The sequence below is a fragment of the Hyperolius riggenbachi genome, chromosome 1 (assembly GCF_040937935.1).
Source record: "Hyperolius riggenbachi isolate aHypRig1 chromosome 1, aHypRig1.pri, whole genome shotgun sequence".
Classification (NCBI taxonomy): domain Eukaryota; kingdom Metazoa; phylum Chordata; class Amphibia; order Anura; family Hyperoliidae; genus Hyperolius; species Hyperolius riggenbachi.
This window is the reverse complement of record NC_090646.1, coordinates 392,566,934-392,692,322: the sequence shown is the minus strand read 5'-3', so window position 1 is coordinate 392,692,322 and position 125,389 is coordinate 392,566,934. Positions and strand designations below refer to the sequence as shown.

At 42.8% G+C, this 125,389-nt stretch overlaps 2 protein-coding genes across 2 annotated transcripts; one reads left to right on the top strand and one right to left on the bottom strand.

Annotated features, from left to right (window-relative positions):
* Positions 1-23,511: 23,511 nt before the first annotated feature.
* Positions 23,512-26,139, bottom strand: GEMIN7 (gem nuclear organelle associated protein 7). The gene is made up of 2 exons (XM_068234575.1): positions 25,776-26,139; positions 23,512-23,965 (listed from the first exon to the last, which is right to left on the bottom strand). Exons 1-2 carry the CDS (start codon positions 25,839-25,841, stop codon positions 23,612-23,614), a joined length of 420 nt encoding a protein of 139 aa, XP_068090676.1. The 5' UTR covers positions 25,842-26,139; the 3' UTR covers positions 23,512-23,611.
* On the top strand, positions 26,052-83,967 carry CAAP1 (caspase activity and apoptosis inhibitor 1). The gene is made up of 6 exons (XM_068234568.1): positions 26,052-26,377; positions 32,327-32,530; positions 44,018-44,102; positions 45,472-45,544; positions 65,521-65,558; positions 83,012-83,967. Exons 1-6 carry the CDS (start codon positions 26,264-26,266, stop codon positions 83,347-83,349), a joined length of 852 nt encoding a protein of 283 aa, XP_068090669.1. The 5' UTR covers positions 26,052-26,263; the 3' UTR covers positions 83,350-83,967.
* Positions 83,968-125,389: the final 41,422 nt, after the last annotated feature.

Genomic DNA, 125,389 nt, shown 5'->3' with positions numbered 1-125,389 from the left:
TATTTGAAACTATGAAACAGAGCAGTGTTAATGACCCTTTGAACGTCCCTGCAGTAAAACCTTATCTGAAGTGGTCTTTCACTGTTTTTTTGATGTATAAGTGCTTCAGAAATCAGCGCTGTCACCCAATATGGGTCGGAGAGCTCAGAGAAGCTCTTTTCCATAGATAACTGAAGTTTCTTAACTCTTCCTGTACTGGAAAACAATATGAGACTCTGGTCTTTGCTATGTATCTTCTATTTCTTAGCTGTACTACACATACAATTCATTATCTCATAAGTTTATTTTCACCTCAGATTCCCTTTAAAATAACGATCTAGTTCTCAGTGCTATACATGACTTTTTTTTTAATGGCATTAAAATAATGTTTCATTTCAATGTGTAGCAGCTTTCATTTTATAAGATTGCTAAAAAATGTAGATCTCAGATTGTTCTCTTTGGAAAACAAAACTGGCAAATTCCCATACAAGTAATTCATTTTTTCTGTACAATGCAGAAAGAAAACTCCTAGCATTACACAAAACCATCCTTAGGTTAAAGCCCCATACACAGGCTAAATTAGTTGGCTGTGGTGGCTGATAAAGACCGCCTTAGGCGATAATCTGGCATGTGTACAGTGTGCCCGATCAGTGACCGGCCAACTATTGGCTAGGTGGATTGACTCAGCCGTTACCTTTGTTTTCGTGCTTACCCTGTCTGCTGCTGGAGGTGACGTCACATCTGCCCCGCTCTGATGGCCCTCTCATCCCACATTGAAACAGTGCATAGTCAGCCCACAGGCATCAATGCCCCTCGAGGGGTCGGGTCCCCATCCCCGTAGGGCAACATCAGTCAAGTGTGTGAATGGGCATTTAACAGATCAGCTTGAAGAACTGACACATTAAAAGGTAATAAAGGTACGCCCTTTGTTGTTGTACACCTAAGACCAGTGAAGTCAGATGGGAAGATTGAAACACACATTGGTAGTATTTGCTACTAGAAAAACACAGAAATAGTTTATGCTATTATATGCACCAGGGCTGAGGAGTCAGAGCCATTTTGGGTACCTGGAGTTGGAGGTTTCAATAAGGGCTCTTTCACATCTGAGCTGGTTTTGGACGTTTTGATGCAAAGTCGATAGTTTGCGTTTTCCAAGGTAAAATGAAAGTCCATAGACTTTCATGTTATCTTTCACATCTAATGCTGCGTTTTTATCATCCAACACTTGCGTTTGCGTTACAATTTAAATCAATATAAAACACAAGCTCCAAGAAGAGCATGCGTTTTTAAAACGTTTCACCGCACACAGTTACAGTTGAAAGTCAAAAAAACAATAACTTCACCTGTGCTCTCCTATGTGCTGTAACGGATTATAAACGCATTAAAAACGCAGCAAAATGCAAACAGCCGAACGCAAGCTCTGATGTGAAAGAACCTAAAAACTTTGGAGTAAAATGATTTTTGAACCAAATCCATATCCTTTGCAGTGTTCTCCCCAGGCTCTTTTAGCCAGGTGCTCCACCCGGCTGTCATCGGCTCACTTCCTCCTCTGCTGTAAGTAGAGCTGTACAGAAAAGTGACAGCTTTCCATTCTCTCATCTCACCCCGCTATTTTTTCATACCACCCGGCTACTTTTTCATGGCACCCTGCTGGAAAAAAATTCTCGGGGAGAACACTGCTTTGTAAAAATTAGACTAAGGAGCTGGAGTCGAGTAATCGGAGCAATTTTGGGTACCTGGAGTCAGAGTTGGAGGTTTCATAAACTCGGATGATTTTTGTACCAACTCCACAGCCCTGATATGCACGTAAAGCAGTTTTGTATGGACAAGCAGAGTAGATGCCAGAGTTATCATCTGTGTCCATTGTGTGAATTCTGTTTACTGTCCCTGCCTTCCTTGTAGAGTGGCTTTGCTGCTTTACAGTATTTCCAGTCATAAGCCAGTCAAATTTGCACTGTCAATGTGTGCTTTTTGCAATGCATCCCCAAGCTTTTCAGATTTGGTACCATTGTGATGACTCAGAGTCACATGGGTTTCTAGTATAATCCTACCCTTCCCCTGCTAGTTGTGGACTAGTCTGACACCAATGCATTTAGGTTTTTCATTAACCTGGATATGTGGGGTTGTTCTAATAAACAAGCACAATAAGAGATGTGGGTAATCCTTGGCTAATACTCGTATTTGGAACATGTTGGAATGATGACTGTAGGATGTCTTTAGGAACAAAGTAAGGACCTGGAAAAAAATGTTGCTTAAATCCTTATAACGTATATATAAATTTATGAATATTGTTTTTGGGTGCAAAAGTGGAGATTCATGTTTACCAGACAATTTACCTTTAGCTGCCATTAACTAAATACTGTAATGGCAGCCACATATACTATCAACTTTCTGCAAGTGACACATGCTAAGGCCTCTTTCCCATGGAAGGCTGAACTGCTCGCTTGTCGGGCAGTTCAGCATTCCGGCTGCTGGCCACAAGCCCTGTCGGCTGCAATTACATGCAACGGAATGGCAGTATTTAATAACACCACGGTTGTCACATTTGACATGCAGCGGCATTATCGGACTGCAAAGAACCTGTCTACCACCTATGCCGAGCTAGCAAGTGCCCGGCAAGTGAACAGCAGCAGCGAACAGGTTATGAATTTCACCGCTTTCAGCTGCCTGTGGAGAAGAGACCTAAGGGTCATTCATTCTGGTAATATTTGTGTTAATGTGTATGAAAACAGTGCTCACTAACTGCAACCCAGTATAGCAGTAAGTAAAACATAATTCAATCAAATATAAAGGAGAAAAAGCATATAAAATAATCCAGTGAGCTTCACATATTCTCTATGAAGTGAAGAAAAATATCTGTGTGTTTAAAAAAGTGAAGTATTAAAAATAACTAATATCCATTAGTATAATGTATAGAACATAACTACAGAATAGTATAAGAATTCAGATACAATGAAATCAAATTTGAAAAGAGAATTAAACTGGACATACAATAATAGTGTAGCAATTCAACCCACACACTACACAAAATAATATTGGGAACAATGCAAGTATTGTATAGATCATTAATGAACCAGAAACAGGACAAAAGTCCTGACTACAATGGCAAACAAAATATTAACCAGTTTTACAACCTGTTAAAACGGAAATGTCCTGAAATGTTTCGTGACCAATGGTCACCTTCCTCAGAGATCCTGTGTATAAGGAACAGTTGAGGGTCATATGTAACCCCTGCATGAGCTCAGTATTTATAATAAGCTGCCATAAGCATAAACACACATACTGCCAAGTCTGGTCAATCTAGTGGGTAGAAACCAAGTGTAGCAGAATGTGCCCAAAGTCCCAGGTTGTGTTGGCCTTTGCTCATGTCAGCTTACTACATGTATTGAGCTCATCTTACTGATATCCAGGGAAGAGATTTGCTGCTCCCCTGTTCCTCATTTTTAAGGATCTTTGAGGACTTTGGCCATTGACGACAAAATGTATTGGGATGCTTCTGTGTTAACAAGTTTTGCAGCTGGTTAAAAATGTGTTTAAACCAATGTAACCCAGGTGGGGCTCTGAACCTGTTTCTGGTTCTTTACTATTCAAAGGGATTGTACAATACTTCCTCTGTCCCCTATTTTATATATTGTGTATTATGTGGGTTGAATATGTACCATTATTGTATTTCCAGTTTTACTGTGTTCAGTCAAGGTGTTGTACAGTATCTGAAAAAGTTGCTGTGATTTTTTTTTTTTTTCTTTATTTGTACTATTGTGTTCTGTGGTTATATTCTACACATTTGAATCATGGCTATTGGTCATTTTTAATACTTTCTCACTTTCTTGCATTATACCCCATTGTCGTTTTCTTCTCTTCATATTATATTTCAAATAGATACTGGCAAACTTTTTTTTTTGCAATGAAGTTTTGTGGCTACTTTCTCTCTTTACCATTTGTAGAGCTCAAAGGAGCAGCACTGCATGAAAGCTTTACACTCCCTATAGTTCCTTACAGGTGGGGATTATTCTGCCTGGTATCTGATGAAAGTGTGGACTGTTGTCTCACGTGCAAGATCTGCATAATTTAATATCTGTCTGACAAGATCTATTTGAAATCCAGGTTTACTGTTATTAAAAGGCCAGAAGGGACTGCAGTTAATAATAACATTTTCAATGAAGGTCTGCTTTAAGAAATAGGTGCAGGGATATATCTCGGCATCCGTAGAAAAAATATTGCAGCATGCTTGGAAATGTATTTAGCTTAAAGAAAATAGATCAAGAAGAAAATGAAATCTTCCACTGCTGACCATCTCCTGATACGGGTAGCATTAGATTGCTGGATGTACTGTTGTTCTTGTGTTTACTACAGGCCAACTTTAGACACGTTTTTATTTTGGTTTGGTAAGGTTATGAAGTTATTGTGGATTTTTTTCATCGTCTTGCCACCATGTGTGAGAATTTCCATCACTTCTTATCCAGGCATGAAGAGGGAAAGATCTATAGCGGAAACAGAGGCAAAGTGTGTAGTATGGGGAAGAGTTAGACCCCTGATTAGTTTTCATTATGAGCTCTCATATTTTTTTTCCTTCCTGGACTACCAATCCTACCTAATAATAAAACCTAACTGTCCCTCCATACTCCTGTCCCTGTGTGCTTGGGTCTGTGCTCTTTGCTACTGTGCATGTGCACAGCACGGACAGGAGGATGCAGGCGTGTGTGGATGAGGTGGGGAGAGACAGACCTAGAGCCCATTTTTAAACAGGCTTAGGTCTACTAGTCTACTAGTTTTAATAATAAAGTTGCTAAGCATAAGTGTGTTGATCAGTTATTTAGAAAGCATGATAGCCTGGGCATCATAATTTCTACAAGGAAATCAGCAGTGCTAGGCCCGTTTCCACTATCAGCCCATCCTATGGCGTGGCACTTGCTAGCACTCGGCACAGGCACTGGAAAGTCACCACACCCTTCCCCCCCCCCCCCCCCAGCCCAGAGAGGTATGGGGGATTCTGCCTACCTATATGGTAGGGGGGGGGGGGGAGATGTTCTACCTGGACCCTAGGGGTAGAGGGCCCCAGGGTCTCTTAAACCTTGCCCTGTCTGTGTAGCTTAACAATTGCCCTCAGTGCTGTCCTTCCCACATCCTTGATTTATTGCCGGTTTTCATGTACAGCTTTGTAGCTTGACAGAGACCCTTGTCTGCAGGGCCAGATTTTAGTCAAGGCCACAGGAGGCTGCAAATGGAGAGAATCACAAGGAAGAGATGAGCTGCTTCTCATAGATGTTACACATGGAAAGGAAACTACAAGAAAAGCTGGCGATGGGGTGGAAAAAAATATAAATCCCTGGGCTAGCTTGTGTGCATGATTTCTGTCAAAAAGCTTCATCTTTCTTACTAGTCTAAAGTATTGAAAAGGTGGCCACCACATTTTGATAAAAATAATCAATTTTGCTTTTCATTTGATATTGATTCTGTTGCTGTTCTTAAAAATCAAAGAAGAAATTGATTTATCTTGAAAATAATTGCATTCACTAAATCAATAGCATGTTGTTTTTTTTTTTTTTTTTTTAATTAATTTTATTGGAAAGTAAAATTGATGCATGTTATTATTAAAGTACTGCTGGACTGTAATTTTTTTGACCTGTTAAGAAAAAACACAGTATAACTCACCTACTTCACCATAATGGTGAAGATGTCGGCAAATACGAAAGGACATGGTGGCGGAATGGGAGAGGTGATAAGGTGGAAAAAGACAGAAAAGGGAACCCGGAGCAGGTGAGTTATGCTGTGGGGTTTTTTTTTTTAACAGGTCAAAAAATTACAAAGTTACAGATGGGTGTGGTCTGGAGTGTTCTTAGGGAGGATAACTGCCATTTCCTTCCCGCCCATAATCAACATTCTAGTCAGTTGACGATTTCGGCCTGACTAGAGCTGGGGGCACGGGACTGAGAGGATGGTGCTGTGACATGTCACAGCACCATTCACAAAATGACACCTAACGCAATCAAACCCCCTCTCAGTTCAGGGGTACTTTAAGGCAGTGGTCATACTTTGTGATTTCATAACTGAAATGGCAGGCTTTTTGCTGCAATGCAAAAATGCAAGTAGTGCTTTCCTATGGGCTTGCTGTGTTTCAGGAGCCATCTGCAAATCTCAGGGCAGTTTCTAGGCTAAAATGCACCCAGGGCGAGGGTGTAAAAATTACCAGCCCCCCCCCCCCCCCCCCCCCGCGCGGAGCCAGGTATAGGTGCCCGCAGTATAGGGTAGCCAGGTCTAGTTGCACTCAGTATAGGTCCCCCCCAGTATAGGTAGCCAGGCATAGCTGCCCCAGTATAGTTGCCCCCAGTATAGGTTAGCCAGGTAGGTGCCTCCAGTATAGGTAGCCAGTATAGTTGCCCCCAGTATAGGTTAGATAGGCAGGCGCCCCTGGTATAAGTTATAGGTAGGTGCCCCCAGTACAGGTTAGCTAGGTGGGTGCCTCTAATATAGGTAGCCAGAATAGTTGCCCCCAGTATAGGTTAGTTAGGTAGGTGCCTCCAATATAGGTAGCCAGTATAGTTGCCACCAGTATAGGCTAGCTAGGTAGGTAGGTGCCTCCAATACAGGTTAGGCAAGTAGGTGCACCCAGTATAGGTTAGATTAGGTAGGTGCCCCCCAGTATAGGTTAGATAGGTAGCTGCTCCCCAGTATAGGTTGGATAGGTAGCTGCTCCCCAGTATAGGTTAGATTAGGTAGCTGTCCCCCAGTATAGGTTAGATTAGGTAGCTGCCCCCCAGTATAGGTTAGATTTGGTAGGTGCCCCCCAAGTATAGGTTAGATTGGTAGCTGCCCCCCAGTGTAGGTTAGATAGGTAGCTGCCTCCTCCCCCCCCCCCCCCCAATATAGGTTAGATTAGGTAGCTTCCCTCCAGTATATCTTAGATTAGGTAGCTTCCCCCCAGTATAGCTTAGATTAGGTAGCTTCCCCCCAGTATAGCTTAGATTAGGTAGCTTCCCCCCAGTATACCTTATATAGGTAGCTGCCCCTCAGTATAGGTTAGATTAGGTAGCTGCCCCTCAGTATAGGTTAGATTAGGTAGCTGCCCCCCAGTATAGGTTAGATTAGGTAGGTGCCCCCCAGTATAGGTTAGATTGGTAGCTGCCCCCCAAGTATAGGTTAGATTGGTAGCTGCCCAAACCTTATACATTAGATTGGTAGCTGCCCCCACCGTATAGGTTAGATTGGTAGCTGCCCCCACTGTATAGGTTAGATAGGTAGCCACGCCCCAATATAGGTTAGATTAGGTAGCTGCCCCCCAGTGTAGGTTAGATTGGTAGCTGCCCCCCAGTATAGGTTAGATTAGAAAGCTTCCCCCCCAGTATAGCTTAGATTAGGTAGCTTTCCCCCAGTATAGCTTAGATAGGTAGCTGCCCCCCAGTATGTGCTATATTAGGTAGGTGCCCCCCACTATAGGTTAGATTGGTAGTTGTCCCCCCCCATATAGGTTAGATTGGTAGCTGCCCCCCAGTATAGGTTAGGTAGGTAGTAAGGTCCCCCCTATAATGGAGAGGGGGAGCTGCAGCCATGGGGAGGACAGCCTGACCTCTTCCTCTCCCCGGGCCGCCCTCCGTGCTCCCCCCTCAGATGCAGAGTGATTGCAGCAGGGAAGCGCTGTAAATAGTAACCCACCGCCCTGGTTCCAATCGCCGATCACTCACTTGCCACGGGTCTCCTGCTCTGCATAGACACGTATACACACGCTGCTTCCTGCTAAACAGGAATCAGCGTGTGTATATCCGAATATGCAGAGAGGAGACCAGCGGCTAGTGAGTGATCGGCGATTGGAACCAGGGAGGTGAGTTACTATTTACAGCGCTTCCCTGCTGCAATCACTCTGCATCTGAGGGGGGAGCACAGAGGGCGGCCCGGGGAGAGGAAGAGAGGGAGAGGTCAGGCTGCCCTCGCTGCGGCTCCCCTCTCCATTACAGCGCCCCCTCTCAATAGCGCTCAGGGCGGCCGCACGGCCCCTAGAAAACGGGCCTGGCAAATCTGTACAGTGTTTAACCCTCCTGGCGGTTAATTAAAACCGCCAGGGGGCAGCGCAGTACTATTTAAAAAATTTTTTTTTTTTTAAACATGTAGCTAGCCTAGCGCTAGCTGCATGACAGCCTCTGTGCAGCGGCATCTCCCTACCCTCTACGATCGCTTCCGGCGATCAAGCCCGTCCGGAAATCCCGTTCTGAACGGGATTCCCATTAGGGCTTCCCCCTGTCGGACGGGCGGGGTGATGTCACGACGTCAAAGGGAGTCCTGATCCACTCCTCAGAGCTGCCTGGCAGTGATTGGCCAGGAAGCGCACGGGGTCTGGGGGGGTGGCTAATCGGCGCAGAGCGGTGGCGATCGGGGTGCACACGCAGCTAGCAAAGTGCTAGCTGCGTGTAGAAAAAAAAAATGATGCAAAAAGGCCCAGCAGGGCCTGAGAAATCCTCCTGTGCGGCATAGCCCGAGTTCAGCTTGAGGTTACCGCCAGGAAGGTTAAAGGACAACTGAAGTGAGAAGAATATGGAGGCTGCCATATTTATTTCCTTTTAACCTTACTGGCAGTAACCCTGAGCTCTTTGCAGAGTATAGGGTGCAGTGGGCGTTTTTACTCACCTCCCGGGGGATCCAGACGTCGGTAGCCGTTCTCCTTAGTCAATTTAAGTTTTGCACAACCTCAACCACGTCGTGTGACCAGAAAACTGCTGATAGCAGGAGTGGCGTCACTTGTGTAGGATACCAAGTATAATCAAGTAGGTGCCACCACTCATCTGGTATATTGTGAAAAATATCTTTATTGGTACAAAAGTGCTGGAGTAAATAATGCTAAAACCACTTAAAAATGGAGCGCTCCCACACCACCAATCACACTGCGCCTCACATTCCCTCCTCACCACTCATACCAGGTACCGGTACCAGGAGCCTCTTTGGAACTCTTGTGGGTGTAAGTGGGTAGAATGAATAAACCGCAGTGTTCTTGGTATGTCCTATTAGGCTATATCCTAATCAAGGGTACAGTCCGCATCAACCAAAGCTTCAGGCAGCAGAAACCAATGCCAATCTTCACCTGACACAGCAGGACTTACCTATTCAGATTCTTACCGCCCTCTTTAGTGAAGTATCTTTCCGCTGGTATGTCACACCGATCTCCCTTGTCCCATCCTAGTATTCCAGGTCCAGGGATTGTTTTCCAGAGTCCTAGGTGGTCACCCAGCATGCATGCTTTGCAAGGTACCTCTCGGTTTGCCAGGTCGCCAGAGCGCTCCACACTGCTGTGCGGGTGTCAGGCCCCGCCCACCTATGCATTGCGCCCGCCTCTCACGAGCTTCAACTGGATGTGCGCGGTGGGGGCTTACTTCCTCCTTTATGCACTTCAAGCCAGGAACTCCCTTCCTCTAGTGCTGACATCACTTCCTGTCGTCAGTTCCAATGTGATGTTGCCAGTATGTGTGTAAAACACAAATGGCCTCAATTCACTAAGATCATGCTAGAGATAATAAGGCAAGAGAAAACTTACCTCCACACGTGAGAGAGTTATCTTACCTCTTCATTCCTTAAGTTAACTCTCCTGTAGTTAATTTACCTCCTCTGTAGTTATTTTCACATGCAGCTAATTAACAGCCTGTCTTTAACTCTGGAGTTATTTTAAGGATTGGAGAGTTAATTTAAAGACAGAAGAGTTAACTTTAGGCTTGCCTGAGGTAAAATGTTTCCTGAATACTACATGCCTTATCACCATGGTAACAACTCTAGAAGAGTTATTAAAGACAGGAGATAAGTTTAGTGAATTGAGGCCAATGTCTTCTACCGGCATTTTGACAGATGATGCTGCGACTTATAAATAACACTTATCGATATCAGCATGGCATACAGCATATACTAACTAGAAAGTAGAAGTTTTCATCCTTTTCTTCCTTATTTTACTTTACTGTGCAAGGAAATCTACATCTTTGTTCTTCCTTCCTGCACTGCTTAAAATAGTTCAAAGCTCAACAACCAGCGATTCACATAGAAACTAGGAATGGGAACGGGGGAGCTTTCTCCACTTTAGGAATATGTTATTCAACATCTACAGAAATGGAGCATAGTCCAGGTCACTATTTAAACCGGCTGGCTCCAGGGCTTTTAAGGTATAGATCCACCTGCTTTCTTTTTGGAGGAGGGCTTTCTCCCTATCACCTCCTCTTCCTTTGTCAGGTAATCTATAAATTCCTCGACACTTAAGGCCATCAACCTTTCCCTGATGCACAGTCCTAAAATGTTCTGCCACAGTACTCCTGAACTCTCCATTTTGTTGCCTGCCACACCTTGTATCACTAAGATGTTGTCCGATCCGTTTTTTCAGATGTTTTGTGGTCATGCCCACATAGATTTTGTTACACGGGCAGGTCAATTGGTAAACTACCCACTCTGAGTTGCAATTAATGTAACTGCGTATTTCCCACTCATGATCACCCGTTGAATCTTTAAATGTTTTAGTCACATCCACATACTGGCAAACATCCACACCTACACATGCCATTTGGAGGCTTGCCTCCCAACCACATCCTGTCCCTACTTTTTGGAACCCGTGAGTGGACCAATGCATCACGCAGACTTGGAGCCCTACGTGCTACCATTAGGGGTCTAACCCCCACTGCTCTAGAAATCTCAGGATCTGTCAAAAGGACCGACCAATGTCGCTCCAGTATTTGTAGAATTTTTGACCACTGGGCATTGAAGGGACTAATGAAACGGATGAGGTTAGATCCCTCTTTCTCATCCTTCCTCCTCTGTCCCTCCTCCCCACTTAAAGGGGAACTGAAGAGAGAGGTATATGGAGGCTGTCATGTTTATTTCCTTTTAGACAATACCAGTTGCCTGGCAGCCCTGCTGATCCTCTGCGTCTAATACTATTAGCCATAGCCCCTGAACAAGCATGCAGCAGATCAGGTGTTTCAGTGGTTCAGACTTATAAGTCTGATCTGACAAGACTAGCTGCATGCTTGTTTCTGGTTTTAATCAGATACTACTGCAGAGAAATAGACCACCAGGGCTGCCAGGCAACTGGTATTGATTAAAAGGAAATAAACATGACAGCCTCCATATACCTCTCTCTTCAGTTCCCCTTTAACAATGAGAGCCGAGGTCTGTTTATAGCTTTGTCTATACTGGAGCACAAGACTTCATGTCCATACCCTCTTTTTATGAACCTATCGTACATTTCACGCGCCTCTAAAATCACCTTCCCGTGAGCAATTACAACGGATGTGACAAAATTGCCCCGTCGGTATACCATCTTTAAAGAGACTCTGTAACAACAAAAACCTCCCCTGGGTGGTACTCACCTTGGGTGGGGGAAGCCTCCGGATCCTAATGAGGCTTCCCACGCCGTCCTCTGTCCCACGGGGGTCTCGCTGCAGCCCTCCGAACAGCCGGCGACAGAGCCGACTGTAGCTTCAATATTTACCTTTGCTGGCTCCAGCGGGGGCGCTGTGGCGACTTTCGGCACGGAAATAGACGGAAATACCCGATCTCCGTCGGGTCCGCTCTACTGCGCAGGCGCCGGAAACTTGGACCTGCGCAGTAGAGCAGACCCGACGGCGATCGGGTATTTCCGCCTACTTCGGCGCCGACAGCCATCAGAGCGCCTGCACAGGAGCCAGGAAGGTAAATATTGCGTCACGGCTGTACGGAGGGCTACATCGAGACCCCCGAGGGACGCAGGACGGCGTGGGAAGCCTCATTAGGATCCTGAGGCTTCCCCCACCCGAGGTGAGTATCCCCCAGGGGCCGTTTTGTCGTTACAGTTCCTCTTTAAGGCTACGTGGATGATGGCTGGTGGCATGGAGGAGAGTGTTCCCTGCTGTTGGTTTCCGGAAGGTTTTTGTTAACAACTTTTGTCCCTCTGCCCAAATCCACAGGTCAAGAAAGGAGATGCCTGATCGACTCTACACATAAGTGAGGTTAATATTCCGTTGGTTCTGGTTCAATTTATCAATAAACTGCTCCAGGCTCACCCCTCCACACCACCAGCACATCATCCATGTACCTCAGCCAGACTTTGACATGCTTATCAAACATGTCTTGGGTATAGACATCTTGGAGCTCCCATAAGCCCAGATGTAAACAGGCATAGGCAGGCGCGCAGGCCACGCCCATCGAAGTGCCTCGCACCTGCCTATAATGGGAGCCACCAAGAAGAAAGCAATTAGCCGTTCTCCTTCCTGTCCTCCGAGGCTCTGAATCACTCTGGTGCGATTGCGGTCATTGATCTCACTAGAGAGTTACAGCGCCACTCGAAGGACAGAGGGAAAATTGCAGCGCTGGAGCCCAGGGAGGTGAGTGAGAGCAGAGACTAGCGGCATGATGTTTTCCTGATTTTAGGGTCAAACATTTTAAAAAGACTAAAATCTGGAAATAATCATACCGCCAGGGAGGTTAAACAATACTAGTTGCCTGGCAGCCCTGCTGATCTATTTGGCTGCAGTATTATCTAAATCACCAGAAACAAGTAAGCAGCTAATCTTGTCAGATCTGACTGTCAGAAATACCTGATCTGCTGCCTGCTTGTTCAGGGTCTATGCCTAAAAGTATTAGCGGCAGAGAATCAGTAGGACTACCAGACAACTGGTATTACATAACGGAGTCTGAAGCGATTCCTAAAAAACAAAAAACAGTTACTTACCTAAGGAGAGGGAAGGCTCTGCATCCTATAGAGCCTTCCCGTTCCACCGCAGGCTCCTCCATTCAATTTTTCCCACTATGGAATGCTTCAAAAAGTCTTCAAACTCGAGTGCTCCCCAAAACAGGCAGCTCTCTACTGCAAGGACAGGAGAGCGTGCTCACGCATGCGCAGTACAGCGCAGCCCGTCTTCAGGTGCACTTTGGTGGATCGTGGTGACCAGGAGAAGAACGCGAAAGCTCTGGGTCCTATAGAGCACAGTTCCCCAACCCTGTCCTCAAGGCCCACCAACACTACATGTTTTGCAGGAAACCACAAACATGCACAGGTGAGGTAATTAGTGTCTCAGCAGAGCTGATTAACTACCTGTGTGGATTTCCACAAAACATGCACTGTTGGTGGGCCTTGAGGACAGGGTTGGGGAACAGTGCTCTATAGGAACCAGAGCCTTCCCTTTCTTTCGGTATTTTTTTTTTTCAGAATCGATTGAGACTACATTTAAAAGGAAATATATATGGCAGCCTCCATATCCTTCTCACTTCAGTTATCCTTTTAAAAAAAAAAAAGCCTGCATTACTTTTCCACACAATGCATGTGATTCATTGTTAGAAATTCACTGGCTACTCTAAAATAAAAAAAAAAAAAGAAAGTCTGCGTACACTAAGATATCGTGCAGAAAAGGGCAGGGACTACGCTGCATTTCCTGCAAACACAAGTGTGATCCCTCCCTGGAGATTACATTTTCTGTACCTTTTGTTTACTAAAATGACTTGGTAAAATAAGAAATGAAGATACCGGGGGAGGCAAGTAAAGTGTGATCCAGTGTTAATCGAAAAGGCAGAAATGCAGACATCAAACGTTAATTCCGGTGATACCTTTAATGACTAACTGTACAGGGTTTATTGGAAGCTTTCAAAACGTTACGTTTTTCTTCAGGTATTATACAATGTCACATGCCAACGCAAATGTGACATTATGTGTACGCAGCACCCAAGTGTGAAAATAACTGGTAAATGAGATGTGCAATAAGGTAATATACATTTCACAATTGCCTCATACCTTCATACTGCATAATTTCTGACCTTCGATGCAAGCCAGTCTCAAAAAATGTGTTTTACAAGCTGAAAGCACCTAGAGATAAAATGAATGCTACCAAGATTTGTATGCTATCTTATGCCTACTCTGTGGTCTGTATATTTGCTTATATTTTTAGTTTCTCATGGGGAATAAGCAATCAGTGGCTCTGTGCCCTGCATTTGCCTTCCACAGTGTATGGGGAAATGCTGGTTGCTTACCCTGAAACATCTGTTCTGCTTCCAAACTGATTTCACAGTGCTGATTTGCTAAAGAAACAAGAAATACCTTTTCTGGTTAAAGTGGATCCGAGGTGAACTTTTACTCATTGCATAATTGTGTTCCTTTCCTATTGTTTATAGGGCATTCCTCAAGCCAAATACTTTTTTGTTTTGTTTTAATACTCTAATTCCCTATAAACTAAAAAAGCCACACCCACAGATTTTCAGAGAGCCTTGGCAGTAGCAAGGGCTCATGGGAGCTCAGTCTGGGCAAGAGGAGGGGGAGGTGTTACTAGCCATTGATTTTAGAGGCAGAGGGGAGGAGGGAGGAGGAGAGGGGATTAGGCTGATGGCTCAAGATACAGATAAGCCTGCTTCTGTGTAATGTTTACAAACAACATGGCTGCTGTTGTTTCACAGGAATAAATAATCATATTTTATTAAAACTGTTTGCAGCTAGATTTGCTGTGTAAACCATCTCTAAACTATAGATAAGATATATAGACAAGTTTACTTGTTATAGTTAGTTTTTCATCTCGGATCCGCTTTAAGCTGCATTCACACCATGCTTAAGCAGTACTGTATCTGTTTTCCTGGATGCACTGTACCAGAGGCAGGGTCTGTTGCCACTCCAGAGCTTTGGTGTTTTTCATTCATTGTATGAAAGCTAGCAATTTGCTTTCCAGAAAAATGTGTGTAGGTCAGATTTTATCACAACTGAAATGGAATGGACCAAGGTGAACTGGTCCAGTGCAATCCTCAACTTGTTAAATGGACATAGTGTACAATTTGTAATGTAAACATCTTTCCCTTGCAACACCAGTTTCCCACCAAAATCTGAGAGCCATTATTTCCAAATTAAAAAGTATAGGCAACAGGGGCAAATGTAACCAGGAGTGTGTGATCTCATGCTGCCGGCATCAAGCCTTTTTTTCCCTGCAAGTGGGAACCACAATTTGATATGGGTACTTATTGATTAACATGGGCTATCAGATGGTCTGCAGCATCTGATTAATCAAATCAAAGATGAAAGTGCAAAGTTCGACCTCATCCTCAAGATCATGACAACAGTAGACGGCAAGATCAAGATAGCAGTTGACAATGAAAAGATTGAGTGTGTGAAGAAATTCACCTTCCTCGACTCTCAGATCGATCAAAATGGTGATTGTAGTCATGAAATAAAATGTTGGATAACCCTCGGCAGAAATGCAATGGTAAGCATGAACCAAAGCAAAGACCTTAGCATTATGACTATATGTAGACTGGTTCATGCCATCGGTTTCCCCATAACCATGTATGGCTGCGAAAGTTGGACCCTAAGAAAAGCAGATAGAGGAAAAATTGACTCCTTCGAGTTGTGGTGCTGGCGACGGTTGTTTCGCATTCCATGGACAGCAAGGATGACGAACAAAGAAGTATTGGAACGTATAAGACCAGACAGATCACTGGATAGCAAGATCACCAGACTCAGACTCACATATTTCAGCCACGCGATGCGATCAAATTCCTTAGAGAAAGACCTAATGCTATGACTGATCAGTGGCAAAAGGCGACAAGGCCGCCAGAGAACGCGTTGGCTTGACACAATCAAAGCTGACACAGGATTGAGCTTAACGCAACTGGCAGAAATGGTACAAGATCGGGCAGCATGGAGAGAGCTAACCCATAGAATCACCAAAAGTTGGGTACGACTGAATGGATATCATCATCATCACGTCTAGTTCGGATTCTGCATGTGCGGAAACCACTTAGTCTGATATGACTGGGCAAGGGCTGCAGGATGATTCTTATTGCTCCTTCAAATGGGGAGCCCCTGCAGGAGCTTCAAAAATGAAAATAGAATTACAAAAAAAAGCCCCCCCCCCAATAAAATGTATTATTTTTTTAACACTAAATAGGGTCACAAGTGACCGCTATACCTTTTTACTTGGAGCGGCAAGACATCTGGGGTTTCGCTCACTTCAATATAAGCTCCCAGGACCTATTTCCCCCTCGCCTCTTCTTTGGGGCATTAGAGGTGTGGAAGAGACCCTTGTCCATGATATAGACAAGGGCTACGAAGGAGGAGAGGCTTTGTCGCTCCTCTTTTATAGAGCCCCCTCATTTCTACCATGTAGGCAGGTGTAGTGGGGCCCCACGCAGGTTGTCTCAGCTAACCTGGCTATACCAGCCTTCATGGTGAGAAGGGCTTAAAGGGAACCTAAATTGAGAAGGATATGGATTTTGCCTTTTAAAATAATACCAGTTGCCTGACACTCCTGCTGATCCTGTGTCTCTAATACTTTTAGCCACAGCCCCTGAACAAGCATGCAGATCAGGTGCTCTGACTGAAGTCAGACTGGATTAGCTGCATGCTTGTTTCAGGTGTGTGATTCAGCCACTATTGCAGCCAAAGAGATCAGCAGCACTGCCAGGCAACAGGTATTGTTTAAAAGGAAACATCCATATCCCTCTAACTCAAAGGTTCCCTTTAAGTGAAGCATAGGAAAAGGGGGGTGGGGGAAGAGTTTTTTTTTGTTTTTAAATTTGAAAAATACTTGGCATCTCCACTATAAATTTTCATTAACTCCCTTCTTAAGGCTCATACACACATCAGACTATAGTCTTTGGAAAATGAAAGATCACAGACCAATCTTACCACCCTTCATGTAGTATGAGAGCCATACTCTACACAGTCTTTTCTATGGAGCTGAACTCCCCATCAGAAAAAAATCTTTGCAAGATGCTGCACACACAGATGCTGTACAGACACAAAAGATCAGTATCTGCAAAAGATCTGTTCCTGCCAAAAATCCACTCCTGCAAATTGCAATGATAGTCTATGAGATCTGCAGATCATCATACACACATGATTTAACTGACATTCATCTGCAGATCAAGCAATCATCTGCAGATCTGAAAATCCATCCTGGTGGATCTGATCTGCAGATGAATGTCAGTTAAATCATGTGTGTATGATGATCTGCAGATCTCATAGACTATCATTGCAATTTGCAGGAATGGATTTTTGGCAGGAACAGATCTTTTGCAGATACTGATCTTTTGTGTCTGTACAGCATCTGTGCGTGCAGCATCTTGCAAAGATTTTTTTCTGATGTGGAGTTCAGCTCCATAGAAAAGACTGTGTAGAGTATGGCTCTCATACTACATGAAGGGTGGTAAGATTGGTCTGTGATCTTTCATTTTCAAAAGACTATGGTCTGATGTGTGTATGTGGCCTTACTCATGCAGGCTGTCAACTTTTGTGGGACATGATATGTGGGGCTCTGTAAGAGAGGGCAACAAAGTATATCCCTTCTGTGGCGCCCTTGTCGAAGTTATGGACAAGGGGCTTTTCCACACCAGTGCCCCAGGAGGAGGTGGGGAACAGGTTCTGAGGGGTGTATGTTGGAATCTAGAAGCCTTTTCAATAAGTGGACCCCCAGATGTCCAGTCCCTTTCGGGTAATTAGGTATAGAGGTCACTTTTCACCCTATACCTAGTTAGTGTTCACCACCAAGGGGGTTTCTGCCTTAAAAAACAAAGCAATTTTCAAATTTCATGCTCTTTCCATTCATTCGACAAAAATGTTATTGCTACTTATCACAGCTAAATGGTCTATACATAGTTTTTTCACAAATTAGGCTTTCTGTGGGTGGTACTTTTTGCTAAGAATAGTTTTATTTTATACTAGCCAACCCGCGTCGTAGCATACGCCGCATCTATCTATCTAATAGAGTACGTGCCTCAACCTTGAAGCAAGAAGAAGTAGGCTTTCCATGAGAAAATGTATGCGTGCTCAAACACCAAGTTTAACCCTAGCAAGTCTGGCTTTGCAAATCCGGCCTAATTGGCTATTCATGAGGCAATGCTCATGCAAATATGCATTTGCTTTCGCATGCCAAACTATGCAGGGTCAAAAAACCAATACTGCAAAGTGCTCTCTCGCTGCCTGGGAACCACAGCGGCACCCCGGAGTGGGAGGCTGGGTGGCGCAGCCGCCCCCCAAGCGTGGCCAGCGCTGGGGAGAGCCGTCCGCACCCACCTCCTAATATTAAAAACAGCCACTTACCTTAACGTCCATTGGGTTCTGCTACATGCGCATTAATTTTCTCATGGAAAGCATTTTGTGCAGTTTGTATCCTGTATCCTTTGGAGGCAGGTGGTGGATGGCTTGCTCCGGTGGTGTGAACCCTGGAGTGAGTGCGCCTGTCCTCCCCCCCCCCCCCCCCTCTGGAGTGCTGTATGAGAGCCAGCCCTGAGCTCTAAAGCTCGGGGTGACCCATGCTTCTCTCCTTTCTCATGTGGTGCCCCCAAATGAATGCGCATGTAGCAGAACGCAATGGACGTTAAGGTAAGTGCCTGTTTTTAATATTGGGAGGTGGGTGCAGACGGCTCTCCCCGGCGCTGGTCACACTTGGGGGGGGGGGGTCGTCCACGCCACCCAGCCTCCCCCTCCGGGGTGCCGCTGTGGTTTCCAGGCAGTGAGAGAGCCTGGGACCCTGCGGTCCCCCCAGTTGTATAAAAAGGGGGCATTGGGAATCCTCCAAAAACTGCTAGCAGATCCGCAAAATGCTAGCAGATTTTGAAACGCTTTTTCTTATTTTTCTGTAGCATTTCACCTAGCATTTTGCGGTTTTGTAAAGCGTTTTTGGTGTAGTAGATTTCATATATTGTTACAGTAAAGCTGTTACTGAACAGCTTCTGTAACAAAAACGCCTGCAAAACCGCTCTGAACTGCCGTTTTTCAGAGCGGTTTGCGTTTTTCCTATACTTTACATTGGAGGCAGAAACGCCTCCGCAATCCAAAAAATGCCTCACCGCGGGAGTATGCGTTTCAGCAAAACGCCTTCCGCTCTGGTGTGCACCAGCCCATTGAAATACATTACCCAAGCGTATCCGCAGCCGCAAGTGGATCGCAAAACGCTGCTGAACCGCTCTGGTGTGCACTAAGCCGGATAGTGCTAATGTAGCATGTAGCAGGGTGACTGCTTTGTGGTATTGGTTTGTGCATGCATTTGCATGAGCATTGCCTCATGAATAGCCAATTAGGCCAGATTTGCAATGTCAGACTTGCTAGGGTAAGGCCTCTTTTCCATGGACTGTGAATAGGCAGTGAAATGGCTCTCAAACTCTCACAACTGCTCACTGCTGCCTGGTAACTGCTCACTGCTGCCTGGTAACTGCTCGCTGCTGCCTGGTAACTGCTTGCTGCTGCCTGGTAACTGCTTGCTGCTGCCTGGTAACTGCTTGCTGCTGCCTGGTAACTGCTCACTGCTGCCTGGTAACTGCTCACTGCTGCCTGGTAACTGCTTGTTGCTGCCTGGTATCTGCTCACTGCTGACTGATAACTGCTTGCTGCTGCCTGGTAGCTGCTTGTTGCTGCCTGGTAACTGCGTATCCGCAGCCGCAAGTGGATCGCAAAACGCTGCCGAACCGCTCTGGTGTGCACTAAGCCGGATAGTGCTAATGTAGCATGTAGCAGGGTGACTGCTTTGTGGTATTGGTTTGTGCATGCATTTGCATGAGCATTGCCTCATGAATAGCCAATTAGGCCAGATTTGCAATGTCAGACTTGCTAGGGTAAGGCCTCTTTTCCATGGACTGTGAATAGGCAGTGAAATGGCTCTCAAACTCTCACAACTGCTCACTGCTGCCTGGTAACTGCTCACTGCTGCCTGGTAACTGCTCACTGCTGCCTGGTAACTGCTCACTGCTGCCTGGTAACTGCTTGCTGCTGCCTGGTAACTGCTTGCTGCTGCCTGGTAACTGCTTGCTGCTTCCTGGTAACTGCTTGCTGCTGCCTGGTATCTGCTCACTGCTGCCTGGTAGCTGCTTGCTGCTGCCTGGTAACTGCTTGCTGCTGCCTGGTATCTGCTCACTGCTGACTGATAACTGCTTGTTGCTGCCTGGTATCTGCTTGCTGAGCACACAGCTCAACAGTCCGTGGAAAAGAGGCCTTAAACTTGGTGTTTGAGCATGCATACATTTTCTCATGCAAAGTACTTCTTCTTCTTGTTTGAAGGTTGAGGCACTTAGTCTATTATATATATAGATGCACTTTAAAAGGACTAAGAAAAACATCAATACTTATCAGCACATGCATGAAGACAGGAGGTGCGGAGGGAGGTTGATTGTTTCGCCCAGCGATATGAGCTCTCAAAATCGTATGAGATATATGGTCTTGAGAAAGCTCATATCACTGGGCGAAACGATCGTCGACCTCCCTCCGCATCTCTTGTCTTCATGCATGTGCTGATAAGTATTGATGTTTTTTTTACAATAGCCTATATTTTTTAAAATGATGGATTAAAGATGTGGAAGTTTTATTGATGAAAAAGCATGATGCTGCTGGAATCTTTTTTTCTAACTGGATTGCTACATTGTTCTGTTCTTCATCCGGATGTTTGCACCGCTTAATGAGTTGAGTATCAGGCATAAATATTGGTGTACACTCACTATCTTCTTCTGTTGTTGGATTAGTATAATGTATACAGACAATATTTCATTTGGAAATAAAAAGGTGTATTTTTCCAGTTTTGTGTTTTTTATTACGAGCCCTTTTTTGCAAAAATAACAGTAATATACGCTCCTGTCAAACACAGTAGCCACCCTGGTGTTCTATTTCCGTGCAAAAAGTGGTTCAATTAATTTCCAACCAATTTTTTTTTTTATATATATTGAATTCAATATAAAAAAAAAGTCAAATTATTTTCGTCACCAGGCGCTAGGTCTGATCCCTTGCCTATCAAGCAGCGTGTAGGGCTGAGCTGTCCCTTAAACACTCAAAAATTTTGGGCAAAGTTATATTAGTACACCCAACACGCGCTAGCTAAAATTACTAATAATTTTATTCAAATTGCACAAATTGCAAAAAATTGCATATACACCGTTTTTGTTAGTACTCAATTCCTCCTACATTCATACCACATTCAAACATACACCCTAGAAGGGCCCTTCTAAAAATAGTGTTTGCTGCGAGATGTTGATGATGCTGTGTGACCCTGGTGCCATCAACGCCGATTGACGGGAGACGTGATCGCCGAGGGAGAAGCAAAATCCCCCAAGGGACATGGAAGAAGGCACTGGGGAAGATATCAGAGGTACGAGACGAGGGATCAGCACGCCAATGGTGAGTATAAGACCCAGATGTATAGCCAGGTGTAGTTAGCCAGATGTATTAGCCAGGAATAGGTAGCCAGATGTTTTGCTAGGTATAGTTAGCCAGGTGTATAGTGAGCCAGATGTTTGCCAGGTATATAGGACAGACAAGTCTAGGGAGTCAGATGTATAGGGAGCCAGGTTTGCGGGTGCCTCTGCCCCCGATCCCCATACTCCCCCCTGACTGTGGCCGGGTGTCCCTTCTGTGGGGGATGTCCCCCTTCTGTTCAGGCTGGTCGGGGACTCCTGTGTGTGTAGGGGGGAGATTCCCCTTCTATGCGGGCTGGGGATGGCCTGCGGGGATCCTCCTCCTGTGCAGGGGGGGAGGGGTGCCCCCTTCTATGGGGCTGTGGGTGGCCTCTCCCTCCTCTTCCCCCATCCCTCCCGATCCCCCGTGACCCCCCCCCCCCCCCCCGATCCCCCCCAGTCAGAAGCCCTGATCTACTCACCTGAGGGATTTCTCCTGCGAAGTCTCGTGTTCTCTGTAATTACAGTTACGAGGCTTTGTGATGTCACCGAGCCTCGTAACTGTAACGACAGAGACTGGGACTTCGTCAAAGGAGGAGGAGGGTGTCCATCGCGGCCAGCGCAGGAGAAAGCCCTCAGGTGATTAGATCAGGGCTACTGGTTGGGGGAGGGAGGGATGGGGAAAGAGGAGGGAGAGGTTACCCACAGCCCCCATAGAAGGGGGAGTCCCCGACTGGCCACGACCAGCCCCTATAGAAGGGGACACCCCCCACCCCTGCACAGAAGGAGGATCCCCGCAGGCCACCACCAGCCTGCATAGAGGGGGAATCTCCCCCCTACACACACACTCTCTCTCTCTCTGCACAGGGACTCCCCAGGGTGGCTGGATACTAGTTCTGCACGCTGGAGGTAGCACAGATCGCTACCCACAGCGTGCAGACAGGTTTTTGACACCTGATGAAGGATAGTTATATCCATAATATGTAGTGTTTTTTGTCCACTCAATACAGCAAATTTTGCAGCCAGTGGTGTGCCGTCTCAATCTTTTTGATTTGTAAGGCATCCAGCCATCCTGGGGAATCCCTCTAATCAGTAAAAAGTGCAGCGGGCGGTGCAGAGAAACAGGAAATCTCCCTGGCGGCATGAACGAGCTCAGCTTGTCATTACCGCTTTCTACATGTTTTTCCTCGACAAACTCAGCTCGTCAATACCGCCAGGGTGGTTAAGTTGAGTCCTTAACGTAACCATTTTTTAAAAAAAGTAATGTCTTTTTTTAAATTTACTGGTGTTTTTATAGTTAAGGCTACTTTCACACCAAGACGTTGCGTTTTAGGGGACGTTATGGTCGCATAACGTGCCCCTAACGCAACGCCTGGTGGTGTTGGATGTGGACGTCAGACTGAGCCGCATTGTGCAGCTCACTCTGGCGTCCGTGATGCGTGCACTTGGACGCATGTAGCATCACGTGGTCCTGCTAGCCAATCACCGCACAGAGCGGCGCTCCAGGAAGTAAACACTGCACGTCACACCATGCAGTGAATATTAATTAGCCATGTGCCTGGCCGAGGAGGGAAGACCTCCTCCTCCAACACTACTGAGCATGTGCGCACAGTCTAACGCGGCTTAGCCGCGCATAACGCACAGCATGCAGCACTTTCAACTTACATGCTGTGTTACAATGTAATGCAACGTGGGCACTGTGAACAGCCCATTGATTAATCATTGCTGTGAGTTGGGATGTGTTACATGCTTACCCGGTCTTACTCCAGCGCCTGTGCTCAGTACACTCCGCTGTGGCATGGGACATCACGACTGCCAGGGGGGATGGAGTAGGCCCCAAGTAGATTTTTTTTTTTTTTAGCTAGCCTGGACATTCCCATCAAGATCCCCGACGTCTCCCACAGAAAGCGTCACAATCATTTGACGCGCCTGTCGTGTGCCATCACGTGTAGGAAGATGGCTCAGGGAATGCTTGTTCATTGGGTCGTGTCGTTGAGGGTTCCCCCGATCTATCTTCCAGTGAGTTTGGGCCTTTAGTGTCTAAAGCACACACCTAAAACAAGCATGCAGCTAAACTTGTCAAAGGGATATAGAGGTAGACATATTTCCTTATAAACAATTCAGATTACCTTGCTGCCCTACTGAGTCACTACCTCTAATGCTCTAGCCATATACCCTGAACAAGCATGGTAATCAGGTGTGTGACAGAGTGTGAAGAGACCAGCATGGCTGCCAGGCAACTAGTGTTGATTAAAAGGAAATAAATATGGCAGCCTCCATATCTCTCACTTCAGGTGTCCTTTAAAAATCCATTTGAAATTGGTGTCGCATGATCCTTATCGATTGGTTCCTGAAACTCCAAATTTGATGCACTTTTCAGTAACAGGAATTTACAAACATATGTGACTTCATTCAGAAGTCCTCTTGACATTTGTAAAGAGAGTTAATTCTAGCAAAACCTGCATACTTTTTTGAAAAAAAATATTTTATTAAATACATGGCATTAGTGGAATGTAAATTATTTTTTTTGCCCAATACAAAGTCAATATGCAGCCCCATCCATCCTTTAAAGACAAAACGAATAGGAAATAATATCGGGGCCACGGATCAAAGCTTCATCTTGCACTCCTAGCGGTGTTTGCAGGTTGGACACCTGAAAGTTATGAGCTTCCATGTCGCAGGCATTGAACCTCTCTGCAGACACTGAGACACGCTGATACATAGTAAAAGTAACAGGCAGACCTGCAGAAGCAAGGAGGCTTCGGAGGAAGAGCTGACGAAGACTGGAACGTAACTTCTGATATACATCAGGTGCGCCATGGGCCAAGGCCCGGGGAGAAGATGGATCAAATCCACGGCCCGAAGGAGATGGTGGCCGAGGTAAGCGGATTATGGGGACTTGAGGAAGGAGAGGTGGATCCTACACAAAAAGCAAATAAAAAAATAAATAAAAAAAGACATGAGTACAGGAAAGTCATTTTACACAGATCAGTGCTGGGGCTGAGGGTTCAGAGACTCAGTGGGAAACACTATTCATGCCATCAACCACATAGGTTTAGTAAAGTTGCCCACAAACAAACGGCCTAGGGTCCTGGTGTGCGCTGAGCTGCGGTATGTGGAAGACAGCCTAATACATACAGTAAGTACCAAACATACCTTAAGGAGCAGCAAACATGCATTGTATGCATCAGAAATGCACGCAAACATATTTGTAGTGTTATCCTAAAGGAGTATACAAACATCTTTTGTGTGTGTGTGGGGGGGGGGGGGGTGCAATTTTACCACTTCCGTGTAGTAAAAGTGCCAACAGATTCTGAATACTGTGAACAGATTGTGTGGCAAGTCTCTCATACTCATAGGTGGTTTTGAAATCAAAATTGGGTGTGAGTTGCCAGCTAGGCGCTAATCAGGGTACCCGGCAGAAACCCCTAGGGAAATTCAGCTAACATGATTAGGTGCAGGCCCGCATTTACATCAGAGGAGTCTATGGGCACAAGTGTTCTGGCACCCTAGACTTCCCCCTCCATAAACCCCCAACCCAAGTGTGCTGGCTGTCCCAGCTGTCACTTCTCCCTTACTTCCCTTGCCCATTATAGGTAGCTACAGGTGCCCCTTAAAACTGAGGATAGCTCTGGCTACCTAATACTAAGTAGCTAGAGGTGCTCCCAAGTATTAGGAAGCTAGAGGTGCCCCCGACTGATGGTAGATCTGGTCAGTGAAATGCCAAAACCCGGGTGAGTAACATCTTTTACACTACATTTGGGACTATGCATAAGGAAGGAGGGAGGTAGGCACTAGGGGAGGGGAGCAAGCCACCTTTCAATCATCAGTCACCTGCCTACAGTGCTTCATGGTAAATCTGGCCCTGATTAGGGGGACAGCAATCTTTCTGCTAGGTTGCCAACAGGTTGTAGTAAACTACAGCCACACTAGTTTTGTGCTGTGATTGGTGAACTGCTCCCCCTGTGGCAGTGGCGTAGCTAAGGAGCTGTGGGCCCCGATGCAAGTTTTACAATGGGGCCCCCCAGGCACTCTATACATAACAATTGATACGGCGCACCAAAACCTGCCAATGGCAACTACAGTGTCAGAGGTGCAAGAAGAGGATGGGGAACAGTTTGTTAATGTTTACCACTACTCAATGTATATATAGAAGTGATTATTATGAGCACAGGACCAATAGAGAGCTAATACTGTAGTTGAGGGAGGGCCCTTCGGGGCCCCTCTGGCCCCGATGCGGTCGCTACCGCTGCACCCCCTATTGCTACGCCCCTGCCCTGTGGTTTCCTGCTGAGTCCCCTAAGGTAGACTAGCACCCAAAGGGCAACTAGTTTTCATCCTCCAATATACAAGTTATTTTCTGCTGCTATTGACATTTTATTTATTGTAGATGATTATAAGCAGCAGTCTTTTCCCTGTACAGTGTTCACCAATGTCATCAGCACTGCAATAATCGTGAATGTACAGAACAAATATCACTTCACAAGCACAACAGCTTGTGTACCATTACATACCGGGGATAGCATGGCTAAGGAGTAAGGATGTAAAATAGTGGGGTCGCACAAGCACACCTCTACTAGCACTCAAATGTATTTTATCTACATTAGGGGATTAATGCAAATTTACGAAGTCCTAATATTGAAATGCATGATCTCCATAAATCACACAGCACCCACGTGGAACAAGCCAGCAACAAACACATAACCCAGAAGTACTTTTAACACACTCACGCTTATCTCAGTCATGGTGATGTCACGTGTTCTTTCGGCGCCTGCGTTTAAATGACAGGTGGTCATGTGACTTTTCTAATCTCATAGTTTTTCACCTGTCACCACTGTGTTTTCAAATGTGCATGTTCAGAAGGTTGCATTGTTATAAGTAAATGACTGGCATTGCTGTCCATTTGAGACGGCACTACATCTATAAATCGCCATCAACCGTCATGGGTTCTGTAGCCTCACAAGTAAGGATGCGCAGGCGCATCAGTCACGTGACACCAGTGTCTCTGCTATGGAGCCAAGTAAAGGCTCTGATTGGCAGAGAGCGGCAACTGCAATGACAGTGGTGCACTATGCGGAGAGTTCATTGTTTTCTTGTTTAAATGTCCTCTAGAGACTTGCCTACCCCGGAGACTGGCAGCTGCTGTTGTTTGTTAGCCTCCTAAAATCATACCAGAGATTAGATTTATTATTACATGTAACCACTGATCGGTGCAGCCATGACTGGGGGGAAGAAAAGTTCTAAGGAAAAAAAGAGAAGGAGGAGGTCCAGTTCCCACGACACAAGTTCCCAGGTGGAGAGAAAAAGGAGGAATACAGAGCCCAGTTACCAGGTGCACGAATTTCTGTTATTTTGAATTGTGAGCTTTTGAAGGATGCATATAGGCTCTACTACCTGTGTAGGGGAAGCCATGAAAACACTGCTTAGCTGTCTTTCTAAAAAGTACATCAAGTAATTATACTAATCTTCACGTGTATATAGCTTTTCTCCTGTCCGACTCAACATGCTTGAGAACTGCAGCCACTACGGATGCGCTTAACAGACCACCCTACAATGTTAGGCCTGGTTCACACTGTGACTGGAGCACTTTTCTCCAGTGTTTGAGCACTTATCACTGGCAGCCAGCAAAGCACTGTACACAATGTATCTCTATGAGACCATTCTCACTGCAGAATTTGCGATTTGTATGAATCCCAAATTCACTGTTTGCAGCATTTCGGCCATGATTGCATTGAGATTCTTGTTTCCTTGAACGGGAATTGCAAGTTGCAATTGCCAAAAATTTGCTGCACTGCAAAATTGCAATTGCTAGGCAATTTTGTTTTGCGATCTGAGTGTAAACCAGACCATAGGGAGTCTTTCTAAAGGACTCCTTACTGAATAGGTAGATACAAAGGTTATTCAGTTTTTGATACCTGATGGCATTTTTCCAAATCAGCTAGCCATATGTAATACTTTAAAGAGAACCTGTGACGAGAAGTGTCACAGGTTCCATACATACCTGGGGCTTCCTTAAGCCACCTTGAGACCGCTTGTCCCTCGCTGTCTCCTCAGATGGCTCATTTCACCCACAATAGTGCTCAAAAGCCTGGCAGAGTTGCGCTTCATCGCGCATGCGCAACCAGGCGCGCTCCCCTGTCGTGCTTCTCTCCTTGGGAGAGTTCTGTGCCTGCACAGTAGTACTGAGCAAGCACAGAACGCTCCCAGTTGCGGGAGCGTAACTGGCCAGGCTGCGCTTGCATGACTCAGACAGGCTTTCTGGCACTATTGTGGGTGACAAGCCACCTGGAGAGACGGCCAGGGACGAGCGGCTTCAAGGGGGCTTAGGCTTTTGTTCACATTATAAATCGCAAGCACTGAGCGATAGCGCTATTGCTGAGCGATTACTTAATTCACTTCCTGACATCAGTCAGGAAGTGAACTCTTTGACCCGGAAAAGAATAAATACAATGTATTTACTCTTAAAAGCGCTCGGGAAATCGCAATTCAAAGTGCTTTTTTAAGCGCTTTGCGATTTCCCTATACCTTCCATTGAAGAAAAAAATGGTACATGTAGCACGTTTGTGATTTTAATAAAATCGAAATGTGCACATATGAACACTCTCATAGAAAATCATTGCACAAGCACTTTTAGGGCGATTTCTAAAATCGCAGGCGCTTAAAAAAAAATCGGAAATGTTTATACTGTGAACAAGCCCTTAAAGAGACTCTGAAGTCTCCTGAAAACCATCTTTTTATTTAAAAAATGTGTTTAACATGTGAGCCCTACCTAAACCGCAGCATCCCTGCCGCTGTAATCTAACTAAATCCCCCCTAACTCCCCTGGGGGGCAATCCAGGCAGCGCTTCCATGAGAGGCAGAGCTATGAGCCACAGCTCTGCCTCTCAGCGTGTCTGTCAGCCCAGATCGCCGCCTCTCCCCCGCCCCTTTCAGTCTTCCTTCACTGAGAGGGGCGGGGGAGGGGCGGAGATACGCAGCTGATAGACACGAATAATGGAGGCAGAGCTGCGGCTCATAGCACTGCCTCCAACAGCAGCAAAATCTACGGCCAAGAAAGTCGTGGATTTTGCAGGGGAGAGGGAGTTAGGGGGGATTTAGTTAGATTTCAGCGGCGGTTTAGGTAGGGCTAAGATGTTAAACACATTTTTTAAATGAAAAGATGATTTTCAGGAGACTTCAGTGTCTCTTTAAGGAAGGCATAGGTAAGTATGGAACCTGAGACGCTTCTTGTCTTAGGTACACTTTTAAGAGAACCCGAGGTGGGTTCTAAGAATCCTAATAGCACACAGAGGCTGGGTCTGCATATAATACCCAGCCTCTGTTGCTATACAGCGTCCCTCCAGGGCCTCCCTATGCTCTGCTTGTCCCCTATGCTCTGCTTGTCCCCATAAATCAAACGGCGTGCTAGCGACATCGCAGCGTGTCGCCAGCTGGCTGTTTACATCTGCCCATCAATCTGGCCGCTCCCCCTCCTCTTCTATGTCGCCGCTCCCTGCCTGCATCCATTCCCTCCCCACTGATTGAAGGGAAGGGACGTGGGTAGGGAGCGGCGACCTGGAGGAGGCGGGGGAGCGGCCAGATTGATGGGCAGATATAAACAGCTGGCTGCAGCACTGTGTTTGATTTATGGGGGGCAGAGCATAGGGGGGCCCTGGAGGGACGCTGTATAGCAACAGAGGCTGGGTATTCTATGCAGACCCAGCCTCTGTGCGCTATTAGGATTCTTAGAACCCACCTCTGGTTCTCTTTAAGGCAGGGGTCACAATTGTTGAAATCACAGGTGTTTTGCTGCAGTGCCAAATCGCATACAAAAATGCAATTAATACTTTCCTATGGATCTGCTGCATTTTCAGGAGCCATCTTTGATTCTGTATAGCATTTTAAAAAAGATACAACCGGCAGAGGCGACAGAGGCTCCAGCCTCAGGGCGCAGTGTAGGAGGGGGCGCACAACTCAATCAGCTATCATTCCCTTATTGTGTTTGAAGCAGAGAGAAATAATAAAAGTATGTGGTACTGACTGCTAGCCAGATTACTAGAGATTAAGGTTTTGGGGGCCCTGAGGCAAATCTTAGTCTAATAGCAATCAGTGTGTGATGGCTGAGGTGGGAGGGATGGCGGGGCGGACTTTGGTGTCTCAGCCTTGGGTGCTGGAGGACCTTGACCCGGCTCTGCAACCTGCACTAATTTTCCGTAAAATAATTTTCCGTAAAATACATGCAATCCCTCATTAAAATTCACTGGCCATAATGGGCTCTATTCCCAATCACACATGCAGTAAGGGCTGGTGCACACCGAGCGGCTTTTTGGGCGTTTTCAGATCCGCTTGCGGCTGCGGATCTGCTTGGTCAATGTATCTCAATGGGGTGGTGCACACCAGAGCGGCAGGCGTTTTGCAGAAACGAAAAATGCCTGGGTGAGGCATTTTTTGGATTTCGGATGCGTTTCTGCCTCAATGTTAAGTATAGGAAAAACGCAAACCGCTCTGAAAAACGCCTGTTCAGAGCGGTTTTGCAGGCGTTTTTGTTACAGAAGCTGTTCAGTACCAGCTTTACTGTAACAATATATGAAATCTACTATACTGAAAACCGCAGCAGCAATCCGCAAAACGCCTCATAAAAATAAAAAAAAGCGTTTAAAAATCTGCTAGCATTTTGCGGATCTGCTAGCGGGTTTTGGTGTGCACCAGCCCTAAGAGATTTTTTTACCGCTATATTACCGCCAGTGATCATTTCTGCATGCAGGAACAATGTGTTAAAAAATAAGGGGAAACCATATGTAAAAAAAAAAAAAAAAAAAAAGTGGCATAAAAAATTGTCAAAAAAAATTAAAGTCCTGTAAACACAGCACTTAAAGAGAACCCGAGGTGGGAATTACTTTTACTATTGGGGCACAGAGGCTGGTTGTGCGCACTAAGACCAGCCTCTGTTGCCCCATCGTGTGTCTCCATGTCCCCCCTGCTCGCCGCTATACCCCCCGCATTGCTGGCGACACGCAGCGTGTCGCCAGCTCAATGTTTACCTTGCGCTGTCAGTCAGCGCTGCTCCCCTGCCTCCTCCGCATCGGCGCACCCGCCCGTGTCCCTTCCCTCCCGCTGATAGGAGGGAAGTGACGCGGCGGGTGGCGCCGATGCGGAGGAGGCGGGGGAGCGGCGCTGACTGACAGCGCAAGGTAAACATTGAGCTGGCGACACAGCCAGCAATGCGGGGGGTATAGCGGCGAGCAGGGGGGACATGGAGGCACACGATGGGGCAACAGAGGCTGGTCTTAGTGCGCACAACCAGCCTCTGTGCCCCAATAGTAAAAGTAATTCCCACCTCGGGTTCTCTTTAAGGCTGAAGACTCCATTTAAGTCAATGGGAAGCGAAATATATCACCAAGTACTTGTAGGTAATGTAAAATCAGTAAAGTCAGAAATAATGCGCCCCTTTTTCTTTTGTGAATTTAGAATTTTTTTATTTATTTATTTTTGTGGGAATTACCGACTTTTGCAGGCTTTTACCGCACTTTTTATGAATTTGGGAGACAACCATGCGTACAATTTTGTGAATGTCAATATGGTCTTATTTTAGTTGGGAATTTACCGCAAACACATTTCCGCATGCGGAAAGTGATTGTGAATAAAGCCCAATGGGCATGATTCACAAAGCTTTTCTCACCTGTTTTCCTCTGTTTTCACCTTATCTAGGCTTCATTTTTAAGCTCCCAAAGAGCAAAAATATAATATAATTAAGGTAAGAAAAGTAATATTGAAATGAAGTTAATCAGGAACAACTTACTTTGAGTGATTATTTTGCTTGTAAATGTGCTGAAAGGTTATTTTTATCACTTAGGAGATAAATAAGTCATTTATGAGAAGTTATGTGAATAGAGCAATTTATTGTGTTTATTGTGCAGGAAAATGCTTGCAGTGAATTGCCTATTCACACAAGTGTGAACGCTATCTTATGCCATGTTTTAAAGTGAGGTTGAATATCATCCAGGTCCATGTGCCTGGACACAGAATTAGAACTGATCAAACAATGGATAACAATGGGCTGTTTCCATCTAAACCGGTTTATCGTGCTAATTTACTTTTGTTAATTTGTTTTACGATTGTTAATCACCCAAGACCACTAGAAAAATATAGGGGACTAAAAGAGATAGAATCCCTCCTACTAAAAGCCATGCTCAGTGTAATTTGCCTTATTCAGCTATAGGCTTGCTCTACACCAGCGGTTCTGCATGTAAGCCTGGCTACAGGGGCATAGAGATAATTTGCATGTTCAGTAGTGATTCATTGTGGGTAACCACAGTTGCTCACTTAAAGGGAACCTAAACTGATGTGGGGGGGAAAAAAAAAAAAAAAGAGTTCCACTTACCTGCAACGCTGACACCATGTCCTGGGTTACGAACACGTCATATCATGAGATCAGAACTCAGAAGAGGATGCTGGGAGTGCACCTAAATATAAAACAGCTTCCTGCTCTGCTCCGCTCTGCATAGCTGCATTAGGCAGCAAAACGGTTGGTGCCATTAGAAGACGCCCTGGCACACATTATCTAACTCTAGGTAATGTCTGCAGGCTGCTAATAGGTTAAAGCTGAATTATTGCAAACACCTTCTGGTTTAAGAAAGCAAATTACATAGCTCCCAACTGTCCCTCTCTTGGAGGGACAGTCCCTCTTTGGGAGCCCTGTCCCTCTTTTCTCCTCATTTGTCCCTCTTACAGGACTTTCTCTCTTTCTATGTAAATATATATATATATTTTGCTACTAAAAATGTGTTTGACTCTAAACTTTATTCCCATCCTTTAAATTGATATATTACTAATTTTAAAATGTTAATATGAAGGAAAATGAACCAGGATAGAAAGGACCAGTGTGTTTTGAATTATAAAACAACATATTTTTTCTTATGAAATCTTTATGGTATGCGTGACTAGGGGTGTGACGGGCGTGGTCAGGGGGTGTGGCAGGGGCGTGGCTTAAGTGTCCCTCTTTCTCATCTCAAAAAGTTGTGAGGTATGAAAATACACTAAACATTGCTTTTTGTAGGGGGGCTTTTCAGTCCCTTTTAACCCCCCTACACTTTTTCCTAGAGATTTTGGTTCACCCCGAGCTGCTTGGGTATTCTGTTAAACTGAACAAATCATTTTGAGGTTAGTTGTGCTTTAAGTCTATAACCTTTATCTCCATTGCACATGTCCTTTAGTAAAATATTACTATTCGTTTTTTCGTGCCATGTTCATGCTTTTGTTTTATTTTTTAACATTTTAAAATATTTTTTTATTGCTATTTAAGGAACAAGAATCTTCTTCCTTGTGTGCCGTAGTAAAAGAAGAGGAAGTGGAGGAGCTGAGTGACATAGAAGAGGGTGGACTAGACTTGAGTGTACCTCTTAAGCCTATTAGCTTCTACATCTCTGATAGGAAGGAGATGCTGGATCATTGTTTCCGTGTGCTTGGGGACAAGAAGCTCAAGAAAATGCTTCCCGATATGCTAAAGGTAAATTCTCAGAAACATATATGTACTCGTATAGCATTTTGCTGGTTTTTTTTTTTATTTTTGTTTAGTAATTCATTGTTCTCAGTCCTCAAGCTTTTATTTTTCATTTTAAACTAGCAAACGAGAAAAATGACCTGTCATTTATTATTGATTTTTATACCACTAGCTTCTTCAGTTTTGCTGTGCAATAAGGAATATATAGTAAATACAGTTTACATATTATGTATGAAATGCATCATATAGCGCTGCAGAAGGTGTCAACGCTATATAAATACTAATTAATAATATACAACTGAATGGTACACCTTGTAAATTGCTTTGTTAGGAAGACCTACATTGATCAGTCACAACATTGAAGTGAGTAGCATTGATTATCTTGTTATAATGCTTGCAGTTCCTGCGTGAGGAATTAGGTGCACAGATCAGGAACAGTTGTTGCTTGTTTTCTATGCCTGCACCAGCTGAGTATTGACTGGAAGCTTTTTTTGAACAACTTTGAATGACAAGTTGGACGTGTGTACGCTCTGTCGAGTGACTGATAACAGCCGGTTTGCCCAATCTGCTCCGTTGGATCAACTGTCATTCAAATGACTGTTAGGTCATGTGTACATGCAACTTTTTTTTGTCCAACTAATAGACGTTCAAACAACAAGTCGTTTGATCAGTCATTTAATGTAGTCCATTGTTCTATCCAGTCCATTGTCCATTATGCAACCATAGCGTGCACAGTGAAATTACGCTGTGCTCAGATAGTGTAAAGGGCGCTTCGTTACTCTTAACAAGCACTCTACTAAACCCTCTCGGGGGCCCGGCAGGTCCAGTAGTTTCAAAGTACGAGAAAAGTATACTTTGCCAATCAAAGTGCAGGAATCTCGTACTTTGAAGCTACTGGGCTCCGGGCGAGTTCAGTGGAGTGCTCATTAAGTGTAACGAAGCGCCCTCTACACTATCTGAGCACAGAGTAATTTCACTTTGCATGCTATGGCTGCATAGCGTGCGCAGGGCATTATAACACTCTGCTTTCATTAACTTTTTGGGGACCGCGTAATATAGATCCTACACCGCACTTGTGGCTGTTCTAGCCTGATGCGGCGTAGGATCTACGCCACCCGCTGTTTCCGCTCCCGACGCGATCGTGCGCACCCGAGAGTCGAGATTCAGCTGTCATATGACTGCTGACACCTCCCCTCAGTGATCAGAAGCCATCGCGTATGGCTTCTGATCATGTGTTCACTAAGATCGGCGGCGGATCGTAGTGATCACTGTTTAGTGGGGCGGCGGTAGGGGGGGGGAAGGGAATCCACTCACCTTTCTGCCATTCCTTTGGCACTCCCCTCCACTCTGGCCGGCATCCTCGTTCTCTCTGACGCCAGTGCCGGGTCCCGGCTTGATGACGTCATCAAGCCTTGACCCGAAACTGAGCAGCAGTATGAGCGTGGATGCCGGCTGGAGCGGAGGTGTCCATAGCAGCTCATCGTTGGAGCCTGGGGGATGAGTTAAGGCTGCTGCCTACAGGGGGGATACCTTGCCACACGGGACCACACACCTACCCAGCCACACTGGGTATCCGGCTGCCTGACCAAACGCACCCCCCCCCCCCCCATAGGGTTAAGCTGTGCTGCCGTAGCAACGCAGCTTAGTGAATCAAGCCCAATGTGTCTGAACGGATGGGGTAAAAAAGTAGAAATTTCACTTAAAAAATACTGTATATAAGAGTATTAGGTTCAATGTGCAAATAATGTCCCATTAAGATATAATTTTGCCCTCCATGTCAGGGCTTACTGAAACTGTGTCCTACCTTCATAATAGAGAGAGGCAGTACAAGACATTTGAAAGCTCTCCCCCCAACACAATGCAACATGTGCATGACCTTCTCAGAAAACCGAGCTAAAGATTTATTTATTTATGCCTGTATTTTTTTTCCATCTATATGAATAAAAAGTAGATTTTGTGCTTTTTAAAAAAAAAAAAATGTTTCTTTCTTTCCCTGACTTCTAGTGGATCTTGTACATAATTAAGTTGGGGTAAAATGGTATACGAGTGAGGTGCAAGGTGCTGGGTTCCAAAAATATGAGTATACCATTTACCTTATGCCATCAGACCTCCATTGCAGGGGCCAAAAATGTCTGGAGCACATCCCATTTAATAAAAAACAAGTGTCAGCGCCAAGGCAGAAGGCGACCGCAGCCGAGAAGGACAATGTCCAAAAGTCCACACAAGCAATGAATATATAAAGTCAGCGCAGGTCTATAGTAATACAGCTTTCATCATTTTTTGGTATACAGGATCTTCGAACAAAAGGGTAAAGAAGCAAGGCTTACCAGATTCCAACAACCCACATTATAAGGTTGTAAACGAGTTTGATAGGTGGTCCGCAGAACTTTCAAATGGTGTCGTTTCACCAGCGATGTTGCACACTACAGATTCCTCCGGAATATAGTAGATATCCTGAGATCGCAGAGACTCACCAAAGGGGAGTCCAGTAGGATAGTGACATGAAAGAGATATACGGCACATCTAAGTGTAAACCGTCTTTATTACATAACAAGTAAAACAATTAAAAACAAGGATAAAGGAAAACTCACATACGGGGCCCGTGCACTGGGAACCCCGAAAAAGTAGCGCGCATAAAATGGTCAATAGAAGACCTCAAATAAAATGGTGCCGCCTGTCGCCTTCCCGACCGGTTTCGCAATCTTGCGTCATCAGGGGAGAAAGGCGACCAGGCGGCCAGCACCAACTTTATAACATTTTTGAATTAAAAAGTGGGAGTGGTTAGGCTCCACCTTATTCAGACTACACTAGTCAAAGGCAGAAAGCATCAAACATGAAATAAAACATTGTGACAAATTGCATTGTGTCAGAGAGACCGTAGCAAAAGATCTCTCAGATAGTGTGAATAAAAAGAGGTGAATGCAATATTACCTGCATATTCAATTCGTAGTAGGCTAGTTAAGGCTAAATTAAAAGCTAGATTGATTACTCTGCCCTAGGGCATATCTTTTTCCTACGTAAAAGCTTCTTTCTAGATGAAAAGCAGGCACTTCCTGTACCAGAAGTAGTCACTGGAACTCAGGAAGTAGCCTTGCACTCCACCAGGGTCAAGTGGAGCACAAGTTCTTCCTGTGAAGGGAAAAAAAAAAAAAATCCAATGCGTATGCAATGACGCATACAATCATAAAAACGTGAACAATGAAGCACATAGCAGTGCAGTGCGGCTATAAATATGCATGAAGTGTACTCAGGTGTGCAATGAAAAGCGCGTCTAATGTACTATACTAAGAAGGTGCATAAATCTGTATGCATAGTAAAAACAATGAAATGATAAAACAGCCTCCATGGGAGCTCCAGGGACCTTAAGTGGTGAAAGTGAAGAACATCCATAGTGATCATGCAAGACAGATCCCATAGGTATCCGATAGATGGAAATTATGCAAAGTTATGCAAATGTATAGACACAGCAGTGTAATGCGGCTATGACTACGCATAAAGACTACTTAAGCGTGCCATAAAGAGCACATCTAAAGTGAAAGCGGTCTCTACTACAATGTAGAACACGCATGCGGCGAAGCATAAAACAACAAAAAGCGCACATAGGGACAAAAATCCACTGCGAGCATCTAAACCGACATATGGAACAATAAACAAAAATAATTGATCGTATGCTGCAATGAAGTCGCATTTAGTAAAAAAAAAAAAAAAAAATGCGTATGCAGTGACGCATACGATCATAAAAGCGTAAACAATGAAGCACATAGCAGTGCAGTGCGACTATACATATGCATGAAGTTGTGCTTAGGTGTGACATGAAAGGCACGTCTAATATACTGTACTAAGAAGGTGCATAAATCTGTATGTATAGTGGAGACAATGAAATGATAGAACAGCCTCCGTGGGAGCTCTGGGGACCTCAAGTGGTGAAAGTGAGGAGCATCCATAGTGATCATGCAAGACAGATCCCATAGGTATCCGATAAATGGAAATTATGCAAAATTATGCAAATTCATATACTCAGCCGTGTAGTGCGGCTATAATTATGCATAGAAAACTCCATGCACCGATAACAGAGGACAACAGACAGCACTCTGTGGGGTAGAGAGCAACAAAGGGAAAAAGAGGGACCACGACCTCCCAATATATCCTATCAAAATTAAGAGGGTATATAAATTTGTATGCTTGGTGAAAAAACAGTGACAGAATAGAACAGCCTCAAACGGAGCTCCGAGGGCATCTAGTGGTGAAATGAGAAACAGTCACAATAATCGTGCAAGACAGGCCCCAAAGGAAACAGTGAAATTTATGCAAAAAATTAAAAATTATTAAAAAATATTAAAAATGCAGTCAAATTGACCAGTATATGCGGGCCTTACAAAAAAGCATGCAAATGTATGGAAAATAAAAAATATGATAAAGCATTAAGAATTATTGATAAAACAGTTTACATCCAGTTCAATATTCAAACCAGCTGGACTGAGGGTATTCAGTCTAAAGATCCATTCAGTTTCTAATCTCGATATATCTCTTTCTAAATTTTGTCCCCTCCAGCATCTTTTAGTACCATCGATAACACAAAACTTCAAGCCTGAAGGGTTCCTGTCGTGATGGAGGGCAAAATGTTTTGAGACCGAATGATCCTTAAACCCTTTACGTATAAGGTAGACGTGTTCTCCCAATCTTTCTTTAAAGGTTCTAGTGGTTCTACCTACATATCTCAGTCCACAAGGACATTCTAAAAGATAAACTATATGTGTGCTTTCGCATGTGAAAAGACGTCTAATCTGCAGTGTGGGACTTCGGTGATCAGTCCCAGCAAAGGAAGTAATTTTTCTGGGCATATTAATGCAAGCCTTACAACCTTTGTATTTCTTGCATCGAAAAAAACCTTTTAGGGGAAATAAATGGGCAGAGGCAGTTTTAGGTGGATCTATATGGCTATGTACAAGGCGATCTCTAAGATTAGGCGCTCTCCTGAAGATAACTCCCGGATTGTCCGCAAGCATAGGACCAATCACTGGATCACTCCTCAGGAGATGCCAATTCTTGTACAAAACTTTTTTTATGTCTTTGTGTTGGATATTATATTGAGTGAGAAAGTTAATGCCATTCTGTTTGGTAGTATCCACTGTTCTATTCCTCTTGGTGAAAGACCGGACCTCCTGACCAATCTCATCCCTCACAGATACAAGGTCTGAGGCCGGGTAGCCTTTATCTTTAAATCTAGAGATAAGAAGGTCACTTTGGATAAAATAATCAGTTTGGGAGGAGCAATTCCTACGCACACGGTGGAATTGACTCCTAGGTACCCCCTTAAGCCATGGACGATAGTGACAACTAGTAGTAGGAATAAAGCTATTTCTGTCAGTCTCTTTGAAAAAGGTTTTTGTAGTAAATTGATTGTTGTCAAGAGAAATCACTAAATCCAAAAAATTAATCTCTGAGGAGCTACAGACACAGTTAAAGACCAAATTATCCGTGTTATTATTAATATGTTGAATAAAGGGTTGTAAAGAATTTAAATCCCCCCTCCAGATGACCACCACATCATCTATGTACCTCTTGTATAACAGTAATTGAGGAAAAAGATCAGTTTTAATGAAGATCTCCTCCCACCCTCCGGGTAGACCCATAGTGAGTGGGATTAATTCCATTACCTCACGTTTAGGGGAATTTGTAGATAAATTTCTACAACCTCTCGTTCCCCTTATTCCGTCTTATCTAAGAGATTCTGGACATCTGATTGAGTTATTGGATTCTTTGATTTGTACAGATCCCTGTGTCTTGATGGCCGCAGACATCTCCTCTCTGTATACAGTTATCCAGCAGGAAGCGGGAGCGCATGCGGTTCGCCGTTGTTTGGAAAATAGCCAGACGCTCAATCGTGCACAAATCGATTTTTTGATCGAGTGCCTTAATTTCTCTATGACCAGGAATTATTTCTGGTTTGACGGCCAGTACTATCTACAGAAAGTCGGCGTTGCGATGGGCGCGAAGTACGCGCCCAGCCTCGCAAATCTCTTTCTTGCCTGCTGGGAGGAGATCTTCATTAAAACTGATCTTTTTCCTCAATTACTGTTATACAAGAGGTACATAGATGATGTGGTGGTCATCTGGAGGGGGGATTTAAATTCTTTACAACCCTTTATTCAACATATTAATAATAACACGGATAATTTGGTCTTTAACTGTGTCTGTAGCTCCTCAGAGATTAATTTTTTGGATTTAGTGATTTCTCTTGACAACAATCAATTTACTACAAAAACCTTTTTCAAAGAGACTGACAGAAATAGCTTTATTCCTACTACTAGTTGTCACTATCGTCCATGGCTTAAGGGGGTACCTAGGAGTCAATTCCACCGTGTGCGTAGGAATTGCTCCTCCCAAACTGATTATTTTATCCAAAGTGACCTTCTTATCTCTAGATTTAAAGATAAAGGCTACCCGGCCTCAGACCTTGTATCTGTGAGGGATGAGATTGGTCAGGAGGTCCGGTCTTTCACCAAGAGGAATAGAACAGTGGATACTACCAAACAGAATGGCATTAACTTTCTCACTCAATATAATATCCAACACAAAGACATAAAAAAAGTTTTGTACAAGAATTGGCATCTCCTGAGGAGTGATCCAGTGATTGGTCCTATGCTTGCGGACAATCCGGGAGTTATCTTCAGGAGAGCGCCTAATCTTAGAGATCGCCTTGTACATAGCCATATAGATCCACCTAAAACTGCCTCTGCCCATTTATTTCCCCTAAAAGGTTTTTTTCGATGCAAGAAATGCAAAGGTTGTAAGGCTTGCATTAATATGCCCAGAAAAATTACTTCCTTTGCTGGGACTGATCACCGAAGTCCCACACTGCAGATTAGACGTCTTTTCACATGCGAAAGCACACATATAGTTTATCTTTTAGAATGTCCTTGTGGACTGAGATATGTAGGTAGAACCACTAGAACCTTTAAAGAAAGATTGGGAGAACACGTCTACCTTATACGTAAAGGGTTTAAGGCTCATTCGGTCTCAAAACATTTTGCCCTCCATCACGACAGGAACCCTTCAGGCTTGAAGTTTTGTGTTATCGATGGTACTAAAAGATGCTGGAGGGGACAAAATTTAGAAAGAGATATATCGAGATTAGAAACTGAATGGATCTTTAGACTGAATACCCTCAGTCCAGCTGGTTTGAATATTGAACTGGATGTAAACTGTTTTATCAATAATTCTCAATGCTTTATCATATTTTTTATTTTCCATACATTTGCATGCTTTTTTGTAAGGCCCGCATATACTGGTCAATTTGACTGCATTTTTAATATTTTTTAATAATTTTTAATTTTTTGCATAAATTTCACTGTTTCCTTTTGGGGCCTGTCTTGCACGATTATTGTGACTGTTTCTCATTTCACCACTAGATGCCCTCGGAGCTCCGTTTGAGGCTGTTCTATTCTGTCACTGTTTTTTCACCAAGCATACAAATTTATATACCCTCTTAATTTTGATAGGATATATTGGGAGGTCGTGGTCCCTCTTTTTCCCTTTGTTGCTCCCTACCCCACAGAGTGCTGTCTGTTGTCCTCTGTTATCGGTGCATGGAGTTTTCTATGCATAATCATAGCCGCACTACACGGCTGAGTATATGAATTTGCATAATTTTGCATAATTTCCATTTATCGGATACCTATGGGATCTGTCTTGCATGATCACTATGGATGCTCCTCACTTTCACCACTTGAGGTCCCCAGAGCTCCCACGGAGGCTGTTCTATCATTTCATTGTCTCCACTATACATACAGATTTATGCACCTTCTTAGTACAGTATATTAGACGTGCCTTTCATGTCACACCTAAGCACACTTCATGCATATGTATAGTCGCACTGCACTGCTATGTGCTTCATTGTTTACGCTTTTATGATCGTATGCGTCACCGCATACGCATTTTTTTTTTTTTTTTTTTTTTTACTAAATGCGACTTCATTGCAGCATACGATCAGTTATTTGTGTTTATTGTTCCATATGTCGGTTTAGATGCTCGCAGTGGATTTTTGTCCCTATGTGCGCTTTTTGTTGTTTTATGCTTCGCCGCATGCGTGTTCTACATTGTAGTAGAGACCACTTTCACTTTAGATGTGCTCTTTATGGCACGCTTAAGTAATCTTTATGCGTAATCATAGCCGCATTACACTGCTGTGTATATACATTTGCATAACTTTGCATAATTTCCATCTATCGGATACCTATGGGATCTGTCTTGCATGATCACTATGGATGTTCTTCACTTTCACCACTTAAGGTCCCTGGAGCTCCCATGGAGGCTGTTTTATCATTTCATTGTTTTTACTATGCATACAGATTTATGCACCTTCTTAGTATAGTACATTAGACGCGCTTTTCATTGCACACCTGAGTACACTTCATGCATATTTATAGCCGCACTGCACTGCTATGTGCTTCATTGTTCACGTTTTTATGATTGTATTCGTCATTGCATACGCATTGGATTTTTTTATTTTTTTTTTCCCTTCACAGGAAGAACTTGTGCTCCACTTGACCCTGGTGGAGTGCAAGGCTACTTCCTGAGTTCCAGTGACTACTTCTGGTACAGGAAGTGCCTGCTTTTCATCTAGAAAGAAGCTTTTACATAGGAAAGATATGCCCTAGGGCAGAGTAATCAATCTAGCTTTTAATTTAGCCTTAACTAGCCTACTACGAATTGAATATGCAGGTAATATTGCATTCACCTCTTTTTATTCACACTATCTGAGAGATCTTTTGCTACGGTCTCTCTGACACAATGCAATTTGTCACAATGTTTTATTTCATGTTTGATGCTTTCTGCCTTTGACTAGTGTAGTCTGAATAAGGTGAAGCCTAACCACTCCCACTTTTTAATTCAAAAATGTTATAAAGTTGGTGCTGGCCGCCTGGTCGCCTTTCTCCCCTGATGACGCAAGATTGCGAAACCGGTCGGGAAGGCGACAGGCGGCACCATTTTATTTGAGGTCTTCTATTGACCATTTTATGCGCGCTACTTTTTCGGGGTTCCCAGTGCACGGGCCCCGTATGTGAGTTTTCCTTTATCCTTGTTTTTAATTGTTTTACTTGTTATGTAATAAAGACGGTTTACACTTAGATGTGCCGTATATCTCTTTCATGTCACTATCCTACTGGACTTCCCTTTGGTGAGTCTCTGCGATCTCAGGATATCTACTATATTCCGGAGGAATCTGTAGTGTGCAACATCGCTGGTGAAACGACACCATTTGAAAGTTCTGCGGACCACCTATCAAACTCGTTTACAACCTTATAATGTGGGTTGTTGGAATCTGGTAAGCCTTGCTTCTTTACCCTTTTGTTCGAAGATCCTGTATACCAAAAAATGATGAAAGCTGTATTACTATAGACCTGCGCTGACATCCCATTTAATGATGGTTGTGTCACAAATCCTAGCAGCTGACATCAGGCAAACAATTGGTGGAGATCATCTGCATGGCTGCTCTCCTCAGCATCTGTTGTCATCCAGGTGCGATAAGTGCCATGTTGGAGGTGGCCGCACAGTGTGTGTGTGTGTGTGTGTGTGTGTGTGTGTGTGTGTGTGTGTGTGTGTGTGTGTTTACGTCCACCATATTGGTGGTGGCTGCACATCTTCAATATGTGCTTGTCGTTGTATATTAGAGATGACAAGTGTATTATTATGTAGCTGCCATGTTGAGATTGGTGGCCACAAATCAAAGGGAAGCAAAGGGGGTAGATCTCTTTATATCAGGGAGTTTCAGGGCCACATGTTCCTAGGCCCAGCAGTGAGTAGCCCTATAAAACAAGCATAACATACTACACCTTGTCTGAGATAACATGGATAATTATATTGCTCTCTCTGGACCTGCACCCTCTTCCTGAGGAGCTGATAGGTTAGATGAATGATAGATTGCTATTTCTGCTTGAATACGTGGGATGGTGTTGACTTGTGTGAGTCCACTGATATTGACTACTTCAAATATAAATTGCATACAGTGGGCAGTATTCTCCCTAGAATATTTTTGCCAGCCGGGTGGCTCTCTATCTATTCTATCTATCTATCTATCTATATATATATATATATATATATATATATATATATATATATATATATATATATACACAGACCGAAAACACATTAACAGACACTCACGCAGACAAGGGAAGCTTACCTCTGGCATGAAAGTAGCATGTGGAGAAGAGGCGGACCAGCCAGGGAAGCAGTGAATAATAATTAAGAGGCAGGATGCACACACTTCACTTGCAGCTCTCGGGTAGAGTGTGTGAGAAAGATTGTCTAATGGCTTTCTCAACCAGGGTTCCTTTAGGACTCTGCAGGGGTTCCTTGGCATTTTATCCCATTGTAAGGAAAATATAATACGGGGTACTGTAAAAAGAAGCACTAAATTGGGGTCAGAATAATAATGACCACCGTATGAGTGGCAGTGTAATAGGAGGTAGTGACACTAACAGCCTCACCTACTTTTAAAGACTATGCCTCCTGAAAAATAAATGTAGGGGTTCCTCAAGATCAAAAAATTGTTTGCAGGGGTTCCTTGAGGTCCAACAGTTATTTGCAGGGTAAAAAGGTTGAGAAACGCTGGTCTAATGTACCAGCCAGTATGTTTCCTTCTGTTTGCCTTATCTTCCAGGATTTAGACATGGGTTCTTCCTAAAAAGTGTTTCAAAGCTGGTGCTATTTGTAGCCACAGTTTGCATAGCAAGCTGCCCTGGTGGCCGCTATTTCATTGGGCACCATAGCTGCAATTTCTACAGGCGCCTCTTAGGCTATTCAGTTATGTTCCAGTATGTATATACTGTATGTGTGTATATATGTGTGTGTGTGTATATATATATATATATATATATATATATATATATATATATATATATATATATATATATATATATATATATATATATATATATATAAATTATACTGTACATGTTTAGTATGTATTTAGTCATTAGTCATGTTTTAATGACGGGTGCTAGGTTGCACATTACCTGCATACGCCTGCCCGCTCCCGGCCACATGCACACCCACGGTTTCCCACGCGCACACCCGCCTGTGCACCTAAGCAATATGGATTTGGCACATATGGACTTCGATGGACACAGACACCTGCAGTTTTATTAGATAGATAGGATTCTCATAAAATTGTGCCAAAAAAGCCCTCACCAGTCAACCAATTTAGTAAAGCTCACTGTCGATCACAAGCTCTATTGTGGGCTCATTAATTTGAATAGTGTTCAATTCCGTTCTTACAAAGAGATGTGTTGCTGCACTATCCATGTGATTATTCACAGCTTTACGGATACTATGTAAATACTGTATATTTACATTGCATGCAAATGAAATCATCATTTCAGTAACATGGACTTGGAAAAAATAAGGAAAATCATTGTATTAAAATGTGTGATGTTTTGCTTTAGACTGAAGAAAAAATTCAGGCACTTCTGGGCTCTTGTTTTTCAGGACCTGCCACTTGATGAAATTAAGCGGCTTTGCCTGGAGCAAGTGGAAGTAGAAACGGATGACAATTTGCTGAAAATTCTTCAGGGTAGGAAGTTCATAAAAAAGCCTATAACACACAAAATGAATTATTAGTATTAGTGTGAAAATGTTGCTTGGCTTCAAGACTGCTACACATCTGGCTGCCAAGCTAAGGCTTCCTGAACTTTTGCTGTCCAGGCAATGGTTACTGGTGCTGGCTGCTAGCCTCATGTTGCTTGTCTAGTCCTGTCATAGCTTGCTGCTTTTACTGGCATGGCTTTGCTGACCAGTCCTTGCTGGGGAATACAGAATTCACTTTTCCTTATTTTTATGTGGCACTGAACATGTTATATGTTAGTGTGCATTGAGCTTTAGGGGGGAAAAGTGATGGCTATTGATCATGGTGGGAAAGTTTATTTGTCTTTAACAATAATATACAGTTCACACTAAAAATCAGTGCTTGACTCAATAGACCGCCTCACACTGTTAAACACATCATTACTTTTGCGCAAGCTATTTAACCCCTTGGGGATAACTAAAGCAGCTGTACGGGCCCTTTTATGGCTGCATTCTGTTTTGTCTTTGAAAAGGCTTGCAAATTTCCAAATGCAAGTACAGTAAAGTTACAATTGGAATCGTAGGAAACTGATTCTCCAAAAAGGCAATTGTAGTTCTGCTGTGTTTTTCCTGCTTTTGATTGAGGCCAACATAGTGAAAATCACAAAATGCATTTGTGTTTTGCGATTGCATTTTGCAATTTCTAGTGTGGAAAGAGCCGTAAAGTAAGATTTATTTTTCACCTTGCTAAAAGCTGTCTAGATATGTAATTATGTATGTAGATTTCAAATCCAATTTCCTGGTCTTCAATGTGCAATCCAAGTGGTGCATATGCTGGACTCAAAAATAACATAAACTTGTCAGTCAATTCTTGTGTGTGTGTGTGTGTGTGTGTGTGTGTGTGTGTGTGTGTGTGTGTGTGTGTGTGTGTGTATTATATATTAATATTATACATTTTCTAATAAACCAAACCCAGATAAATATTTATTTTTAGATAACTGCAAGCAGAATTCATTATTTTGAAAGGTACCCATACCTAATTAAAGAGTACATCTAACAAATAGGTATGCATCAAAGGGTGATAGAGAGGATTAAGCCCACAACATGAGGTGCTTTCAGAAAGCAGTACATGTTGCAATAAAATGTTGAGAAACACTAGTTTGTGTCACTTTCGTACGACTGAACAAAAAAGATATTAACTAAACACAGTATGCTTTCATCAATGGAAGCCAGAATGTCATTAGAAAGTCACAGCTTGTCTAAAAGTGCTACTTGTTCCTCTGGCTTAGTCTTTGTACCACCTCCTTTGTGGGGTAAAAAAATACTGTTATATGCACTATTTTTACTTTTTTTTTTTTTTTTTTTTACTATATTTCTAGGTGACCATGGAGGAGATTCTGCAGAAGAAGACGCAGAAGGTCATATGAAATCCAGAGGAGGAATTGGCAACCAGTATGTATAAAGCTCTGAGGTTTTATAGAACGTCAATAAATAAGACTCATAGGATCCTTAGCAAGTTCTAGAATTTTTTATCTAACCTTATATGTAAAACAACTCATAACAGATTACATTATTTGCGTAAAACTTGAAGAGAAAAGCTGGCACTAGATGGTGGCTAGAAGCTTACTGGCTCCACTGGATCATGTACCAGCAACAACGTGCTCTCAGGATTACATTGGTCACTTGGCAAATGAAGAGAGAAATGAGGCACTGCAAATTGCAAATAGGTACCTTTTAATCTCACAGACATCAGAGGCCAACAACAGACATTATTGACCTCTGAGGAAGCATTTGTCTGTGCACTGAGATTAAAGGTACCTATTTGCAATTTACAGTGCCTCATTTCTCTCATTTGCCAAGATTTCATTATTTAACAAAAATTAAGCCAGAATAACTTGAAGTAATCATTTTTCGGTATGAATTGATCAGTCTCTCACATCACTGTGGAGGAGTTTGTACCATTTTTCTTTACAACATTGCTTTAGTTCTGGGACTTTGTTTGCATTTATTTACGCACACAGCTCTCATAAGTTCTTACCGCAGTATTATGATTGGGTTCAGTTCTGGACTTTGGGTCGTTGCAACATCTTGATTTTTCTATTTTTTATTTATTTATTTATTTTTTGGCTATGCTGTTGCAAATTTGCTGTCATGCTTAGTATAGTTCTCCAGTTCTGTGACCCAAGTTTGGCCAAGCTTTAGCTGTCTCTTAGATGGCTTTGACCATAGAATACTTTGATATACAGGAGAGTTCATGTTACATCGTTACATATAGTTATTTGGGTTGAAAAAACATACGTCCATCAAGTTCAACCAGAAAATAAAGTACAACACCAACCTGCTCCCTCACATATCCCTGTTGAACCAGAGGAAGGCAAAACACCCTTACAAAGCATGGTCCAATTTGCCCCAAAAGGGAAAAATTCCTTCCCGACTCCAGATGGCAATCAGATAAAATCCCTGGATCAACACCACTGGGCATTACCTAGTAATTATAGCTATGGATGTCTTTCAACGCAAGGAAAGTATCTAAGCCCCCTTTAAACGCAGATATAGAATTTGCCATAACTACTTCCTGTGGCAATGCATTCCATATTTTAATCACTCTTACTGTAAAGAACCCTTTCATAAATAAATGGCTAAAACGTTTTTCCTCGATGCGCAGATCATGTCCCCAGTCCTTTGTAAAAGCCTAGTGACAAAAATCTCATCCGCCAAGCTTTATATTGCCCTCAGAGATCTAATTAACATGTATAAATAACTCATTTAAAGAGAGTCTGAAGCGAGAATAAATCTCGCTTCAGACCTCATAGTTAGCAGGGGCATGTGTGCCCCTGCTAAAACGCCGCTATCCCGCGGCTTAACGGGGGTCCCTTCACCCCCAAATCCCCTCCGTACAGCGGGGGAGCTCTTCCGCATTGGGGCAGGGCTAACCGCCGCAGCCCTGCCCCACGCGCGTCTGTCAGACGCGTATCTCCGCCTCTCCCCCGCCCCTCTGTCTTCCTTCACTGAGAGGGGCGGGGGAGAGGCGGCGATGCGCGTCTGATAGACGCGCTGAGAGGCAGGGCTGCAGCCGTTAGCCCTGCCTTCAGGAAGACAAGATTTACGACCAAGGTTTGCGGGGGTGGGTTTGGGGTGAAGGGACTCCCGTTTAGCCGCGGGATAGCGGCGTTTTAGCAAGGGCACACATGCCCCTGCTAACCATGAGCTCTGAAGCGAGATTTATTCTCGCTTCAGAGTCTCTTTAAGGTGTCTTTTCTCCAGACTAAATAAACTCAGTTTATCTAACCTTTCTTGGTAAGCGAGACCTTCCATCCCTCGTATCAATTTTGTTGCTCGTCTCTGCACCTACTCTAAAACTGCAATATCTTCCCTGTAATGTGGTGCCCAGAACTGAATTCCATATTCCAGATGTCGCCTTACTAGAGAGTTAAACAGAGGCAATATTATGCTAGCATTCCGAGTTTTAATGCATCCCAAAATTGTATTCGCTTTAGCGGCTCGGCATTGAATATGATCATTTAACTTGTTATCGATGAGTACTTTTAAGACCCTTTCCAAGTTTGAGGTCCTCATCTGTATCCCGCTTATTTTGTATGGTGCTAGACCATTGGTATGAACAAAATGCATGTCTTTACGCTTTTCAACATTGAATTTCATCAAATTCAGTCATGGTTGACCTAATGACTGCAAGGTGCCTAGGTCCTGTAGCTGTAAAACAAGCAAAATCATGACCACTCGACCATCATGCTTGACAGTTGCTATGAGGGATCTATGCTTTTGTAGCTCTTGTTTGTTATTTATTTATTTTCAATTTCTCTGAGCATTGGATGGTCTGACCTTGCAGGGTTTTTGCAGGATAATCCATTCCTGGAAAGATTGGCAGCTGTCTTAATTGTTTTCTACTTGTAAATATTTTTTTCACTATTGAATGATGGACTTCAAATTGGTTGGAAATGGCCTTATAACAATTTCCAGATTGAACAACAGCTTCTCTAAGATAATTGCTAATGTCTTTCCTTCTATGCATTTTGACGCATCTGAATATTCCAAAACGGTGAACGTCCAAAACAGCTTTATTCACTACAGAATCATGTCTGTTTTAAGGCAGTGTCACCCTTAGGACCCAAATAATATAGCCATCCAGAGTCTTCTATGGATTGTCTGGATGTTTGCAATTTTATTTTGAGAATACTTCTTACATTGTTGCACTGTTTGCCTGTGCAGTTTCACAAACTGGTGCACCCATCCCCAGACTCAGCTTTTCCGGAATTTTTTTTATACCTAATCATGTTACTGGTCTGTTGTAAATTAGCTATGAAATGTTCAATCAGAATTTTTTGAAAGAAAGAGGCAGGTTTGCTGTGGTGTTCCTTCCTATCACACTCCCATTACCTCTTCATCCCTGCCACATTCATTTCCCTGTACTGTACTCAATATTAGAAGTTGTGGTAACTGGAATATTGCTCAATCATGTACAAATGTGGCCAATATCACCCTTTAAAAATGACTTCCAGTGAAAAAGATTTGGCGTGGCCAGAACTGCGAAAGACTTAAGAAAAAAACACCATGGTGGCTTTACTGAGGAGGGTGTTGGAGTTTATTACATTAATGAATTATGAGCAAGCGAGTGATTTATTAACCCTCAGACCCACCTGTCATAACATAGCAGCCATCTGTGATATTGCATATAATACAGAAGCCATATTTTTCTGTCTGCTGTGTACTATTTCAGATGTGTATGTATGTTCAAAAGCCGTCTGGCTTTGGGGGTATAATGGTCACGTGGCCGGAGGAAGCTGCTATTTTGAGTTTCAGTATGTCAATGTAAATTACATTTGAATTCAGTCTCCTGCAAGGAAACTACAATTGTCTGCATTGAATAGACCAGTTACGTTGAATAGCCTAAAGAAACCTGGACATTTAAAGAGAACCAGAGACGTAGAAGAAATAGATTTATACATACCTGGGGCTTCCTCCAGCTCCATAAGCCTGGATCGCTCCCACGCCGCCGTCCTCCGCTGTCTCTGTCCGCCGGTACCAGGTCCCCCGTAATTTCCACCAGTCGACGCAAGCGCAGTGCGCTCCCTCCGTACTGCGCAGGTGCATGCGTTCAAAGCCGGAGGGAGCCCCTGCGCATGCTTACAACTGGTCGCGTCCGGCGGAAGTGACAGGACCCGGTATCGGCGATAGAGGCAGCGGAGGATGGCGGCGTGGGAGCGATCCAGGCTTATGGGGCTGGAGGAAGCCCCAGGTATGTATAAAATCTTTTTCCATTTTTTTAGCTATGCTTCGTCTCTGGTTCCCTTTTAAGTAGGAAATATCTACCTAGCCTCTAGCAAGGAAGCTCTTAATTAGACAATTAGCCGACCAGTTGGGCTGGAAGTGTTTGAATTGCTTTGAAGTCTATACGTGTAAACAACTACTTGTTGTTCTCAATATACAATCTGGACTAACTGAGTCTGGAAAGTTGGAAGCTAAAACAGGAACCTTTGAAGTTTGCATATCACAGCCAGCAAGGATATGACAAGCGTTCTGTGCAAACCTTCTGGGGAAATTAAATTATATCTACACGTGTACCCTGGGGATACGCTGCTTGTTATAAAAGTCCGTGGAGGACCTTTACAACTTGTAGTTCCCTGGAGATAGCAAAGACACTAGAACTGCCCTGGTCCAACCAGCCGCTGCGGTCTCCCGCAAACAACGTTCAGACCTTCATGCTGGTAATGTTTTTATTCCCGCTTTTATTTTTGAGCAAACTGTCTTGTGTGTCTTTGTAATTTTTACCTTGTTTTTGTAAATCTTTTGTCTATATTACTTTCTGCACTGTTCCACTTTTTTCTGGAATATTAAATATTTATTTAATAAGCTTGACTTCTGATGTACTAGCAAAAACTCATAGTCTGGGAAGAGACTGCAGTGTAATTTGTGTTACAAGTTCAGTGCCTGATTGTGCCTTGCATGATTGTATTGTGTGTGGCGTTCCCGTATTTGGCCTAAAGGGCAAAGCTGACCCAAATACGAAAATGGCGAACTGAGTGCAGGCCACTCGACCGCAGAGTGGGAATTGTTGGAGTGTCTAGCAGCAGCTAGTTGTGGCAGTGAGAAGTGTTTTTGAGGGGTGACAGCCTTGTGTTAGCTTGAATAAAGCTGCTTCACTTCGCGATCTGGTCAAACCACCAGTCGGGAACCGTTTCTGCAGGCGTGCCGTGGGGCCGGTTTCTGACACCACCGATCCTGGCTGCATTAAGGCATATCCTTACATGACGCTGTGTCTTTTTCACTGGAAGTGCTCTTTATATTTAAAATAACAGTGCAAATGCAAAAATATGTACAAATATCTACAATATTAATATTTAAAGAGAACCTGAACTGAAAATAAAAAGTCAAAATAACCATACTCAGGCCATACTTACTTCCTGTGTAGTCTACTCCTCAATCTTTCTCCTCTCCTGCATCCCATTTGTCCACAGTGATCAATGGAATTCTCCGTCCTCCATTTTAAGAATGGCCATTACCCCATAACAGCTTCCTGGTCAGCACACTGTTAAACTGTAATATCACCCACTTGAGCAATAGGGAAACATGGACATTACCTTGCACATTCAGTTGTAACTGACAGCTGCTGATATATAACTGACAGCAATTGGTATATTTCAATTCTGACAAAATATTGTCAGAACTGGAAGGGATCACTGTAAGAAGAAAATGGTGAGCTTCTGAGAGAAACTGACGGTGAGGTTAGTATGTATTCATTTGCAGCTACTTCATGTGTTTATTTTAAATAATTTTACTGGCTTCAAGTTCCCCTTAAGATAAGCACTAACACAGAATTATGTATGAATGTGCAAAATATTACCCTTTAAAGCACATCTTAACTGGAAATACATGAATACAATACTTACCCCCTATTAATTCTGTCTGCCATTTACTTTTTTCCCTCCCATTGAGCCACAGCTCCACTCGGAAAAACTGTTCCACTATCTTCAAAATGGCGATGACTCCGGAAGACCGTTTGAGTCGGTGCTTCCGAGCGGGTAGGAAGCAGAGGACCCTAGAGAGGGAGCTTAGTGGGGTGGTCGGGGGGTTGTAAATGGGGCGTGAAAAGGACAGGCAAACGCCGTAAGCCTGCCTCTTGCTGGGTAAAAATGTTCTCTGAAAGTCCAATCTTACTGCCCGCAAGTATAGGAAATGGGCGAGTGTGCAAGGCAACAGACAGCGACAGAGGTTGCACAACCCTTCTAAACATACATATGTTCTTTAAATTGCTGCAGTTCAGGACAAATATTCTTTAAACATTTGCGGACCGAGGTGATAGAGATCTACGCCTTGTTTTGATGGGCTCCTGGCTGGCAGGGCGTAGATCTCTATCACCGGCGCCGCTGCTCCCCGCCGCGATCGTGCGCACCGAACCGGCTGCACTTAGCTGTCTTATGACAGCTAAGGCTTCCGTGTATCGGCAGGAGCCATCACTGATTGGCTCCCTGCCGTGTGATCACTGTGAGCCAATCACAGCGATCACCCTCCGAAAGGCAACATAGTTGCCGTTCCGCCTCCCTCTCCCTGTCACTGTGTAGATCTTGTGTGACAGGGAGAGACGCACAGCCTCCAGCCGTGACAGGCTGTGCGATTTTTAACAAAAAAAAAAACACTTTTTTTATCCCGATATCCCCCCCCCATGTATCCCTTGATCCCGTCCCAACCACCTATATATAGATATATATCGATATAGATAGATAGATAGATTTTATTGGATTGTGATTTCAACCACTTGCCGACCGCCCCTACCTAGGGGCGGCGGCAAAGTGGAGCCCGCAACGACCGCAATACGCCGATCGGCGGGGGCTCGTTGCGGACTAGCTGGCCGGGGATAGCACGCTGGATGTGCACACCCGCGACGTCAACCCGCCGGCCAATTAGCAGCGCCAGCGGGTTGTTAACCCCCGATCTGCCGCATGTAAAGCGGATAATACGCTTTGTAATGTTTACAAAGCGTATTATACAGGCTGCCTCCTGCCCTGGTGGTCCCAGTGATCGAGGGACCACCAGGGCAGGTTGCAGCCCTCCTAGTAAGCACCCAAGCACACTGATCCTGCCCCCTGATCGCCCACTGCACCCATCAGACCCCCCCCCCCCTGCCCACCCCTCAGACACCTGTTTGCACCCAATCACCCATTAATCACTCCCTGTCACTATCTCAACGTTATTTTTTAGATTAGTCCTAAACTGCCCCCTGGGGGCTCCTGAACACCCCCCCCCCCCACACACACACACACACACCCTTAGATCCTCCCTAGACCCTCCCCCCCTGTATACATCTATTCTCCCCTATGATCACCCACTGATCACCTGTCAATCACCCATCAATCACCCCCTGTCACCACCTGTCACTGCCACCCATCAGATCAGACCCTAACCTGCACTTGGTGGGCACCTGATCACCCACCCACACCCTCAGATTGCGTTCAGACCCACCCTCAGATCACCTCCGAAAGTGCATTGTTTACATCTGTTCTCCCCTCAAATCGTCCACTGATCACCCATCAATCACCCATTAATCACCCCGTCACCACCTGTCATTGCTACCCATCAGATCAGGCCCTAATATGCCCCCTGCGGGCTTCTGATCACCCGGCCAAGCCCTCACCCGCCCCACCGCAGTGACAGAAATTTTTTTTCTGATCACTGCTGGTACAACTTAATTACCATGTCCAGGTCACGATTTGAGAACATCCGGCGCTTCCTGCACTTCAGTGCCAATACAACCTGTCATCTAAGAGACCACCCTGCTTATGACCGGTTCCACAAAATTCGCCCCCTCATAGACCACCTGTCATCAAAATTTGCAGATGCTTATACCCCTGAACAGTAATTTTGAGACATTTGGTTTCCAGACTACTCCTCATGGTTTTGGGCCCCTAAAATGCCAGGGCAGTATAGGAACCCCACAAGTGACCCCATTTTAGAAAGAAGACACCCCAAGGTATTCTGTTAGGTGTATGACGAGTTCATAGAAGATTTTATTTTTTGTCAAAAGTTAGCGGAAATTGATTTTTATTGTTTTTTTTTCTCAAAGTGTCATTTTCCACTAACTTGTGACAAAAAATAAAAAATACACCCCAAAACACATTGTACTACTTCTCCTGAGTACGGCGATACCACATGTGTGACACTTTTTTGCAGCCTAGGTGCGCTAAGAGGCCCAACGTCCTATGAGTACCTTTAGAATTTCACAGGTCATTTTGAGGCATTTGGTTTCTAGACTACTCCTCACGGTTTAGGGCCCCTAAAATGCCAGGACATTATAGGAACCCCACAAGTGACCCCATTTTAGAAAGAAGACACCCCAAGGTATTCCATTAGGTGTATGGGGAATTCATAGAAGATTTTATTTTTTGTCACAAGTTAGTGGAAAATGACACTTTGTGAAAAAAACAATAAAAATCAATTTCCGCTAACTTGTGCCAAAAAAAATGAAATCTTCTATGAACTCCCCATACTACTAACGGAATACCTTGGAGTGTCTTCTTTCTAAAATGGGGTCACTTGTAGGGTTCCTATACTGCCCTGGCATTTTAGGGGCCCTAAACCGTGAGGAGTTAGCGGAAATTGATTTTTATTTTCACAAAGTGTCATTTTCCGCTAACTTGTGACAAAAAATAAAATCTTCTATGAACTCACCATACTCCTAATGGAATACCTTTGGGTGTCTTCTTTCTAGAATGGGGTCATTTGTGGGGTTCCTATACTGCCCTGGCATTTTAGGGGCCCTAAACCGTGAGGAGTAGCCTTGAAACCAAATGTCGCAAAATGACCTGTGAAATCCTAAAGGTACTCATTGGACTTTGGGCCCCTTAGCGCACTTAGGGTGTAAAAAAGTGCCACACATGTGGTACCGCCGTACTCAGGAGAAGTAGTATAATGTGTTTTGGGGTGTATTTTTACACATACCCATGCTGGGTGGGAGAAATATCTCTGTAAATGGACAATTGTGTGTAAAAAAAAAAAAAAAAAAAAAAAAAAAAAAAAAAATTAAAAAAAAATCTCATTTACAGAGCTATTTCTCCCACCCATCATGGGTATGCGTAAAAATACACCCCAAAACACATTATGAAAATAAAAAATAAATCTTCTATGAACTCACCATGCCGCTTAGTGAATACTTTGGGGTGTCTTCTTTCCAAAATGGGGTCATTTGGGGGGTATTTATACTATCCTGGAATTCTAGCACCTCATGAAACGTGACAGGTGCTCAGAAATGAGAGGGATGCTTCAAAATGGGAAAATTCACTTTTTGCACCATAGTTTGTAAATGCTATAACTTTTACCCAAACCAATAAATATAAACTGAATGTTTTTTATTTGTTGTTTTTTTTTATCAAAGACGTGTAGCACAATAAATTTGGACAACAATGTATACAGAAATTTTACTTCATTTGACAAATTTTATCACAGGAAGTTAAAAAAAATCATTTTTTTGACAAAATGCATGTCTTTTTTGATGAATAGAATACAAACTAAAAATCGCAGCAGCAATCAAATAGCACCAAAAGAAAGCTGTATTAGTGACAAGAAAAGGAGGGAAAATTCATTTAGATGGTAGCTTGTATGACTGAGCAATAAACCATTAAAGCTGCAGTGGTCTGAATGGAAAAAAGGCTCTGGTCCTTAAAGAGAATCTGTATTGTTAAAATCGCACAAAAGTAAACATACCAGTGCGTTAAGGGACATCTCCTATTACCCTCTGTCACAATTTCGCCGCTCCCCGCCGCATTAAAAGTGGTTAAAAACAGTTTTAAAAAGTTTGTTTATAAACAAACAAAATGGCCACCAAAACAGGAAGTAGGTTGATGTACAGTATGTCCACACATAGAAAATACATCCATACACAAGCAGGCTGTATACAGCCTTCCTTTTGAATCTCAAGAGATCATTTGTGTGTTTCTTTCCCCCCTGAGGGGGGAGTGCATAGCAGAACCACAACACTGAAGAACTTGGCAGCCTTCCAGACACAGGCTGACAAGTCTGACAAGGGAAAGATACATTGATTTATTACAGAGACTGTGATAGTACAAAGTGCTGCAGTAAGCCAGAACACATTAGAATAGCTTTTGGAACTTGTAGGATGATAAAAAACAGGATGCAATTTTTGTTACGGAGTCTCTTTAAGGGGTGAAAAGACTGCGGTCCTTAAGTGGTTAAGGTAACAGTACTACCAGAATTATGAACAAATGTGCTCAATATTAACCTCCTTGCCGGTCTAAAAAATCCGGCAAGGAGGCAGCGCCGCACATTTTTTTAATTTTTTTTTTTTTTAAATCATGTAGCGAGCCAAGGGCTCGCTACATGATAGCCACTAAGCGGCGGCATCCCCCCACCCACTCCGATCGCCTTCGGCGATCAGAGTATGCAGGAAATCCCGTTGAGAACAAGATTTCCTGCAGGGCTTCCCCGGTCGCCATGGCGACGGGGCGGGATGACGTCACCGACGTCATGGACGTCGGGACGTCATAGGGAATCCCGATCCGCCCCTCAACGCTGCCTGGCACTGATTGGCCAGGCAGCGCAGGGCTCTGGGGCGGGGGGGAGCGACTCGGCGCAGCGGATTGCGGCGGATCGGCGGCGAGCGGCGGCGATCGGAAGTTACAAGCAGCTAGCAAAGTGCTAGCTGCTTGTAACAGAAAAAAAAATTATGCAAATCGGCCCAGCGGGGCCTGAGATATCCTCCTGCGCAGGTTACCCCGAGCTGAGCTCAGGATAACCGGCAAGGAGGTTAAAGTGGTCTAAAACATAACAGTGGTCTGACATAACATTGAATAAAAATGTGTTTTCCTTCTCGCTATTACCCATACAGTTATTATATTTGCTTTTGTGCACAAGTAATATTGTCTGTTTACAAATTACAAATTCTCAAAGTACAGTTTATATGCTCTGAAAGCTGCTAATGCATTTTATTCAAGCTGCTTTTTACTATAAAGAAAACTTCTAGTGAGCTCATCTGAACTGTGTGTATGCTTGAAGCACAGAGAGCTCCTTTTCAGTTGTTACACACAATGTACCAACTGAGAAATGTAAACAAAAAATACTGTTATCTCCACTTCAGATTGGATCCTAAGCTGAAGGGGCCTTCCATCGCAAGACAAAGTGCTGTGTTTAACTGTTTGAATGCTGTTCTGCTACAATTTTTGTCTTTTCTAGTAGGTTTAGGGTTAAAAGGAATCTTTAAGAGCAAAGAATAAATGCTGAGTTTCAGACCACTTAAACTTTATATTTCTAAAAATGAAAAAAAATGCAGCACTTACGGTAATAAATAAAATCCACACAGTGGTATGTCAGCAATGACTGACTGCCTTTGCCAGTGTAGTGTTTGTATAGCCAACAAACTACCTACTACTGTGCCTGTACACTCACTGACCATCTCAGTGCAGTTTAACTCTCCGTGTAACTCTCCTCCTTACACAGCTAGAATGAAAGCAGAAAACAGAATGAAAAACCGACCATCCTCCCTTTTTATATAGTGATGATTACTTAAAGGGATACTTAAGTCAGGGAGAAAAAATGAGTTTAACTCACCTGGGGCTTCCCTCAGCCCCTTGCAGCTGATCGGTGCCCTCGCAGCCCCACTCCGATGCTCCTGGACCCGCCAGCGCCTTCTTGCCGCAATAGCAGCATGGGGGTGCTATTGTGGCTGGGAACGCGAAGAATCACTCGCGTTCCCATGCCTGTCGGCCGGTGACGGCGATGCCGGAAGTCGTCGCCGGCGGGTCCAGGAGCATCGGAGCGGGGCTGCGAGGGCACCGATCAGCTGCAGGGGGCTGAGGGAAGCCCCAGGTAGGTTAAACTCATTTTTTCTCACTGACTTAAAGTTCCCTTTAATTCCTATTGGTTGCCAGGAGCAGGCTGTATATGGTCTGATTTATTTGCAAAATACCTGGAAACAATTCATTGGATACAGAAAAGGAAATAAGCAACTCCCTTCAAAAAACTTTGCTCGTGGCATTTTTTTTAATTATATTTGCAAAGAATTTGCCCCAATTGAATCAACCCAATTTGTTGTGAATTTAACTTTACCAATTTTGCCTGCACCTTCCTAATACCGACAAACAAAATGAATACATATGTTAGTCTCTATGAGCTCTGCCTAATTTTCCATCTTTGCTTACAGAACAATAGGGATATAACTCCTCTTGACAAATCTTTCAAACATCTGTTGATTATGGAATCTAGACATCGCAGATGGATATAATGTAGTTTTGATTTGTTGGGAATAAGCCCACAGCGAACAGACTACCCCAGTCACAGGTGGATCCTGCAGCTGGCTGTCACTATCCATACACGGAGCAGGCTTGTGACTGGGTGTATTGTGCCAACTTGTTTTTCCAGTATCTCACCAGTTCAGATGTAGCCCTGATAACACCAGTGAAATACTGGTGAAACATATTGGCATCCAGTGACCATCGTGCCCCGTGTATGGCAAGTGCCAGCCGGCTGCAGAATTCACTTGGGACAGCCCGTGTACGTAACTACACCAAATTAGGAACAGTACCTGACTTCCAGCACAGAGTATAAGGATTATATTGGGTGAGACCGAATCCTTTCTTAGTCTACCACTTGATACACTCAAAAGTTTACCGCTGCTAAGCTATTTTGGTGAACTATTTAATCATGGCCTTTCAAAGAGATAGTGGCTTGCGTTTGGGGCAGCTTGTTGACAATTGAGACTGAGGTGGTCTGATCTTTGAGATTCTATTATTAACAAGCTATCACTACATTACAGCCACCTGCGACCGGGATGGGCTGTTGGGCATGTTGTCCATTACTTACAAGTTTGCAACATGCACACAAAAGTTTCAAGTTTGGCATATGTGTATCATTTACTGCAAGTGGTTCTGTCCGTTGGTTGAGAAGTACTGGATAGTGTCCTTTTGCGCACTGTACACTTTAGGAAACCAAATGTGTTCATATGTTATCATCTCTACTAGAAGTTGGAACATATGGACCTCTAATTATTGATTGCTGGTCAGGCACGCTGTTGTCCCATTCACTGAATTTAGATCCTGTGAGTAGGGCTGCTTGTCACTAGGGGCTAACTCCTTTTTTTTCTGTGTAGACAAATATTAGTTTGTAGGCCTGTTATGGAAATATGTACAGTAAAAATGACATGATTTTACTTATTGGTGGGCATGCACTCACTGGCCGGTTTAGTAGTTACACATGTTTAATTGCTTGCTAACACAACTAACTACTCGGCCAATGACATGGCAGCAATCACTTAGGTATCAAAACATGGTGAAAACAAGTTGCTAAAGCTCGAGCAGAGCATCAGAATGGGGGAAAAAGAAGTGATGTTGAAGCTAGTGGTGTTGGTGTAATGGTGTGGGAGAGGGATATACATGCTACCATATGTATTTCCTTTAAACAATGCAAATTGCCTGGCTAGCCTGCTGATTCTCTGCCTTAAATACTTTCAGATTAGACCCTGAACAAGCATGCAGATCAGATGTTTCTGACAAAAGTCTGACCAGGTTAGCTGCATGTTTGTTTCAGGTGTGTGATTCTGCATTAGCAGAACTGCCAGGCAAATGGTATTGTTGAGAAGAAATGGCAGCCTTTATATCTCTTGAACGTAGGGTGTCCTTTAATACCAAATGTCATAGCCTACCTGAGTATTGTTGCTGACCATGTCCATCTCTTTATTAGCACAATGTACCTATCTTCTGATGGCTACTTCCAACAGGATACTACAGCATGTCACAATGCTAACTTAACCACTTAAGGACCGGGCTGTTTGCTGATCTGTGCTGCGTGGGGCTTTCCAGCCCACAGCACAGATCAGCAGTGAGGCAGGGCGACTAGACTACCCCCCCCCCCCTTTTTTTTCCCCACTAGGGGGATGACCTGCTGGGGGTTCTGATCGCTGCCGCTCCGTGTGGCCAAGCGGGGGGGGGGGGGGGCAAAGCCCCCCTCCGCAGTGTTGTTCCTCCCTCCCTACCCATCGCTCCATGGGCGGCACAGGACGGCGATCCGTCCTGCGCCGCCTCTGATAGGCTTCAGCCTATCAGATGCCGGCAATCCCCGTCCATTTACTTACCTGGGGCCTTCTCCAGCCCCGCGCAGCTGTCTGTCCCACGCTGACTGCTCCGTTCGCAGCCGCTGGCCCATGGTCCCCGAACTCTTACTGCGCCTGCGTGAAGCACCGCTGTCAAGCAAGTCGACGTTGTCTCGGCATAATGCATAGGCACAGAACTACTTGCCTGCACAGTATGCCGTGGACAATGTGGGCTTGATTGACAGCGCGCTTCATGCAGGTGCAGTAACAACGACCTCAAGGTTGTCCTCTGCACTGTGCGGGGACCCCGGGCCGGCGGCTGCGAACAGAGCTGTCAGCGTGGGACAGACAGCTGCGAGGGGCTGGAGAAAGCCCCAGCTAAGTAAATCAGATTTACATTAGATTTGGCTGATGATTCCATTAAGAGTCCCTTTAATGACAAACTGTGTTCTTGATCATGACAATTAGTTAACTGTACACCAATAGCGTCCACAGGCGCCATATTTCAATCTACCGTACTTTGGGAGATGGTGGAATGGGAGATTTGCATCATGCAGCAACTGTGTGATGTTGTCATGTCAATATGGAGCGAAATCTCTGAGGAATGTTTCCAACACTTTATTGAATCTAAGCCACAAATAACTGATGCAGTTCTGAAGACTAAAGATGGTCCAACCTGATATTGGGAAGGTGTACCTAATAAAGTGGCTAGTGAGTCTAATTACTGGTCATTCCATTTGTCCTTGTATTCCCTCAGCACAGAGGTCCATAAAAAGATTGCTTTCCTTCGTTATACAGAGCATAGTTTTTTTTACAGATTTTTTCCTATTTTTATGGCAGTGCTTGCACTTTTTTCCCTCTGACACTAGATGGCTCTGGAAGACTTATTTTCTCATTACCTCTATTTTCTTCTGCACTGTAAAATATAGGTCTACAGGAAGCTTTAAACTATGGAATAGTGTGCAGAAAATAACACTCTGGGGACCTGAAAAGCAGATGGTCATGTTTCCCCTATTCTATCTCCGTTTGTGTGCAAGTAATAGCTTCATGTAGAAGTTATTGCCTATTTTCCCTGTTACAGAAATGATGGTCCTTGTAATGGCAAAGCTAAAGAGCTTGCATTGAAAAAAAGGCATGCTACATATTATTGCTTCAGAAGCTTGGTTCAAAGCATACACTGAGGAAATGCATTGTATTGTAGGAGAGTGAATAGTGTAGGTTCTGTGAACTCTTTTAAAATGTTAAAAGGCAAATGATAAAAGGTTCTACAGCTAAATAATTACCTCCTTTGATCTATGTTGCTTGCAAGCAAATGACTGTGCTTTTTATCACAACACACATTTTTCCAATAATCTGCTTCTTTGCTCTCCTGTTTGTAAAAGTACAGTATAGCCAGAGGTCTAAGACCTTGTAAGGGAATATGGGTATATGTTGTATAACAGTCAGCAGATATATACATGTTGTATAACAGCAGAATAGTAAGGGATTGCGAAAGCTGCCTGTGCTGACCTCATTGTGCAAAGTATAAAGGATTAGTGTGGCTGCCATGCTGAATGCTTTTTGTTTTTCCCCGTTTCTTAAAGGAAACCGAGGGGGGGGGGGGGGTTTAAAAGCGTTGTACTTGCCTGTGGCTTTTACCAGTCCCCTACAGCCGCCCTATGCCTGCGAAGTCAATCAACGATCTTCCGGTCCCCCACCACGGATACGTTTTGTTTTGCCCAGACTGGCCTTACTTCTACTGAGCGTGAACGAGGAAACACACGACCAGGGCTGCACAGGGCAGTGGCCATATTGACTGGCCAGTCGGGGCAAAACAAAGCGTAGCCGCTGCGGGGAACCAGAGGATCAGTGAGTAACGTCGCAGACATAGGGCAGCTGCAGGGGGCTGGTAGAAGCCCCAGGCAAGGGAAACTGTTCCCCCACCTTTCCGTTTAGGTTCCCTTTAAGTTTTTATGGTGTGCACCTTTAATTATTATGCTGCTGACTAAAGCAGACTAAGGCCTGGTTTCCATTAACTACTGGCACAGCAGGGGGCTGCCATTACACGTGGCACTGTGTTGTTCCGCAATTTTCCCCTGATGCGGTTGCAATTTCATTGCATAGCAAATATGCAGAAATGTATGCGGTGATTCTGCAGCAAAACAAAACGCATGGATGGAAACCTCAGATATTGCAGTCTATGCACTTTTTGATAACTGCGGATTACATTGTGTGACACTTCCGAAAATGGAGCTAAATCATGTAGATGGAAACGAGGCCTAAAGGTACATAAACACACTCAATGTCTGTCATCTGCTGGGGTGGGGACTTAATCCTTCAGGGGACAGTTCAAGGCCAGATGTGTAGTTGGCCTACATGCTAGAGATTCAGACATTAGTGATTTGGAAGGTGCTGTCAGTAAACCAGTTCTGGTTTAGTCTGCTATATTGATCTCATTACCATGAATCTGTGGTGCACAGCCAATTTCCATCGTACCGTTTACTGAGGGCACCTTTCAATCAGCAATGTCTGAATCTCTGTTGGAGCAGAATTTGAAGGTGAATCTGTGTGCCAGTTCGACACAAGGAGCATGTGTAGGACTTAGCATGCAGTTAGGGTTATAGGGACTGACAGCAATTATCACTGCATGTGTGGGGTTAGTGGTGGTGGGCTCACATACCCAGCATTAGCAGGCCATTTGTATAAGCATCTGTGGGTCATGGCCCTGTGTAATAACTGCTTTAGGACCTGTATTCAAACTCTGTCAGCGCTCATGGAATTGCAAAGCCTCTATGATTTTAACTATTTTTGATACTTTGGTATTGCACGGCTGTGGCTTGAATAAATTTAGAGGTTGCATCAATTAATAATAATTAATAGAGTACCTTTATTATTCAGCTGAAAATAATCTGTCCCAGCAGAATGAATTTTTAGCACAAAAAAAGCACTCATATTGTGTAATCTGGTACAGTAGAATCTTGATATAGTAAACCCCTGTTATATTAAGTCCCAAAAATCCACCTGTGTGAATATGCAATGTAGGACCAATTCGGGTATAGTAAACTTCTGATGTAGAAAACTACTTGGCCAGGACTCTTGGAGTTTTGCTATAAAGGGATTCTACAGTATGTCATCTCTCTAGAGCAGAGCTTTTCAACCTTTTCAATAATTGTACCACTTCAATCACCTGAAAATTTTCAAGTACCACCCTGTGTGCCAGCGCAGTAGAGCAGACTCGATCGGGCTTGGCTGTTTCTGCCAGAGCCCAAGTGGAGAGCCGATGCTGCACATGTGCGCACGCTGACAAGGAGATCCTCAGAGAGGCCCCAGCGCTGGATCCCCTCTACTGAGGAGGATGCTGGAAACCTCTTTAGGATCTAGAGGCTTCCCCCCCTTCCGAGGTAAGTATCCTCCAAGGGTGCTTTTTCTTACAACTACATTTTAAGGAAAGGGGGGCATATGGGAGGGGAATAGCAGGAGGCATTGGTGGGGAAAATGATTAAAATCAGATTGCTATCCTACAGATTGCAATTATTGGCAATCTGTAGGTAGATTGCCAATATATATAGCCTTCCCCTTCGCTTCAATAAAGGTAGCCTTCCCCCACCGCCAAAGAGCTGGGGAGCGAGCTTGACCACAAAGTTCGGCTCCACCTCATTTGCTCCTTGCTGTGCTGCCCTGCGGAATAGTGCAGACCTCAGATCAGCGGTAACTCGGAAACAGTAAAGAGACAGCCAGGTGAACGGTGCACAGTGACGACATGTATACTTCAAATATAGGAAGTGATGTCACTTTGTGGAGGTGGGCCAGGACAAGCAGCAGGTGGGCAATTAAGTGGCAGGCAAACCTGTCACGTACCACCACCTGGCCAACCGCAAAGCACCACAGGTGGTACGCGTACCACAGGTTGAAAAGCCCTGCTCTAGAGCAAGTGCTCAGCAATAAGGCAATCTCTAGTACTAGTTCTAGAATACTTAGAAAGCTTTCTTTATGATTTTTTCTTTATACTTTTTTGCCCAAAACCAAACCTCAATATTTTGGTCTTTCTTTCAAAATCGTCATCCCTCATGCAATTTCTCTACAGTTCCAGATGTCCTGCTGTAATTGCTTTTTATAATGTGTTGAGGATGTAACGTATCCACATGCAATTGTCTTTCCTGTGAATTATTGTAACTACAAATGGTACAGTGTAGAGCAGTAAAAAACACTCGGCACTCAGACCCAGTCCGTGTAAATGGGGGGGCGGGCTCTGCACTTGCTTATTGTTCAATAAACACTTCCCCTTTCCAAGACACCCAAACAAATGGCATACAGCTGGAACTCCGGACGTGCACCGGTTCCAATATCTGTGAACAACAGTCTAATGGTATACATACATGAAGACAGACCGGGCATCAGTCCCTTTAAGTTCTTTAATGTAGCATCTTGCCGAAAAACATTGCAGTGATGGATTCACATCAAATCACAATTAGGTGGATCAAACCTGCATTGATGAGGGTGTCCGGGGAGTGCGGGATGCGGGTGACCAGGGATGAGTGGACGGCACTACAGCCGTTTCGCGCCCAGCTGGCGCTTGCTCACGTGCTTACGTCCTTGGTGATGGCGGCACCGAGCGGCTTTCCGGCTAAGGCCTGTAAGCCACGCCTCCGGCGCACGCCATTGGTGTAAAGGGGTGAGGGGGCGGGGACTCGCCATAGCAGCGAGAGACTAGTGTATGTATTTGGAAAAACCAGCAAGCAGAAGTAGGCTGCTGGCGCTGCATTAAAGGGGCAGTGTGCTGTGGAACCTAAATGTGCATATGCAAAAAACATTGTTACTACAAACGTGATATTGACAAAACCAACTGGATTAAGACCTAAAACATGATACATGTGAACTTATGTGTCAAAACATTGTGCCAACTAAATTGGTTGTACATAAATCAGTGCACCCTACACGGAAGCACACCTATATTTGCGTTACTGCTACACAATACATATAATATTCTCTACATTATCTAAAACTACATTCTACAACATAAACATGTTTATTACATGTATTTATATCCCCCAATTTTTATTGACCCCACAACATTCCCATAAAAACCCTCTCTAAAAGGACCGGAGACGGGACTGCTTTTCCAAAGAGACGAATTAAAAAGGTGTATTCACCTTGTTATTGGATGAATAGCAACCAGACATATCTATAAAAGCGGGAGGCCAGAACAATATCTGTCGGCTGGATTATGCCCAGAGACAACTAGTGTTTTAGTCCAGTTAGGGACGCACCAACACCAGTTAGAGATATATAAAGCTCGGGAGGAATGGATAGAAGTAAAAGGAGAGAGGTGGGATAGGAGATATCACCTTAGAAGGAGGAGCCAAAAAGTAAATCCAAGGATGGAAACCCGAGAAGGGAGTTATCGTACATATAGAAGGAGATATCACCGATATATTCACTAAATTATCCTTTCGATATATTCACTTAATTTACCCTTATACTACATAGAAATGGTAAGTTTGGATGAAAAAATTGTACCATGTATGGCCACCTTTAGGGTGATGTATTTTTTCTGGAAATGCATAGTTCATTGTTTGTATATTTTGTCCGTTTGAGTAAAATAAGAGGGAGACTGTATTGAAATCTTTGACATTTTTTCCCCTTATATATATTATCTGACAGTATGCAGCCAAGAGCCCTCCCTCCACCACACCTCCAAATTCCTGTATTTTCAGTAAATTACAGCTGGCAACAGCACACTGACAAGTGTTTGAAGATATTATAGTATTATATATGTATACATGCAATTTTTCAATAGGTTAGTACATTTGGGACAAGTGTATGTGTGTTTGCTTTTGTAAATATATGTCATTGTTTCTTTATGAATATTTTTCGCTGCAGGAATTTTTTGCTGCATTAGTTTTGGGGGACAGTTGAAAGCAGAAACGCAACTAACTTGCTCTAGGATTTTTATTCCACTTGACAAATAAATGTAAACATTCGACTGTCTCACTTTTAGGCTTGTGCCCACTGCTTTGGGTTGATTCACTAAACCGTGCTATGACAAACAGTACGCCTTATCAGAGATAGCACGCCTTATCAAAGATAACATGCCTTATCAGAGTAGCATAGTGAACGCTACGAACTTATGCCTGCTAATTGGCAATGGCACTCATCCTGCCCTAAGACCCTGCAGGTTCGTAGTGCTCGCTATACTACTCTGATAAGGCATGTTAACTTTGATAAGGCGTGCTATTTGTGTTAGCATAGTTTAGTGAATCAGCCCCCTTGTCTCTAAAGACCTAGTACTAGTTGGATTGCCACATCTAAAATTAGTAATACTAGTACTACATATATTGCATTAGCTGTTCTTTTATTATTTTATGGACTTGATAACATTGATTCCTTTTCTTCCTTTAAGGTCTGATGCAGGACTGGAAGATGCAGATACAAAAGTGGGTATGTGGACCGGTTTTATGATTATATGGAATTTAAACAAGCACCAGAGAGTGTTGCCTTTACTCTAAAAGTATTTAGGGAGCCAGGGGTAAATATTGTAAGTCCTCTCCATACACAAGACTTTATTTATACTTCTTCCACTCCTAGGTCAGCTTTCTTGTTGCTCTCCATCCATATGCAGCAGCTCCTCTCATAGTCTATGTGCTGTCCCATCTTTTGTACATTTCTCCCCATTTGCAGCATCGCTATTCCATTTGTGGCCTCACTTTGCGGCCTTCCCTTCCTTATGCAACCACCCCTTCATTCATGTCTAGCAGGAGCCCAAGGTGTGGGCCTTTATGGCTTTTCCAGAAATCTGGCCCTGCCTGTATGCATATTGCATTTCATCATGTTGTGCATGAAAAAGATTGTGTGTTAGGTCATTATGGTTAATTGACTAGGGCAGTTATTATTATTATTATTATTAATTAGATTTATATAGCGCCAACATATTACGCAGCGCTGTACAATAAATAGGATTACAGACAATAACAGGGTTGACAGAAAAATACAGGTAACAGACCATAGATACAACAATACAGGTAATAGCAATAAGATACACAACACAATGCAGATAATAGTACAATGCCAGATCATAAACTGGAATGGTAGTGGTAAAAAATTACCAGTTCCAAATTCTGGGTAAAGTGCACACAGTCAAGTATGATACACAAGGGGAGAGGGCCTTGCCAAAGGCTTACAATCTAGAGGGAGGGGCTGGTGACACAAAAGGAGGGGGTGCATCAAGACGTTATTGGCAGAAAGGATTAGGGTAGTGTTGAGTTGATGTAGGCCTCCTTGAAGAAGTGAGTTTTGAGTGCTTTTTTGAAGGTGTTGAAGGTGGGAGTGAGCCTGATGGGCAGTGGGAGAGAGTTCCACAGGATAGGGGCAGCTCTAGTGAAGTCCTGCAGTCTGGCATGGGAGTGCGAGATGCGTGGGGTGGTTAAGAGGAGGTCGTTGGAGGAGCGAAGTGGGCGGCCAGGTGTATATCTGCTGACCAGGTCAGAGATGTAGGTTGGGCAGGACTTGTGTATGGATTTGTATGCCAAACATAGGATCTTGAAGCTGATTCTGAAGTGAATTGGAAGCCAATGAAGGGATTTGCGTAGGGGAGTTGTGGAGACAGAGCGGTGGGAGGAGTAGATGAGTCTGGCTGCTGCGTTCATGATGGATTTTAGGGGGGCGATGCGGTTTTGAGGAAGGCCTGACAAGAGGGAGTTGCAGTAGTCCAGGCGGGAGATGATGAGGGCATGGACAAGGAGTTTGGTAGTGTCTGGGGACTCTTATATGTACATGTCAACCTAAAAATGACTTACTGATATGTATGTCAGAGTCACTGTATTAATATAGATCTCCTAAACCATTATGATGGCCATACATCAGGCCACTTGGCGGCCATCCAATTCGATTATTATGATTGAATTGGATGAAAATCTGTGCCGCCAAGTGCATGCCCGACCGTCAAAGCGACCAATTTCGGGACAGAAATTGGTTGCACGGTCGATCGCTCATGCTGCAGGATGTCGGCCTGGAAGTTGGTTGGTTGGGTGTGCGCCGGTACGAGAACGAGCGACGGAAACCTCGCCGCTGCTGCCGCAATGTGTGCCCGGTGTGCATTATACATTACCTTTCCTGCAGTAGCCTCCACGCGGTGTCCGTCCACCTCACGGGGGTCCGCATACACGCTGACATCACACGCTATGTGTTGCTAGCATGTATGCGTATCCCGGCGAGATGGACAGACACATCGTGGAGGCTTCTACAGGACAGGTAATGTATAATGCACACACGGTGGGGGCACACACATGGGGGGGTGCGGACGAGGCAGGCTCAGCCAATTCCCTTAACATTTCATGCTGAAATCGGACTGAAATAAGTCTGTAGTGCATGGGCAGCTTTGACAAGAGTCAAATTTATCTCTAATCAGATTCGATTAGAAATATATTTGTCTTTGTCAAATCTACCCATAATCGTCAGGTCAATGGGAACCTTTACCCTTATTAAAATATTGTAGCCTTCTTGAATATTGTTGGTATGTAAAAACCATTTGGAGTAATCACTAAAGCTTAGATGAAGCTGTGAATTTATACTAAAATAAGTAATCTAAGGTCACTCAATTGCTAAGGCATATTACATCATTCCTCTAACAGGGCCTCTTGATGATCATGAAAACACAATGTACTGATGTATAAATAGGATACTGTGTCAAAAGTCCTTGGGCATTCTGTACAAGAAAGGTGTATTCAGATATCTTCAGATAGAAGAAAAAAGCCAGGAGTTTTTAGACCTTGAGGAACATTGATTGATTGCTAAGATGGCCATACAGTGGTCAACATGGCCAACAGATAGATCCCTCTCCAATAATTATCAGATCAACTTTTTTCATCAGTAACTATAGTACTTTTTTTACGTGCAAAATAGTGTAAATATATTGTGCAGAAAAAGAGGTCAAATGATAAAGGGCGAAAAACTAATTTGAATAGCTTTAGTGCATCAGGTACAAAATGTGGTCTGATTTTCTACCATCATGATAAATACCATTTTTAAAACATACACAATTTGCTATTTCAATTACAATTTCTGTAATGAGCAGACTATCAAAACAGTCCGTGACATTAATGAATGTGTTTCATGTTTTGTAATAAATAATGTCTTCAGGTTTGGAAATATAGCTCACCCAAATAGTTAAGACCTTTACAGCAGTAAGGAGGCGTTTTGGCTTATACCCATGAACAAAACGTTCAGTTTATGCATATTTTAGCATTAACGAACTGCTTTGAATTTGACCAAAGCCGTTCAGTGGAATGGAGGTCAAGACTTTGATTCCATTAAAAGACACCCAAATAACTCATTGGAACAAAAGTCTAAGTTGGCTTCTTTGCAAAAGTATAGTTTGATAACATCTTGCAAAGTATTTTCTTGTGTGAACTTGTTTGTTTAAATTGTTTGTTCAATAAAAATATGGCAGTATGCAATGTTGAATTGTTGTTGGCTAAAGACAACTTTTTCTGTTTCAAAATTTTTATTAAAGGTTTTCAATGAAATAAGTGTACAACACCAGTAAGGGATCAATGTTCACCCAGAACTGGACCACATGACAATGAGAACATAAAGAGAAATGCATAACATTTACACATGGCTAATGTTGTCATGAGGACCCGTTTCAACATCAAAGTGGGTACGCCTGAGGCGTAGCCTGTGATCAGCTGGCTGGGGAGCTCGACCCAGAATGGCCGAGATCCCTACAGAGTGCGAAACCGGTAATCCCCTACCCATTGCCCACCCTACCTCTTCCCACCCCCTCCTCCCACCACCCACGGGTCCCACCCCCACCCACCCCGACTCCCTCCCACACCCCTTCCCATCCCTTCCACCCCAATGGAGTGGTGAGGGGGGGAACAACATAAAAGGAAAAGGAAGGAAGAAAAGAAGGAAAGAAAGGAAACAGGAGATCAAGAAGAGAAGAAGGATAGAGTGGACCTAGACGGGAGGTCAGATACCCCCACCTCTGGAGTTAGAGAGTCATCATTCACCTAGATGGCATTAACCTCTCCCTATTATGACCAAATAGTCTTGCCATGGTTGCCATACCCTCTCTACCTTAGTTAGCTTGTCCAGGAGGATGCCTGCTAGCTTTTCCTGGGTCATAAAATTAGTTAGTCTGTTTTTAACTTCCTCAAAGGGAACTAGTTGCTGCTTCCAGGCTCTGGCAATTGTTTGTTTGGCGGCGACAAAGATGAAGTGTACCAAGGCCCTTTGGTGTTTAGAGAGGGAATCTATGCGGAAGTGTAGTAAAGCTGACCAAGGGTCTTTCTGTAAGGAGATATGGAAGACTGCTTGTATCAGTTTGTATACCTTGGTCCAAAAGCGGGTTATCATGGGACATCTCCAAAAGGTATGTAGTAAGTCACCCTTGACCGTACAACCTCGGAAACAGTTGCCAGAGCTCCCTAAATGAGCCAGTCTAGCTGGCACCCAATACCATCTCATTAGGACTTTTAGGGAAGATTCAATAAGGTTGGTATTAATTGATATATGATTAATGGTGTCCCAGGACATCCTCCAATCCTCTATAGGTTTGGTGCCTCGTAGATCTTGTTCCCATTTTTTGGCGTATGTGTGGACAAAGCCATCTGGGGGGCTATTTAAAGCAGAGTAGAGGGTGCTGATTAGGCTTCGGCCTCCTGGATTTTGTATGCACGCTCTTTCAAAGCAAGAGAGATTAATATCCTGGTTTTGATGATTTACTAGCAGGGAGTCAATCCAGTGCTTCAGCTGGAGGTATCGAAAGTACTCAGAGCTCGGGGCCTGGTATCGTTCCTGGAGGTCCGACCAGGGGATAGTCTTGGAGTTTTTAATCAGGTCCCGAACCAGGAGCACCCCCCTAGAAACCCACCAGCGGAATGCAGCCGGGCTTTCGTAAGCCGGGGCAAAAAGCGGATTTTCCAAGATGGGTAGTAGTGGGAGAGTAGGGGAAAGGAGGCCTTGGGAATACTTGAAGGAATCCCATACCGAGAGCAAGTGTTTAAAGATTTTACCCAGAGTGGGGGGCCTGGACTTAGGGGGGAGCCATATAGGGCATTGGACTGACTGTGGGGCTGCAGCTACAATTTCAAATAGGGACCAAAGTGGCATTTTTGGGCCTTTATAAAGGCTCACTAAAGGAGTGATTTGGGCCGCTTGATAGTATTTAATAATGTTTGGGAAACCTAGACCCCCTTGATTCTTATGTATGAAGAGAGTGGGTTTAGCAATCCTGGGCCTAGAAGCTCCCCAAATGAAATTCATCAATTTAGCTTGCAGAAGCCTTAGAAAGTGCGGGGGGACCCTAACTGGGAGAAGTCTAAATAAGTAAAGAATCTTGGGCAGGATGGTCATTTTTATGGAGTGGATTCTCCCAAGCCAGGACAACTGTAAGGGGGACCATCGGGCTATTAAAGTGGTAATTTGCTTAGAAAGATGGTAGTAATTAGCTTGAAATAGGGAATCATATTTTGAAGTGAGGCGTATCCCTAGGTATTCTAAATGTGCTGTGGCTATCTTGAAAGGGTAATCCTTTATTAAAGAGGACCAGGAGATACTATCCATTGATATGTTCATGAGAACTGATTTATGAGGGTTGATGGTCAGTCCAGATACCTGTGAAAAGTTTTGAAATATTGTCATTAAGTGTGGGAGTGAAGATTGGGGGTCTGTGACGAATAACAACATGTCGTCAGCAAAGAGATTGATCTTGTGCTGAATACCCGCCAGTTCCAAACCTTTTACCTCCGCTGCATCTCTGATTACCTGTGCCAGTGGTTCCAGGGCAAGGATGAACAAGATGGGGGAGAGGGGGCAGCCCTGCCTTGTTCCCCTTTCTATGTGGAAAGTATCTGAAGAGTATCCAGCGTATTGCACTTTGGCTCGAGGCGAGGAGTAGAGGGCTTGTATCCATTTAATGAAAGGAGAGCCAAATCCCCAGCGTTGCAATGCAAACTGTAAATAGTCCCACGAGAGGGTGTCAAAAGCCTTGTATATGTCAAGGCTAAGGCATACTCCTGGGATCCCTCTGGCTCTCAGACATTCAAAAACTTGGATGGCACGAAAAACTGCATCAGTGGCTTGTCTGCCAGGGACAAAGCCCACTTGATCTTTATGTATCAGATTCTCGAGGAAAGTATTCAACCTAGTGGCTAGTATTTTACTCAATAGTTTTATGTCGACATTTAAGAGAGATATGGGCTGGAAATTAGTGACATCAAGTGGGTCTGAGTCAGATTTGGGCAACATAGCAATATCTGCTAGAAGGGAGGTTGGGGAGGGGATGTTGCCTTCCCTGTACTCGTTGAAAGTCTGCCTCAATAATGGGGCTACTGTAAGCGCAAATTTTTTGTAAAATAGGGGTGAAAACCCATCCGGGCCAGGGGTCTTGGATGTTTTTAAAGATTTTATTGCTATTAGGACCTCTTCTGTGCTATTGTCAGAAGATAAACTTTCAATTGCTTCTGGGGGTGGGCAAGGAAGTTGTATAGGGGCAAAGAAGGCTTCCAGGCTGGAGGAGTCCAGGCGGTTACCAGATTTATACAAATTTTGAAGGAATTCTTGAAAAATGGAAACTATTTTATGGGGGTTAGCTGTAGGCGGGTGAGCAGGGCTACGAACCCGTAGGGTTGGGGGTTTATAGCCACAGTTCTTCAGTTTGTTCGCTAGAAGTGTGTGTAGCTTATTGGCCCATCGGTAATATTTGTTTTTCTGCCATCTAAGCTGTTTTTCAACCCTATCACTAAGCAGAGCATCTAGCTTTGTGCGGAGATTGTCTCTTGCTAGCTTTAGTGGCGCCGTTGGAGCTGCTTTCCAGCTACGTTCGGCCTCCTCTAGCTGTGTTGTCAGGTCAGAAATGGCCTGGTTTTTTACCTTTTTCATGTGAGTAGCAATGCTAATAATGCCCCCCCTAACTGTGACCTTTAGGGCTTCCCATAGAATGGTTGCTGAGCTCACTGAGCCTTCATTGTGGTCTAGGTAATCAGAGATGCAGTTTTGGATTTTAGTGAAGCTGTCCGGGCGGGACAGTAAGGAGTCATTAAGTCTCCATTTGAACATACGACCTCTAGGGATCAATGAGGAGACCTGTATTTGCACAGGGTCATGGTCTGACCATGGGACTGTAAGAATTTTAGCTGATTGAATATTCATGATAAATGATGAGTGTATGAAAAAGTGGTCGATTCTGCAAAAGCTTCCATGTGGGTTCGAATAGAAGGTAAAATCTCTTGTGTTAGGATTCAGCTCGCGCCAGGCGTCTATTAGGTCTCGATTAGAGAAAAGCTGCTTAACTGTTTGTGAGGTGGAGAAGGAAAAGTGTTGGGAAGCCGTTGCAGAATTGAGGCCTGCTGTTCTGTCTGAATCTGGGTTTAAAACCACATTAGTGTCACCACACATAATAAGAATTCCCTCGGCATGATGGTCAATAACCTGGAGTAAGTGTGATAAAAAGCGATCTTGGAACCTGTTAGGAGCATAATATGACACTATTGTCACTTTGCTGTCATACAATGTGCCTTTTAACAGAACATATCTCCCTGTTGGATTAAGTAGTGAGAAATCGCAGATAAAAGGGAGGTTTCGCCTGAAGGCAATAGTAACCCCTCTCACCTTATCCGGGGCACAGGAATGATAAGCCAGGGGGAAATGCCGGTTAAGGTAAGCTGGGTGACCATCCCTGGAGAATCTAGTCTCCTGGAGGCATACAATGTCTGCATGGCATGCTTTATAATAATGGAAGGCTTTGCTTCTCTTTTGGGGAGAGTTGAATCCCTGGACATTATGTGTTATTATCTTTAGAGGGAGATTAGCCATAATTGTTGATTGTGGCGCGAATGTGTTTGAGAGGGGAGAAAATATAGGGATAATGGTATTGAGTGCCTGCATTTCTCCGAACAAAGCCAGAGCAGGGGCATCGTCTCACGTCATTGGTCCAAAAGAGGGTAGAGTATAATAGAAAAGGAAAGAGAAAGGTAAGGCAGAAAAGAAAAAGAAAAAGTAAGAGTGAAAAAGCCTCTATGCCCTCCGCAGTCCAGAGGGAACAGAAGCAAGTCTGCATAACATTTGGGCCGTCTGGCTCGGTGGAGATACTCACCAAGCCCAGGCCATAGAGTAGGCGAATCCAAATGGTGGCGCCTACCCGGGGAGGAGGCCCTCCCCGGCTGCATGGGTTACAAAATATAAAACATTGTGATTCTAAAGGCATCTGGTCAAAAGCCATAACAAGTAATACACATTAACATGAACATGCAACCCCCCCCCCCCCCCACCCCCCCCCCCACCCTCCAAAAGACATGGAGATACGAATCATTAGGCTCTATATGTGTTAAAGAGAAAAGGATCTGCAAAACTTAATTATAGAAGAAAGGGCAAGCATTTCAGAGCGTATGCTGTCTGAGCGGGAACCCCAGACCCAGTTCCCCGTTAACGTTCCATGACCAACTTAAGAGACCCTGGTCTACAACATTAAGGGTTTATCGTGTGGGGGGGTCTGTGGTCCCCTATCAGAGACGCACCTTTCTCGCAGGCAACTAGTGTTAGATCATAAAACATACTTTTTGCCGATTAAGATTAGTAGCTAGAAATGTCATATAGGCCATAACAGGTAACCTATTACTCATAATCTAGGAGTAGAATCACTAGCAAAGATATATTGGAAACAGCTTGCAAGTTTAAAGTGTAGGTAAACGAGACTAGGACTTCTACTAAAAGCAAACCCAGCCTAAAGTGCACGGCACTGGAGTGTTTCAGCATGTAGCGGCACAAAGTCAGGTCCCCACGCCTGGAACCTGTGCAGGGAAACAGGATTCAGCCTGGGTCTGAGGATGTCGTAGGTGAGGGCTTATTGCCATGATCCTGAGTGCGTCGAGATTTAACTGTTTCCCAGAGTGGTTGCGATCTTTCCGAGCATTGACTCCGAGAGGGTGATGCTGCGGGGAGAGAAAGCTTAAGTTTCTCGAGTTTCTTTAAAGCCTCCTCCGGTGTAGAGACAGTGTGGGTATTGTTTCCGTGCGTGAATATCAACTTGAACGGGAAGCCCCATTTGTATTTAAGGTTATGCGCCTGTAAGATCCTGATGGCCGGTTTCATATTTCTGCGGCGCTGAATAGTGGCGGGGGCAAGATCTGCAAAGATCTGGTATTGGTGCCCCTGGAATTCCAGCTTCTCCTGTGTTCTCGCAGCTTGGAAAAGTGTTTCCTTTGTTTTATAGAATGTAAATTTGATGACAATGTCCCTTGGGGAACCGTCCGGCCTCAAAGGCCCAAGGGCCCTGTGTATTCTGTCAAACTCGAGCCTTTCTATGGGGAGAGTATGATCGAGCTCCTGAAACAGGGCTGTAGCCGTGGAAGTGAGATCAGTGATACTTTCGGGAAGGCCGCGGATACGCAGGTTACCTCTACGGGAGCGGTTTTCAAAGTCCTCCATGCGGAGATGAGCTTCCCGGAGGTCAGTCTGCATCTCGCTCATATCTTTTTCATGTTCATCGATCACTATGTCTACATTGTCCATACGTCTCTCTAAATCGTTAGTTCTGGACCCCAGCTCTTTGATTTCTTTAGAAAGGCGGGTAGCAAGTTTGCTAGAGGCCTCCGCCAGTTCCTTCTGCAAAATAGCTTTAAATTTTTCCAGCAGGGCCCGGTCGCGGGAGTCGTCCTCCCTGTCCCTCTCGACTGTTTCCCCGGGTTTCTGTCTGCGGGCTTGGGCACCCCTCGTACCTGAATATCGGCTGTCAGCGTCGGACTCGCTTTCTGCGTGTTCCGAGTCCTCGTGTCTGGTACTCGGCGCCATCTTGGTCTTCGGGGTGCGCGCTGAAGAGGGCCTTTCAACGCCCGAGTTTTCACCCTGCCGCTTTCCTTTGCCGCCCATCTGAAGGCTGGGGTGATCAGGGGGGAGATGGTTGGGGGTCCGGTCTCGAAAGGTGGCTTCTAGATGCCGTAATCAGCTCCGATGCAGCCGGGGAGAGCAGAGCTCGCTCAGAACACGTCCATCTTGAGCGGCTGCTGGCCACGCCCCCCCTAAAGACAACTTTTTAGTAAATGCACATTGTCCCCAATTAGTAATACAAAGTTTTAAAGGGGCTCTATAGCAGAAATTATGCTGTTCTAATATCTTTATCAGTTGTGTAATGGACACCGCTTACATTTCTCCAGAGGTCTTGTGTTTAAAAAAAATCCCTTTTAAAGCAGTGTTCCCCAACCCTGTCCTAAAGGCCCACCAACAGTGCATGTTTTGTGGAAATCTACAGAGGTAGTAAATCGGCTCTGCTGAGACACTAATTACCTCACCTGTGTATGTTTGTGGTATTCTGCAAAACATGTACTGTTGGTGGGCCTTGAGGACAGGGTTGGGGAACTCTGCTTTAAAGCGGAATATAACCCAGCATTCCTTCTTTGCTCTAAAAAATTATTTACAGCGTATTCTATACAACCAGCTTTTTTTTTTTTTTTTTTTTTTTTTTTACTAGACCAGCATTCAAAGGGTTACACACAGAGTTTGAAAGTTCATTACAGTGAAAAGTGGACATCCGAAATTCTAGATAGTTACCTTGTGTTATAAAGTGAGGAATGTGACACATTCTCTGGCTGTGGAGAAGCTGCTGGACACAGACAGAGACTCAAAGCATTTATGAATTTAATACATAATTAATAAAACCAGATATTAATAATAAAATGCAGTCAGCTCACAAAGCAAAAAACTGTACTTTTGGGAGCGTATAATTTCTAAATGGAAAAATAATACTTATGCACAAATGCAAATATGATAACCGTATGGCCTATACAAAGTAGGAAAACATGTTTTTATTGAATATTATTATGTCAGGGTTTTATACCGCTTTAAAGAACCCCTGAAGTAAGAGGAATGTGGAGGCTGACGTATTTCTTTTTCTTTTAAACAATGCAAATTGTCTGGCTGTCTTGCTGTTTATTTGCCTACAATATGTTTAGCCATAGACCCTGAATAAGCATTGGGTTATTCCAGCTGCCATACACTGTGGGTGGTGGTGATATTGTGGGTGGGTTGAGTGCGGTAACTGGATCAGTGAAAATTGTATAGTTGGTGATAGGGGGGGGGGGGGCGGACAAGCACAGGCACACATGTTGTTCTCATTAATGTAGTTATATGTACTTTGTGTTCTGGTGCCTGTAGAGGCAGAAGTGATTAGTATCAGCAAGTAGGCTTTTTTTTAATTATTATTGTAGAGAAGTGTTTAGTAGGGAAAGGAGGTGGAGGTGATGAAGGGAGTAACTTCTGTTGTGGACCCCTTGCAGAACAGTTCATCGGGGAAGTGAATGTCTCAAGAGTGAGAGATCACAAAAGCACTGTGAATGGCTGTGCGTCCATATATTACATATACACTGCCCATTCTGACAGTCTGTGGCACTGACCACTGAAGTTAGTATAGCAAACAACAATAAAAAAAATACTCTTTTATCACAAGTCTTTTCGTAGTAGATATACTATTTGGCAAATATGAGGGAGAAGGGACATCTTTAAATGAAATTCTGCTTTAAGAATTCTTTTTTTTTATAGCTAGTTTCTAGCTGTGTAAACTAGTGCTGCTGTTGATTGCGTTAACTTGGCCATTTACATGATTGTGTAGAAAACAAGACACATTTATCACTTCAGATTGCACATATGAAGGTCCTTCAGTGTCTGAAACTTCAAACTAATCAGAAAATGTCACAGAGGAATAGTTACAGCTCTATGCAAATACTTATAGATTGATGATTTCAGAGCTGTTTTCTTTTTAATTAAAAGGGGAGAATTAAATTCTAAGGTAGATACACACAAATAAGCACAGCTTATTATTAATGATTAGTTGACAGGCTGCAGTTCTGTCCTAGATGCTGATTTCACAAGGATTGTAAAATTTGTACTGATTTGAGCTAATAATTATATGTTGCTAGTGTTTAATATTATAATGTTTACCTTGATAATATTGATGAGCCGACAAATGGGTGGAATAATTATTCAAATGATTCTGAGCAAATAATCAGAACTCCTGTCTCCTGCATGTAAATAATGTTTTGGAATTAGCAAGGCTCAGCATTAGTTCAGGAGGAGGAGGCGGCAAAAATGTCTTCTGTTTGATGTATTAAAAGTGTGTATAATGTAGGTATACGCTACTTCACAAAGCAGTTTTTTTTTTACTAAATGTTTCAGGTTTTATCTTATTTTGCAGATTTTCTGAAGTTTCTCCCATAGAGGCACTTTGAGTATGGGATTGTAATGACTCCTTTTTGTAATGTGATCAACGGCTATGACAAGATTATCTTTTTAAAGAGGAACTGTTGCGAAAATCTCAAAATTTAAAACACATACAAATAAGAAGTACGTTTCTTCCTGAGTAAAATGAGCCATAAATTACTTTTCTCCTATTTTGCTTGCCTTTACAGTAAGTAGTAGAAATCTGACATTACCAACAGGTTTTGGACTAGCCCATCTCTCCATAGGGGATTCTCAGCATGGCCTTTATTCTTTATTAAGCCACTCCCTGAAAAGATTTATACAAAGATGCTGACCAGCCTCCCTGCTCATGGTACTTTTTTTGGCAGTTGTACGGAGCAACTGCCATTCACTAAGAGCATATTCCACAGGGCTAGTCCAAAACCTGTCGGTTCTGTCAGATTTCTACTACCTACTATAAGTGACAGCAACAGAGGAGAAAAGTAATTTATGGCTCATTTTACTCTGGAAGGATCATACTTCTTAATTTTATAGGTTAACATATATTTTAAACTTTAAGATTTTCGCGACATAGGTCCTTTAACCACTTGAGGACCGTAGGCTTTACCCCCCTTAAGGACCAGACCCTTTTTTTCCATTCAGACCACTGCAGCTTTCACGGTTTATTGCTCGCTCATACAACCTACCACCTAAATGAATTTTGGTTCCTTTTCTTGTCACTAATAAAGCTTTCTTTTGGTGCTATTTGATTGCTGCTGCGATTTTTACTTTTATTATATTCATCAAAAAAGACATTTTTCAAATAAAGTAAAATTTCTGTATACATGCAGCACGAAAAATGTGGACAAACATGTTTTTAATAAAAAAAAAAACCCATTCAGCCTATATTGATTGGTTTGGGTAAAAGTTATAGCGTTTACAAACTATGGTGCAAAAAGTGACTTTTCCCATTTTGAAGCATCTAAGACTTTTCTGACCACCTGTCATGTTTCATGAGGGGCTAGAATTCCAGGATAGTATAAATACCCCCCAAATGACCCCATTTTGGAAAGAAGACATCCCAAAGTATTCACTGAGAGGCATGGTGAGTTCATAGAAGATTTTATTTTTTGTCACAAAAAATGACACTTTGTGACGAAAAAGAAAAAAAAAGTTTCCATTTCTGCTAACTTGCGACAAAAAAAATGAAATCTGCCACGGACTCACTATGCTCCTCTTTGAATACCTTGAAGTGTCTACTTTCCAAAATGGGGTAATTTGTGGGGTGTGTTTACTGTCCTGGCATTTTGGGGGTGCCTAATTGTAAGCACCCCTGTAAAGCCTAAAGGTGCTTATTGGACTTTGGGCCCCTTAGCGCAGTTAGGCTGCAAAAAAGAGCCACACATGTGGTATTGCCGTACTCAGGAGAAGTAGTATAATGTGTTTTGGGGTGTATTTTTACACATACCCATGCTGGGTGGGAGAAATATCTCTGTAAATGACAATTGTTTGATTTTTTTTTTTTACACGCAATTGTCCATTTACAGAGGGATTTCTCCCACTCAGCATGGGTATGTGTAAAAATACACCCCAAAACACATTATAATACTTCTCCTGAGTACGGCGATACCACATGTGTGACACTTTTTTGCAGCCTAGGTGCGCTAAGGGGCCCAACGTCCTATTCACAGGTCATTTTGAGGCATTTGTTGTCTAGACTACTCCTCACGGTTTAGGGCCCCTAAAATGCCAGGGCAGTATAAGAACCACACAAGTGACCCCATTTTAGAAAGAAGACACCCCAAGGTATTCTGTTAGGTGTATGGCGAGTTCATAGAAGATTTTATTTTTTTGGCACAAGTTAGTGAAAAATGACACTTTGTGAAAAAAACAATAAAAATCAATTTCCGCCAACTTGACAAAAAATAAAAACTTCTATGAACTCGTCATACACCTAACAGAATACCTTGGGGTGTCTTTTTTCTAAAATGTAGTTGTGTATAGCAGCAAAGCATTCCAGGAGCAGCACATCCGCTTAAAAAACTTTGAACCTTTAATATGTTTCTTAATAAAAAACACACATTCCAATGGTACTCAACGGCTAAAAAATGACATTTCCTGCAATTAGGGCTTTCTCGAGACCGGTCTCGAGAAAGCCCTAATTGCAGGGCGAAACGGCCATCGACTTCACCTCCGCACCTCCAAAACCTGCAGTGACCTGCTAAGTATTTTTTGTTTGTATTTTTGGAAATGTCATTTTTTAGCCGTTGAGTACCATTGGAATGTGTGTTTTTTATTAAGAAACATATTAAAGGTTCAAAGTTTTTTAAGCGGATGTGCTGCTCCTGGAATGCTTTGCTGCTATACACAACTATATGATATTCCCTTATTGATTCTGGATGTTGCACCATCATATCTGTTTATGGTACACGGCTGGCCTTTAATGAGTGCACTCGCCACACCATTTTCTTCTTTGCTACAATTTTTTCTAAAATGGGGTCACTTGTGGCGTTCTTATACCGCCCTGGCATTTTACGGGCCCAAAACCGTGAGTAGTCTGGAAACCAAATGTCTCAAAATGACTGTTCAGGGGTATAAGCATCTGCAAATTTTGATGACAGGTGGTCTATGAGGGGGCGAATTTTGTGGAACCGGTCATAAGCAGGGTGGCCTTTTAGATGACAGGTTGTATTGGGCCTGATCTGATGGATAGGAGTGCTAGGGGGGTGACAGGAGGTGATTGATGGGTGTCTCAGGAGGTGGTTAGAGGGGAAAATAGATGCAATCAATGCACTGGGGAGGTGATCGGAAGGGGGTCTGAGGGTGGTCTGAGGAGGATCTGAGGGTTTGGCCGAGTGATCGGGAGCCCATACGGGGCAAATTGGGGCCTGATCTGATGGGTAGATGTGCTAGGGGGTGACAGGAGGTGATTGATAGGTGTCTCAAGGTGTGATTAGAGGGGGGAATAGATGCAAGCAATCCACTGGCAAAGTGATCAGGGCTGGGGTCTGAGGGCATTCTGAGGGTGTGGGCAGGTGATTGAGTGCCCTAGGGGCAGATAGGGGTCTAATCTGATGGGTAGCAGTGACAGGGGGTGATTGATGGGTAATTAGTGGGTGTTTAGGGTAGAGAACAGATGTAAACAATGCACTTGGGAGGTGATCTGACGTCAGATCTGCGGGCGATCTATTGGTGTGGGTGGGTGATCAGATTGCCCGCAAGGGGCAGGTTAGGGGCTAATTGATGGGTGGCAGTGACAGGGGGTGATTGATGGGTGATTGACAGGTGATCAGTGGGTTACTACAGGGAAGAACAGATGTAAATAATGCACTGCGAATTGATAAGGGGGGGTCTGAGGGCAATCTTGAGCGTGTAGGCTTGTGATTGGGTGCCCGCAAGGGGCAGATTAGGGTCTGATCTGAAGGGTAACAGTGACAGGTGGTGATAGGGGGTGATTGATGGGTAATTAGTGGGTGTTTAGGGTAGAGAACAGATGTAAACAGTGCACTTGGGAGGTGATCTGACGTCGGATCTGCGGGCGATCTATTGGTGTGGGTGGGTGATCAGATTGCCCGCAAGGGGCAGGTTAGGGGCTGATTGATGGGTGGCAGTGACAGGGGGTGATTGATGGGTGATTGACAGGTGATCAGTGGGTTATTACAGGGGGGATAGAGGCATACAGTACACGGGGGGGGGGGGGGGTAGGGGGGGTCTGGGGAGAATCTGAGGGGCGGGGAAGATCAGGAGGGAGCGGGGGGCAGTTTAGGGAATAAAAAAAATAGTGTCGACAGATAGTGACAGGGAGTGATTGATGGGTGATTAGGGGGGTGATTGGGTGCAAACAGGGGTCTGGGGGGTGGGCAGGAGGGGGGGGGGGGGTCTGAGGGGTGCTGTGGGCGATCAGGGGGCAGGGGGGGAAATCAGTGTGCTTGGGTGCAGACTAGGGTGGCTGCAGCCTGCCCTGGTGGTCCCTCGGACACTGGGACCACCAGGGCAGGAGGCAGCCTGTATAATAGGCGTTGTATACATTACAAAGCCTATTATACGCATTGATCGGCGGAATTCTGTATTCCTCCGCCCGCCGGCGCTGCTAAGTGGCCAGCGAGCTGGAGGCTAAATCCCCGGCCATCGAACCCCCGGCGGAGGATCACGTCACGGATGACGCTATCGCTCCGCCCATGCCCGTACAAGGACCGCTGCCTTTGTGCATGCGGCGGTCCTTGCGGGATCCACTTTCCGGCCTCCCCTGTGCAGTGGGCGGTCGGCAAGTGGTTAAACAGAAACAAAATAAGATGTGAAAGTACAATGTGTTATTAGTCAGATCGTCTTTTGAAGTTAATCTAGGCAAACTTATGTACCAGTGCGCTAGCACTTTATAAGATAACTACACTTTTAAGGAGGCACTGCAGTAAAAAAAACATAGTGAATACAATTGCTTGATTTACAATATTAATTTATAAAGAATTTAGTCAGTGTTTGCCCATTGTAAAATCTTTTCTCTCCCTAATTTACATTCTGACATTTATCACACTGGTGGTGACATCTGTAGTTCTACCAGGTGATCTGTTTGGAAATGAGATTCATATACTGTTCAGCAAACTGTCTTGGCCATGACATCATACTGTGGGAGGAGTTTCACTACAATATCAGACCCACAGATCCCCCAGATGCTCTATTTGAGAAAAGGAAAATTGTTTATTGTGGGAAAGGGGGTATCAAGTACTGATTGGGATGAAGTTCAATCCTTAGTTAAAGTTCCCCTTTAAGTTTTGGAATCCAAATGATTCTTGGTACCAGTTCCCCAATCATCCACATCGGCTAGCACTAGCAATTGTAGCAGCAGGCATTTGATCTTGTTTACTTGCTGCCTCCTCCGACCACCAGGTGATGCAGCTGAATTAGAAAGCAGTCATCCTCTCTATTGTCATCAATGAAGTGGCAGTCTACTATCTACTGAGCCACAGAGGTAGTCTGGATGGACCAGGTAAACAGTGCCAGCTACAACAATTACTATGCCCCTCCTGTCTAGGGGTGTGTTTTGGAGCAGGTATCTGGGACCTTTGTGGGATATTATGTAGGCTCAATAAATCATTTTGGCCAATTGCACTTATTTTTTAAGGGCATATTAACAGTGGGACGTTGCATAGTAATGCGACATTAAAGTCGCAACGCAGCACTACAACACAACGCAAAAAAAGGTGGTAACGCATATTAACGCTGCATTACCATGGCTTACAGTAGATACAGTGGAGCATACAGTCAATGAAAAGTAATCTCTGTATCTGTTAACGTGTGTGTTTAGAGGCAACGTACTGCAAGCAGTAAGTTACCGTAACGCAACATTTACACTCGACGTGAATGTTGCGTAGGCTCAACATCACAGTGCATTATCCTGCGTTATAAAGACTTTATAACGCAGGACAATAAAGTCCCACTGTGAATGCGACCTTATTTGTCTACCTGCTCTGTTTCTTAGGGACTTGCCTTTCTCAACTTTTATATATGCATGTTGCATCCTGACATTGCTCTAATCCTCCTGTTTAATGACAGCATTATATTCCCATGCTTCACTACTGGAATAACTGAATAGAGTAAATATACAACTGGCATTTCACTTTTACTTTCAGACATGGTTGTTCTCACTCTGTAGGTCTCACATCATTTATAAATGTTTTCTGTTTGGACCTAGCCTTACTGTATTTATTGATGGAATGTTTTTACAGGAAAGGGAGAAGATTATGATGCTCTCAGCATTAATGCGGATACGTTTGACAGTGACATAGAAGGGGCAAGCATTGAAGAACGTGGTCATGACCCGTCTGCCACAACTGCCAGTAAGGTAGCCGGAGAGCCTGATGACCTCGTGATGGATATTGAAAAAAGCGTCAATGAAATTCTGGGCATGGCTGAACCAATGGCAGAAGATGTACACCCTACCCAAAGTGCAGTGCTTCCTGAGGACGTGCAGCCGTCTGCTCAGCAGCTTGAGTTGCTTGAACTAGAGATGAGAGCTCGTGCTATTAAAGCCCTTATGAAGGCCGGAGATGTGAGGAAGACCTAATGCTGTGATATAGGAAAATCATAATGTCCTTTGAGTATCTGTTTTGTTTTTAAGTGTTTAGTTGTAGATACATAAACCGAATGTACATTTTTTTTTTTTACTTTACAGCTAAAATAAGCCCAAAACTGAAGTTGTTTAAATTTTGAAAGCACAAAACCTTGTTCAGTGTAAATTATTTGTATTTCTTTTTGTAATGCATTTTTAAGTTTAAACCAAAAATCGGAGCTGTGCTTGCTTGCAGCTATACACCCATCTTTACAAGACCCCTGCAGTTTTCTGCCTTTCTCTTCAAAAAGTGTGTTCTTGAAATTCCCCTTCTGTGTACTACAAGTTTATCACCGGTAGTGCCAGCATAATGACCGACACAAGCTCCTTCCCCTCTCCTATTCATAAAACTAAATGTGGATGAGGTGAGTAGTGAACTGTGCAGCTAAAGAATCACATTTGCAAATTATTTTTGACACACCCTTGTCACTGCTGTTTTCTACCATCCCCAATCACATTTATGACAGTAATTCTGAGAAATATGGTTGGACCTCTTTGTTTTCCTTCCCATCTGTAAGTCACATGGTCACTTTCTTTAAAAGGTTTAATAAACAAGTGCTTTATTTGAATGAATCAGCCTGCTGAGTCAGCTCTTTTGATGGCTAATTAGAAGTCATACAACCAATATGTGGATTTGCAAACCCTTAACTGAACACTTTCAATTAACATTTTTTTAATTGAGATGAGCATAGTTTGGGTGCTAAGTAGTGGTGTATACATTTGAATGCTTTTCTCTTTGTTTACTGTTTTCAAATTCCTTTCACACTTCACTGATTGGGACAGGCTGAGCAGGGTGATGGACCAGTGAACCATGAGGGGAGGGGTGATCCCTCTCCTTACATCTGTTAGCCCTGTGTGTGAGATAGGTCTCACTAGCTTAACTGTAGCTGTTTGTGTCTCTCTGAATGAGCTTTCTGCAGGAGAGCAGAGCAAATGTATCTTGTTTGTAATTGGGTGTGTGTGAAACCTGACACCCAAGGCTTTTCTTATAGCTTTGTAGTCTCACATGCAAAGAAAAGCACTGACCCTGTAATAAAGAAGCACAGGCACACACCTTTGCAGATGAATAATCAAATGCTGCTAAAATCTACACACAACGAATTACAGCTTTTTGCCTCTGATTTTTAGCATGAAAAGTAGGAAAATGTTTACACAGATACTTAGACATTATTTGTACATTGTCATTTTAGAACACTTGGTTATTGATATTTTTTTTTCAAATAGCTGGGCAGTGATTAAAAGTTCAAAAAGTAATTTCTCTGTATGGTACTGAATAAACCCCACCCATGTCAGTGTGATGTTAACTTCAGACCTAGATCTTATGCCTGGTACACACCATGCCAATCTGAATTCCGATCATTTTTCTGATCGATTTTCCAATTGCTTTTATACAAAATCAATCAGAAAAACAATTGTAAATCAGATCGTTTCTCTCAGAAAGCTCTCAGACAGCGCTCATAGTGTGTCTACAGCCTTAGACTGCAATGAAGGATTTGCACAACACTGCCTGCAGAATGGCTCTAGGAAACAGATGATGCTGCGATTCATCTAATCCTGAAATGCAAACAACAACTACCAAAACTTTATTGTCCACAGTAGATGCATTGGACAAGTGATTTGGTAGAAAATATACAAAACCACTTTGAAACAACAGATTAGGGCATATTGAAAGAAGTGATTAGTAGCCTGAATGATTAAATAGACACTATTCCATATGTTTTCTTCGGTAAAAAAAGATTTGCATACACAACTAAGCACAGTTTGGGTACAACAACAGGCGCTGATTCACATGAGAATTTAGGAAACTTAATAGATACAGAAAGGCATGGAAGCACAGGAATGATATCTGGACCTCTAATCTACAACATATACTACATAACAGTAAATACAATCTAGGGAAGGTAAACGAGATTCAAATATTTCTGAGTTGATGCTGGATTATGCAAATTATATATGCAAATTTATGCAGCTTGAAAATGGACCAATAGAATTTATATAATTAATCTTTCCTCTGATGGCTTTGTCGGGCTCAGGCAGGAATGTGCTGCTCTTCTTGTAATAGGATAGAAGCTATACACACCCTCTACACACCCCCTGCAGGCTCTATGTGAGTCACAGACTGATCTCCTCTCAGCCTGTCACACTCTGGTTAGCAGCCATGTCTTTTGTTTGTAAACCCTGCCTAAAACTGGCAATTACAAGCCAGAATCGCAGCAGGGAGTGGCAGAAACCGCACAGAGGGGCCCAGGAGAACATAATAGAATGGTATGCTTTTTATTGTAAGAATTTTAGAGTACAGATTCTCTTTAAAGCAATCCATCACAGAAATGTGCATGTATCTAAAAGTAAGCAAATGGTGGGGCAAAAGTGTTTACCTAAAGTCTGATCAGACAGCTAGAATCCTGCCTCAAACACTGTGGAGCTACATGGCCTGACTACCTTTACATACTCAGCTCTAGGAGGTGCCATGTCAATAAACTGGTTATCCACCTATATCTAATTATACTACTTAGCACTCATGTCTATTGCACTATGATGTGAAGGAGGATACTACTGAAACTGAATAGCCACTTGCATATGCAAGATTCTGATCATGTGACTGGAACATTATGTGATGACTTGCCAGACTGGTGTGTGGGGTTCAGCATGAGAGGTTTGGGCTAAGAGGTCTATGGCTGGCTAAGGGGTATATCTAGAGGTGGAAGAAGAAGCAAAGTGCTAAGCTAGAGTAAATCCGGCAAAATTAGCTAAGTTAGACCAAAGTGGGTTGCCAAGGAGTGTGGACTAAGGTGGGAGAAGGAGCAAAGGGGTGTTATGTTTGTTATATATTTGATTACCTGTGACTGAGGCCTTAAAGTAATTTATATTACCAGAAATCACCTTGTTATTTGCACCACTCTAGATTTGCAAGACATTATTTCACTATAATAAGCCTGTTTATTTTAGGCAACATTATCACTTTCAGTAGTACATACCTACCATAAAGAGAAAAGCAATTCCCAGTCTGGTTTGTAGAGAAGCTCTTAAAAATTCAAAGCTTCAATTAGGGTTAAAACAGAGGGCACAGTGTCTGCTTTTCACTTTTTTTTTTAATCCGCCCATCTCTCGTGTGCTTTGCATTTAATAAAATAAAAAGCGTAATCTGTTTTGATAGTTCTAATCTCTTACTGAGCCATTTTTTATGACTGTTTAACAGAACACTGCAATGCAATCTCCAGTAAGTTAAAAGCAAAAGATATAGGGTCAGAGCCACATGCTGAGAAAAGCTAATGACGCCAGTGCTGTATTCCATCTCACAGGCAGCTTGAAATTGGTTTTGTTTAAGTGGCATGCAATAACATTATAATTTATTGACGTTCCATTTGCTGCTCATTTTAAAGGGTGCTTCAATTTTTAGCACAGCTAGTGGAAAGTATGATATATAATGGCATATACAGTAAATTATAAACAATAGCCAATAACCACATTTCTAGACATTCCGGTACTGCTGTTTGAAGATACCGTACTGTGCTGTCTGCTCTGTTTATACATTTGATATGTCAGTAAAATAGTAGAGATTCAAATGACAGTGTCTTCATTTTCACACACTATGTTCTGTTATGTTATATCCTGTCATAACAGTGAAGAATAGCTCACAGGCAACTTCAGAAGAAGAAAGATTTATACAAATACTCCAGAGAAGTAACCATATCCATGACAAACTGGTATATTATTCTTGCTCAGATATAAAACACACTAAATCAGTGGTAGTCATTGGTCAAGAGGGGTATGGCCCCTGGCATTCAGAGCTGGATCATCCAAAAGGCAATCCTAGGCAGTTGCAGGGCTGGATTTGTACGCTTTACCACCCAAGGCCTCTGTCACCAGCTGCCCCCCTCCAGTCTAGGTAACGAGATGACCCCTTCCCCCCCAGTATAGGTAGTTAGATGACCCTTCTCCCCCTTCCCCCCAGTATAGGTAGCCTGTTGACACCCCCCCCCCAGTATAGGTAGCCAGGTGACCCCCTAGGGGGCCTTGGCCTGAATCCAGCCCTGGGCAGTTGCCTAGGGCCTGGAGAAAGTCTAGGGGCCCGTTGGATGGTAACCCCCACCAAATCTTACTAAAGAAGCTAGATGACCATCTGCAGTGGGCAAAAACTGCTATCTCGCCTAGGCCCCCATTTCATCTTAATCCTTTTCTGTTGATATTGCCAAAGTGGTGTATTTTCCACTGATAGGAACTAACAATGGCTACAATACCTGGATGACTCTAATAATTGCCATTTTAAGTAGGTACTGACTGTGTAACCTTTTAGTTTTAATTAGAATCATTGAGATATTTTAGGATAACTCCTTATTAAGATATGCCAGCAATGCATGCACCTTAGCAATAATTGGATACGCTCTAAACCACATGTGACGAACTCCAGCCCTGGAGGGCCAGATCCATGGCAGTGTTTAGGATGGACTGAGAAAGAGAGGAATGTGTTCTACCTGATGAACCACACCTTTCCTGATTCAGACCCATCAATTCATTTGAGCTGTATCAAAAATGTGTGAGGATCTCGGCCCTCGTAGGACCGGTTTGACATACCTGCTCTAAACTATAAATTGAAATGTTAAATTTGAGTTAATTTTGATCATAAGCATTCAAACCTTGATAAAAATAAACAAGGGTTGAAAGTTACAAAAGACCGCTATTAGGTGCGCACCTCAAAATAGAGTAGTAAAAAAAGAACAGTAGATAAGAATGTGCTATAGAGTTCCATATTCTAAAACATGGTGTTATGACTGGTAAACCTAACCCCTTATCTCAATCGTTTATTTTATGGACCATGGAGCACAATAAGGGCTGGAGGGTTTCATTTTGGGAACACAAGAGCTAATGCAATATTGCCATTAAAATTGTTTGGCGATGCCTGGAATCCACAGCTGACACGCATAAACAGGAAATATTTCTTGACACACCATGCCTACTTCCTGCCAGCCATCGAGTAGGACTAGTATGAAATACATTGTGATAAAATGAGAATATGATCACAAAAGATAAAATGTATTTAGCATTTTATCTGTAATTTTTCCTGCTTCTATTGCCCTTGTCAAATCTCCTTCCTACCTGTGATCACATCTAGTAAACAATATATTTTTCTTATTTACAGTGGTTTGCAAAAGTATTCGGCCCCTTGAAGTTTTCCACATTTTGTCACATTACTGCCACAAACATGAATCAATTTTATTGGAATTCCACGTGAAAGACCAAAACAAAGTGGTGTACACGTGAGAAGTGGAACGAAAATCATACAATATTCCAAAAATTTTTTACAAATCAATAACTGCAAAGTGGGGTGTGCGTAATTATTCAGCCCCCTGAGTCAATACTTTGTAGAACCACCTTTTGCTGCAATTACAGCTGCCAGTCTTTTAGGGTATGTCTCCACCAGCTTTGCACATCTAGAGACTGAAATCCTTGCCCATTCTTCTTTGCAAAACCGCTCCAGCTCAGTTAGATTAGATGGACAGCGTTTGTGAACAGCAGTTTTCAGATCTTGCCACAGATTCTCGATTGGATTTAGATCTGGACTTTGGGCTATTCTAACACATGTATCTGTTTTGTTTTAAACCATTCCATTGTTGCCCTGGCTTTATGTTTAGGGTCGTTGTCCTGCTAGAAGGTGAACCTCCGCCCCAGTCTCAAGTCTTTTTCAGACTCCAAGAGGTTTTCTTCCAAGATTGCCCTGTTTTTGCCTCCATCCATCTTCCCATCAACTTTGACCAGCTTCCCTGTCCCTGCTGAAGAGAAGCAAACCCAGAGCATGATGTTGCCACCACTCTATTTGACAGTGGGGATGGTGTGTTCTGAGTGATGTGCAGTGTTAGTCTTCTGCGACGCATAGCGTTTTGCACCTTGGCCAAAAAGTTCCATTTTGGTCTCATCCAACCAGAGCACCTTCTTCCACATGTTTGCTGTGTCCCCCACATGGCTTGTGGCAAACTGCAAACGGGACTTCTTATGCTTTTCTGTTAACAATGGCTTTCTTCTTGTCACTCTTCCATAAGAGCCAACTTTGTGCATTGCACGACTAATAGTTGTCCTATGGACAGATTCCCCCACCTGAGCTGTAGATCTCCGCAGCTCGTCCAGAGTCACCATGGGCCTCTTGACTGCATTTCTGATCAGCGCTCTCCTTGTTCGGCCTGTGAGTTTAGGTGGATGGCCTTGTCTTGGTAGGTTTACAGTTGTGCCATACTCCTTCCATTTCTGAATGATCGCTTGAACAGTGCTCCGTGGGATGAAAGCAGATTTTCCTCCTTGAATTGTTATGATTGGGAATCTTCATATGGACACCGCATATCTGTTAATGACCGCTCTTATTTGGTCACTGAAACATTGAGCTGTAATGGTGAACATGATCTAGATCTCTAGATCTGCTTTGTATACAGTTTGTTCAGATGCATTAATCTGTGTGCTCTTCTGGCATTTGCAGCCCAGTTGCAGAAAAACAAACCATTTTAAAGTGACCATTCACCTCTCGACTTGGCGGGTGATCGGCCATCCGATTCGGTAATTATTATTGAATCGGATAAAAATCGGTGCTGCCAAGAGCATGCCCGATCGATTGTGCGACCAATTTAGGGCAGAAATTGGTCGCATGTATCTATCGGACATACTGCAATATGACGGGCCCTCGTGGTGGATCAGGTGTGTGGCAGCAGTAGCGTCACTAGGGAGGGGGGGTGCGGTAGGTGCGGACCGCACCAGGTGTCACTAGCAGAGGGAGTGACAACAAGCTCCAGGCTAAGGGAGAGTGGAGTAGGCTATGTAAATACAGACCAGACTAGTGCCTGATGTACTTCTCCCTCCTGCTCTATTCCCCTTGGGGCTGCTCCTTGTTGAGCTTATAACAGAGTTCAGAGGCTAACAGGGCCACATGTTGATCATTTTAACCCCCCTATAGTAAGCAATGTTACTACCTGGTGAGCTTTGGAGGTTCATGGGGTAAGAGGGGGGGTGACACTGAGTTTCCGCACCGGGTGACACCAACCTTAGTGACGCCTCTGTGTGGCAGTGACAGCAAGCGATATGGGGACGAGTGATGAAATCCCTGGCGCTGTTCCCCCTAGTTTATAACTGTGCCCCCCGTGTGTGCATTTATACAGTACATTACCTGTCCTGTGGTATACACGCTACCAGCATATAGCACGTGTGTGTGTGTGTGACGTCATGCTGACATCGATCGGGAATCGGCCTGCGTTGTATGGGCAGACAGATCTCTCTAAACAGATTCCATCAGAGAGAATTGTCTCTTGGTCGAATCTAGATGTATGGGCACCTTTAGTCTTTCATTCTGTAAAAAAGGGATTCTAATATCTTCTGCATTTGTTTTCTGCTGTTGCTGTCACCATTTGGTAGTTCTGCCTTTTTCCTGCCCAAGGAACCTCCACAGACTTCCATAGCTTCAAAATAAATGTTAGTGACAGGGTCAGTAAATGAAAAACAGCTTTAAGAACTTGAGTTCCTAATTCCTCCTCACTTAAGAAGATAAAAAGATTTGATCTGTTGTCTTTGTCCCTGTTGGAGAGATTGACCCTATTCCTATTGTTAGAAGAAGTGAGAGGAAGTTTCCCAGATGAAACCTACTGTAAACAACAATAAAGATGCAAAAGGTTTCATTCCATACCGTTTAAAACTAAAAAACAACTTTTGGTATGAATAAATACAGTATGTCTTATGCCCCTACCCCTTCCCCATTACGGATTATGAATTAAAATTTTACCACGCCAAAAATACCTCTTAAAGTAAATCTTTGTTTCCCAGTACAGACAGAATTAAAAAACAAAAAACTTAAAGCGGATCCGAGATGAAAAACTAACTATAACAAGGTAACTATATATCTCATCTAAAGTTTAGATAGTTTACACAGCAAATCTAGCTGCAAACAGCTTCAATAGAATATGATTATTTCTTCATGTGATACAATGACAGTAGCCATGTTGTTTGTAAACATTACATGCAGGCAAGCTTATTTGCATCTTCAGCACTCAGCCTGTGAAAAAAACCTAATCCCCCCTCCTCCCCCCCTCTGCCTCTGAAATCTCTGGCTAGTAACATCTCCCCTGCCCAGATTGAGCTCCCATGAGCCCTTGCTGAAAATGCCAAGGCTCTCTGAAAAACTGTGGGCGAGGCTTGTTTAGTTTATAGGGAAATAGAGTATTAAAACAAAAACAAAAAAGTATTTGGCTTGAGGAATGCCCTATAAACAATAGGAAAGGAACAAAATTATACAATGAGTAAAAGTTCATCTCGGATCCCGTTTAAGTTGTTATCAATGCAAAAAAGCTTCTCTGGGCTAGTCGACTAAATTGGGCAAACTAAGTCTTGTTTTTGAAGAGCTTAAACAGACAAGAAACTGTAAGAGACAGCTTAAAGAGAATCTGTATTGTTAAAATCGCACAAAAGTAAACATACCAGTGCGTTAGGGGACATCTCCTATTACCCTCTGTCACAATTTCACCGCTCCCCGCCGCATTAAAAGTAGTCAAAAACTGTTTTAAAAAGTTTGTTTATAAACAAACAAAATGGCCACCAAAACAGGAAGTAGGTTGATGTACAGCATGTCCACACATAGAAAATACATCCATACACAAGCAGGCTATATACAGCCTTACTTCTGAATCTCAAGAGATCACTTGTGTGTGTTTACCTTCTGTCCCCAGCTTCTCTCATGCACTGAACATTACAGGCTTCCTGCAGACAGCTCTGCCTATGTCTTAATTCCTTAGTATGTGACAGACCAGCTCCTTTCACAGCCTCCAGAGGAGGATTTTTATCCAGCTCTCTTCTATCACTGATAAGATAGCAGAGAAGCTGCTGGCTTATGTAAATAAAACACACACTGGAGTGTGCATAGAGGAACAGTTCAACACTGAAGAACTTGGCAGCCTTCCAGACACAGGCCGACAAGTCTGACAGGGGAAAGATACATTGATTTATTACAGAGATGGTTATAGTAGAAAGAGCTGCAGCAAGCCAGATCACATTAGAATAGGTTTAGGAACTTGTAGGATGGTAGAAAAAACGTAATTTTTGTTACAGAGTCACTTTAAGATAAGGTTTTACTGCAGGGAATTTCAAAAGGTCGTTAGCTCTGCTTTGTTTTACAATTTAAAATACAGAGTGTGCATTCTAAACTGCAATTGTGACAGTTTGGTGCAATGTTATAAATAAAGCCATATAACTGAAAATAGAAATCTGAGACTATTATGCTATGAATGTTATATTCCTTATCCATACTATACATACAATTCATTATCTCATAAGTTTATTTTCCATTCAGATTTGCATTAAGCTTTATACAAAGTCACCCCTATTCAGACCTAACTGATTTTTTTATTGTTTTTATTTGTTTTTAATCAAATAGGTCTCTTGCTACATAGCACACTTAATTTAATGTACTCCCCTCTTTGTATAGGATATTTAAGTGATGCTTCATTTACCTTTACCTTTTCCACTGTGGTCTTCCCCAGTCATTGTGACTACAGACCCTGCCACTATCAGTTATAAAGAATGGGGCATATTTGGCTACTTGTTTAAAATAGTATGCAATATACTTTTCTAATAAACAATTTTTTTTGTTTCTTTTAACCACCGTTATATCTAGATATTGATGTCTAATCATTATTGTTGGCTATGAAGCAACATCATTTTTCTTCCTAACTAGCCTTCTAAGCCTCTGATTGGCTGGTCGCTTATTTACTTTATAAATTGAGAAGATGTTAGCAGTGTCAAGAAGAAAAGATTAACGTGACAAGAAAAATAGGACATTTTTATGTGCATGTTCACCACGAGACATTGGCAGTACTAGATGTTACCTTTCCTTCTATATGTTTAGCTACTATAATATTGTTTCCCATGTACTGCAAAACCTATATCAAAATGACCTTTTCTTTGGTGGAAATGAACACGAGTGTTACAAGAATGATAAACAATCTCATATTTATTTTTTTCTGATAGTGTGGCGTCCATGAAAGTGACAGCACAATTTTATGTATTGGCTAGTGTTTTATTTGTCTCTGCTATACATACTGCATGCATCTCTGTGGATACAATATGAACATTTTACTCCGCTGAACCTGCTCAAATATACCTCTCATGCATTGAGTAATTTACTTTCTTATTGTTATTATAATCTTTAGAGATGAATTGGTTGAGGCTAACTTGAGAAGATGAATTCTCAGAGTTGAAGGTTTGAAGATGATCCTCACACTACAAAGTAATTGTCTTGTGCAGACTGAGCTGTTGATAACAAAGAATTTCTCTGATGAGGTGCGATAACATCTTAGTAATAGAGTTATGCTATGTGTGAATTGCATTAATGCTAGTTATGCTGTCTTATACAAAGAATTTGTATGACAATGAAATATAGTTTGCTGATGGTTCATCAAACCCCACAGTATACCATGTATATATTTTTTTACTTTCTGTACTTTAGGAAATTATAAGAACATCCAACACTTTTTAACTAACTGGACCCCGATCCAGCTGACTCTTTCTCCTAAGTTTTTAATCTTCTGTTTAAAATAACTTTTCAGCATTTTTCAACTGAAAAAGTACCGAAAAAGTAGGTGAACATTCCAGTACTGACAAAATTATTTTCTTGCTGGTGGGTTTTAAGGCATTTTATTTACAAGATGTATAAAAATCACCTAGGAGAAAACTTAGGAGAATAAGTCAATTGGATTGTCCCCACTGTCATTTTTGTGGTGACCATAAGTGGTCATTTCTTTATTCCATTTAGCTTTTGCGTAAAATTATAGGTTTATAAAATGTTTTTTGTTTTATTCGCTTAAAGAGATGCTGAAGCGGAAAAAAATGATGATATTATGATTTGTATGTGTAGCACAGCTAAGAAATAAAACATTAAGATCAGATACATCAGTGTAATTGTTTCCAGTACAGGAAGAGTTGAGAAACTCCAGTTGTTATCTCTATGCAAACAAGCCATTAAGCTCTCCGACTAAGTTAGTCGTGGAGAGGGCTGTTATCTGACTTTTATTATCTCAACTGTTCCTGGACTGTTTACTTTTCCTCTGCTAGAGGAGAGGTCATTACTTCACAGACTGCTCTGAAAGACTCATTTTGAATGCTGAGTGTTGTGTAATCTGCACATATTATAGAATGATGCAATGTTCGAAAAAACACTATATACCTGAAAATAAAAGTATGAGAATATTTTCTTTGCTGCTAATCTTCTAGTAATTATTCATAGTACACAACCAATTCACTATATCATATTTTTTTTTCGCTTCAGTGTCTCTTTAATCAACTTCAATCAGGGCTGTAGAAGAAGAATTCAAGAAAAATATGATGGGTTAAGATGAAAAAAATAGACTCTTCACAAAATCAAAAATATCCACCTCTCCTTCCGCTTCTCCAGACCTACCCCACTCTGTCAGTCCCTTTACTGGCTTCCTGTTACACAAAGGATACAATTTAAAATCCTTACCCTCACCTACAAAGTCCTCCACAACCCAACTCCTTCCAATCTAAATAAACTTATTTCCAGATACCATCCTACACTCAATCTCTACTCTACTAAAAATATTCTCCTGTCTTCCTCTCTGGTCACCTCTTCTCACTCCCGCTTACAAGACTTTTCTCAATTCTCTCCCCTCCTCTGGAACACTCTCCATCAACACATCCGCCACTCACCCACACTTACTCCTTTTAGGCGCAATCTGAAAACTCATTTATTAAGGCAAGCATACTCTTTTACCTAAGACACTTCAGCCACTGACCGCCATTTCTACCATCTCATACACAGTTTCCCCTTACCTACTGTCTTATACAGACAGTACAGACGTTAAGGCCTTTTGGCCAGGGCTCTCTTCCCCTTTTGTTTCTCAATGCTGTGTAATGTGGGTGCATACCTCCCACCCCTGTGTAAAAATCTGTAGCTGATTGCTTACTGCATCAACAGTAAATCCACCATTGTCTTGTATTAACTGTTGTTTTGTTTATTTTGTATTGTTATACCCTGTATGCTGTTGTACACAGAAGATGCTGGCGCTATATAAATCAATAATAATAAATCAAAAATGTGATTAGTTCCTTATTTCTCATACTTTCTCTATCTCTTTACTATAGATGCATTTCTTCATTGAATTAAAAAAACTGATATGATGTGCACCATTGAAAAATGTCATTTTTTTTGTAACAAAAGAAGGGATAGAATTTTCTGGTTTAGCACAAGGTTGTGATCATCACATCACAGCCTTACAAATTTGTCACCTGATCAAACTGATTACTGTACATATTTTCTCATAGACACGAGCATCAGTATTGGAGAGCATTTATCATATATTCAGTATAGAAATCCAATGATTCAAGGACACAGTTTTAAAGGTCACAGCTACTTTAAGAGCTTGTTTTCACTAGGGGTTATTCAAAGCGATTTCCTCACATGCATCTGGAACCAGAATTGCAGCCTCAATAAGCTGCTTCCAAATTTAGTAATAGATGGATGCCGATGCAAGTGTAAACCCGCAAAACCCCCTAAAGCTATGTTTGAAGCCAAGCTCCAATTCTATTGCTGTCAGTGCGCCCAGTAGTGAGAATTCTCCTTACTTTCTGTCCAGGCAGGAAGGGGATCCATATTTTCATCAAGGACAGGGACAGTGATGCATGAAACATATTTAGAGTGGGTAAGAGGGAGAACATCAGGTTCATTGTTTTTACAATGATACTCTGGACTTACATAAAGTAACAGTAGCAAGTGTTGGTTGATGTTTGCCTTAGCTCAGTTTGACGTCATTTCACCTAAATTAGTCCTAATATTCTGTTTTCTGTGGGAACCAAATTCAAATGCCATTGAGGTCAACGGGGAAAAAAATCTGGTCTGTGTTCTGGTCCCTGGAGAGCTTAAACAGTGGTTAGGGCATCAACCCCATTCTCTCTTACCCTCTCTCACTGATCTCTTTCTTATCTTTCTCCCTCTCACCACTCCTCCCACCTCTCTCTGTCTCGCTCCTTTTCCTCTGACTTATTCCCTACCTCCACTTTTCACTCTCTCCCTGTGATCTCTCTGTTTTCCTACTGTGTCTTTTGGCCTTACAAAGTATACATTTTTTGAATTGAAGTAGAAGTTCAATTTGATTAAAAAAATGGAATTAATTGAAAATCATCTAAAAATCTTTTTTGTTTGAACATTGATCAGTCATTTGTTTTTCTTTTTACCAACGTTCAGGTGAGAAGTGGCAGGGGACTAAGCTTTATACAGCATTGTGCAGTACTAAGCAGCTAGGTAAACCTGTTTGGTAAAATTTTGAACAAATGTTTCTGAAATCTCACTGAAATAAAGTGGGGCAAGTTGGTAAATTGATCACTATGCCCAACTGAATTCCAATGAGAGAATAATCAACCTTTTGCTGTATTGGGTCACCGTGACATAGTAGTAGGCTGGTTTACAGGTTACAAATCTCTCTCTCCCTCATATTTATCCAACACCATATTGGGCATGATTCACAAAGCTTTTTCACCTGTTTCTATGTTTTCGCCTTATCTACGTTATATCATTTTTAAGCTTCCAAAGAGCAAAAATATAATTTTGGTAAGAATGAAATAAGTTAATCGGGAACAACTTATTTTGAGTAATTATTTTGCTTGTAAATGTGCTGAAAGGTTATTTTTATCAATTAGATGATAAATAAGTCATTTATGAAAATTTTGTGAATAGAGCCCAATGTCTATGTCTTTCCCTCATTTCTTTCTCTCCAATAGCTCCCTCTCTCGTCCGTACTTTCAATACCCATCATTTTCTGTCTCTCCTTCTCTTTGCCCCTTCATTCCCTGTTGTTTACAAACCAATAGTTTGTTCCTTTCAATGCATACTTGTGCAGTGCTGCGTAATATGTTGGCGCTTTATAAATACAATAATTAATACTTTTGCTTCAAAAAAATTGTTGTAACAGAGGCACCAACCGGTATAAAATGTATCAAAACTGGTTACAAAGAGAGGTAGTGGTGGACCTACCTCTTAATTGATGACCCAAACATTGTTTTAGAAAAAAAATCTTAATTTACTATAATAAACTCTAAAAATGTGATGTATTTCTCAAAACACAACCTGCTTCCTCGGGCAAAAGTAGGAGTATCTGTAAAAGGATCTCTGTGCACTTGGTGCCTACGAAGGTACCTCTGACTTGTGAGTATATTTTTACTTGACTTCCACTGCTCCTCCTGGTATATCAACATAAAACACTATATTAAGCTCTCAGTTGCCTCCTTTTGTTTTGCACACCTTTGCTAGTGGCAGTTACTGTCAAAATATGAGAAAAATATGGAGGCTTCTGATAATAAATTCATTCTGAAAAATCTAGGTGTCTAGCTGTATTTGGTTCTTTGCTCTTTGGTGTATAAAATAGTTTAAATAAATAAGTATGAACTTAGGAACTCAGAGGAGTGACAGAACACAAGGTCTTCATAACTACGGTATTATTGATGACTGATTTCGTCAGAAGGGTTTATACTACAAGATCAGGTTTTCAAGTTAAGGAATGATAGCCTTCATATTTCTTTCTAGCCAAAAGCATACACAAATATTAGTGTTGCATTTTTGAATGACATTGCATTATTCTAATACTTACAGGAAACATTATTTTTCCTGTAATCAAACTCAAAAACAAGTGCAAGTATCTAGTCATTCACAAGGTCCACTGAGTATTGTTTTACTTTTGAATCCTGCAATGCTAAATTTATTTTTTTTCAGGCTTGAGCAGGATGTTGTACTCTCTACCTGCAGGGGGAGGCCTACCTCTGCCAAACAGGCTTTGAGTGTCAGTTCTGCTTGTATGTATGCAGATGATTCTAGCAGTTTCTTCAGAACAATGCTTTCTCCCATGATTGATTAGTATATGAATATGAAGACAAAATCCTCTTACTTACATAATTCTGCAAGAATAATACGTTGTGTTCAGCATTTCTCTTTGCTACCTATGCATATTATTATTCTTTTGTTCATAAAGCCATGCCATCATATTACACAGAGATGAATAATCACAAAAACACGACAAGAGCGGTTTTGAGAGCTCTGCTGTACATGTCCTACAATCTAAGAAGTGAGGAAACACAGGATGCACCAGGTAAAGGAGGTGTTAGCCAGTGGCATATTGTTAGTGGAGGCAAAGGTCAACTAGGGCCCAGCATGAGACTCTGTGTTAGCTCTTCATCGGTATTATAGTGGTAATGATTAGAACTATATGTGCTTTACATAGTTATTCATTAATAAACCACTCCCCACTGTTTGCAAGCATCTCTTCCTGGGGCTGTGCTTGGGGAACAGGATCTTACGGGAAGGAAGTGATAGGCTGGGGAAGGGGAAGTTCTGTAGGGCCAAGTTTAAACTCTGCCCTGGATTTTATGGTTTTGTAGCTAGACCATTGATACCAGGTGCGGATAGGAGAGTTAATCAATGAGATGCTTAGGTCCTAATGTGTTTTAACCACTTTGACCGCCTAATGCCGATTGGCGGCCGCAGAGTGTGAAGTCCTGGGAGCGGAGATTAGTGGGATGCGCATGCATCCCCGCTGAGTTACGGAGCTCCGCTCCGTAAACAGCCTGCCAGCTGTGATTTGAGCTGGCAGGCTATAAGAAAAAATGGCTGCAAATATTTGTACAGTGTTGCGATCTAGTGCAGCGCTGTACAGAGGACAGCTCTGTCACTGAGCTGTCCCCAGGAGAGGCTCACAAAGCGATCCCTCTCATAGGCTGATGCCATAGGCTACTGCCAGAATCTATGGCACAAAGAAGGGGCATTCCTGTTCTTGGTATTACCTTATCAATATTTTTCAGGAGACCTCTGCTTTTTGTAGTTTTTTGATAGATTCAATGTTTTTTAATCAATTCTATGAAATATAGGAACTATCACACAGAGGAAAGTATCAGGAAGTTGGAAATCCACTAAATATGAAGAATAAAGAAATAATCTAAACAGTGGCATATTAGCTATGCCACTGTTTAGACCCCAGTGCAAGTCTTACAATGGGCCCCTAAATCGCTCTATACATAGAAATTGATAGGGAGCACCAAAATCTGCCAAAGACAGCTGCAGTGTCAGGGAGGTTTAAGTAGGGGAGAACAGTTTGTCAATGATAACCATCATTCGAAACATATATGGAGGTGATCATTACCAGCACGGCACAAATTAAGAGCTAAAACAGTGGCCAAAGGAACCTCTGCATCCCTTGTTGCTATGCCACTGGATATACCTACTGCTTCAAAAGGTCCACAATCATACCAGTCCCCAAAAAAACAGGGAACACGGAGCTCAACAACTTCAGACCTGTAGCCCTGACTCCCATCATCATTAAAGTATTCGAGAGGCTGGTGCTGGCCCACCTGAAGCACACCACCAACACCCTCCGTGACACACACCAGTTTGGCTACAGGGAAAACTGATCAGTAGACGATGCCATTAATGTCAGCCTGGCATACATCTCGGAGCACCTCGACAGACCAGGAACCTACGTCCGGGTCCTTTTCCTGGATTTCAGCTCGGCTTTTAACACCATTTGTCCGGACATTCTGCTCAACAATCTTGCGCATCTTGGGGTAGATTCCCTCCTCTGCAAGTAGGTAAAGGACTTTCTCTCCAACAGAACACAACGGGTTAAGCTTGGCAGTCGCATCTCCAGCTAGAGAACCACAAACGTTGGTGCACCACAAGGGTGCGTGCTGTCTCTACTCCTGTTCTCTCTGTATACTAACAACTGCACCTCGGCCACCGACTCCATCAAAGTTATTAAATTTGAAGACAATACCATGTAGACTTCAGGAGAAATCCTCCCCCCCTCCCTCCTGTCCTCATTGAGGGTACCGAAGTCTCTAGGGTGACATCTGTGCGGTTCCTCGGCACGACTCTCACTAACAACCTGAAGTGGGGGCAAAACACCTCCAAAATTCAGAAGAAATCTCAACAGAGGTTGTTCTTCCTGCGCCAACTGAAGAGATTCGGCATGTCCAGGGAGCTGCTGACCAGCTTATATACTGCCACTATAGAATCCATCCTCTGCTCTTCTGTCATTGTCTGGTACACGGGCGCAACGGCCAGTGATAAACACAGCCACAAAGATGTGTAAGACCGCACACTAGCGATGTCGGGGAATAGGCGTGCAGCGGATCCACCCCTGTACCCACAGGGTATAGCGTACAATTCCTCCAAAACGATCCAGCACAGCTCTTTTAATCAGAAGATTATTTTATTGGATCATAAAAATACAAACATTAAAGCCGCATAGTGGCCACTATGCAGCTTTAATGTTTGTATTTTTATGATCCAATAAAATAATCTTCTGATTAAAAGAGCTGTGCTGGATCGTTTTGGAGGAAGTGATAAACACAAACTGCAGGGAGTCATTACCGACGCAGAGAGAATCATCGGGTCTCCTCTTCCACCTCTTGATCTCCTCCACTCCGCGAGGATGACTAAGAGGGCCACTGTGATCTCCCGTGACCCCTCTCACCCAGGCAGTCGCTATTTCAAGCTCCTCCCACTGGGCCACCGCTACAGGACTATACCATGCAAAACCACAAGATGGAAGAACACCTTCTTCCCCCAAGCGGTTCGGCTGCTGAACTCCAACCTCCCCCTGTCAGGCCCGCCCACTGGCTGGCCCTAGCGGGGAATCCCAGTCAGTTATCGCCGCTGCCAGCCCTCGTTCTCACTGCCTTTGGGTCCGTACGGGGGGCCGCCACCACCATCATCATCACCATTAGCATTATTAGTATTATCATTTGGACTGTTCCTGCAGACCCGGGTCTGTCAACAGTGAAGGTCAGACCTACACCATTACTGTAGTAGCTAAAATTGTGCCTGTTATGATTGTTGTGTTGTGTGTCTTGTCTCCCATACTATGTCTATGCCATGTGTACCACAAATAATTCCCATGTGTACCACAAATAATTCCGAGTATAGCTCTTGCTGTATTTGGCAAAATAAAACGATTCTGATTCTGATAATTGGCCTCATTGACAGAAACGGGGAAGACACTTATCAAAATGAAATTGAGAAGATCTGTAATTGGTGTAAGGGCAACAAACTTGTTCTCAACATGGCAAAGACCATGGAACTGATTGTGGAGTTCCGGAAACTCACTCCTACCCCTCTCCCTGTGCTCATTGATGGGTCTGAGGTCTCCAGAGTTCAAAGTGTCTGGTTCCTAGGCACAACTATAACAAGCGACCTCAGATGGCGGCAAAACATTACCAGAACTCAGAAGAAAGCACAGCAGAGGTTATTCTTCCTGTGCCAATTGAAGAAATTCGGTATGCCACGGGAATTGCTTACCAGCTTTTACACCACGACCATAGAATCCATCCTCTGCTGCTCCATCATCGTCTGGTATGCAGGAGCAACCGCTAGGGACAAATACAAACTCCACAGAGAGATAAACGCAGCAGAAAAGATCATTAGCGCCCACCTGCCCTCGCTAGATCTACTCCATGAGAATGAAGGCAAGGGCCTCCAAGATTTTACTCGACCTCTCCCACCCGGGCAGACACTACTTCGAGCCCCTACCATTGGGACACCGTTTCAGATCCATCCCCTCCAAAACCACCAGGCACATGAACACCTTCTTCCCCCAAGCGGTTCTCCTGATGAACTCAAGACCCTTCCCTCCCCCCACCAGGTCCGCATCACTGAGACACTCTAGCCCTCAGGGCAACCCTTCCTCACAGCTGTAAACTCTGACCATCCCAAGACTCAAACTTGTGTTGCTTTATATGTTTGCCTTGCGTTCTTATATGTTCCTGAACTGCCATTTGCCATGTGAACCACAAGCCATTCCGGGCACACCAATCGGTGTACTTGGCGATAATAAAGATGATTCTGATTCTAAATATCACTTGTTGTTTCAATAACACTCAGTTAATTTTATCTTTAGTGAAGCCATTTCTGTGTAAGCTGTTTTTATGCTTACCACGATACATCAGTGTTGCCAACCTCAGAAATACATTTTTACTGACAAAGCACAAAAAATTTACTGACAGAACACTTTTTTTACTGACATCTACTATTGAAATTAAATGAAAGATATCACACATGCACCCTACGTGCAATACACCTGCAACCACGTACTCGAATGAGGAAGAAGAGTGCAGCGGCGGACACCGGACAGGTGAAGTAATAATGCATGGCATCTGGACTGGGGGGGGGGGTACTTTGATATATTTACATTTTGGGGGATGCAACTGGGGGTTTCCGTCACAATTTTTCTCGATTATCGCAGCCCTTACCACTGCACTGCTGATTGAGCATGCCAACCTGAGATTTTCCAGCATGTCCGATTGATACATGCGATCGATACATGCAACCAATTTTGGCCCGAAATTGGTTTGATTGTCAACTAGGCATGCTCTTGGTGGCACCGATTTTTATAATATCAATAATAATTGTCTTATCTGATGGTTGATCGCCCGCCAAGTCTACAGATGTATGGCTACCTTTAGCTAGAGCAGTGTACATTCGTGAACTGATAAGCAGTAAGTGCTGTGATCTTCTGCGAAAGAGAGAGGGGTTTTTTTTTACTGACACCACAAATTTTTTCATGGACTTTACTGGCAGCCCAGATTTGTTGACTTTTTTACTGACAGTCAATAAATTTACTGACGGTTGGCAACACTGCGATACATGGAGCTGTTCTGTTTTACATGTTGTGGGTTGTGTAATATATAAATCCCATTCCCTAAGCATATAATACAATCATAAAAAGCTCCAGCTAAGGATAGATTTTGTGAGTCTTCCTCACTCTTTAACAGTTAGCAAACAATGTAACCTATACTCATATGGTGTTTTAATTTAAAGCAGCAGGGACAGCCATACTATCCCAGGAAAATAAAACACATATATAAGTAGGTAAATACTTGTTCTACTTACATAACATATGCATTGTACTGTTCATTTTTTATTTCAGTAAATTTTATATAGTAAATAAAGAGAAAACTGTTTCAGGCATTTTCCATTTTTACTGCTTCTGACTGAAGCCAATCCTGATGTCATTTCCTCCCTTACTCCTTTTTTTTCTCCTAGAAACTGCACTGCCATATCAAGCTTGCTTGGTAAACACATGTGAGCACAGCATAGATCGTATTTCAGCAGCTTCTCCCTTCTTAGCCTTGTGTCACATTGAACTGCCCTCCTGCCAATCAGTGGATGAGCAGTAATGTGGGAGGGGAGATGACAAGTTTTTCTCTCATAAGCAATGTACCAAATAGAGCCAGGCTGACTGAGATAAGATTTATTACAGCAGAAACATTTATGATTATATATTATATTGGAATGCTTACAATGCAGGTTCAGGTTGTAGACTGCATAATAAACACAGAGTAGTGGGTAAATGGAATTTGATTTTGTGGCTAACAATCCTGCTTTAACAAGCCCAAAAAAAGCAAAATGGCGGTTGATGTCCACAAAGTCAATACATTTCAGATGTAATTTTAATTGCGAAGTTTAGAAATAACAAATTGTTGTTTTATTTTCCAGATGAAAGATCTTTTGTTTATGAAGGGTAAAGTTGAGGGTTGATAAAGTGGTGATACAAAAAACAAGATGGAGCAAATATTCTTGAAATCATAAAATGGTTTATTTTTTCTTCCCACTATTACATCTATTTTATTGTTACATTATTTTGTTTTATTCTTCCAAAATAAATCCCATAAAGTGGTAAAAGCAGAGCCACTTATGGAAGCAGTGCTTCAACACAAATAGGATTACAAAGGAAAACTAATTAGTTTTCTCTTGGATTAGTCTCCTGTGACTCATCCCTAACTTGGTAAAAGAATCCGTAGTCACAAAGTACAGTACAGAATAGGAGAATGGATGAGTTATATGTGAGGGTTAATTCTACAAATTAAATGGGACCATATTTTCCTTGTAAATGAAAAGCCCCAATCTTGGCTTGTTGCATTGTATAGGGCTGAATCTTGGTGCACGGTAATCCTGCTGAGATCGCGGAACAATATCAAAATGTAGAATGTAAAACTGCCTAATGGGAAACCTGATTCAAGACTTTAATTTGAGCTGTACAAAGGCTTCCTCGCAGTTGGGAATCCCACATTCATATTATTCTATAAACAACAAAAGCACAGCTCCCCAGAGAGAGGCAAAGTATCAATTATTCCTGGAGCGAAGATCCAATGTTGTTATTTATGTTAATTTTAATGCTGAACAATAATTAGACTTCAAAGTGTCACTTGAAAATATAAATTGCCAGTGTTTCGTTCAGCCACCTTGGTTTATTTGTTAGGATTTTATAGCCAGTGTTGCTTGGCGAGTTTTTGCAGTGTCTGAATTTTCATTCATTTTTATATTACCTTAACATGTATTATGACTTCACTATTAAATGTTTCTAGTATAGCCACTTATCTACATTTTTTTTTCCTGGAAACTTGAAGAAATTTAAAGTTTACCGTAATCAATTATTCCTCAACTGATATCCAGGACACGTAGCTCTGCATTTTATAGTGTTTTATTGTCTTTCACCTTGTAGAGTTCTTTTGGGAGTGAAAAGAATTTAGAACTCTGTATTGTAAATATTTCTGGACGCGACGTGACATACTGGACATTATTGAAACACAGTACCCAGTACTGATGATTACTGCATTCGACTCTTACTGATCCACAACCTATATCTGAAAGGCTGTTGATATCCCATTGTGAATTGAGCATAAGAAATGTACAGTGGCCCAGTATGTTATACATCCACTGAAGTTGCCGACACTACCAAAGCAAGTAGAAAGCAGTAATTTATAACTACAGACAAGCATGAGAAAAACAGACAGAGAATTCCTGTTTTCCTATAAAGACCTTATTCAAAAAGATGTTGCAATTATTTTTTTCTTTTTTTTGATCATCAAAACTCGGTTTATTGAGGTCTCACAGGTCAAATACAACAGTAGAAGATAAGGGCTTCCATACACAAAATATAAAATACATAGTAATCTGACAGATGCAAACAATGATCATCTTGTATTAACATTAGAATTTTTAGATAAACCAATGTGTGCCAAGATCTGATCTCTGACAAGATCACTGGTCTACATAATCATAAAATCATTAAACTTTCCAACAGCTCCCCTATGCATATAAATATTTTTTTCCAGTTTTAAAGAAGAATTTACTTGCACTATCCACATATTTATGGTAGGAGGATTGGGATTTTTCCACATTTGAAGAATCAATTTTCTAGCCACGAATAACGCTCTTAAAATTGCAGTTCTGGTATGATCAGATATAGTGCCATCCTCAAACGCACCTAGCACACAGACCACAGCCCAACGTGGGATCTTAATATTAAAGACTTGGTCTATAAGGTTCAAAATGCCATCCCAATACCTTCTAAGCTTGGGATAGTTCCATAGCATATGAAGCAGGTCTACGTGGTCTCTAGCACATCTATAACAAACTGGCGAGGGAAGTAATCCAAATCGAATTAAACGTTTAGGCGTGTAATGAGACCTATAGATTATCTGAAGCTGTGTAAACTTTGGGTAGCATTTACTGATAGCAAGGGTATAGCCTGTAGAGCCTCCAACCAGTTTTGATCCGAAAGATTCGGAATGTCCTGACTCCACATATCTCTACACTTTAGAGGAAATTTCCAGTGGAAATCATCAAGTAGCATAATATAACATTGGGAAATGCAATTATTTTTCAACTGATCTATTTGTGTACAAAGCAATTGAGATGCGCAAATGTATACAAATAAATCAGGTAGTGCGCCAATATTTTATAAACAGTTCAAATTTGAGTTCGATATCAAGGCGCTACACAGTCCTGCTACTGAAGGAGGAAAAACCTCTCTTATCATCAAAGTTCTTTTAGCCGATTTGGTTCTCACCACCACCACACCAAATATTGGAAAGGGACTCACCCTCTTCTAAGACCCCCACTTAGGTCTTAATCGCGCCTTGGGGTTATTCCCAGGTCACCCCCGACCTTATCGATCTGTATCTTTAGTAGGCTAGGCCAGGCTTTGATGTTATAAGACTGCTGATAAGTTACCTCCAAATAAAAAAAACTCTCATAGCGTAATACTGTATGTACTTTAAAAGCCTTAAAAAAAAATTTTTTAACAGTTAAAATTTATTGTATTTTTTGTAAAACAGCAAAGTAGTATACAATGGGTAAGATACATGAATCGTGAACAGATAATCAAAATGATACAATCATACACAATACATCTAATTCTGATGATCACAGTAGCAGTTTAGTGTATTTATTAGTTGCAGTATGTACTGGTACTTGCTATCACAGCATGAGAGGATATGAACCCATTGTGATACTAGGAGAAAAGGTAGAGAGAAAGTGAGTCCAAGGACAGGTAGGACTCAAGAGAGAAAAAGAAAGATTGCCGTCCAGCCACCGCCGCCCCCCCCCCCGCCCCCCAGGAAGACCGCACCCTCCGCCTAATCTATAATTGGGATAAAATTTTCACTAGTAGGGTCCAGAATTCTAGTCTCCCATACTCCCCATACTTTATTAAATTTTTTAGGACAGCGTCTGTTGAGGTAAGTAGTTTTATACAGTGGAAGGGTCAAATTGATGGCTTTAGCCCAGGTGCCTACGGTTGGTATTGAGGATTTTTTCCAAAGTTTCAGTATTTCTTTCCTCGCTTGAAAGCAAAGAATTTTAATTAGTGTTTGCTTGTTTTTGGGGATACTATCCTCGTCAAACCTCCCTAACAGTAGTAAACCCGGGTCAAAAGGTAAGGAAATCTGCAGTAGGGTACTTATTATTGTATGTACTTCTGTCCAAAATGAAGTAATTCGCGGGCATGCCCAAAATATGTGTATGAAATTGCACAGTTCTGTGCTGCACCTCCAGCATCTATCTGAGTTGCTGTCACTGATTCTATGTAATCTTTCTGGGGTTAAATATATTCTGTGCAAGAATTTAGTTTGAATTAGTTGATCAGAGGCTGAGATAACCGATGTGGGAAAATCTTCGAGTACAATATCCCAATCGTCTCTATCTAAAGAAGGGATATTGCTTACCCATTTCTGGTAGCATTTGTCGAGTCTGGTATTATTTAAAGGGACTCCGAGCAGTGCAGAAACTATGGAAAGATGCATATCATTTTAAAGCTCTCTTTCTCCTCTTTCCGATGATATATAAACCGCTGCCCTACACCTTTTAGTTTTCGCTATTTTCAATTGAAATTGCCGCGGCACGAAATCACGAAAATAAAGAAAACTAAAAGGCGTAGGGCAACGATTTAGGTGTCGCCAGAAAGAGGAGAAAGAGACCTTTAAAATGATATCCATCTTTCCATAGTTACATTGTATTACACAGGCCGACTTTTTCTGCTGAATGGAGCTGCTGACACTGGGGAAAGTGTCGTCCTGTGTAATACAAGTAACTATGGAAAGATGGATATCATTTTAAAGCTCTCTTTCTCCTCTTTCTGGCGACACCTAAATCGTTGCTCTACGCCTTTTAGTTTTCTTTATTTTCGCGATTGAAATTGCGGCCGCGGCAATTTCAATCGCGAAAATAGCGAAAACTAAAAGGCATAGGGCAGTGGTTTATATATCATTGGAAAGAGGAGAAAGAGAGCTTTAAAATGATATGCATCTTTCCATAGTTTCTGCACTGCTCGGAGTCCCTTTAAACTTACAAGTTCGCTGTAAATAGTAGATCTTTAGTTAAGAGTAATTGTTCGATGTCATCTGTTTTAAGCGTAGGGGGGTGTGAGCCGAATTGAGATCTGTGAAAAGAGGTGCTTGTTTGGAAGGTTAAACTGAGCCTTAAGGTCATTAAACGTACAGCATGTGTCATCTTGCTGTATGTGCGCTGTATGTGCGCTATGTTCTTTATCCCATATCTTGCCCAGATGACTGGGTCTGGAATTGTGGAAAAGTGAGATAATTGTGGGTTGCCCCATAGTGGTGTGAATGGAGAAATGTTGTTGGGTTTCACCAGGGGGGCTCTAGCCACCCTCCATGCCTTCCATGTTGTTATCATAGGCAGGGTTACACGGGGGTTTTGTGTAGGACTCCTATATGGTAAATTGGTGAGTTGCTCATATGAGCCCAATATCGCTGCCTCCAAATTCACTGCCGGGTTCGTTTCATCTTGCGAAAACCACCATCTGATGGTTACAAGAAGAGATGCCCAATAATACTTCTGAAGGTGTGGCGGGGCAAGGCCCCCTCTATTCTTAGGTAATTGCAAAATGTCCATGGCTAGGCGTGGTTGCTTACCTGCCCATATAAAGCTCAAAATAGTTTTGTCTATTCTTTGGAAAAGTGATAATGGTAGCCATACAGGGGCTTGTCTAAAGATATAAGTAAATTTTGGTAGGAAAATCATTTTTATAAGATTTATTCTCCCTATCAAGGATAGCGGGAGTCTATTCCAGATTGTGCATTTATTTTCTAGCTGGCGAATAACTGGATCAAGGTTAAGGGGTTGGTAGGCGGTGAGATCTTTAGTGATATGTATTCCAAGATAAAAGCCTTAAAATTTATTGCACTTACAATTTTCTCCAGATAAAAAACAGCACGAGTTTCCTCCAACGGGCTCCCCCCCGCACCGGCGGCCCCCGGAGGGCCCCCCAAACGCCGCCGCCCGGCCGCCAATATTTGGTGTGGTGGTGGTGAAAACCAAATCGGCTAAAAGAACTTTTATGATAGAGAGGTTTTTCCTCCTTCAGTAGCAGGACTGTGTAGCGTCTTGATATCGAACTCAAATTTGATCTATTTGTGTGTTCATCTATCCTTTTATTTACCCAGTTAGCAGACACTTCATACTCCTGTCTATGTCAGGATTTCAGCTAAAACATATCAAATTCATTTTTTGCTCTTTAGCTATTATCATAGTGTACATTTTTTATGCTTATGGACTTTGTGCTTTTGAATTTTAACTTCCCATATCCCGTATATCTTTTTATTTACTCTGTGTGCTTTTGTTTCCTATGCTTTAGTTTATTATAATGAGCAAAGGTCTGCTCTATGATGTTGACATGTTGTTTTGAGAGATGCACTAATTAAATTGGATGATCCCACACATCAACACTTTAACCAACAATAGTAATTTCCAAAAACAGAGAAGAAAGAAAGTAGCATTTTTACGTTGAGTGATAAACACTTCAGAAACACTTCAGAAAACCAAAATCGTAAAAAAGGACTCAAACATAAATGAAAAATAAAATGAAAGCTTCTCCGAAAGTACCAATGCAGATAAATGTAAGCATACATGATGTAAGAAAATATAACTTTTATTAAATACACAGAAGTCAGGTTCACAACAAGCAGCACTTTCCCCACCTAGTTAGTTTAATTGAAACACCCTGGTTTCTTCAATGGGATAAAACTACTAAACACTTATCCTAGATAAATTTCTCCAGCCTGGCAAAAAAATAAATAAATCCAGAGCCAATGTTAGTGACCTGACCTTAGGAATAACTAAATCTATTCATGTCCTACTTCCTGTCTCACATGCATACAATAATGGGGTAAAATGGAGAGTAAGTATCTAGCAAGGTGAAATAGACAGCATAGGCATGTGCACTCAGCCTTGCCTGGGAGAGGTCCCTGATTATATATTTAAATAGGTCAACATTATCGCTTGATTACAGAGATAAAACATGTTTTACTTATTATTTACTTATTTGAAATGCCCACTGTGGCTGATGTTACCAGTTATACCAGTCAGGCCATTGCAAGCTCTACCAAAGCCCATAAATATAGGTAGTGTCAGTGGCTTTAAGTTAGTTGAGCCGAAGATGTTGAAGAGAATAGACTTCATCTAGACGTGTTCCAGGCAATATAGTGTACTGCAAGCAATGTATGCAGAAGCATTCAAGCTACAAGAAATGAGCCAGACTTCAATCAATGAAGGGAGAAGATGGCCTACAATCAACAAGAAAGGAGCTGGACTGCAGTCAGCAGAAGGAGGTCTATGAGAACACCCTCCCCTCTCCAATTGTAGCAAGTTACACTTAATTTACTTGAATAATATTACCACAGTGTCTTTATTGACTCTAACTTGTATACACTGGTTAATTAGTAAGGGGACGCAGGAGATCCCTGCACAAATTAGCTGGGATCTTTATTGAAATAGTTTTGAGTATTTTCTTGCTTGCTGGGGTTTGAAAAGACGCTTGATAAAGTTTGAAAATATCACATAGGAGAAAACTCATAAAAAGACTCCGTAACAAAAATTGCATCCTGTTTTTTATCATCCTACAAGTTCTAAAAGCTATTCTAATGTGTTCTGGCTAACTGCAGCACTTTATACTATCACTGTCTCTGTAATAAATCAACTTATCTCTTTCTCCTGTCAGACTTGTCGGCCTGTGTCTGGAAGGCTGCCAAGTTCTTCAGTGTTGTGGTTCTGCTATGAACTCACCCTTCCAGGCCCCTCTCTGCACACTGCCTGTGTGTTATTTAGATTAGAGCAGCTTCTCTCTTCTCTCTTATCTTTTACAAGCTGGATAAATCGTCCTCTGAGCTGGCTGGGCTTTCACATACTGAGGAATTACAAACAAGGGCAAAGCTGTTTGCAGGAAAAAAAGAGCAGCCTGAAACTTCAGTGCATGGGGGAAAGAAACACACAAATGATCTCTTGAGATACAAAAGGAAGGCTGTATACAGCCTGATTGTGTATGGATGTATTTTCTATGTGTGGACATGCTGTACATCAACCTCCTTCCTGTTTTGGTGGCCATTTTGTTTGTTTACAAACAAACTTTTTAAAACTGTTTTTAACCACTTTCAATGCGGCGAGGAGCGGCGAAATTGTGACAGAGGGTAATAGGAGATGTCCCCTAACGCACTGGTATGTTTACTTTTGAATGATTTTAGCAATACAGATTCTCTTTAAGTCCAATCCTCCACATGATGATCTTGAGCAATGCACCATAAGGTGAGAGCTCGAAGTGTAGCTAATGGAGTAGGGAGACATACAAGTGCCTGGCACCTGAAAAGAGTGGTCATGCTAAGGGAAGGCAAACCTCAACAGTAGAACTATTGCTGCTTTGTAGGTTGGGGAGGGGTCTCCAACAGGCTAAGAGACAATCTTATGTAAAACATGCTTCAGCAGCATGAGCAGGCTTGGAGTCACAGAAAGCAGTTCTTTCACTAAGCTAGGTACACCATTGCACCAACTGTACTGAACATATTTAAAGGGAAGTGAGGAAAATTATTTTAAATAAACACATGATGTACCTGCAAATGAATATTACCTACTTACCTCGCTGTCAGTTCCTCTCAGAGGCTCACGTTTTTCTTCTTACAGTGATCCCTTCCAGTTCTGACAATATTTTGTCAGAACTGAAATATACCAGTTGATGTCAGTTATATATCAGCAGCTGTCAGTTACAACTGAATGTGCAAGGTAATGTCCATGTTTCTATATGGCTCGAGTGGGTGATATTACAGTTTAACAGTGTGCTGTCCAGGAAGCTGTTATGGGGTAATGGCCATTTTTAAAATGGAGGATGGAGAAATCCATTGATCCATGTGGACAACTGGGACACAGGAGAGGATACAGAGATTGATGAGTAGACTACACGGGAGGTAAGTATGACCTGGGTATGGTTATTTTGACTTTCTATTTTCAATTTAGGTTCTCTATAACCATTTAAATTAGTAAGTAAAAAGCAAAAGAAATGTTTTCACTGAATATGACTCGGCATGGAAAAAATATTGAGATTCGAGACATGGAATATTCAAGTTATTAATGGTAATGAACAAGAATTACTGATAGCCTTTCATACAATAAAGCTGTAAATCCTTACAGTCACAGAAACAAAAAATGAGTCAAGGATTTTGGAGTTGGACAAAAAAAATAAACTTTTCTGTTTTGATAACCCAAAAATAGTTATAGCTAAATGTGATAGTGGCAAAAAACTTTCAAAGTTGCTTTTAAGGCGCTCTCTCACAGGAGGCTGAAGGCGGTGCATTCACCTCCTATGAGCTGTTCCCATGCACTGGACAGGTGGTCACCACATTGAGTCACATCTGAGAGCATCCGCAGCCATATTCAGATGCGACTAAATTGCATCTGAAAGGAGCTCATGGCTAGCAGCAAGCAGATGCCCGTCTCAAAGAAGCTTAAAGGATGTGAGTCTGTGAACACAAGAATTGTGATCTTGCATACAGAACTGGAACTCATGTCAAACCATACAAAATTAATGACCACTGTTCCAAGAAGCAGGTAACATAGATGTTAAGAACAATTTTGTGAGATGTTACAGGAAAAGATTGTTGAAGCACAGGATTCTGTCATAGTCTTGATAGATTTTAATAGAACAATAGAGAGGCAGAAAAAAGAGCCACGAAATGTGACAGTAGCTAAGGAGCTATGAGCCCAATTACTCAATCAAGTGCTCTTTACATCACAACTGATATGTGGCGTGACACCAAAACTTTTTGCAGTGTCATAGAAGTGTAACCAGGGCAGGGGAACAGTTTGTTTTTCACATATACAGGTTGCAGAGAACAATGACAGTGAGATAGGATAGTGGAATTCTACCCAGCAAATACTCAAGTGTATTGTAAATTACACTTTCCACAAGAGCCAGGGCATAAATACTCATGGGAAAAATCACCAAGAAAAGAAAGGCAGTTATAGACTATGTCATTATTAACAGAAAAATAAGAAAGGACCTTATTGATTCTCAAGTCCAAAGTGGAGAGGAAATAAACAGCAACCATTATTTGGTAATAGGGAAAAGTACTTCAGAATGTCAACCAAATACTGTATGTAGAAAGCTAAAAGTCAATACTGAATTTAAAGTTAAATCGAGTCTTTGAAAAAAAAAAAAAATTCTGTATTAGAGATAAGCTGAATTCTGCTGTATCACTGTATGAGGGGGCATTTAGAAAGCAACTGGGAAACATTCATAAAGAATGTGCTCATAGTTGCAAAGGAAGTCACTAAAAATGTATAATAGTAAATAAGATGAAAAGTACTGCTTAGTGGAGTGACCATTATAAGTAAAAAAAAAGGACAGATGGAAGATGTTTTTGCCTAAAAGTATAGAAGAGTATAATACCATATACAGTGTATTTAATAAGCTTCCCTGTCAAGTAATCAAAACAATAATATATACAAGTACTAATAATCTAAAATATAATATACTCAAGTACTTTTTCATGAGTGATAAATTTAATCTGCAGCTCAAAAACTTGGAGCTTGAGGTATTTGCTGGACTCACTGTAATTGTTCACTTTAAAGAGGAACTCCAGCCTAAACAAACATACTGTCATTAAGTTACATTAGTTATGTTAATTAAAATAGATAGGTAATATAATCTCTTACCCTCACTGTTTTAAAAGAACAGGCACATTTTGGATTTCATAATGGCGGCCAACTTTTTGGTTGAAAGGAGGTGACAGGGAGCATGAGACACAGTTCCAACTGTCCTGTGTCCTGAGCACCTCTCCCAGTTGCTAGGCAACATGAATAACAACATAGGAAATCCCATCATGCTCTGCACAGCATCAGGGAAAAAAAGCCTGGGCTTTTTTTCTTTGATGGGTGGAGCTTAGCTAAAAATGCAGTAAAAAATTATGCTTTGGTAAGAAAAACAAAGTTCTGATGCTGTGAAACTGTTAAAGAAACACCAAGCCTTTTCAGTGCTGCTGAGTAGATTTTTAGACTGGAGGTTCACTTTAAGAAAGAGAAGATCTCTGTGTGCCTCCTTCCTAAAGAGGACTTTCAGATTCCACCACAAGTTCACCCATACAATTGCTATCACCTTCTGTTTGCATTGGGCACCAAAGATGGGTAAGATCCATTGTCCTCAGCAATAGTCAAAGATGCTTTGCAAGAAGGTAGAGGATGTACCACCCTCCCCCAGCAAGACCCCCCCCCCCCCCCCAGTGTTATTACAAATAGTTGCAGGAATGTTTTATAACATATATTTAAAAAATTTGAAGAACATAGGTTTGAGGAACCAATAAACCATACAGTGCACTAATGATGGTCAATGAGATACAAATAATTCTGAATTGATACTGGATTATGCAAACGTTCTATGCAAACCTAGGCGGTTTGAAAATGATCAAATTTGAATACCATCAAGGTGGTCCATTTTCAAGCTCCATATATTTGCATATACAATTTGCATAATTCTGCATAAAATAAAAATTATTTGCATCTCATTAACCATTCCTACAGGGCACCACTGAACTAGTCAGTACTAACCCATCTATGTATTTTTGAATGTTAGGTTTAGATAGGTGTCGATTGTTATCTGCTTGACTCCAATCCTATATAATAAAACCCTACTGTCTCTGCGTCCCGTGTCCCGTGTCCCTGTGAGTGTCCCATCTGCGCATGTGCAGGGAGACAGAGACAATGAGGGGGAGTGACTTGAGCCGCACGGCCAATGGGTGTGCATGCGCAATGGGCGGGCGCGGACGATGGGGGCGTGCACGGCGTGCTTTGGCGCTCACGCGCAGCGCATGCAGAATGAAAACCTAGCCCATTTTTAAATGGGCTTAGGTCCACTAGTTTTAAATAATAATATAGCATTTATGAGTTTCCCGATGTAATAAAATAATTTCATAGTACAGTTCTCCTAAAAAGGAATGAAGGCTGCTGTTATGAAGGTTTGTGGTAGTAAACAAGGAGCGTATTTTCACTATTTGTCTGAACAGTTTTCCAGTGGCCAGCAACCTGAAAAGAAAACAAGTTGTGGTGAACAAGTACTAAGAAGAAACTACATGCTTGAACTTAGTGTTAAGTGTAGTAAACCTGTAAAAAACAGAAAATAGCTATAAGTCATTGTTGAATGTACTGGGAAGAATTTCAAGGACTAACCTACCTTTTGAAATTCAGTAAGTTATAACAAACCTGAGAAAAAAGAAAAATATCAGTTAGATTTGTGGTATAGAATAAGAACATTTGTTTGAATATATAGAGATATACATCAGAAGACTGAGCTGTTAAGAAGTATTGTGATATACAGGAACTTTCTATTTAGGCATTGACTTTTACTTGAAACTGGTGTGCATGTTGTTACAAGAAGATATTTACTATAGAAAAGGAGTCAACTATATAGTGAATTATATTGAAAGAGCTCAGTGGAAAATGTCTCTTACTTATATTTTAGTTGTAAACCTATACATTACAGTAACAGTAAAATATCATATAAGTCATGCAGTTTTTGAAATGAAATGTACTAAATAGACCCGATTCTTTGGAGAAATCCTTGATGCTTGAGGGCAAAAGAAGATGACAAAAGCTAAGATGGATAGATAGCATATGTGAAGCTATGAACATGCCTATGCAACAGCTAAAAGAAGCAGTAATTGACAGAGACATCGGCCATGCAGAAGTGCATATGGTCATGAGGAACAAATGAGGAGGAGGAGGATACTAAATGGAAACAGAAAATAATCAGAGACTGGGGAGAAAGCTCTGCCAAACTTCATACTGTGGCTTTACTAATTAAACTGACTGTGTCAGGTAATTAACAGAGCAGGGAGGAGGTCAGTATGATATAAGATGCTAATTCTTTATAGGGAAATTAAGGGGGGGGGGGGGGGGCAGGAGTTTATTTAATGAATACCATGACAGGATGTACTTGCCATTGTCTGATGTTTTCATCATTTTTTTTTTCAGGTTATTATAGTTCCTTTTTTTTGAATATTTAAATTTAAATCCTGTATTTCGACAACTGTTTTAGGGTATCATTTCTAAAATGAGAAAATGACAGCCTTCATGGAAAAAATCCTGTATTATCACTATGTGGTCAAGGCAATACGTTTGGTCACTTACCATAGAAATATGTCATAAACATTGATGCAAAAATCATACCACATACCGTAATACTGGAGTGATATCAAAAATAATTCTCAAAAATAGCTAATGTATTTCTGATGGAGTCTTTATTTATTGTACAAAGAACATTATTATCCTTAAAAACACTAAAATCACCATAAACAAAGGCAATATCAAAAGATAATGGTCAGTAATTGAGTTTGTGTTTTCTGTCTTGTTTTGTATTATGTACGATGGAAAGAAGGAATAGGGAGAAAATGAAAAGAAATTGCCTTTTTTACATTTAATTGAACTAACAGCATGTAATGACAGTAATAAATAACTCAGCAGTGGCAGAGTGACTAAATAAATTGGCTTCAATCTACAATGATTCATCTTGTGTTTTCATTGCCATCAGCATCTTAACTGCTAGCCCATACTCACTAGAGAAACAAAACGTTCTCTCCAACAAACAGAATCCTATTAATGGGCTACATTAAGCTGCCAATGAGCAAATGAGATATGCAGAATTTCTTGAAGGCATTAAAGTGTATCTACAGACTCCCAATGTTTTTTCCCCTCAGTTTGCCACCCCCCACACGAGGTAAAATTTGGAACTTGCTTTTTTTCGTACTAAGAAAACTTTTAGGCTCCTTCCACACTTGCAGTCTGTTACAGTGCAGTTCTTTTTCACCAGTGCTCCCACCTGTATACAAACATAATCATACAACGCCTGCATAAGTATGAGCCATATATATTCTCAGTAAAATGAGACCAATCGTACATGATGGAAAAAAGCCATGCAGGAGTGACTTAATTCTAATGAGCATGGGAATAGTGGGGGGTAAGAGAATCAGAGAAGCCTCTGGATTATCCAGCGGCTTTCCTTTACTGAGGTAAGGATCTCATTTTTATTTTAATCAGAAGAGAAGAAGGAGATGGGCAAAGCTGCTAAAATACCCTTTATTGTGGCTGGGTTGACACAAAAAAGCTTACAGCAGTGGGGGGGGGGGGGGGGGGGGGAAGGACAAGTCTGACTGCTGTTTCACAGGAACTAGCCCTGCTTCATCAGAGTATCTGATGATGAAGCAGGGCTAGTCCCTGCGAAACGGCTATCAGACTTGTCCTTCCCCCCCACTGCTGTAAGCTTTTTTGTGTCAACCCAGCCACAATAAAGGGTATTTCAGCAGCTGTGCCAATCTCCTTCTTCTCTTCTGATTGAAATCGTGGACTTCCATTGGAGCACGCTGCAGGTAAGCCCAGTGTGGCAGTATCCACCCCTGCTGCATTTTGTGCAAGTGCTTTTTCCTCTCCATATTTGCATTGATCATTTTTATTTTAGGTAGCAGACCTCTGTGTATTTCCACAAAACATGTCATAATGTTCGTACTTGATTACAGGGTTGGGGAACCCTGATTTAGAACTTCTGTGTAATGCTGGGGGTCATACTTTCTGACCACCCAGCACAACAAGGCTAAGAGCTGGATAATGGAAGTGGTTACACAGGCTGCCCAGAGCAACTGCAGCTCTGAGCTTCCGATATTGCTACAAATAAAACACAATGGCACCGCAGTGCGATGTTGCACTGCTTTAGTTCGCACTGTGCTGCCTTAGCTATAGCAAGCATTCAGACAGGTACAAGACAGGACTATAGATTGGAGCGTAACTAGTAGCAACCGCAGCTCACAGTCACGTTCACAGAAGCAGAGCAAGCTGGCTAACAACAGTCACCAGCAAGCATCCACCCAGGCAAGACTACAGGATAGAACGTAACTAATAGCAACTGCAGCCTACAGTATAGTTAAGTTCCCAGAAACAAGAGTAGCAGGAATACTACCAGTCACTAATGTGGTGATGGCAGAATCCAAGCTATCTGGATAATGGACTTCACTGATCCACCGCGGATGCAGCAAACGTCCATCAAGCATGGAACTAGGCAATACACAATAAGAAAAATAACAAACGGCTCAACTAACGCATAAATATATATTGGCAATTCTGCATATATATTTATCAAGAACTAGCTAAAGCACAAGTAATAAGGTCACATAGAACTACAATAACAGAACTATACAGAGTAACAAGGTGCCAAGCAGATCAGCGTACTGACCACTATGACGGGCGGGGTATGAAATGGGAGACAGACTTTTATGCTGGCATCAGCCAATGGATGCAGGTATGCAAATCTCCACACAGCTGAATGGTAATCACTCAATCCTGAGCTGGCTTGATTACCATTTGCTAGCTGGTTGTGAATGCAAAGGACTCCTATAAGAAATACATGCAGTATTATGTAACAACATGCATGCAGAAAATCCAGGGCTATCTGGCCGCAGCTCAGCTGCAACAAGCAATTGGTGGAATGATGACAGCATCCTGAGCTGCCCAGAACTGCAGAGCGATTGCAAATGACAATGAGTCCTATTGCAAATGCACAACCAAATGCAAGCAGGTAAGCCAGAACTGTCAGTTTGCAGCTCCACTGCAACGGACAAAATATGCTACAAGAGGGATCCTTACATTCTGATTGTTCTGATGTTCAATTTTCACTTTTGATTATTAATTTTATTCTCTAATTCTTCAGGTTTTATTATCAATGCTTCAAGAAATAAGTGAATTGTTCAGCCTACCATCATGCACATCTAATTTAACTATTAATTTGTAGCACACATATTACTACCTTAACCACTTTGCATCCAGACCTTGTTTTCCCCTTATGGACCAGAGCAGTTTTGAGGTTTTTGCTATGTCCCTATTCAATCAGCAATACCTTTATCCCTACTCGCTACACCTAAATGATCTATATATCGTTTTTTTTTCAAGACAAACCAGGCTTTCAATGGGGGGTATTGAGTCCCAAGAACAATTTTGTTTTCTATGCATTTTAATGGAAAAAAAGGAACAAAAATAAAACAGTTCTCAGTTTTTAACAATTCCAGTTTAAAAATAAAAAGTGTCACAGTGATAAAAACCATGTCACCGGTTTTTTGTCCCCCCTAATATAGTCAGATGTGAACCCAATGTGACCCCAACCTTCCCAGTATAGCCAGATGTGACCCCAATATCAGCACCCCCGGTATAGTCAGATGTGTCCCTTGTATGTACCACCCCTCAGTACAGAGAGACAGTAACGCCACCAGGATTGGCACCCCTCATTATAGGCAGATGTGTCCCCAGGATAAAATTGCACAGATTGCCTAAAAAAAATGTAAATCAAGCTGCCTCTCTCACCTTACCTCATTCCAGCAATGAGCCTGCGGCCTGAGCCTCTGATCCCCACTCTGCACTCAGCCGCGTATTGCCGGTTACCCGGGTCCCGGCTTGATGAAGTCATGTTGAGTGCAGAGCGTGATCAGAGGCTTGGGCTGCAGGCTGATCGCTGGAACAAGGTAAGGTGAGAGAAGCAGCTTTATTTAAATTCTTTTAGGCAATCTGTGTACGGAGGAAGGGGAGATGAAGGATCACGCTGTTTGCTACAGCGGTGATTATTCATCCGCGGATAGGGATCACTAATTAGCTACAAGGGAACATGTTCCCTTTCACCAATTAGTAAGGCAGCTGAGAGTGCCGGAGGGTGCGCTTGGAAGCGCTCTGATGGTGCATTGCAGGGCTTTAACTTAAAATCGTATATCTACGTCATTGGGGCTTGGAGGATGCCACAGATGACGTATATCTACTGTAGCGGTGGATTAAGTGGTTAAATAAGTGGTTGTAGAATTATCAATATTTCAAGCTGTTTAGTATAAGTGTAATGATCGCTGCTGCAGCAGGTGTTGCTGGAAGTAGTAGTGCTGCAGCTCAGGCAGTTCTGATGTCTTTCCATGCAAGCTGCATAGCTTTGTCTGTCTTTCCCTGCTGTCAGCTTGTGACTGATTATCATTCACCTGTGTGGGAATCTGCATGTCTGCTCCCATTGGATGACCTCAGTATAAAGATCTGCTTCCTGCAGGGTTTCCTTGGGTTTTCATAGCTTCAGTTTAAGCCTGTCTTGCTGTCGCTTCAGCCCTCGATCGTGTTTCTTGTTCTAAAGATACTTTGCTGGTCTTTGCATCATGTATTGGTTCATTGCCAATATATATGCATACCAGCACGTTTATTATTTTCCTTGTATTCGTGTTACGTTGATACATCAGTGTCGCTGATGTATACGTACACGAACTGTTTATATCCTGTGTGCAGTTAGTCAGCTTTCCAGCACGTTTTGGTAGGTTGCGCATACCGTGACCACCCGTGCTGAGGTAGTTACCCTGCTCCTGGTTCTGTTTGTGGATTGCGTTCATCTCTGCGAAGAGATAACGAATCCTGTTCTGTTACCGTTTGTGGATTGCGTTCATCTCTGCGAGGAGATAACGAATCCTTCTGAATCCTGTCCTGTTACCGTTTGTGGATTGCGTTCATCTCTGCGAAGAGATAACGAATCCTTCTGAATCCTGTTCTGTTACTGTTTGTGGATTGCGTTCATCTCTGCGAAGAGATAACGAATCCTTCTGAATCCTGTTCTGTTACCGTTTGTGGATTGCGTTCATCTCTGCGAAGAGATAGCGAATCCTTCTGAGTCCTGTTCCCTGTATTACTCCAGTCCTAGTCAGCGTTCCTGCTTATGTCATATATCGGTTCATTGCCGATATATACATATGTTAGTCAGACGTTACAAATAGTTTCATTGATAGCTGTAATTGTAATACGCTAGGAAAACATACTTATTGTATATTTGTCTGTGTTACGTTCATCTATCTTGATCCTGCTATTTCCTGACTATCCTGTCCTGTCTTTGTGAGGCACGCCATCGCCGCAACGCATTGGCTGCCTCATTCCAGTCTGTGTTATTGTGGACGCTTGCTGTCACTAAGTAGTGGCTAGTTAAGCAAGCGTTCATTCTGTTTACCTGTCCTGATCTCCTCAGTTCTGGTTTATGCGCTCAGCGCTACTTTGCGCTGAGACGTTATAACGAAAGCATTGTTTGTGGCTGTCAGATCTGCACCGGCTCTGTGCGCCACAATCTCCTATTGGAGTCAGTCCTCCCCTCCACTATACTAGGGATAGCCTGTTTCCTTGTGCTGGTGTGTGTACCTCCTCCACGCCAGCTCATGCGTTGCATGCTGACTGTGGAGAATACACCACCAAGCCTTACATTATGAAAACCCCATTACCAATCCCCATTGTGGGGGGGATTCCCAGAAAGTATGACACTGTTAATTATGGTTCCTGTTCCTTTAAGAAATTTGAAGAACTTAGCTCTGAAACAGAAAATGAGTTTTTCTCTGAATGTGCCAGGTTCCTGGCCAATCCTGATCTCCAAGTGACTCCTGTTTCAACCTGGGCACTCCAACTAAGTTATATTTTGTTTAAAGGGGAATTATTCCAGTGGGCATTTGATGTTCTCAATCATTCCGATTTGAAAGAGAGACCGCTGGAATTTCTAGCGTTTGTGATCCATAACTGGTTGCGCATAGATCCATTGCCTTTTCCTCTTAATGAACTCCTGGCAGCAGGCCAATCAGCTACTCCTTCAATTGCTTGCAAAAATGTTCAGCAAGCAGAAAGTGTTACTGATAATTTTCCTGCAGCCTTGAATAAATCACCAAAAACAGCAGGGTCTAAGGCAAAACGCAAACGTTCTAAGAAACGTGTCCGATCTGCAGAGTCGTTATCCTTAGCGACTGAGACCTATAATGAGATTCTGCCATTAACAGATAATGAAATGCAATTGTCTTTCAGGGGAGTTAAATGGACTTATGAAACTACTAATGAACTTTCCTCCCTGGCTAGGGAAAATAAAGATTTTTGTTTAAAAGAATTATCTGAGTATGATTATGAGGAGATATTACAGAGTATTGAACAAATCAACTTATTTGTGAAGCAAGGAAAGTTTGCATAAACTACAGTTCAGCACTTGCTACAGGTATTGGAGATTCTTAGGAATAAGGAATCTGCCAATCACCTGCTAATTAACCCAATATATGTCCCTGCTACAATCATATCTGCAAACCATGATCTGCCTGTTAAGTATGCTTGGAATCCTCCATTTGAGAAAGGAGAGATGGAAGCTCTGGTCAATGAATGGAAGAATGATTCAAGTTCAGTTTGTCAATTTTACAGTGCAAAAAGTGAATTAGTATTGAATGCATGCATTAAGTCTGCCTATAACCTAATAAAAACTGGTGTGTGTGGGTATGACTTTGTGGCTCCATTGATTGATGTGTGGGAACTGATTTTGGATGATTTTTATGTGACTCCGAATTCGCAAATTTGGCGTTCTGACCCGCCTGCTTCAGCACCTTTGGCTGATTCAGCAGGTGATTCGGAGCTCTTTTTGTGTGAAATTGAAGTTCCTGCAATTCCACCCTGTACCATGGATAACTCAGTGTTACTTACCAGTAAAACAGAAGCCACTGATACATTCTTAACCTTGCCCTGCGCAAATTTCTCAGCAGAGAATCCAGAGGTCCTGCTGACTTCCGAGTCCAGCCTAGCCAGTACTCATGACTCTTTGTTCAGTGAAACAGACACCAGAAAAATCTTGCCTGCCTCTGCAAACACTTCTGCAGAAATTACCTGTGTTAATAAAGTTCAACTCCTGTCTGATCCAGCAGATGCCAATAGATGCACTACATCAGTTTCCGAGTCCCAGCAATCCTGTCTAGAAACCTCAGAACCCCAGCATCTGAATTTTCCAATTTTACAAATGAATGGTGATTCAGATGCGCAAACATTGTGTCTTGATCTTCCTGTTTCTACACCTCACTCTAGTTTCGTGAATAGCTCAGAGCATCTGCTATGTGAACCTGAAATCGCAGAATTATTACCTTGTTCAGAAAATATTCCAGTAAATTTGCCCTGTACCATGAATTGTGCAGTAGATCTCTCCAATGAAACTCAGGTCACAGAATCATTATGCTGTCCAGCAGGTGCTTCCATGGTTTTGCCCTGCAATATGGACTGTTCAGTGATCCTGTCCAGTGAAGCTGTGGTCGCAGAGTCTTATGCTTCACCCAGTACTTTGGATACTTCAAACCCTCTAGCAGAGGAGTCTGAGGCACTGCTTACCTCAGTTGGTGTTGCAGTAATATTCACTTGTCTAGCAGCTGTTTTGGAATTACAGTCTGCTCTAATAAAACTTGATGAATTTCTGCCCAGCAAAGCAGAAGCCATTGAAATACTGTCCTCGTCAGCAAGTGTGTTAGATACCTTGCCCTGTACACAGTCTGATTTAACCAATGTTGTTGAGTCCCTCTCCAGTGTTGTAACAGCCAAGGAACTCCAGCCCTGTCCTCTGAATGTTTCAGAAGTCTTGCCCTGTAACATGGATAATTCTGATTCTCTGGTCAAAATAATAGAAATCTCAGAATTTCAGTCCGGTCTGATGAGTGTTCCTGAAACCCAGCCCTGTATCCTGAAAGATTCTGGTTCTCTGGCCGCTGTGGCAGAGGTTCCAGAGTCCCCTTCCTGTCCAGGGAATTCCTCAGTTTTGCCTAGTCCAGTGGGGGCTGCTGCAATACTGACTTGTTCTGCAGCGCCTCATGAGCTCCAATCCAGTGTATTAGATGAGTCTCTGTCCAGTCCAGAGGTAGTTGTGGAGTCCCTATCTGGTTCAGTGCATACATCAGAAGATTTGTCCTGTCTTGTTAGTGCCCCTGAATCTGATTTGTTACTGACTTTGCTGGAATCAGCGACATCTAAGTCTGATCCTGCATTCTCGTGTAAAAGTCCAGTAGTTGCGAAGTCTAGTCATGATGATTTTTTTTTGGCCAGTCCTGGTTTTGGTCCTGTCTTGGCTGACCCTGAGGCTCACAGTTCCTTGACATGCCCAGAGGTTTCTCTTGTGCCAGTGTGCCCAGATGTTCTTTGTGTGCCAGAATGCCCAAGTGTGTCTAAGGTGTTAGCGTGCTCTGATGCTTCCTTAGTGGGAACATGTTCTGATGTTGCCAGTCTGCCTGCATGCCCAGAGATGGTTCTGGTCCCTGAAAGCCCTGATCTTGATGTTTGTCCTTGTGGCCCTGACTCGGGAATTGCCCTAGGTTCCATAGGGGTTCTTGATAGTTCTCCATGTGAGCCTAAGGGGCGTTCTGACCTATGGGGATCTCTTTGGAGCTTCAAGGTGTTCTGGGAGGTCTCTGAGAAAACTTGTCCTGGTGCCTTGGACTGGTTCAACAGTGGGTTTTGTGTTGGTAAAGACAGTCCCGGTGGGCATTGCAAAGGCTTTGGCGTTTCTGAACGGTTCCTGGAAGGCGGTGGGTATCGCTCAGGGAGTTTCGGAGGGCTTTCTTCTGGAAATCATGGTTCTGATGGGTGTCACACTGGGGCTTGTAGTACTGATGGGCATGGTTCTGTAGGTTCTGGTTCTGATGGGTCCAGTCTTGTGGGGACTGATTCTGGAATTCGGTCTTGCCGGGCTGTCCCGGTCATCATGAATTATCAGTCAGACTGTTTTGTTGGGAATTTCAGTTTTGAAAAGCGTCTGGAATCCGCTTTTAAAGGCGGGGGTACTGTAATGATCGCTGCTGCAGCAGGTGTTGCTGGAAGTAGTAGTGCTGCAGCTCAGGCAGTTCTGATGTCTTTCCATGCAAGCTGCATAGCTTTGTCTGTCTTTCCCTGCTGTCAGCTTGTGACTGATTATCATTCACCTGTGTGGGAATCTGCATGTCTGCTCCCATTGGATGACCTCAGTATAAAGATCTGCTTCCTGCAGGGTTTTCTTGGGTTTTCATAGCTTCAGTTTAAGCCTGTCTTGCTGTCGCTTCAGCCCTCGATCGTGTTTCTTGTTCTAAAGATACTTTGCTGGTCTTTGCATCATATATTGGTTCATAGCCAATATATATGCATGCCAGCACGTTTATTATTTTCCTTGTATTCGTGTTACGTTGATACATCAGTGTCGCTGATGTATACGTACACGAACTGTTTATATCCTGTGTGCAGTTAGTCAGCTTTCCAGCACGTTTTGGTAGGTTGCGCGTACCGTGACCACCCGTGCTGAGGTAGTTACCCTGCTCCTGGTTCTGTTTGTGGATTGCGTTCATCTCTGCGAAGAGATAACGAATCCTTCTGAATCCTGTTCTGTTACCGTTTGTGGATTGCGTTCATCTCTGCGAGGAGATAACGAATCCTTCTGAATCCTGTCCTGTTACCGTTTGTGGATTGCGTTCATCTCTGCGAAGAGATAACGAATCCTTCTGAATCCTGTTCTGTTACTGTTTGTGGATTGCGTTCATCTCTGCGAAGAGATAACGAATCCTTCTGAATCCT

What these genes read in the sequence shown, in the direction of transcription:
- GEMIN7 (XM_068234575.1), bottom strand. Translation starts at nt 25,841, where the DNA reads ATGACCACCTGTCATTTAAACGCAGGCGCCGAAAGAACACGTGACATC. An exon ending in TCACCATGACTGAGATAAGC is followed by an intron (nt 23,966 to 25,775) that starts GTGAGTGTGTTA and finishes CTTTTTGTGTAG; the next exon opens with GATCCACCTCTCCTTCCTCA.
- CAAP1 (XM_068234568.1), top strand. Translation starts at nt 26,264, where the DNA reads ATGACTGGGGGGAAGAAAAGTTCTAAGGAAAAAAAGAGAAGGAGGAGG. An exon ending in ATACAGAGCCCAGTTACCAG is followed by an intron (nt 26,378 to 32,326) that starts GTGCACGAATTT and finishes TTGCTATTTAAG; the next exon opens with GAACAAGAATCTTCTTCCTT. An exon ending in AGAGGAGGAATTGGCAACCA is followed by an intron (nt 45,545 to 65,520) that starts GTATGTATAAAG and finishes TCTTCCTTTAAG; the next exon opens with GTCTGATGCAGGACTGGAAG.